The 144,179-nt window shown below is 44.9% G+C and overlaps 1 protein-coding gene across 1 annotated transcript; it reads left to right on the top strand.

Moving 5' to 3' along the window:
- The first annotated feature begins 55,188 nt into the window (after window positions 1–55,188).
- On the top strand, window positions 55,189–119,592 carry Tmem260 (transmembrane protein 260). The gene is made up of 16 exons (XM_032917414.1): window positions 55,189–55,443; window positions 59,718–59,749; window positions 60,442–60,593; window positions 81,178–81,355; window positions 82,862–82,975; window positions 86,283–86,462; window positions 89,677–89,717; window positions 92,617–92,700; window positions 93,959–94,073; window positions 95,496–95,665; window positions 104,838–105,009; window positions 108,578–108,726; window positions 111,469–111,645; window positions 113,683–113,736; window positions 116,287–116,377; window positions 119,179–119,592. Exons 1-16 carry the CDS (start codon window positions 55,296–55,298, stop codon window positions 119,431–119,433), a joined length of 2,112 nt encoding a protein of 703 aa, XP_032773305.1. The 5' UTR covers window positions 55,189–55,295; the 3' UTR covers window positions 119,434–119,592.
- Window positions 119,593–144,179: the final 24,587 nt, after the last annotated feature.

Here is a 144,179-nt window from a genome sequence, read left to right as displayed (position 1 = left end):
CTTCCCTCATGGCTGTCCCTAACCAGGATTATTTTCCCCTGGAACTTGTTCTGGACCCCCTTCTACCTCCCAGGAAGCACTTTGTTCTGCTAGATATACGAGCTCAGGGCCACCTCAGACACTGCAAGATTCTGCAAGCATCCACCTGGGTCTTCTTTGGGCAGTAGGATCAGGGATTGGCTTCTCTCTAAGATCAGACGTCAGAAATAAGTCTTTATGATTTTCTCCTGCAAGTTTCCAGTACGGTGTCTAATAACAGAGAAAAGGAGGTGGGAGAGGTGGGACAAATACACTTTCCGATCTATGGGGCTAGGGAGTTACTATTTGTAGAAATCACTGGGCTTCGTTTGATTATTGTAAAACTACGAAAAGGACTTTTTGTTTTCTATAAAAAAAAATGTTGAGTCGATCCTCTTGCTAAAAGAGTCATTTAAATATTACTGGTCACGTCACATTGTAGTTGTTTGGAAATAATTATATCCATATCACAGACAGTAAATAATAGATGTGCGTCCACTAACGTTTTATTCATGTTCTGTTTTAATATAGCAAACTTAGAAGTAATTTAATCTCCTGGTAAATTGAAGTGGTAGGGGGTTCTTCACACAGAAGGCTGCAAGTTATTAATTCTGGGCAGTCTTCATCTCGTACAATTAGCCACTGTTTGCAGCTGGAAATGTTTTATTAATTTTCCCTAGCAGTTGATTTTCCACAGTTTTCTCAGTTTAAATTAAGCAGTAAGAGCTGCTGTTTCTTCTTAAATAAATTTTCCTTCCACAAAAATACATGCCTCTGGCTATGTCAATTTTCCCATTTGATTAAAGTGCCAGCAGGCAATTAATAAGTTAATGCATTTTAAAGTACTTTTTGTAAAAAAGTAATTTGAATGGCCCAACTTGCGTATTTGAATTGATTGGTGCAGAAGATTTATTAGGTATTGGAAAACCCCGGAACCTTGGAAAGGACAAATGAGGTTCAGCCACCAAGTCTGGAGCCATGGTGGGGTCACATGTAAGGCTGACACTGACCCTTGGCTAGAGAGTGGCTGTCACCATGAACAAGGATAAAAGGCAAAATGGCCTTGCAAGGGTGTGGAAGACCAGAAGTGAGGTCTAAGCTGCAAGGCAGTCTAGGAGAGAGAAGACGTGCTCTGTAGAGAAACGGTCCACCAGACACTAAATGCAGTGAGCGGAAATCACATGATTCCACTCTAAGGACATACCTGTGGTAGTGACACTGGTGGGGACAGAAGCTGAGGATGCAGAGAAAGAGCACCTATTCCGTAAGGGACTTGGTTTCAATTTGGGAAGATGAACTCGCCTGAGGGGTGGGTGGAGGGGTGACAGTCCCACAAGAAAATGAGCCTCTTTAGTGTCTCCGAACAGTGTGCTCACGGGGTTAAAATGGGACTCATGCAAAGTATCCTTTATTCAATTTTTAATCTTTTTCATGGGTTCTTTGAAATATCATTCCAACTTCAACTTCAACTTTAAAAAAAAGTCCCACTGAGTCCAGTTAATGCTGCCGTATGTGCAGGAGAGTGCGGCCATCCGCTGGACCACGGTCCGATTACCACCCTTAAAACTGACTAGGTGGACATGTTCAAGACGTAGTGTTTACATGTACAAAATTTCCAATGAAAAAATAAAAGATAGAGCTTAAAACAGTAAGAAGAAGGAAATCCTGTGAAGAGAAAAGAAAGAAAGCTACCAGCTCCCCCCAACACCCCCTTCCACACAGTGAGGGTGCTGTTCTCAGATGTCAGGTTCTGGGTCCGCAGGGGAAGCCGTGTGTCTGTCCTAACATGAGGGCAAGGGTTCTCTATGACATCCCATGGCCTGCTGAAGCATGGGCGATCTCGGATGTTAGAAGAACAACCCAGAGGGCATGCAGAAAGCGCATCCAGCAACACCAGTCAGCTTGGAAACTTATCCCAGAGGAGCCTAGTGTGCCCCTCGAATTTGAAGAAGACTCAGAGGTCATAGAAGTCAGCAACAAAGCCATAGTAAACAAGAAAGGTGAGTGGCAAGGTTCTGATCTGCAGTGCCAGGGACAATCACACAGGTGTATGCAGACTTGCAACCCAGGATTGCAAGTGAATGAAAACATTAAGCCATTCTCAAACACACTTGAAAACCAAAACCCCACCCAACCGAAACCTATTTGCTAAAAAGCAACCAACCAGACAGCCTGAGGCTGTTGTAGAGCATTCTCCTAAGAAGGAAACATTTCCTGCCGGAGGGAGCGGGTGGTTCTTTAGTCTCAGGAGATAAAGTAAATGTCACCTGTCTGGTTGACACGAAACCTGAATGATTCCTGAGGGCTTCTCCCCATCAGTATAAGAAGTCGATAATTATTAGGGAGGGAGACTGAGTGGCTAAACTGCAGAGAGAGATGCAGACGTGCAGTTTCCTGTGAGCTGTGCAGAGCTCAGGGTGTAGTGTTTTATAGTTTCCATTTGTGTTGGGGTGGGCTTCTCGGTGATGGAGCTACGAGGTCCCCAAGAGCAGGCCTTTGGAATTGCCTAGACATTAACAGGGTTAGGGTTAGGCGTCGTGGGTTTGATGACCAACAATTCCTACACTGGAAATATCCACTCTGGAAAACTCTGCCCCAAGAAACCCTATGTAAGCCTGGCTCTTGCTCAGTTCTCTGATGCTTGTTGCCCAAGCCGGGGCAGCCATCCTCTTGTGCCTTTCGCAATACATCTTTTGCATGAAGTTGTCATACAGCGTAGAGTGACTTTGTGGTATTCCTTGGCTCCTGACTGCCAGGACACCTTTCCCCTCAGAGCTGCACCACTTCCATGAGGCATAGGTAGCTAGACTGGGAATCTGAGAGATCCCATCTTCAACAACAAACTGAATCAGAGAATGTAAGCTAGAAGCAGAGTAAGGCTGTCAACTCTCAAGGCATGCCTCCCAGGACAGACTTCCTCCAGCAAGGCCACAACACCTCAAACAGCACCACCAATTAGGGACCAAATGCTCAAATACCTAAGCCAAGGAGAGTAATTTTAAAAATACATTTATACAATATATTTTTATCATGTTTTCCCCTCTACCAATTCTCACATCCTTACCTTCCTATCCACCCAACTTTACGTCTCTCCCTCTCCTCTTCCTTCCTCTACCTCCCTCCCCTTCTCTGTGTCTCTCTGTGTCTCTGTCTCTGTGTGTGTCTATCTGTCTATCTCTCTCCCTTCCTTCCTCTCTTTCTTACTCTCTACCTCTTTATTTAAAAACGACAAAAACAAAACAACAAACAAAACTCAAAGAAACACCCCCACAGACATGCTCCACAAAAATGAAAATCAAAATAAACAAGCAAAAGACCAAAGACAAGAAAAGAATGCTCAAAGTGAAATGAGAGTATCTGCAGACACCATTGAGTTCATTTCTATTCATCAGCTACAGCTGGAGATGAGACCTGCCCTGACGTGGGGTTGATATACCCAATGAGACTCTACTAGAAAACAAAACCAAAACAGATTTTTCCTTTGCCGGCAGCCATCAGTTGGAATAGCTTGTTGGTTAAATGGGAACCAACGTCCACTCCCCTCCTCCATGGTGATACCTCATCCGACTTCCACCCTGTGAACTGTGTGTGCGCAGTCTCTGTGAGCTCATATGTGCATCCGTACTCTTCTTCTTCTTCTTCTTCTTCTTCTTCTTCTTCTTCTTCTTCTTCTTCTTCTTCTTCTTCTTCTTCTTCTTCTTCTTCTTCTTCTTCTTCTTCTCCTTCTCCTTCTTCTTCTCCTTCTCCTTCTCCTTCTCCTTCTCCTCCTTCTCCTTCTCCTTCTTAACTGGGAGCCCTAAATTAAATGCTTTCTTTTGTAAGTTATCTCTTCACAATAATAGAGAAGTAACTAAGGTAAGAACTGACTATTCCAAAGCTTCTCGCTCTCTACACATTGTCCAGTTGTGGGTCTTTATGTTGGTTCCCATCTACTGGAAGAAGAAGCTTCTCCTGTGAATGCTGAGTGAGGCACTAATCTATGTGTACAGCAAGATAGCATTAAGACATATTTAATTGCTGTGTCCCTTTAGCAGAATAATAGTATTAGGTTATCTCCCTAGGCCCTCCTAAAGTTCTTGGCCACTTGAGCAGTGTTAAGTATGGGTTCCATCTCATAAAGTGGGCATTAAATTGACTCACAAAGAGGTTGGTTACTCCCATGGCATTTGTGCCAGTGATGCACCCATGTATCTTTCAGGCAGGTCACTATTGTAGGTCTCAGGATTTATAGCTGGGAGATACTGGTGATTATCTTTCTCCTCCAGTAGCATGTAGAATATCTTTCAGCCCCTTGAACACAGTAGTCAGTACGGGTGAAGCTTCTAATTAAGCACCACTCTTACTTCTCCGTGTTTGATGACATATGTGAGTATTGACTTCAGCAGTAGGGCTTTACCATCAGGTTGTGGAGAGCAACCAATAACCCCAGAAATAGCCTGTGAACTTTCTAAATCCAAACCATCAAGCCCTGTTTCAGAAACCCAGTGGAAGGAAATAATTGACCTCCGAAAAGCTGTCCTCTAACCTCCATGTGCATGCAAGTAATATTAGATGCAAGCAAATGAATAAAATAAATTCAAATCTTCTTTGGAAAGAGAAAAGAAGCATCTACTAGCACCGGAGGCCATTATGTTGAGGGGAACGAAATGAACATAGAGCAACAAGTACTTTATGGGAAATAGAGGCAAGATGACGGCTGAGACGTAGAGAAATGTGGCTGCCACTGTTCGGGAAGCATGGAGGGAGAGCAGCTGGTGGGCACAGGGTGCAGCTGAACGGAGGATTCTTCTACCGCTCCGTAGCACAGTAGGACAAGGTTGTCGAATAACACACAGTATATTTCAAAAGAGCTAGCAAAGGGCCTGGAACTCTCCTAGCCCCAGATAACTGAGAAATGTTTGAAAAAACATGGACACATTATTTCTCGATGCGACCATAACACAGCATATGTGCATTGAAATATTAATTGTGCCTCATAAATATGCACAGTTATTGTGTGTGTGTGCACATGTATATGTGAAAAGTATGATCATGTAAATAAATAAGGGAACGTGACATAGTATTGCCTACAGTGTGAATGCCCTCTGGAATAAAATGGCCTGAGTCGGGCCCACGCACTATTCAAGCTGTAGAACACTGCCTGAGAGTACAGGGCTGATAAGAGTTCAACATCAGGACCCGTACCCTGCACCCACTTCCATTGCCTCTTGAATGAGTCTGTTAAGAATGTACCCAGGCTTCTTTACACCATGCTATTTTAATTATTATATAAACTATGAAATGTGAGCGCACAAAGACAGTAGTTGCTCCTAGGAGATTTTAGTCAAATACTTTAATCAGGTTTGATATATGTGATTGTTAAAGAAACAGTGTAGAAGTACTAGGCATGAGACAGTCGGAGCCAGGGTTAGGGGGAAACAAGAGCTCGGGGATAGGAAGGAGATCAGGAAAATTAAACAAGGGTTCCGAGTTTAGAGCACTTCATAGGCATGTTTAAGTTTTTACTCTACCCCAAAGAGACTAAACTAGAGACCATGGACAGGGTGCGGTCTTGGGTTGTGGTGACCAGAAGCTTCTGGAATGTCTTAATTAGTTTTAAGGCCCTGGCTCACTGCCTAGTTGCGCTGGGTATAATAATTTTCATCAAACTTTCAAGCATCTAAGAGGAATGACCGGTTGGTCATAGTCTAATTGAGCTGGCTTATCAGAGAGACCACTCAGATGCCATATTGAGAAGTATCCAAGGTCACATCTACTCGGGGTGATCTGAAGTCCAGAGTAAGTGACGTTTTCCAGAGTTCCACGTATCTACCATGACTAAGCCAAGAAAATAGTCACACGCATTATAAACCAAACATTTCAACCCTGCCTAATCTAAACTCATGTCTTTTATCCTCAAAGTATCTCCCATGTTCCAGTCCTAAGCTGCCCTTTGCCTGGTGGAGGAGTGGGCCAGCTTCATGGTCCTGCCAACTTAGTGTAGGACTCTCTACTGAATAAGCTCCGAACTGACTTTCTGAAGAAATATCAGCCACTGATAGCTCTGTTGAGTTTCTTTTAAGGAGCCCATCCTTGGAGGCTGGCCATCTTCCATTTTCCCCAGCCTGAAGAAGAGGTCAAATATTTTCAAACAATGATCACTGAATGATACTTTATCACTGATGGTGGAGACAGTGTTGGGGTATTTCCTCAGTACTGAGCCAGCACATCATCCTGACAGCCCCTAATGTACACACGGCCCGGGAGAGAAAGAGGTGGGCACTTTTGTTCTAAGTGTAAGTCTTTCCCGTATACATAGCAGCTGGGGGCTGTGAGTCACTCAGTACAAGAAACCATGGCAGCCGGGTTATACAAGGAAAGGGAGGAGGAAGAGGTGGAGGAGAAGAGGAAGAAAGAAAGAACGAAGAAGGGAGGGAGGGAGGAGGGAGAGAAAGAAAGAAAAGGAGGAAGAAGAAAAGAAAGAGGAAGAAGAAATAATAACGTTCTAGGATTAATACCAACACTACACTTTGAAAACCAGAAGGTCAGACCATCATTTGCCATGTTTTCTACCAAGCTGCTAGATAAGGAGCAGATGGTCTCCCATCACCCACCAATACCAAGAGAGAAAACAATATAAACCATTCTTCATTTAGCAACTTTGGAAATCATTATAAATAAAATGTAGACTATAAGAGAATCGCCATTTCTCTCCAGGTGCCTCATCTTTTTTTTAATGAGCGATTCTCTCCTTTCTCTTCATCTCTTTCTTTCTACCGCCATCCCTTCCTTTTCTTCCCATCCTTTCATTTCTAAACTATCAAAGTGTGAATGCGCCAGAGTTAAATGCGTGACTCCTGACAGAAGCAAATCTCCAGGTCCTGGTCCTTGGGTTGCTGGCACAGCAGATGCATTCTGGGTTGCAGGAAGCTCCTGTCTGCTGAGGTCTCTGACACTACGCCTCACATCCTGCTGTCGGCCATGACCTCTGTCCCTGTCGTACTCTCAGCTGAGAATACTTTGAGTTTTCTGTTCTGTTGCACCTGTCAACCTCCCCTAAGCAACTCTGCCCTGATTCCTGAAGAAACCATCAATATCTTGATTATTATTAGTCTGTTGCTTGAAAATGCTCGGCATAGGATGACTTCGCTGAAAAGTTCAATAGTAAAGGTGAATTAACAGGCTCTTGGCTATATAATGGCTTTTACTCTTGCCTGAGGGAAAGAGCATTCTAAGCAATAATTTTAAATCCTTTTCTCTGGGTACCTCAGAGCAATGAAAGAAGTAGGCAAAAAACTGAACTCCGTGGAGAGCACTAAGCAATTATCATTGAAAATTATTTCAGCTTAAGTAGGAAGAATAATCTATTTTATTAAAGTCATGGGAGGAAGATTCTGCATGGTCAGTTTGTTTTCCTGTGGCACATTGAAGAGGTAAGCAAAATGATGAGTTCCACACATTTCTACTCACGGAATAGAGCTGACTGACCTGTGGACTACCTGAGGTTGGAGACGAGCAATGGCTCCGGATTGGCAAATGGGATTAAATTACTTTTAATGATCCTGAAATCTAATGAAACGATTGTTGGTAGTCTGTCTAAGCGGCAAGAGCTGGCTAGAAGGAGCCGAAGGGTTGCTGGCGAGCTTGAGTTTAGGCAAAGAGAGGCTCCAACTTAGCTAGAAGATCCCTTCCAAATAAGGGGGCCGGGCGTGTTGGCACTACCAAAAAGCAATGTAACTAAGCAGTAGGGTTTGGTGAGGAAGGTAAGGGTACCCCCTACCCTGACAATGGGGAAACAGGAGAGAGAAGTGGGTCCCCAAAACTCTGTTAGGACTGAGCAAGTGGCCCCAGTGTCTAAGAGGAAGGAGATGGGCTGCCCACAGACAGAATATCAACAATGACGACATCCAATATTGCATCAACAATGACAGCCCCATCCCCATCACTGCCATACAGTGAGCATTTTCCAACATTTGGAGAGGTCATCTAGAGTACAGTCGTTAAGAACGTGAATCCTGGAGTCCGACCTCCCCAGGGTGAATTACTTCTATGCTCCTGTCAGTTGTATGTTCTTGATTGAGTCAACAAAGTCCTCTGTGCCTTCTGCAACCTAGGACAGTTGTGTGGCTTGCCAGTGTGAGGGTTCTAAATGGGCCCTCACACCTGGGAACACAGGATACAGCTGTTTGTTTAATCCAGCTCCACTCGTTCCTTGATGCTTGACTGTATCTTTGACACTGTGAGATCTGGGGGAACTACATTCCTCTACTCCCTAGATGCAGCTGCTCTTGCAGTGGGATGCTTCTTGTGGGAAATTATATACATTTCTGCTGGGGAAGTGGTACTGTTGGCTCCTCTCACCTACCCTGCTTGCAATGTCCCTGCCTGTTGGTGGACAGGATCAGTGCCCGCCTCAGGAACCTCATCCTAGACCAACCCTTGACAAGGCACTTCTAATCTTAAGATGTCAGACTTGCCTGCTCTAGGGACCATGAAGATACATGGATAGCCACGGAACATGAAGAAACAATTTGGTTAGGGATAGTCAAGGATGTCAGCAAGCTCAAGGAATGCACTACCTGGTTTAGGGAGACAAGGGGTCAGGAGACTTTATGCAGAAGGTGACATTATAATCACTGGATGATAAAGAGATGGTGTAGTATACTATATAGACAAAAAATGACAGAGAGGTGACAAGGACAGTGTACAGCATGTCACTAGTTTGGAAAGAGCAAGACATGGTCTGTGGCCTTCATTTTGGTTTAGAACTAGTCCTCTGTCAAAGGCTATGGGTGCTTCTTACAATTCCCCTGTGCTTAAGAAGACAGAGTGTGAGCTTGAGGCGTGGTGCCCAGGCTGACCCAGTTCTGTTGACAACCAGTGTGGCACCATGTGACTCAGCTCTACACTGTGGCTCCTCCTGTCAAGACATGGGCAAGGGCTTCGTGTGAATCTTCCTTTTCTCTTCTCTCTGGACAGTGTTGCAGGTAAGATTCCCAGACCACCTGCATGAGAATCATGTGGAGGAATAAACTCACCCCCACACAGCTGCACTAACTCCAGTATACTGGGATGGATGTGAGAAGTGTTTGTTTTGAAGTAGGATCGTGTCTGGGATAGAAGAACACACAGCTGAAACCATATTCCCCAGGCAATTGTGATGTCTAGCCCAGTAATAGACTCGCTGGCATATCATAAGAGCTTGATAAAAATCTAATGAATGGAAGAGGGTATGCATGCTGTCTTAGTTAGGGTTTCTGTTGCTATGAAGAGGTACCATGACCAAGGCGATTCTTCTAAAAGCAATCATATGATTGGGGCTGGCTTACAGTGTCGGAGGTTTAGTCTATCATCATCATAGCGGGAAGCACGGCAGCAAGCAAGCAGACATGGTGCTGGAGAAGAAACAGAGTTCTGCTTCTTGATCCAAAGGCAACCAGGAGAGACTCAACATCCTCAGGCTGTTAGGAGGAAGCTCTCTTCTGCAATGGGTGGAGCCTGAGTATAGGAGGAGACCTCCAAAGCCCACCCCCACAGTGACACACTTCCTTCAACAAGTCCTAACAGTACAACTCCCTATGGCCCAGACATATTCAAACCACCACACATGCCTTTGGGAAGAACACAACATAGGATAGAAAGGAGAGGTCCTGAAGCAGAGCACACAGCAGCTATGACCTTTGAAGAAGAGCAAATGTCCTGAGGCAGGAAGGTGACTGGTGAGGTAATGGGACCATTCCGAGTCACCTGATTTCTAGGACAGGATCCAGTGGGATCCATGGCTCAGTCCTCTTCTCCCTGTGTGATCCAATTTCCTTTCTCTGTCTTTACCCATTACACAAGGCAGCTTTTCTCTGATTGTTTCTACGGACACACATTCGTCTTTGTCATCCTAGTGAGCAAATTATACATCTGAAATTTGATGTAATTAACTACATCCTAATTTCTATAGATTCTAGGCAGTCGCCCTATAGCCAAGCAGAACCCTTTCAAAACCATGGATCTCCCCCTTAGCTATGTGCTGTAACTGCTAGACACATGGAAGTGGGTTCAGGGCTGCCCCAACTTTGCTCTCCTTCCCATAACTCTGATATACTGGTTTGGGGCACTGGCTGGGCATGGAGCATTGAAAAGCTCAGGTGGTTCTGATCTGCCATCAGGCTTCAGAAGACTGTTCTAGAGAGACCAACACCTGAGAAACCCTCAGTTGCAATTAATGGCCCAGGAATGAAGGCGTCACGCAAAGGACTTGAGGCTTAGCACCATGAAGAGAGCCTATGAGAGGCTATTGGTGAAGCCTCGTTGTGGCAGAAAACCCTAGTGTAATTCAGATGCCCGCACCATGCGATGATCACAGCAGCAGCAGTAGAGAGGATCAACCTGAGCTTAGACTGCTACAGAGGGCAGAGCTGGAGAAGTAACTTCTCCAGCTCTTTGGAGGAGCCCAGAAGATCATGTGTTGATCCCAGACATTGAAACAAGAAGCTGTAACATTGGAGCTGTCTTGGAGACCCCAAGATGTTTGAGACGTCAGAGCTATGCTGAGGCAGAACCATCGATATCTGCTGAAGAAAGCTGCTAACAGGGAGTGGAACCAGCCCAGGAGAAAGAGGTTTGATGCAGTCAACTAAGATGAAAAAGGAGTTGGAGATCTGAAGACCACATTGACATCAGACATGGAGATGCAGAGTATGGAGTTTGACCAGCTGGTTCCCTATCTTGATTTCAGGATTACAGCTAAGTGGTCAGATAAATTTCAAAAGAGAGCTTGAACTTTGGGATTTAGCATTGTTGAGATTGCTGTCTATAGACTATGGGGACTCTGGAAGTTGGACTAAATGTATTTTGCATTATGCTATGTTTAGATATGGCCCCCATAGACTCCTATGTTTGAACAAACCTTTGAGGGCCGGGGAGAGGAATGTGATGGTTTGTATATGCTTGGCCCAGGAAGTGGCACTATTAGAAGTTGTGGCCTTGTTGGAGTAGGTGTGTCACTGTGGGTGGGGCTTTAAGACCTTCACCCTGGGTGCTTGGAAAGGAATATTCTGCTAGCAGCCTTCAGATAAAGAGGTAGAACTCTCAGCTCTATGCCTGCCTGGATGCTGCCATGCTCCTGCCTGATGATAATGAACTGAACCTCTGAACCTGTAAGCCAGCCCCAATTAAATGTTGTTCTCATAAGAGTTGCCTTGGTCATGGTGTCTGTTCACAGCAGTAAACCCACACCTGGTGATGATCATCTCCTAGCCTGACTCTATGGGAGACTCAGACCTGAGTAAAATTAAAACGTGGCCCAACAAAATAACCTCCAGATATGTCAGGAAACCATGAAAGCTGCTATCATTTGACCCATTACGTCACCTCCAGGAATGTGAGGAAACAGAGAAAGCCACTCTCCTTAGAACAGCTGTTCATTCACAGGGGTAACCTAAGACCATTTACATAGCAGACATTGACACTGCGATTCATAATAGTAGCAAAATTAGTTATGAAGTAGCAATGAAAATAATTTTATGGTTGGCGGTCAGCACGACACGAGGAACTGCATTAAAGGGCCTCAACCTTGGTAAGGTTGAGAATCACTGCTCAATGAATTAGGTCCCTCTACAGTTGAGGATAATGATGACTGTCACCACCTATATTAGGGATAAAAGTCAGAGACCATCTCAACAATCTGTGTTCCTTAGTTTACTCGGGTTCTGGGACACATACCTTTTTTACAAAAAGAAACCACCTTGCCTAATTGTTTTGCTTTGTTTATGTTTTCCTTTGTGAGACAATGACATTCTTCCTTTCCTACATCCCAAAAAGGCCATCTCCAGTTATTTACCTCCTGCAACAAAGTCCCATGACCTCCCCAACAGTCCCATCAGCCAGGAACAGTAGTTCAAATATGGGAGGGCATTTCACATTCATAACATTCCTTTAAGAACTTACAATCTAAGAGGAAGAAAAAGTACATTTTCTTATATGAAACAATTATATGACAGATTTTTAGCCCAGCATAACATACATAGCATAAAACAAGCACCCATATTTTTATGTAGCCCTCTTGTAAAACATGCTGCTACCTACAAGATTGCAGTGTTAAGTCTGAAAATTGCAAGGAGAGAGAGCCATAGAGAGAAAAGGACAGAGACCAAATCCATGATTGTCCTATTAAAGTAAGCTCTATTGAATACTGGTCAGAATGATGAACACTAACCAGAATTCATACTCAGAATTCCCAGAGAATGCTGCTGCTCTAAATCAGTCAGATGCGTAGAAAGGCCCAACCCGCAGGACTACCTACATGTCTGTCCAATGGGGACAAGCATATACCCTGATGTACTTCCTATTGTTTATCTCCCACCTACAGGTGATCGGGCACATCCTGTGCAGCTGGGGCAACCAGCCTCGTTCACTGAAGTGAAAACACGTGACCTTTCGTCTTATAAGAACAACAGACTCCAGCCTTCCGGGAAATGATCTGTCCTGGGGCAAGTGGGGTTTACAGGTTAACTTTAGCCCTTACTGTGGCTTAGTAAAAATAAATGTATGGTAATGGTAAAAGAAATGTTCTTCTTTTTCATCTATTGATCTAAGGATCATCTATCATTGCTTACTCTCTCTGACCCACCAGCTACCCAGGAATGACCCAGCAACATATTAAAGCTCAGGCCTTAGCTTAGGTTACTCCCCAACTAGCTCCTATGACTTAATTAACCCATTCACTCTATTAAGTTCTGTCATGTGGTCTGCTTCCTCTGTGTCTGGCTGGAGAATCTCCCATGTCTGACTCTTTCCCAGAGTTCCTATCTCTGCCCAGAAGTCCCGCCTTTCCTCTCCTTCTTTGCTGTAGGCTGATCAGCTCTTTATTAAACCAATCAGAAGGTGATGGAAAAGATGTTTGTAAAACACAGAGACTGGTTGTTAGCATTCTGTCTAAGCTCCACCCCCACAGTTACCTGGCAACAGCCAGGCATGCCTGACACTATAAAAGGGGCTGCTTGCCCCTCCTCACTCTCTTGCCTCTTGCTCTTGCTCTTGCTCTCTTGCTCTTCCCCTCTTCCCCCTTTGTCCTTTCTCTCCCCATTCCCCTCCCTCCTTCCCTCCACATGCTCATGTCAGGCCTCTACACCTCTCCTCTTTTACTCCTCTTCCTCTTCTTCTTCCTCTTCCTCTTCCTTCTCCTCCCCCTCCTCCTGCTTCTTCTTCCTCCTCTTTTCTTCTTCTCCTCTTCCCCTCTCCTTTCCTCCGCTTTTCCTCCTCCTCTTCCTCTTCCTCCCCCCTCCCCCTCTCCCTTCCTCCTCCTCCTCCTCCTCCTCCTCCTCCTCCTCCCCCTCCTCCTCCTCCTCCTTCTTCTTCCTCTTCCCTCTTCCTCCCCTCTCCTCCTCCCCTCCCCTCTCCCCTTCTCCCTCCCCTCTCTCTCTCTTCCCCTTCCCCTCCTCCTCCTCCTCCTTCTTCCCTCTCTCTCTCTCTCTCTCTCTCTCTCTCTCTCTCATCCCTCTCCCTATCTCATCCTTACATTAAACCTTTCCATGTGGAACCATGTTGGCCTGGTGTGGTTTGTCCAGACTCGAGCCGAGATTTCTACCCCAACACAGGTGACGCTTCATAAAAATACCCAAGTCCAGTCCCTACTCAGATCTCTGCCTGTACAGAAATACACGGTGCACAAGAGACTATCCCAGGAATCTATACAGGAACTTTGAATGCTTTAGTTTTGTTTTCTGTGTGAGTATGTGTACATTTGTAGGGATGTTGTGGACCTGAGCAGATGTGCCTGTGAAGGTCAAGGGACAGCCTCATTGTGAGTCCTCAGGCACTTTGCATCTTTTGTTTGAGACAGGGTCTCCCGTTGGCCAGGAATGTCACCGTGTAGGCAAGGTTAGCTGGCCCACAAGCTTCCAAGTATCTGCCTGCCTCACCTCCCGTCTCACCATTGCTGGGATGACAGATACGCCCACCCCACCGTGCCCAGCTTTTTTCTGTGGGTTCTGGGGAATCCAAACTCAGGTACTCATGTTTGAAAGACAAGCATTTTATTAACCCGGCCATCTCCCCGGCCCATGTTTTTGTTTGTTGAGACAGGGCTTCACTCTATAGCTCAGACTTCTTCCTGTCTCTACAGACCTGTACCACCAAGACTTGCTACAGCTTCATCATAGAGTTAAAACTGAGAATCAGGTGGGCAAATGATTTGCCCAGAGTCACACAGCTAGTAAAGGGCAGAGTTAATCACAAGAATGAACTGTATTTCTCCTCGGACTTCTCAGAAAGCAATCGCTGAGACCCTTCACTCTTCCACATGGCTCTCTAAAACGAGTGCCCCAGAGCAGTGGCTTAAGGTCATTTGAATGACAAACACGATGTCTCATCCCACACCGGCCAACACAAACCTTGGTTTAAAGCCCCCATTCATCTGTTTCCAGTGGTGGGAGCTGCTAATGGCTCTGCCTTTCCCAGTTGAAGCAGAGAAGGAAAACATTTGCAGGCTGAGGAGTCCCTCCCACTGTTTGTAGATCAAACACAAACAGAAGCTGTGGGAGCCTGGGCCATCTCTCACTGAGAATCGATATCGATGAAACAGACAAAATCCCCAAATCTCAAAATAACAAAAACAAAGATATCCAAGTCATAAAATCTGCTAGAGTCACAAAGACAGCACAACTCCAATCTCAGCTGGCTCAGAGAAAGTGTCCATTAACAAGGGATTAACACAAGGGAAATACACAACCAGTCAATGGGAAATGAAAACATTTCACACAGCCTGGTCCATTTGAGCCCGCCCTAGGAGTGAGGAGGGGGCTCTGACTACAGAAAGGGGTCTCAGAAACCACCAGCCATGTTTCAAGTTAAAGGGACACACTGTGGGCCTGAAAGTTTGGAAACTTTAGCCAAGCAGATGAGAGAAAGTACTGACTAGAGGCCTCCTTTAATCCGGTCCTTGTGTTTTTCAGGTCCTTCCGGGAAAAGCCATACAGGCTCACCACAGAAGCTTTGTAAGTGTGGAGATTAGTCCAAGTCCTTGCATGTCAGAGCTTTGGGGGTGACGGAATGGCAACCAGTCCTGTGAGAATAAATTAAAAATAAATATCCTAGGCTATCGCAAAATATGTAAAAGCATGCCTCATAAAATGGCAGTGTAGGGGGCTGGAGAAAGGGCTCAAGAATGTATTCAAGGAGTGTATTCTCCTTTTCCGGACTACTCAAATTTAGCTCCTAGCCCCACCTTGGGCAGCTCACAACAGTCCAGAATTCCAGCCCCATGGATCCCAATACACTATACACACATGTACATACTTACACACAGATATACACAGACATGCAACTAGAACTGATTTTTAATTAAAGAAGGTACGGTGATGCAATGATCAAGTGAGGCCATGATTTGAATACTGTATCCTCTCAAATTTACGTTGACGTGCATCTGCCAGTGCGAAAACATTGAGAGGTGGAGCCCTTGGAAAGGGAATGAACCATGAGGGCCTGGCTCTGGAAAGTTAGGTTCATTCTATAAAGACAATTGGGGATCAGTGAGATGGCTCAGCAGGGAAAGACATTTGGTGCCAAGCCTGCCAACCTGAGCTTGATCCCTGGGACCCGTGTGATAGAAACGGAAAACCAGATCCTGTAAAGTTGGCATCTGACCTCTATACATGAGCCATGGCATGTACAGATCCCTCTCCCAATAAAGAGATAGATAGACAGACAGACAGACAGACAGATGGTAGATAGATAAGTAGTTGATAGATAGATAGATGGTAGATAGATAGACAGACAGATAGTAGATAGATAGACAGATAAATAGACAGATGGTAGATAGACAAGTAGATGATAGATAAATAGATGGTAGATAGATAGACAGACAGACAGATGGAGAGATGGTAGATAGATAGGTAAATGATAGGTGGTAGATAGATAAATAGATATGGATAGATAGATTAATGATAGATACTAGAAAGATAGATGATACATAGATAGAAGATAATAGATAGACAGATGGTAGACAAACACACAGACAGACAGACAGGCAGGCAGGCAGGCAGGTAAATGATAGACAGATGGTAGATATAAAGATTGACAGATAGGGGGTAGATATATAGACAGATAACAGATAGATAAACATAGATAGACAGATAGGTATAGATAGATGGTAGATACATAGATAGATGATAGATAGATAGATAGATAGATACATGTAAAAAGTAATTAAATAAATAAAACACTCCTGAAAGCTGCCTCCACTTCCCATGCTTCTGCAATGTGTGGACAGAGGAAAGGTCACCATCTTAGAGATGGAATAGGAGCCCTTACCACTCTCCAAATCCCAGCCCCTAGAACAGCGAGAAATACATTTTTTCTTTTTCTTTTCTGTTCTGTTCTTCCTTTGTTCTTTCTTTTCTTTTCTTTTCTTTCCTTTCCTTTCTTCTTCTTTTCTTTTCTTTTCTCTGAGAAATGGTTTCTCTGTGTAGCTTTGGTACCCTGGAACTCACTCTAGAACAGGCTGGCCTCGAACTCAGAGATCTGCCTGCCTCTGCCTCCCGAGTGACGGGACTAAAGGCCACTGCCATTTACATTTCTTTGACTTTTATGTTATCTGGCCTGAGGTATCTTAAAGTAGCCTCAGAAACAGATGGAGAGAGTAGGCATTTTTCATCTTAAAAATATCTGCTTAGACAAGATCATAAGCAAATACCAAAATAAATCGAGCAGCCCCCTGGGCAGAATGTACTATAATAATTGTACAATATGTCTAATAATGCCTCTAGAGTTCAATTACATATATGCTTTTTTCTATGGTAAAATTCAAATGTGCTTGGAAGGGTTAACATTTATAAAAAGAAAATTCGATGTCTCCAAATTTGTCCAGTTGTAATGATATGCATTTGATGAGTGTGTATGTAAGCAGATACAATGAGGGCAGATGAAGCAGGGTACTTGCTAATCATTGTGGTTCTGGATCTTAAAAATGGCCCCGTGAGCACAGCAACCTGGGGACCTGAACTGTGCCTGGCATCTGGAGTCTCCCTCCCAAATACCCATTCCAAAGAACAGAAAAGAACAGAATTAACTCCTCACTTGTGTTGAATCAAAAAAAAAAAAAAAAAAAAAACAAAAAAACAAAACAAAACAAAACAAAACAAAAACAAAACAAAAAAGCCAAACCAAACCAAAAACAAAATATTTCGACCCTTGGAAGAGAAACAATCAGTAATGGCTCACAGCTTTAGGACCGTGCTCTGTCCATGGCGATATCATCAAATATCTCAGAGGCTTTGAGGCAGAACATTGAAAACCGAGACTATCCTCAGAAGTAGATGATCGACGACAGTTTCCCACAACAGGGGTTCTGTCACCATCCTGGGAGAAAGTCTTGTTCTAATGGCTTCCCTGGCCACAGAGGGTGTACTCCATCAGCTCTAGGCTTTAGAACTGCTTGTCCCCACGGCCTCCACGATGACACAGGTACACATTCAGGCTTGCATACTTGCAGTGTCTACCTACTTTTCTGGCTACCAAAATCTCCCTGAGTCCATGAACTGCTAGCATCTCACGTTTCCTGAGGAAAGCTCGTGAGTTTAGCGTAGATGCGAAGCCCCTAAGTTTGCTCTTAGAGGCAGAGGATTTGACCCAGGTGGGGCTGGGGTGTGGTGGGGGGAAAGCTAATGTAAAGAAAAAGCCAAGGATGATCTGGAGACTGTTATCCTACATTTGGCTTGGAAGAAGTCTTTCTTGCAGGGTCCTCAAGCCTTTTAGGATCGCCATTTAGCAAGTGGTCATGAGGCTCAGGTTCTCTGAGCAGAGACATTCATGTAGCGTCCCAAAGCCACTTGCCCGCTGAGGGTTGTAAGGTATTTGCTCTCACAAGTGGCTATCTGAGCTTCTCCACCCAGTGGGATTTCAACACAGTGCCCGGAGTCAACAAATCTCCCATGGCAGACCCATGACAGTCATGGGTCATGTATATGTAAGGTCCTCAGGAGTTACTGGGCACTTAAGGCCTGTACAAGGTTTTAGGATCAGAACCCCTTTCTACAGTCCAGTCTCGTGGTGGGAGTCCCGCTCCACGTGCTGTGCTCAGAAGAAAAGGCTGATTCATGCCTTCCTCTGCAAACAGGAACTCATGAGACACAACCCAGCCAATGAGATGCTGAATTGGATTCTGAGAAATTTTGAGTTAAGACTGGCAATTTGAGCCGGAAGGCTCCTATGCCCCACTGTCCTTCTTGTCTTCCTCTTGAGCTGCGGCAGCCTACAGAAAGGATGGCTCCAGGACAAAAGCCACCACATCACAAAGGCAGAATAGATGCATTCGAGGATTTGGAGTTCTTGAGGTTTCCAATCCAATACAGCAAGTTCAAGACTGCCTCTTGTAGTCTTGTTGTCTGAGCCAAATAAGCCCAACTCATCACCAGGGATCCCGTGCTGTTGTTTTCACGGCCAAATTCACTTCTGAGTGAGAAGCCAGCGATGGGTGTGAGCTTCATACTCCTCATCCTCTAAATGGGTGTCTAATCTCTACCAACTCCCGAACTTCGTTGTAAAGAGCGGTTGGTGTAGACGTGAGTCCTAGCCCAACATCTGGCGCTTGGTAACAGCTGGACCGACTATTGTCAAGTGCATTCTAGTATCTTTTTCTGTGGGAGATCTGGAAGGAACCAAGCTTTCCCACAGGATAACACAGGACAACACTGTCTTTTGCAAATTTCCACTTCATAAAGGCCCTTGCCTGTGTCCCTCTATCTTCCTGCAGGAAGTGCCCTGCTTCCACTAGCCTGTACTGGTTATTTCTAATGCTCGGAGTGAGCCATTGCATTGTTTTTTGTGAAGCCAGATCCCTTGCCAACACTTATTTCATTCTGAGCACCAGCCATACCAACTTCTAACAGAGCATGTCAATAAACTCAGAGAAACAGTCTAGATCGTCAAGCCCCACCATCTGCATTTTTATCCTTGGCTGTTCTTTTCTGAATCCACAGAAGAATCATAACCCTGGTTAATTTTAAGTTTTACACTTGTAATCCCAGCACTTGAGACAGAGAGTCTGGAGTGTCAGAAGTTCAAGATCATCTCTACAGGGTGAGTTCAAGGCCACCCTGGGCTACCTGAGACCCTGACCAAAACAAAACAAAACAAAACAAAAAAACAGCTGAAAGAAAAGAAATACTGTCATTTAAAGTATCCAAGATGAAGCCAGATATAAACTGGCTTGTTCTGGCTTCACACATGAAGACTAAAACCTAAAGACAGAGTCATGCTTATCTGAGCCTGGAAAGGGAGGGGACAGAGAAGACAGCTACTGTGTAGAAAATTGCAGTTGGATGGGAGGAATAAGCCCTGTTTTGCTTAGCACAGTGAAGTTAGTGATTTATTATATATTTATAATAACTAGAGAAGAGGCTGGAGAGATGGTTCGGCAGTTAAGAACTCTTGCCACTCTTGCAGAAGACTTGGCTTCACTCCCCAAGCATCTGTGTGACAAGTCACAGCTGTTTGTAACTCCAGGTACACATCCAGACACACCCATGGATACACATACCTACCATGCAGGCAAACACACACATAACATAAACAAACAAATCTAAAAACAAAAACAAAAGCCAAAACAAAACAAAAAACTTGAAGGAATTTGAATGTGTTCAAAACCAACGTGATCGGAACGCTAATTAACTTAGCTCACTTATATGCTGCACACCGCCCTGTCCCTCAGAAACACGCACAATTACCAGCCACTGGAAAAGAAACACAATCTAGGAGTGATCCAGGGCCACATAATAGCAGAGACACTCCCTTCTCTGAAGTTCTGTGAAGTAAACTTACTATAAATGAAGTCTAAGTTTCAGCCAGGGTCATGCAGAAGTCGGGGATTGTGGGGAGACACTGAGGGTGGGGGCTGCTGGACCCTTCTCTCTAGTCTTTCCTCTAGTTATTTTAAATATATTAATAAATCACTCACTCCACTCTGATACAGAAGAGCAGGGGTCACTCCTCCCGTCTAACAAAGTTTTGGATAGGAGTGTTGTCCCCAAGTCTGGAAGCTTGAGTTCAGTCTTGAGACCCATGTGGTGAAAGGAAGGGAGAACTTGTTCTCTGATCTCCACACATGAGCTGTGTGTGTGTGCACAGGTGCACGTGTGTGCGCACAATCAGTAAAGAATTTAAAAAGAACGCATCTGTTTGTCAGGCCCAGTAGCCATCATTAGACTACATGGCTAAAATGTATCTCTTTGTCCAAGCAGATACTTTTGTCTTCGAAATGAAGAGTTGATTTCAGTGAACTCTTTCTGGGTATTTTACAGTTCCCAGTTTCCTAGAGGACTAGACTGACTAGGGCTGTCTAGCAGACACAGGAGGTGCACCACGAACGTGGGTCTGACACAATTCTTTAACTTTTGTCTCAGTGCCTGCTTTTGAGTCCCCTGCCAAGCTAATGCATCTAATGTCCTGATTGTCCTGTGTCTTCTGTCTTCCGCAGATGTTCAGGTTAGGATTCCTCTGCCACCCACAAGGTGAAAAGATAAACAAGGCCCCAGTGTGGTCTACGCTTAAGGTTGAGTTTCAAAATCAAGATTTCCAAAGAAACTGAAAGAATTCAGACTCATCTCTGAATGTTTCCATGCCTACACTAAATTAGACAGCAGCTCCGTCACTAAGACCTTTTCTTCTCTTATTGGTATTTTTAGGTATTTTTTTTTGTGACATTTCGTTTTTCAGCTCAGCTTTGTAGCTGACCTTCCATTCACTCTGTGTTCTTGTTCCTTGGGGGACATTTTCGAAGTTGGTGACCCCTGAAAGGGCCAGAGACCCCTTTGCCAAGTCCTTGCAAAGCACCCCAAAGGCTGTTGGAGAGCTGTGCCTTTGTCTCAGGAGAGGTGACCAGCCACGGTCCCTTGAGATACGAGCAACGCAGAGAAGACAGAGATGTGTTTTCAGTCATATGAGATAAATCCTCACAAACCCAGTGACAGAGTTAAAGAGGAGCCCGCCCCTAAGAAAACATGTTACACGGTCCTTTACAGAGTATATCTCAATCAATAATAAATACTGGGTTTATTTTTTAAAAGATTACAAAGTTAGGTTCTTAACTGGCTAGAGGGGTGATTACTTAGTTAAAAACATTCAAGCAGAATTCTGCTTCCGGGGTACGGTTCTGTGCCCGTGCCACAGATATGAGGCCTTCTTTATGGGGAGCTCTTAGACAGGGTGAACTGTAGAGGACGTGAGGGAGTCCCCACCTCCACCAAGTTCATTCACTGGTCATTTAGTCATCCCTTTAAGTCGCCTGTACTGGCAGCCCGAAGTCTGAATGAGCCAGAGGCAACCCCAACTCAACAGCTGTCTCCAGAGGATGGGTTGGTGTCACCTGCTTAACGATGTAAGACCCTACAAGGACGAGTTTACAGACACACAGTGAACTACAAATGGTACTTAACTCTCTGCTCTGCAGTATGGGAAGGTAGGGGAAGATCCCATGGCTTGCTAATCAGCTGACTGAAGAGTAAATTGCTATAATGAGCCCCTTCATTTGCTCACACAGAATGCACAAGCGTTGGTAATGGTTTAGTATGACACATTAGCTTTGCCAGATGGGTTGGCGTACGCCTTTAAGCACAGTGCTCCAGAGTCTCTGAGTTAGAAGCCAGCCTGGTCTACATAGTGGGCTCGAGACTGGCCAAGGATACATAATGAGACCTTGTCTCAAAAACAACAAAATGTATCTTTACAGTTCCTGTGGAATAACTGTTAGCTATTAGCCACTAAACACTAACCATTGGGCAGGCATCCCGCTAGTTGGGTGTGTACATTTTGTCCATGTTTCTCCTCAAGATAAGGTTATAATTACGTCATCACTATGTCACAGAGAAGAAAGCAGCCGGTCAATGAGGCTAAAATAATTAAGTCAAGAGACACTGAAGCCTCATGGCCCTGTGCCATCTGTGTGTTGGTTACCTCACATCGTGGTACCTCACAGAACCAAACAAAAATCCACATGGGAGACATCACTGTTTTCTGTTAACCTTCCTATGCCCAGCTCCAGTTGTGCCTAGCACTCATAATAAGTGCTCAGTAAATGTTTATAACGCCTAACAGCGAAGAAAGGCCAGCAGAAGGTAGGGATAGAGTATTAACATATTGCAAACTGAGAAAGAAGGGAAGGGGGGAGAGCGTTCTTAATTCACAGCGATGCCACGTGTCACTCCGCACCCTTCTCGATGGCTACGTTTAATGATACCCGTGTGTGATTTACGTGGCCAGGAATAAAGTCAGCAGCAGCAGCCATCATTTCGCGAGCCTGCCTGGGCTCTTCCTACCTGCTGATTTCCATTAAAGGCTGCTTAGAAAAATAATTGTATGACGGGGCCCTGTTGGCATTAAACATCAATCATGGGTCTGGCTGATAAAATGCATCGTTCAAGGTGTGCAGAGAGACAAGCAGCCTTTTCTTTCTTCTTCATCTTTCTTCCCCCCTTTCCTCCCAAGATACTTTAACTGGAGACGGGAGAAGCTGATGGTCCCCACCAAAATTGGCCACCTGTGTGCAAACGCCCTGCGGGGTGGTGCTAGCCATCCATGTCACGGAGACATCAGTCACGGATTCTGGCTGCAAGGGGTGCCCCAGTTTAATCTCATTTTTTGAATGAATTAATATTATTAGTTTTGACGAATTAATGGTATTAAACGTTTGAGGTTAGTATGAATTATGCCCACATACAACTATTACTAAACATGCCTCATTTGTGGGCAAGAAAGCCTGCTGAATCAGTCCTGGGAAAGACACCGGATCTGTCGCTTTCTACAGTGTCTTAGATGACTTATAAAGTTGGGGTGATGTACCTGGACGAGTAATTCTTTATAAATAAATTTGGACTGAGGTCACCACTAAAAGTGACGAGAATTCAGTGGTCAGACAGAGAAGACCCTAACTTTATGGTGATTTTTAAACTGTGGTCATATTATAATCCTTTCAAGAATAGCCTTTTTGAAAGCCTAGAGCCCCTCCATTCTTTTTGATCCTTCCCATACCTATTTGTGAGAGATAGAGATAAAGATAGATAGATAGATTGATTGATTGACTGATTGATAATTCTATACTTATATGTATCTTTTCAATTGTAAGCCCTCTTTGTCTAACTTAAGTCTAAGTGAAGTGCCTATTATTAGGATCATGTGACAAAATTTATGTCTGCAGTTCGTTTTTGAGAACACAATGATCAAATGTAAACTGGTACAAAGATTTTTTTTTCCTGAATGATACTTCAATTGTTTAAGGCCACAAACATATATATTTATACAGTTAGTAGCTTTATGCTTAATACTGTGGTAAGGGGTCAAAACTTCAGTCTTCTGCCTATAATAATTTACCAAAATTTGGTTGTTGATCAAAGGATAATTAAATTATCTCACAAACCTGGGAGTAAGAGTCAAAAGACCTTTCCCTACAGTAGGGCATCTCAGACTTACTTAGAAGTCGGTAATAAAGGTGGAGCAATCATTGTTGTGACAGTGTCTAACTCCATTTTCATTGCTACAACAAAGTACCTGAGGCTGGGTACTTTATAAAGCCAAGAGGTTCATGTAGCTCACAGGTTTGGAAGTTGGTCATCTAAATAGCATGGCGCTGTCCCTGGTGAGAACTGCAAAGAGAATGGCTTCACAAATGGAACAAAGAAGGGAAAATCATGGTGGGATGGGAAGCCAGACTGGCTGAGGAACTTCTTGGAGGGTTCCACAGGAGCTCATGAGAATGTCTTCCAAGGCCTCAGTGGTTTAATTACTTCCAAGCAGACCCCACTTCTTAAAGGATCTACCCTCTCACATCTTTGTACTGAGGACCAAGTGACGACACACTCTAGACAGACACACTCAAACTACATACGAAACCAGAGCCAGGTCCAGAATAATTTCCTTTCAGCACACGATCAGTATTTAGAAGGTGCTGTGGTATTTGACCTTGTCGTTATTGTTATGTGGCTTGTGCTTACAGAGTATCTCAATCTGAGCGGCCATTACTAACCAGCTCACCAGCTTCCTCTCGCTGTCAGGTCTCAGCCTAGATGACCCATTTCATATCACACCATTTCAAGGTATTCGCCTCCTCTGCTTACAAAATTCCTGCTCAGTCTGTCTCTCTATAGGACAAGGAGTCATTGTTTGGTGTCTGTTGGGAAAGGAAGTATTTCCTACCTTTGAACCACCCGGGAAGGGCAGGTCAGAACCACCACGGGCCTTTTCTGTTGCACTGTCGCCCTTCTACACACTATTTTTATAGCTGTTGGAAGCTTCCTGCATGCAGGGAATGGCTGAGAAGACAGCCCAGCTTCTACTTAAGGGGGATTTCGACTGTGTACTCATGATAACTAGGGTTTTTATAGCACAGAGGTTCCGGTTGGAAGAGACTTCAGGAGGTATGATGCTCGATTGTATGTATCAACTTCTGTGGGTTACAGGATCCCCAGATACTTGGTCAAACATTATTCTGAGTGTTTCTGTGAGGGAGGTTTTAGATAGGATTACCATTTAAATAAGTAGACTGAGCGAAAAGCAGATTCCCCTCCAGAATGCAGCTGGTACTCATCTAAGAGCCCAAATTGAGAAAGAGCGCTTACTGTCCTGCAAGAGAGAGAATCCTTCGTTCCTGGGATGGTTATTTTAGACTGTCAACATGACAGTATATAAAATCATCTGGGAAGAAGTCTTGAAGAGGGACTGTATAGATGAAATTGGCCCACGGTTATAGCTGGGAGAGATTATCTTGGCTAATTGATGTGAGAAGACCTGTCCACTATGGGAGGTATCATTCTCTAGGCTTGTGGATCCCAGACAGGGTAAGTATGGCAAAGAACTGAGCACTAGTAAGCATGCATGCCTTCATTCTCTTACTGCTTTTGACTGTGAAATGTGACCAGCTGCTTCAAGTTCCTGTCCCCCTGACTTCCCCGCTGTGATAGGTGATAACCTGGAATTATGAGCTAAAATTGACTCTTTTCCTCCTTAAGTTGTTTAAGTCAAGGTATTTTCTAACAGCAACGGACTGCAGTGAGAATAATAATAAACCAATACCCTGCCTAAATGCCTTTGAATGGATACATGTTTTTTCCTGCCTTCTGATTTGAGTGGAAACATCAGCTCTTCCCAAACTTGGAGCCCACTGGTCTTCAGCTATAACCACATCAGCTTTCTGGGTCTCAACCTTGCCAGTGCACCTGCAGACATGGACCTTGCCAGCCCCAGTAATTGCATGACCTAATCCTAATCTATATACACATGACAGGTAGATGATAGATAGATAGATAGATAGATAGATAGATAGATAGATAGATAGATGGAATGGATTGGATGGATGGATAGATAGATAGATAGATAGATACATAGATACATAGATACATAGATACATAGATAGATAATAGATATACATATATAGATAGATACATGGATGGATGGATAGATAGATACATAGATACATAGATACATAGATAGGTACATAGATAGATATATAGATAGATACATAGATAGATAGATACATACATACATACATACATACATACATACATACATACATAGATGATAGGTGATAGATATATCAACTGATTGATAGACAGGTGAAAGATAAATGATAGCCAGCTAGCTAGCTAAATAGATAGATAGACAGACAGACAGACAGTCAATAGGTAGATGACAGATCTTAGGTTTTTATTGCTGTGAAGAGACACCATGACTATAGAAACGCTAAAGGACAACATTCAGTTGGGGCTGGCTTACAGTTTCAGAAGTTCAGTCCATTATCATCATGACATGAACCATGGCAGTGTCCACACAGACATGGTGCTGGAGAAACAGCTGAGTTCTACATCCTGAGCTGCAGTTAGCAGAAGGGGACTCTTCTGAACTGGGCAGAACTTGAGCATTAAGAGCCCTCAAAGTCCACCTACATAATAACACATCTCCTCCAACATGGCCATGTCTAGTCCAACAAGACTACACCCCCTAATAGTGCCACTTCCCATGGGCCAAGCATATTTGACCCACCACAGATAGATAGGTAGATGACGATATACAGATAGATAATAGACAGATAAAGGGACATGCAGATAGGCAACGGAAGCAGGGCCATAGATAGTTATGAATGTAGCTGGGGTTTCGACTCAATAACAAACTCTTACAAATACAATATCAGTTACTTTTCCCATTATAGAGACCAAATACCTGACAAGAAGAAACTTGAGAGAGAAAAAGCTATTTCTAATTACATTTAAGGAGACTTGGTGTGTCCGTGGTAGGAAAGTCTTAAGGCAGGTGTTGATACAGTGTTTGCAGTCCTGAAGGAGAGAAGGACGAAGGCTCAGTTCTTTCTCAATTTCATGCAGCCCAGGACCACAGCCCACAGAATGGTATCACACACCATGAGGTGTGTCTTCTCACCTCAGTTGGTGTAACTGAGAAACTCCCTCATAGGCACATCCACGTGTCTCCTAAGTGACTTCCGAAACCATCAAGGGGACAAGACGAAACAGCACAGAGACCTCTCCTCCAATCGTCATAGTGTCTCTATCATGAGCAGGACACTGAGAAAGTCCACCTTCCTATTCCCATGGATACACAAGCCTTAGAAAGCCACGTCCCTTCCATTCAACGGTATTGAATTTGCACATAACCTATAGAATCATTCCACACGTTTTAATATTCAACAGGATGTAAACGTTACATAAATGATCCTTATGCTATATGGCTTAGGGAATAACAAGGAAAAGTCTGTGTATGCTTCAGCAAAGGTACCAGTTTTTTTTGTTTTTTTTTTTTTTGTTTTTTTTTTTTTTTTTTTTGTTTCTTTTTTTATTGTTTGATCTGTTTGAATCTGTGGAACCCTTGACTGTGAAAAGCCACCTATATTCCTGGAAGTGAATGTGGAAGACATCGTGATCTGATTAAAGAGCTACTAATGTCATAGTTTGCTTTAGCAACTGCCCAGCAAAAACTGTTTGTCAACAGCTCTGAGACAGTAATTTGAGATTCCACTCCAGCAGAGGCAAGGCCTGTGGTCTGAGCTGCTTGTTCTCAGAAGGCAGCTGATGCTATTTCGGTGCCTCAGCATTCTTACCAGTGTAACCAGGACGCTGTGGGCGGAGCCCCGTTCCCAGCAACAGTCCTCTCGTGCACTGCTCCAAGCAACTGCGTCAGAAGGGCAGCCTCACCCTTTGCACCTTCCACGTTTCCATGGTTATATTAGTAAAGGATGACGTTTCAGGGTTAGAAGTGTAGCTTCGTGGCAGAGCATTTGTTTGCTTAGCATGGGCAAAGCCGTGGCTTTGCTCCCTACCTGTAACACAGCAGCAGCAACAACAACAGTTACATCTGAATGATACCCAGGCAAAGGAAAGGATTCCTCTTGTTGCCTCCTCCCAGACTCTCAGCACAGGACCCAGGAGTAACGCTCTACACTGGGAGGGCAGGGGGCGGCAATGCAAGGCTCTGCCAGTGTGAGCGGTTCTCTCCACGTAGGACACTCAGGCGTGGACTAAGTTATTCCTGGAGCTCCAGGAGAGCTGCTATCATCTCTATTTTCATTTAGCCCGCTAATATGGAGGCCCTTTGGTCTTTAGTCAGACCTCTTCTCCAGTTCCATCTAACTCGGCCTGCCCCTTAGAGTATAACTCACCTCTGAATGCACTTTGGGAAGCTGCTGGGCTCCAGCCTGGGTCTTCACAACCTTGACCTGGGCCTAGGAGTGAAGGAGCTTAGCCAGCCCTGGGATTGAGCATTTCTCCATAATGCTGTCCGATTCCAGAGTCCCCAAAGTGCTCATCCACCTTTTTCTGCTGGGGCGGGGTTGGGGGGGAATGACCTTTTCAGGAAGCTATACAGACAGCTGAGCTCTCCCCTCTCTCTCTCCCTCTTCCCCTCCCTCTCCCCCTCTCCCCCTCTCCTCTCCTCCCCTCTCTCCTCTCTCTCTCTCTCTCTCTCTCTCTCTCTCTCTGTGTTCCATTGCTTTTCTTTTCCAACACTGTGATACTTCTTTAAAACTTTTAATTTTATTTATAGGGATGTCTTCGAGTCTGTACATGAGCACTTACAGAGGCTAGAAGAGGGCGTCAAGTTGTGAGCCACCTGATGTGGGTGATAGGAACTGAACTCTGGTCCTCTGGAAGAACAGCAAACACTCTTAGCTGCTGAGCCATCTCTCCAACCCCGCAGAGACGTAATCCTTAGACATCTTTTTCTGTCCTTTCCCAAAGATCCCGAGTGTTCTTTTTGTACCAGTATATTTTGTACCACCCCTACCAACTGCCAAGTAGACTCTACTCTCCCACAGTAATTAGCCCTAACCGATATTTAAGTGCTTAATTTTTTTCAAGTTCTGTTTGTTTTGCCCATGACACTAATTTATGGTTAGGTTATAGTGACGGCAACCACCATCATTTAAATTTCTAAGAAGTGCGTAAGCTTCTAAGGGACCTCATTTTGGGGAGGGGTGGGGAGAAGACTTAAGGTGTTGTTTATTTTATTATTATTATTATTATTATTATTATTATTATTACTTTAAAATGATCCCAGGATTCTTCTTTCCATGCTTAACTCCATCTAGGGTCTTTAGGGATAATCAGCAGTGAGCCTGTGTGGGTAAAACGGCCCTGAGCTATTCTTTAAGTTAATTATCACTTCTTTTGGTGCTGTGAATGGCTGTTCAGTGACACTGTCAGCAAGTGGAAGGAACCAAATTACTTTAATTATGGAGTAATTGCACGGAGTGATGGTAATTAAATCTTGATCAGTTTAAGTGAGTGAATTAATTGCTCTAACTTGGAATGCACACCACCACAAGAGGGGTTGTTTTGCCGTTTAATTAACACCATCCACTGAAGTCTTATCATATCGGAAATGTAGACAATTAATGAGTCCGATATTACTCTCACCTTCACAGGAACCTGAGCCGAATGCCCTGGCAAGGGCGGCAGCGTGCTTGGTACGCCTGTCACTTGTGTAGACAAACCGGCTGTGATCTCTGTGCCTCTTGGGAGAAATGTTCAGACAGAAATGCTTCCATATATTAGCTTCTGACCCCATTCTGTTTCAGTATTCTCTGACCTGTGCAACAATATATATATTTCCAAAGTGTCCAATGTTTTAAAGTCTGCACCCTCAATTTCACTGTGACCCTGAGATACTTTGTTCCCTTTGCCTTTGGGAAGCTTTGGTGCTTACACAGACATACTTAGGGGCTTCGTAAAATTTGCTCGCTTCTCAGTCTTCACTTATTAAAATAGTTTTTCTGTCCCTTTCTAGTGCCCATTTTCAGTGTTGGGAGTCACTTTGTGTTTATAAAGCCCATACAATCCTTCCTGGACCTAGATCGCCAATGCTTGAAACTATGAAAACTTTTTGAAAATTGCCAGCTCCCAAGCCCTGTGCAGAATTTAGGGGGTGGGGGTTGAGAAGGAAGCACAGACATGCTTTTAAATTCCTTAGATGGCCCTAGCGTACACCACAGGTTGAGAACAACTTATCTAGAAAGGTTCAGTTTAAAAGAAAAGTTGAGGTAGAACTATTCCTGGTTTTCTAAGAAAACGCCAAAGTGGTTGTACCAGTTTGCTTTCCCACCAGCAATGGAGGAGTGTTCCCCTAGCTCCACATCCTCACCAGCATGTGCTATCCCTCGAGTTTTTGATCTTAGCCATTCTGATGGGTATAAGGTGGAATCTCAGGATAGTTTTAATTTGCTTTTCCCCGATGACTTAGGACTTAGAACACTTCTCTAAGTGCTTCTCAGCCATTTGAGACTCCACTGTTGAGAATTCTGTTTGGTTCTGTATCCCATTTTCTAATTGGGTTATTAGAATTGTTGGGGTCCTTCTTGAGTTCTTTATCCATTTTGAATATCAGCCCTCTGTCAGATGTAGGGTTTAAGATCCTTCCCAACCTGTGGGCTGCTGATTTGTCCTATTGACAGTGTCCTTTGCCTAGTAGAAATGGTGAGATGGCCATGAAAATGAATGGAAATCTGCAACTGACTGGATGAGGAGGTGGGGCCGGGGGGCATGCCCAAGATGAGACAGAGTTCTGGGATAAGAGAGGCACCCAAGAACCGATGGGGATGACCTTAGCTGTGACTACGCTGGGGATATGAAACCTGAAGAGGCCACCTCCTGTAGCAAGACAGGAACCCCAGAGAAGCAGTAGGAGACACCACCCACCCACAAAACTTTCAAGCCAAAATTTATCCTGTCTTCAAGAAATACGGGCCTGAGGGATGGAGCAGAGACTGACGGAATGGCCAACCAATAAGTGGCCCAACTTGAGACCCATCCCATGGGCAAGCACCAACCCCTGACACTGTTAATGATATTCTGTTATGCTTGCAGACAGGAGCATGTTGTTCTCTGAGAGGCCCCACCCAGCAGATGACCCAGATACAGACACCCACAATCAAACAGTGGATGGAGCTTGGGGACTCTTATGGAAAAATAGGAGAAAGTCTTGTGGATTCCTGAAGAGGACTGAACTCCACAAGAAGACAAACTGAGTCAACTAACCTGAACTCGTGGGGCTCTCAAAGAGAATACACAGGCTAGACCTAGGCCTCCCCTCTCATATGTAGCAGATGTGCAGCTTGGGCTTCACGTGGATTCTGAACAACTAGAGTGAGGATGGCCAAAGCTGTTGCCTGTACGTGGGATGTGTTCTTCTAGCTGGGCTGCCTTGTCTGGCCTCGGTGGAATAGGAAGTGCCTAGCTTTGCAGAGACTTAAAGTGCTAGGATAGGGGAGATACCCAGGGAGCCCTGATCCACACAAAGGAGGGTATCCCAGGGTAGGGGGATGGGGGGAAGGATTGTGGGAGGGGTCACTGGGAGGGGGCAGTGAGCAGGATGTAAAGTGAATAAGTAAAAAAAATTTTAATTAATCTTTAAAAAAAGGTTGAAGTTTTCTGAGCTGAGCATAGCAATATTGATGTGTGTGCAGTGGGGCTCACTGGGCATCACTTTAAGCGTCAGTGGAAAGTAACGAGTGGCTTAGTTTTTGGAGGAAATGGTGGTTTAGCCCGTTGTGAGCAATGAGCAAGCTTCTTGAAGCCAGGCATTGGCAAAACCAGAACTGGAACCTAATCTCTGATTTCCGCCCACAGACATGGAGTCTCTGTACAGACTCCAGGCACAGGAGATTGAACTAATATGGCACGAACACTCCCCCAAGTCTTTACAGAGGACTTGCTGTGAGAGTTGGGTGTTGGAATAATATTGGGGGTGGGGAGGGGACAGTTTGCAAAAGCCGGTGATGCTTCCATTGCTGAAGGGTCTGTTTGGGATATTACATATAGTCTTGCTGTGGATGACCAGAGCATGCAGTGCGAAAGATAGAAATACATGGAAGAGAATGGGCCAATGCCGTTGATGACCACTCCCAAGCTGGGTATATAAACGTATTCAGCTTATTGTGGGATGAACCAGTGAAAAGCTGGTGTACAGAACACTTCAGTGGCAGGGAGCTGCGGGACAGGACCAGAGCTGTTGTGGGAGGACCTGGGGAGGTTTAAAGAAGCACTTGATTGATGAGAACGATCAAGAACAGGGATGGTTTTATAGTTGGGTATTCAGTAATTGAATACCAGAACAAGAGGGGATGAAGGCTAGGCCAAGAGTACAGTTTTGGGTTTTGTTGTTTGGGTTTTGTTGTTGTTTGTTTTGTTTTGTTGGAGAAGCAGGCTAGCCTAGTCGTCTCTGTCCGCAGAGCCTCTTTGCCTTTGCTCTTTTCTAATCTGATGGAGGAGGGAAGTTACCTGCTCCTATTCTGTGAGCATGGCACGTGCTCAGGGAGGGAGGGCGCAAGCTAAGCTGTCCACCACACATTTTGCTTTCTCAATGGGCAAGGCTCTTGATTCCTTAAATGGTGTTAAATGTTGAAGACTCTTTGGGAGTGAAACAACCTAATAGCGTTTCTATTGAAAGACCTCTTAGGAGCCCGTGTGGAGGATGCTCTTGATTACAATGCCACGAGTACAGATGATTGAGCAGAAACAGAGGGTGACGAGAACAGAGGGCAAGGAGTAAAAAGATGGGAAGAGAGGGTGTGAGGGAGAGGAGGACAGGAAGGACAGAGTGGACAGAGGTGGGAATGGAGAGGAAGGGCTAGAGAGGAAGGGCTAGGGTAGGAGGCCATAGAATAGAGAAGATGGGAGAGGGGGGTGGGAAGCACATGGGAGGGGCAGAGTGAGAGGGAGAGCAGGAGGTAGAGGGTGAGAAGAACAGGGTGGGAGGAACAGGTTGGATGGGAGACGAAGAAATAAAATAACTGCGAGAAACCATCTGACATTGCAGACTTGATTTTCTCACCCCACAAAAGGAAAACTCTAACGTTTAAAGTTCCTGCCTGGACAAACAGAACTGACCTGGCGTGTGAAGCCCTCTTGTTCCAGCTCTGGGAACCCCCTACAGCAGGCTTTTCTCCTTCAGATGGGAAGCCCTGGCAGTGCTAGTGAGGCTATGATTCAGAGAGGTTACACTGGGAACAGACACCCCTGGCTTTGGACTTTCCTGGGGGAAGGACTGTCGGGTGTCCCAGGACAGCGAATCACAGATAGCAAGGACAGATGACGGAAACTGACAGGTAACCCTCTTGAGCTCGGCTCTCGGTCTCAGAGTCTAACGCGTCCCAGTAAATCTCCAAGGAAGTGTAAGTGGGCGATTCTGCTGAAACTCCAGAGCAGCAAAGCCCTGAGGATGAGGAGGGAGAGAAGAAACTTCCTGTGGTGTCGGGTAGGAAGCCACAGTAGCTGAACAGCGAAGACAGCTGATCGCAGTGCTTTTTAAAAACTAAAGACATAATTATATTCCTGTCTGCGCTTTGTGTGTGTGTGGGGTGTGTGTGTGTGTGTGTGTGTGTGTGTGTGTGTGTGTGTGTGTGTGTGCATGTCTGCGCACTGACACCACAGGAGGGCGTCAGGGGTCCTCCGTTACTTGGAGCACTTGGATAGGATCTCTCACCCCATCTGGAGACCTTGGTTTTTCAGTGACGCTGAAAGCGGCCAGCAAGCTTCCATGGTTCTCCGGCCTCCCCTACTTGGCTTCCCAACGTACGGGGTTACAGGCACTTACCACCATGCGTGGCTTTTTATACAGGGGCTGGATCTGAACTCTGTAAGGCTTAGCAAGTGCTTTTACCCTCTAAGCCATCTCGCCAGTCTCCTGAACATTATTTTTTTTTTAATTTTTAATCCTTGAAATGGTGATTCTGTGGTATGAAGAACAGATGCCTAACGAAAACTCGTGTGACGGAGGGAAGGGGAAATAGACTAAACGGTGGAGCAGGAGCAGAGGATCACATAGGATTGCAGCTCCTAACGATTATAAGGTTGGCACTGTAATCCTCTGGGGTGGGGAGAAGGCCTGAGAAGATCTTAGTCTCTTTCCTTTTAGTCTCTTTTTGGGGCTTGGGATTGCCTCGAATAGCTTAATTTTAATCTGTGGCAGCATGGTTACGTAAGTGGCTTGGGGCAGAGCGCTTCTTAGCGTTTGCTTCTGTTCCAGTCCCCGCAGATGCTCTGAGGAGCGCGCTCACCCATTTGATGCATTTCATAAGAATTCAGGCAGTTTGTTTACCTAGTACGTCTACAGGGCTCCTCGGCAGATTACTGAACCACTCGGAAAATGAGGGTTCTATTAGTTCACGACCTTGTGTTTTAGCGGGATGGGGGGGGAGTGGCTTTGAAGCCCATAAAATGTGTTAATGTAGGGATAGAAATCTTTATCCCCCCACGTATACTCAGTCCAATCAACAGGAAGGATTAGGTCCTAAATAATCTGACATTAGTATTAAAACAAACATTTACAAACATGTGGGCCCATTACTGGCTATTATGTATGGGGCTTTAGTTCTTTATCCCCCAACCTTTTTCTAGAAGGCGTCACTATATGTGACACTAGGTAGGGAATGCTAATTAAGACTTAGGTCACCTTTTCATTTAGCAGAGAGGAAAAGCCGTGATGACCGTTTGAGAAAGGATAAATGAACAGGGTGTCACACAAGAGGGGGCTTAAGGCCAGCTTTGCTTCACATGCTCTGCTGGTGACCTGCTGAGGTGCTGAGGGACATCTGCCATGAGCACGCCAGGCACCTGTGTATGGGGTTCACAACTGAGCACTGCCGTCATTCAGTTCCCAGCCAGTCAGAAGTGGCACGGGAGCAGCTGGGACTGTCCTCGAGTACCAGTTGCTTCCCTTGCTGCTGCGGTCAGACGAGACAGAAGCAACTTTTAAGGTTTGTGTTGCGTGCGGTTTGAAAGGCGCAGTCGCTTGAGTACGAGGCAGCCGATAAGGGAGGCGGAGAGCTATGAATGCAGGCAGATTTGTTTGTTTGAGTCGGTTGATGGCTCTAGTCGGTGACGTGGTACCTCTCACTTCTGAGTAGGTCTCCCAGCTCAGTTAAACCATTGTAGAAATAACTTCATTGCCGCACCAAAGCTGTGCTTCCGTCGTGACTCAAGACTACAAGTTGAACTGACACTCCATATTGCCAATCACACCTTGCCATGCCCTGCGGACTTGTTCCAGGACCACGCCCCCCATCCCATCCCCTGAGCAACTCATCCCTACACAGCGAAATCCTTGGATGCTCAAATTTCTTCTATAAAATGGCAAACTATGTGTATACAGCAGATGTGCACCAGCCATATATACCCTAAATAGATCATGCCCAGCTTACTTATACATCGTGCATTATAGATGCAATGCAAATGTGTCTGTGTCATTAGAGAATAAAGACAAAAAGAAATTCTGTCTGAATAATACAGATGGAGGGTCTTGATATATATATATACATACATATATATATATATATATATATATATATGGTTCATAGTTGATTGACTCTAATGTGGGACTTGTGAATGCAAGAGAGCAGACTGCAGATCATGTGTTTCATTCTAATTGTTTTTGAAAATAAACTTTGACTTATTATTAAAGACGCATCTCTCTCATTTTCCATTCTATTGAAAACGGCTTTTATCCTAAGTCTCTCTGGTTGTCTCACTTCTTGAGTCTTTACATCAGCATCTCCGATGGCTTTCATTCTAACAGAAACTGTAACTACATAGAAGTCTAGTTCCTGCCCTTGCTTTCACGAAGCTTGCCATCTGCAAGACTCCTTCCTGACAGGTTAAATGGTGGTGGGTTACGAACATGACACTGAAGTGACATTTTACCTTGGTGCCAATGAGTGGAATCAGTTGCACGAGGCTCCTGGCAGGCAGGAAATCATCCCTAGACGGGATGTAGTCTGCCGATGTTTTCAAAGAGCACAGGCGTCGCTCTGGTTCGTGAGAGATGAATAAGGCCGACAGCATACGCTAAAACACAGCTGTCTGGACAGAAAAGCTTGATCGTTGCTATGACTGACTTAAAATTAGCAAGCTAACATCCTGAGCTCAAAGCAGGAAAATTGCTCACAGCTGACCTCCTCAGACAGTGCACAGTGCCCCCAGATAGGTGACGGGGAGACTGGCAAACACAGAGGATTCATCTGCTTCAACAAGAAAGGGCGACGTGATTTTAAATCCATCCACGAAGTAAAATGTCACTTGCCTGTGTCTTAGTTAGGACTTTCTTGCTGGGGAAAGATGCCATACCCATGGCATCTCTTATAAAGCAAAACGTTTCATCAGGGCTGCCTTATAGTTCAGAGGTCTCGTCCATTACCATCATGGTGGGTAACATGGCGGCACGCAGGCAGGCAGTGCTGGGGAGGTAGCCGAGAGTTCTACACTCAGATCCATAGGCAACAGAAAGAGAGACATTGGCTTGTCTTGAGCCTCTGAGACCCCAAAGCCCACCCCAGTGACACCCTTCCTCCAAGAAAGCCATACTTCTATAACAAGGTCACACCTCCTAATAGTGCCACTCCCTGTGGGCCTATGGGGGCCACTTTCAAACCACGACAGCCTGTTAACCCTGCCTTCCCAATTCCTGACTCGAGTATGGGTCCAATTATCAATTGAATACCTTCAAACACTGAGAGCTTTTCCTGCTGACAGTGACCTGGTGCTAGCAATGCATGGAGATGCTGCTCCCAGGGCCTTAGAGGTTGGGGGAGGGATGGTCTTAGCCCAGCTTATTTCCCCTTGTTTCTCAGCATCTCTTATAAGCGCATGTTTCCAGGGTTCGGACTTGGTTGGGATATTCAGGCTGCATCCCCAGCGCAGAGAGTTGGGCTTGGTAGAATTTGTCTGGTTTGCTTTCTTGGCTATGTGTTTCAAAGTGCACCAGGTCCAGATTCCCTTGCTAAGGAAATGCTAAAATGCCTCCGGTGAGTCTGACTTCAATTCCATGGTTGCCAAAATAGCGACTCTGGAATCAAAGCAGAAGCGAATCTCAGTGGCAGCAGCGTTGGGCAACGTTCGCATCTAATGAAATTAGCATGGCTTGCCCTTGTCTAGCAACTGTCCAGGTGAGAATTCCTGGTCGAGGAGGGAGAGGGAAGGTCGCTTGCTAGCTCACTCGACTCTTAAAGAATTAAAATAGGTCTTAGTTGTTCTAGCTTCAACTTTTGCTTATTTCCCCCTCTTCCCTCTCTCCCCTCTCCCTACTTTTTTCCCTCCCCATCATCCTTCATTAGCAAACAGCCTACCGGCTTGCAGAAGCAGACCATGAAAGAACAATTGTGACAGCTGCTGAGATGTTCCTGCTCCGGCCATCTCAAGCAGGAGGCATAAAGACCCCAAGCAATGTACCGTGGCTCCCAGGACACTGAGGCCTCTCTTCTGTGGATGACCCTGGTACTGCTTCATCTTGGGGGGTCCCGGGTCTTCAGATTCAGGCCTTTATCAGGAGATAAAGACTTTAAACATGGGTCATCTGGACTCTGCATTTTCTTTTGGGACAACAAACACTCATCAGCTCCCTTAACCAAGCTGTATTCCTGGAATGTATCAGGGAAGGAAGCAAAGGCTCCTACTCTCTTGAGTTTGTGCTCCATCCACCCAAAACCTGGGGGCTGCCTGATTTTGTTTGGGACTGCAGGTTACATAAGGGATCTGGTGAGGGTAAAGGCATATCACACATGCGCGTCATTTTCTTTATGACTTCCTGTGTTTGTTCTAAAGCAGAACGATTCAACTTTCCCGAAGCACCATGCTTTCCAGAAAGGACTCTTAGAGAGCACAAAGCTCTCAGTGCTATGATATGGATATGAAGTGGCCCGCCCTTCACCCAAGGCCATGCATTAAATGCTTGTCCCCAGTTGCTGGTGGTGGTTGAAGGGATGCAAAAAAATTCAGGGCACAGGGGTCACTGGAGTGGGTCCTCGGAGGTGTCTTTTTCCTGGCCTCTTGATTGTCTATTCCTGTGCTTCCTGTCTGTCTGCCATGAAATGAGAAGCCTCCACCACAAGCTGCTGCCACTACAATATCCTGCCAACCAGGAGCCCACCATTAATGGAGCCAAGGACTATGGCTGAAGCCTTTGAAACCATGATCCAAAAGTGAGCCCTTTCTCCCTTAAGTTGTTTGTGTAGTTTGTCACCAAGAATCTATCTGTCTGTTTGTCTGTCTATCATCTATCTATCTATCTATCTATCTATCTATCTATCTATCTATCCATCCACCCACTCTTCTATCCATCCACCTACCCACCCACTCATCCATCCATCCATCCACCCACCCACCCATTCATCCATCCATCCATCCATCCACCCACCCACCCATCCATCCACCATCCACCCACCCATCCACCCATCCATCCACCCACCCACCCATCCACCCATCCACCCACCCACCCACCCACCCACCCATCCACCCACCCACCCACCCACCCATCCATCCACCCTCTCCATCCATCCACCCATCCACCCACCACCCACCCATCCATCCATCCACCCACCCATCCATCCATCCACCCACCCACCCATCCATCCATCCATCATCTATCCACCCATCCACCCACCCATCCATCCATCCACCCCCACCCACCATCCACCCACCCATCCCACCCACCCATCCATCTACCCACCCACCCACCCATCCATCCACCCACTCATCTATCCATCTAGTAAACTAACACTTAGGCATGGTCTAAAGTGGGCAGCAACAGCCATACTTATTACTTTTCTTGACAGAAGCAATGGGGGTTTAAACACTGAAGACAAAAAGGATACCTAACTTCTCGGTGCGACGTAAAAAGCGCCGAGCTCTCCTGCAGTTTGCCGGCAGTTACTAAAGCAATAGTAGATAGACCACAGTGATAATGGGCTAGTTTCGTATGTTCCAGAACTGTGTGTGGTGAGAATAGAAGGTGCCCTGCCTTTACCTGCTCTCCTCACTTCTCAGTGCGCCTTTGCTTTGCCGGCGCGCTGACATGCTCTTTAGCGTGTTTCTCTCGTTTATGGCATTAGTGTCTTTCTTTTGGAGATTTTCTTAGATCTATGTCACAGGTAATGTCTTCTTTGACTTTTTGTTTGTTTGTTTGTTTGTTTCTAAGACGGGGTTTCTCTTTGTAGCCCTGGCTGTCCTGGAACTCACTCTGCAGACCAGACTAGCCTCAAACTCAGAGATCCTCCCGTTTCCGCCTCCCATGCACCACCATGCCTAGCTTTGAGCAGTCTCTTATATGGCCTTTTATTGTCATTATACTCTGTGGTTCTGAATTAGCCCTTCTTTAAATACGTGTGTGAATATATTTATGGCTCACCTACCAAATGACAGTGATCGTCATTGGTAGCGAAAGATGATACCCATAGAGACAGACCACTGTCCCTTAAAGGCCTTGGCCCCTTGTCGACAAATCCCTCAATGCCCCATCTAGGGCCCAAACTTTATTCCTTGAAGAACCATCTGCTTCTAGCAATGTTGGGTCATCCTGTGCAGCTGGCCCTCTGAGTTCTCCCGGGAAGGACATGGCTAGTGAACCAGGGAGTACAGTCTGGGAACAGTATGTCAGGGATGAGGTGTAGAATGGTTAGTGTAAGGCTTATTCCTGATCAGTGGGAGAAAAGGAGAAGACGGGAAGCTAAGTGAGATGCTGTAGCTCCCCCAAAATACTGTCTGGGGATCTCCATGCCTATAAAGTACAAACTCTTTGCACGTCCTACCAGGGAATCTGCAGACAACGACGTGAACAGCAAAACAGGCAGTCTGACTGGGAGCCGGACCTGTAAGGGAGGAGCCAGAAAGCCTGGCAAATGCAGCACCCGGCCAGGGTGACCACATGCTGCAGAGGCCACCTACTGATCAGAAGGCCTGGACACTCATCAAACATAGCTGACGCTACACTAAGCTAATGTACCGTGCATGCCCTGTTTTATCTTCTAGTCACTGTACCACGGTAGACTTTGATGTCATAGATGCAGTGTGATAGAGGAAGGAGAGCTGCTAGCTAGATTTGCTCAAGAATGCACAGGAAAGCCAGCTGGGCCAGCCGGGGAGGAAATATGGAGATGAGCTCATGCCTGTACATCCAGCATTCGTGTGACTTAGATGGGAGGAGTGTGAGTTCTAGGCCAGCCTAAGCTACAGTGCGTGGGGCTACACACCCTGAAAAAACAGAGAGAGAATATAAAACCCACACGAGATACATCCCAGTAAGACCAAACATGTTTGCAGTGAATTCTTTGGGACTTCACACCTATAAGGTTTTCAGAGTTGTTATCATTATCGGTTTTGTTGTGATTGTTTTATTTATGAAAGTCCATTGAATTGCACAGATTGGTGAATCCCTTAGAAATGTGGATAAGAATAGTAAAACAATCATGCTGGTCCACAGAGAATGGGAATAAACTCGAGCCACAGATAAAACAAGAATCCCACTCAAGTACCAGGAAGTTATGTGTAGACTGTGCTCCAAAGAGAAAGGCTGGCCAGCAGCTGCTGCAGATGGCTGTCCCCTGCTGGGTGAGGAGAGAAGACAAGCCTTGGGGACACGGAGAGCATGCTTCTTACCGTCCTCCAGTATCCAGACTGCCCCTGTCTAATTAGCCACCAACGCAGATGCCTATTGACAGAAAGAAATGGCTGCGATCGCTCAGTTTTTTGTTATGGTTAGACTCATCCTTCTCAATCTGAGCTGCGGGCATACATGGTGCTCCTCACTCACCTTCCTCAGCCATCATTAATTAGTCCAGGGCATGACTTGGAGAATACAGGGCCTTTTGAAAGTGTCCCAGGTCCTTCTAATGCACAACTAACCCCTAAGGTGAAAACTCTAGTCTTAACGCAACTCCGGCCCGAGAGTTGCCCTACACCTCAATGAGTAGCTACCGTGCTTTACATAGGTGCTTCCTTCCTTCTGTGGTACTGACTGGGGCTTGAATACAGAGCCGTGTGCTAGACAAGTGCTCTGCCGCTGGACTACATCCAGCCTTTTCATTTCAGAGCAGAGTCTGGCTAATTTGACCAGCCTGCCTTGAACTCAGCCCATAGGCCAGGCAGGATAGAACCTTGAGATTCTCTTGCCTCAACCCCTGATTGGCTAGAATAACGAGTTTACATTGCCTTTCTCATCCTTCAGATCCACTCCTAGGTAAGAATGCTCATTTTAAAGGCTGAATTAAGATCACACAGAGTCCTCCCATTGAAAACCCAGTCCTTTCTTTGTCATACCTGCTGCCTCTCCTGGGAGATGGCAGAGACAGCACAGAGGGACACAGAGGTGGGAGGAGACTGCGTGTTGTGTTCTTAAAATGAGACTGACCGTACCGACACGAATGAGGTTCTGGTACATGTTTTCTGCTCAAACTGAATTGCTATCCTGGAGCCTAAGTTTATATCACCAACATCTCTGCAAAGTTTACTGTTGTCATGCTTGTCTTTCCCCTTGCTGTCTCTGTGCTGTGCCAGGAGCTAAGGTAAGCACCAAGGGAACAGACTGTAAAGTACAACTGTCTCTAAAAAAAAAAAAAAAAAAAAAAAATCTCTTACTGAGTTGAGTAGCAGGTGTAACTGCGACAGTGGCAAATTGATGGGAAAGGCAGAGAATTGTCCCAGTCCCTGTTCAAGCTGCACCCACACCACATGGGAGCTTGTTAGAAATGCAGAGTCCCAGGCCCCACCTACAGGACTGGAATCTGCATCTTAAATGAACCCCCTTGGGATGGATTTGTACACTCGGTTAAGAAGCCGTAAGTCACGAACGGTAGAGGCAAAACTCAAGTCCCTTTTTGTAGTAATAGGAAGATCTGTTTTACCTTGTCCTTTGCATGACAGCCTCCACCAAACACACTCTTTTTTGCTTTGCACAGAGCATGGTTGCAATCTTCCTTCCACTTCTTAAAACAAGAAACCAGGAGAAGCAGGGAGCTGGGCTCCTGTTCATCACTGAGTCTTTTGTAAGGCTCTTTCTGTGGCCCCAGGTGACCTGGCACAGCTGCTGGTATTTAGTTCCGTTCTGCACCAGCAGCTCTAGCATTTGGGAAGTGAAATTCATTTTTTTCCCTCTCTCTCTGGATTATGAAAGCCTGGGGGCAAGGGAGGTGAAGAAAGCAGGAGTCAGAGGAAATCACTATTGGAAGCATCAGGTGTAGCAAGGAGGTCAGAATTGCTTTTGTTTTCTATTAAGGCCTTTTATTTCAGCCTTGGCAATCTTTCCCTTGAATGGAAATGGCAGAATTGCTCTCATAAAGACAGGAACAAAGGTTCATAGTTCTAGAGCTCAACGTTTGACTCATAAGTCCTTATATTGAGTTACAGAGGTTTTTCCCTCTATTCAGAATAATTGCTTTCGGAAGCAGTCAATGAAGTCTTGCTGCCCATGATCTTCAAACTTGTGTGACATTAATTTAATTGTACCATTTAATAAGGGAATTGCGGACCCATTTAACCTCACAGTAGTGTGTGCCTTTTGTTTTATTAATAAAGCCAACTGCTCTCTCGGAGTTTAGATCTCCTCTGAAACAAACCTGCTCGGTTCCTTGTTTTAGCATTAATAATAAAGACCCATCTTTGCCACTGAACATAATGCAAAAGGAAAAAGCTAGTCAAAAAGAGAAAGAAATTGCACGTAGTGGGGAACTCTTCAGAGTTTAGAGGATGTGGGTGACTTTGAAGGAAATCGTGCTTATTCTTCCAAAGCTGCAAAATTATACTATATAATGTTTGCATTTGGAGAAATTAATTATGATCCCAAGTCGTAGGTTGGAAATATAATTAAATCGAATAGTTATAAGACAAAAAATGCCCATGACAGCGTCCTAACTCTCCCACCCCGAGAAAGTCTCTTAAAGGAACACTTAAACATAAGCTTTTGTTGCTTCAAGCTACGGAGCTTGGGTCAGACGGACCCTGCAGTGTGGCTGAAATATCTCAAAGTCACTCACAAATGTGATTTGACCTGCTGTTCTTCCAAAGAGGTATGAAAAATGTGCTTCTTGCTGAGATAACTTGAAGTCACGTAAACATAATCTCTTTAATTCGTTCTAAACAGTTCTATATTTTGAGTCTAAACACAATAGTACACAAAGCATTTGGCTTAAGAGTTTATTTTCTTTTCTTTAGGTGTGTAGTGGAGGTGGTGAATTTTCTTCTTCTCCCAGTTTATGTGAGTTTTATTCTTGAGAGTAGAATTTACATTTAAAACTAAAGGAAGATAGCCCTTCAGTGTGGACACACACACACACACACACACACACACACACACGCACACGCACACGCACACACGAGACAATGTCGTTACCTGGTTAAATGTCTGCAGTATGACTTCCTAACAGTGCTATCGCTAAGCAAAAGCAAACATTCTTATTTCTAATTAACTATCACTCCACAGAGCAGAGGAGACTTTAGCAAAGCTGGCAGCAGATTGAACAGTATCTCCTTATGTAAAATCGGTTCTGGTCCATTGTTCTTATTTATCTAAAATAATGGTACTCACTGGAGTCTGTAATAGCAGTCGCGGCTGGAGGGAGTTTGCTTTTCGAATTACATCTCCTATCTGCTCCTTCTCCCTTCTTTAAAGAATTCTCAAGGAGAAAATCTGAATGTGGCTCGGATTTAAGAAGGAAAACAAAAGCAAAGACTTTCTGAAGCTTCACTACGTAGGATGCCATTTTGGATTGTCGAAAGATTTTTTTTTTTTAATAATTCTTGTTTGTTTGCTCTTGGTATTGAGCAAAGGGTAGGAGGGAATTTGCCTTATTTTTTGAGGACTGTGAGACCCGGGGATTCCTTATTCTAAGGTGGGGAGTTGTCTTTCTGAAACAGCCTATTGGTTTCCTCTGCTCTTTTTTGAAGCAAGCCCCCTGGACCTTCCCCTCGTAGGACTCCCCAGCGGTGCAGAGGCTGTGCAGTTTGGGGGATACTGCTTTTCCTCACCACCACTAGAGTCTGCTCTAGTGCCACAGGATCACAGGGTCTGTCACAGTGGGCAGGGTGAATGGGTGAAGTGCCTGGAAGAGTCTCTCCCTCCAGTTACAAACATGTCCTTAATGGTCTCCGGAAGACTGGGTTATGCCTATCAGTGGATTACAGCAGAATCGAAAGGTTTTAGCCTGAGCAACCTCTCTGTCTCTGTCTCTCTGTCTCTCTCTCTGTCTCTCTCTCTCTCTGTCTCTCTGTCTCTGTCTCTGTCTCTCTCTCTCTCTCTCTCTCTCTCTCTCTCTCTCTCTCTCTCTCTGTCTCTCTCTCTCTTGTTGAATGAGCTTCACTTAGCTATAATAGAGTGGTCAGAGGTTCTTCCCGTCATCTACAAACTACATTTTCTACATTTTCAGGCACCAAGTCTTGAACTTCATGATGGTTTCAAACTCACAGTGGTCCCGGCACGTGAATGGAGAGTAGAATTACTTGGCCAGAATTAACCGCTTTGGAGAGAGTGAAGATGAGGCAAGCAAGACTTCAGCTACCGTTTTTTTTTTTTTCCTTTTGGGGAATAGGGTGTGGTTTTTTCAAGACAGGGTCTCTCTATGTAGTCCTGGCTGTCCTGGAACTAGCTCTGTAGGATCAGGCTGGCCTTGAACTCATAGAGCTCTGTCTCTTGAGACCTAGGATTAAGGGTATGCACCACCACCTGACACACATACTATTTTTATCAACGTCACCTTTTCTTCTTTTTAAATGTCAGCTATGCATTACTTCCCAGCCTTTTAGTTCAGCTCAACCACCATCTGAGGAGTTGAGGTTTCCCAATATTGATCCAGTGCTGGGAAGGAAAAGATTTGTCTTGAGTGACTGCTGTCTTTGCCCCTCAGTCCTTGGGAGAAGACCTTCCCTCCATCTCCAGCGCTCTGGGTGTGATGACAGCATGGTCCCAATGTGCTCTGTTCACGTGCTGTGACAACACAATGCTTATCTTCGTGATTCCAGCAACGTCTTCCCCTGCACCCTCCTTTGAGACCACGATGTGGGTGTTCCTCTTCCTGTTTCCAGGAACAAACAGGTCAAGAGGGCTCCCCAAGCCCTATAGCCTTTCAGTTCCCCTGCTATCTCCAGGAATGTGTAATCCTTTCAATCCCAGACCTTTAAATAGCTTCACACCTTCCAAATGACTTCTCCTCCAGAGTGCCAGTTACACTCACTGCTATAATATATTCTAGAATGTGGCTCTCCCACCTGGGAACACTTTACTCTATGGATGTCCAAGTCTTTCCACTCAGGACTGCCTGAGTGGAAACTGCCTCTGAGGCTCACGGGCTCTGTCTCACCCGAGTCCACTTTCACAAAAGTACGTCACTGGTTCTGCCTGGACAGTGGCTAGGCAGCTCAGAGGCCAGCTCCAGGAGTCATTCAGAAACAGATTGGCTCTGCAGATCTCATTGCAGAGACCGAGCTGAGGAGGTCAAGTGTGCTACGCTTCTTTTGACACTGATGGGTCTGGATCCCCATAGGTGCCCTACCATGTGTATTATACATAACACACCCCTACTCCCAGCAACTTTGAGTGCATTTAGAAGATGGGGAGGCAGTTGTGTGCTTGTGATCCCAGCAACAGGGAGGCAGAGGCAGGAGGAGGCCAGTCTGGGCTACACACAGATCACAGACAGTACACCGTGTTCAGCTGTGGGGGATACTGGCTAATGCTCTTCCACTGAAGGTTTTTCCTGTGTGGTGGACACATAGAGAGCTAGCCTAGGAAACCTGAAGCCCCTTGAATAATCTCCACGAGCCCACCCTTTCAGAGGAACACCAAGTCAAAACAAAATGTAAATAAAATAGGTATATTCGTTAAGTGGGTAGAGCTTCAAACCAAATCATGAAGTGACTGCAGAGACACACTGGCAGTTCAGCATATGCTAATCAGTGAGTGTAACACGATATATAAAAGACAAGGACAGAGGTCACGTGACCACTGCAATCAATGTAGAAAGGGCCGTCAACAGAGGTCAATATCTTTTCATAGTAAAAGCCCTGAAAAAAATTAAGACTAGAGAGTTCGTTCCTCGGTATAATAAGGCTGAACAAGAGGGGCCCAGAGTCAATGGCCCACAACACAGTAAAGCTACACACAGGGAGCCTCACGTCAACATTACACTAATTGGACAAAGCAGAGCATTCCCCTTAAATCTGGAAGGAGAGAAGGGTTTATTTTCTTACTCTTATCAGTGTTGTTTAGTATAGTGCTTGAAGTCTTTGCTAGAACAATAAAATAAGAGAAGGATTTAAAAGGATACAAATAGGAAGAAGCCAAGTTATCCCTACCTGCAGACAACACAGTCCTAAAGTCTCCACCAGAAAACTCACCATAACATTTTCAGCAACTTTGGAAGATGCAAAGCCAAAGCACAAAACCAAGAGCTTCCCTGTGTGCCCACGACAAACTCACCTTGAGGGAATCCAAGGGAGGAAAGTCCTGTTCACAGTTAACTTCTCCCAAAAAATACGAGGAAGACAAAGCCCACACAGTGGAAAGCTTGAACACTGAAGGAAGCAACTTCAGAAGACACTAGAAGGTGGGAAGACCTCTCATTCCTCTCATTGTAAAAATGGCAGAATTACAGAAAAGTATCTATAAATTCAATGCTGTGACATTCTCCATAGAACTAGGAAAACACCATAAAATTCACATGTGGGCACAAAAGACCCTGAATAACCAAAGGAAGAACAATGCTGGAGCTGGTAAATACCTGACCTCAGATTATATTCCTGAGCTGTGATGACAGAACATATGGTGATGCATAAAATTGACACGTAGGCCAATGGAGTAGAAGAGAGGACTGAGAAAGAAACCCAGCAGCCTGAGACTCCCAATTTTTGACAAGGCTGTCCAAAACATTGGAGAAAGCATGGTCTATTTAACAGTTGGTGCTGAGAAAACTAGATTTCCACATGGGGAAGAATAGAACAGTGTTCATAGCTCTCATCCTTCACAAAAACCCATGCAAAGTGGATCAAAGACCTTGACGTAGTAAGCCCTGGAAAGTAGACACTTCTGGGGGACAACACGGGTTAAAACACTACAGCATATGGCTTAAACAAAGTCTGAAAAGACCCCAAAAGCACAGGAAATAACCCTAAGAACTGACTGATGAGATGGCAAGACATTAAGAAGCTTTCCTACATGGCAAAGGAAAGATCAGCAGGATGAAGAGACAGCCAGCAGAATAGTAAAAACAAACAAACAAACAAAATAACAAAATAATCTTGGCCAATTACACATCAAATAGGGATTCATATATAAGATATATAAATAACTGTAAAAGGTAAACACAAAGAAACTCAATCAACTACTCGATAAATGGGTGAGTGAACTGAATAGACAATTCTCAGAAGTTCAGGTAGCTGATAGATACCGAGGGGAGTTTAGCATCCACAGCGGGCAAGGCAGTACAAATGAAGACTGCCGTGAGGCCCTGTCACAGCTCGGTCAGAAAGGCTGTCATCAAGAAATCCAAGGACAACGGATGTCCTCAAGGATGTGGACCCTTATTCATGGCCTTTGAGAAGACGCAGTTGTGCAGCCACTGTGGAAATCAGGATGGAGCTTCCTCAGAAATGACAAGAAGCACCCTAGATTCAGCCATCCCACTCCTGGGTATGCATAGAAAAGACTAGAGTCAATATGACCCAGAAATACTGACTTAAAGATGTGTGACTGACTGTTTGTACGGGTGTGCACTAGGACGTATCGGCACATCCATGTTTATTGCCGCATTACACGTCTTCATAGATATACATTCTCTCTCTCTCTCTCTCTCTCTCTCTCTCTCTCTCTCTCTCTCTCTCTCTCTCTCCTTCCCTCCTCCACCCCATCTCATGATATGCATGTGCTTGTGTGTGTGTGTGTGTGTGTGTGTGTGTGAGTGCATGCATACATGCATGTGTGTTGAACCTGGAATGGAGATCACAAGTGGAAAGGAAGAAGTTTTAAGGAAGGGTGGGAAAAGAGGACAGTAAGGTGATCCATGTGACAAGGAAACTCTTGGAGGAGGAAAAAGAAACTAGCCAAGGGTGGCAGGGGGCCTGAGGGAGGACAGTGGGAAAGGCATGTGTTAGGACAAAATATGATGACAAATGTGTATCAAACCGTCCTAGAGACCCATTAGTTTGAGTTGTGTGAATATCGATATGTCAAAAAGCAAATAACATGTGAAATGGGGTAAATCTGAAGATAATTCTGGCTGACGAAAGTCCTATGAGGAAACTGTAACACAATAGAGTTTAGTAACTGAAGGGGGACAGCCTCATCTACCTGTAGTATGGAGGCTGTGGTGCAGTTGGGGACAGGAAGAAAGGAACTCTAAGGGACATAACCAAAACAAGTAGTGAAGAGGGCAAACTTTGTGTGTATTTTATTGTCATTAGAAACAAAACCAGAGCTGGAGAGATGACTCTGCTGTTAAGAGCACTTGTGGCTCTTGTGGAGGACCAGGGTTTGGTTCCCGGAAGCACATAGTGGCTCACGACTGCCTGTAACGCCAGTTCTAGGAGCCAGCAAATAATTGTTGAGAACTCATGTTCTGAATCCACCGTCCTGGGACTCAACATGGCATTGTCCATATGAGACTCAACATGGCATTGTCCATATGGTAGTTCACTTTGGCGCCTTCTTATAGACTTAAAATGTCTCTCAATGTGATCTAGACTAAAACATTCTTAAAATACCACGTGTTGAAATTTTAATTTTCCAAGAATAAACTCACTGATGTTTTACAAGAGCAGGGCCTTACTACATATTGCGAGCGTCTTCTGCTATGGTCAAATGAACATTCTAATGTAGGAGGTAACATCCAATAGGCTGGGGACATAGAGGGACAAGAGGAGGAAGCCATCCAGCATGCAAGGATGACTCTTCCTAAAGGGGTCCAGCTCCTACTGCTGCCATCACCTGTGGCATTAGCTATACAAGCCTGACTACCCAGGTTCAAATCCCCCTCCCCCAGAACCCATCTCAAAGCCAGGTGTAGTAGCATAGCTGCAATCCCAGCATTCCTATGGCATGACAGAGGCGGAGACAGGAGGATCACCGATAAGCTTTTGGGCCAGCTAGCTCGGAGTGTGCAGCACAGCAACAGAAACAAGAGAGATGCTGTTAGCTAGGGCGGAAGGTGAGAACCAAGTCTCCAAAGTTGTGTTTTGACCTCCGCGTTCACACCAGGGTGCGCGCGCAAACACGCAGCTGCATGCACGCACAAGAACGAGTTAATAACTTTAAAATGTTTCATAATCCCTTTTATAATCCTCTTATGTAATTATGCAGGCGTGTACAGAAGTGCGTGTGCCCCCGTGCGTGCACCCACTTGTACACACCCTGCAATGGTTCTGATCTTAGAAAGAACCTTGGCCGATGCCACGGGCAGGCATTGCAGAGTCTTTATTCCTGTCTGCTTTTCTGAGAATGCATCCTATCAGTAGAAGGATACAGAGAAGCACGTGTAAGACTCATTTCAGAGCTGATGAGATGGCTCTGCAGGTTAAAGTGCTTCCTGCCAAGCCTGCCAATCAGAGGTTGACCCCCTAGAATCCCAGGGGTTGAAGATGAAGACCAACTCTGTCAGTTTGTCCTCTGACTTCCGTACGTACGCTGTGGCGTCTGCATTACCGACATAAACACACACACACACACACACACACACACACACACACACACACACACACACAAGTAGATGTAAAAAGCATTAAAAGAATGGTTTCAAAGGATAGACCCACAGAGATGGAGTCTAAGTCAGGAACACAAAAACTAGCTGGGTGCTAAGGAGGAACGCATCTACCTTCTTCATTCATAGCTGTGTTTACTCATCAGCTCCACGGTGACTGACTGACCATCTATGGTCATTATTTGCTTGTGTCCTTTACAGTTTTAAACACCATGGATAGGGATGCACAGATGGATGGCTCAGCAGTTAAAGGCTGTTAGTGTTGTCCCAGAAGACGTGAGTTTGGTTCCCGGCACTTATGTTGAGTGACTCACAACTGCCTATAACATGAACTCTGGGGGATCCACGCCTCTCACCTCTGTGTGCAACCTGCATTCATGTGCACAGACACAACACACACGTGGTCAAAAACAACAAGAATGCTCTCTTTAAACACTGCAAATCTCTGAGGAGCCATCTTCTCGTGTTTTAAACATCAGAATCGTTCTATGCTTTTATAACTCTTCCCTTTGCTCGATAGTCTGCTTGTTACGGTTACCTATAATACTATACATACTACGGTTTTAGTTTGCTGTCTTTTTGTTGTACTCCATCGCATTGTGTATTCTACATGAGTGAATCTATTCCATGCCCAGAGCTGTTTGGGCTTGTTCCTGTTTGGCATCTATGAGCAACGATGCTATAAATATTTGGATCTGTCTCCTGCTCTCTCTAGGTAGGCGCCTCACGTGTCACGTCTAGATTTGAAGGTCCGCCTCTTCACCTCTGTCAGAAAAACGTCTGTTTTCTAAACTGCTCACACCAGGTCACACCTCTCACATCCATTGCTCCCTACACTACCAACATTATATGTTTTCAGGCCTTGAGTTTTGCTAACCTAGCAAGCAGACCGTATGTCACCATCGTTCTTATTTGCATTTCTCTGCTCACCTCTTCTTGTGTGTTCACTGGCAATTCTAGATAAAAATCACGTTAACTTTACAGACTTCTGATAAACCTAGCTAAGTTGATCTCTCAAATGGTATACCAATATCCTTCATTACTTTATGAATATTAAATATCTCTGTGAAACTGAAAGGTGAAAACAAGGCTTTATTTTCCAAACTCTTTGAATTTCTGATGTTTTTTCTTAAGGCAATTGGCAGGGATGTTTGTGTCTTTTATGTTATTCTATTGCTGAAGGTTTATGCAAGAGTATTCCAGATATTTAATTTTCAATCTAAAGTTTTTAATGCAAAGTATCATTGGTGTTAGGGAGATAAAGACATATTTGGTTTTGTATTAGTTGTGGTTGGAGATGAGTAGACTCGAGTTTTTTGTTGAATCTCAGTGCACTAATGTCTAAAGTAATGTTTTGCAGTCCATGGCATATACATGTTATCTGTAAGTCAGTTCCCTCCCTCTGTCTTTTTTTTTTTTCAGAGACTGTCTTTGTTATTTCTTGCTGTTTTCCTGCTTCTGTCTCCATCTCGATATAGAAGTCCTGTGATTACAGTTAACCTCACTACACCACTGCACCCCATTTTTGCAGTGGGTTTGGGGTTCGAACTCACGCTTTCAGGCTTGCGTGACAAACATCTTTACCTGCTGAGCCTCTCTCAAGCCCCTGTAAAGTGATCCTCAATGCTTGGAGAGAATGAAACACAGGGTAAGTGACTTCTTACAGAAAGGAGACGTGCACGCAGGTCTTGTGGGATACAAGGAAATGCCTGATGCCGTACACAAGATGGACGTAAAGCTACTTCTCCACACGTAGGAAATTTGCAGAGGGGATGGCTTTACTCTTGGAATGATGGCACAGGAGTGAGGTCCTCCCTAGGGAGGGGTTGTTATTGCTGCTGCTGCTGCTGCTGCTGCTGTTTCTGTTTGGCTCTGTCTTGGCCTTATTTTTCAGACTGATTGCTAGAGGGGCTGGCAAGCAAGAAGTATGAATCGACAAAGGCCCCTCATTTAACTCTGCTTAACAAATGGATCGAGAAAGCGATGGAAAAAAGACACGTGGTTCTACTATGACCTAAATCACTGCAAAAGCTGTGACAAGGGCTGAGTGGGGAGGAAGCTTAGACCTTTGCCATCTCCCGGGGCTCCAATATAACCTGCAAGACGGTACCAAAGAAGGCTGAGGAAGGTGCAAATTGTTCTTAGGTAATAAGTGATGCTCTTGGTTTCAATGGCGTCATTGGAGACCACTTCCCAGACATCTGTCCGTACACAGCAGTAATGGAATGCCCTCCACCTCCCTGATGGATGGAATCAGACGGGCCTAGAGGGTTAGGGGTTTTATTACCATCTCAGAAGAGCCCCCTGTTTGCCTCACCCACAATGTGGTGACAGTGGATGCCACAGGAAATCAGGAGAGAGGCATTTCTACCTGTCCCAGTTAGACAGGGAGCACCAGAGGCCTCCTGGGAAGAAAGATGGTCAACAGGAATCAGCATCAGAAACTCCCTTGGGTTTTAACAGTTTATGCAAGTGCCAGGAGTGTGGGCATCCATGGAAGGCTGTGAGAAGGCTCCCTGGAGATGGACTTGCAGGCAGTCGTGAGCTGCCTGACGTGGGCACTGGGGGATCCACTTCAGGTCCTCTACGGGGATGGCGAGCGCTCATAACTGCCCAGGCACCTCTCTAGAATCCCTGGCTCTAAGCATTTTGCATAAAATATAGTTACTTTGAAGTGATTTTCCCATCAGTCTGATGGCTGTTTCTAACTCATGTTCTGATCGTCTCTGTGATGGCTATTGGATATGCAACATGGCTTTAGCAACATTCCCTAACATTTTGGTTGAACAGCAAGTTTGTACTCAAGGTTAAGTCTAGCCTGCATTTTCTGATGGCCTTTCCTGTGGGTTCCAAACCTGCTTGGCCAGCTCCCAGAATCTCACTGGATGATTTGCAAAAAATACCTCACAGTACATATGTCCTCTGATTTACACATTTCTCCATTTTGTGGTCTTTATTGTACTGGCCTCCAGCTTGATGTGCTTATAAAAAGATAGGGAGATAATGTTCTATGGAGGTATGGTGAGGTATGGGGGAAGGGGCTGTCTCTGCAGATCCATGCTGAGGCATCCCTTCTGGAGAGGAACCACACACACGATGGAATAGTATGGAATAGAGTTTATTCAGGGCATGGGGAAAGGAGTTAGAGGGTTAGAGAGAGAGAGAGAGGAGAGAGAGAGAGAGAGAGAGAGAGAGAGAGAGAAGAGAGAAGAGAGAAGTAGAGGTCAGCCAGGAGCACATGGGTAGAGAGGGATGAAGGGGGGTCAAGAGCAAGAGAGCAAGAGAGAGAGGAGGGGATGTGCAGCCCCTTTTATAGTGTCAGGCACACCTGGCTGTTGCCAGGTAACTGTGGGGCGGAGCTTAGACAATGCTAACACAACTACAGTGAGATGAAGTAGAGTCTGAACAATAATGTTCCGTCTGTATCTTTTGGTCTATGCCACAATCAAGCCCATCTGTCAAGGTGTTCTCTTGTCCCTTCCTCTTTCTAACTTCAACCTTCTTCCGTTTCCCTTGGCTCCATCCCTAAAGACTCATCTTTTTTCCGGATACTCCTTTAAACTATGAGAGAAAACAGAATGAACCTTGCCTCGCACTTGAATGAATCTCCACACTTCTTTTTCCTTAAACTCCTTACAAATATATTCTATTTTCACTCATCTGTTTTTTAACCCACTGGCACCTGGTTTCCATATCTACCACTCTACTGGAACTGATCTTTTGATAATCCAAGGTTCAAAATTGCACAGGTCATCAAATCTAATTTTTTTTCTTTTTTTTTTTTGAGCTGGGGACCGAACCCAGGGCCTTGCGCTTGCTAGGCAAGCACTCTACCACTGAGCCAAATCCCCAGCCCCCAAATCTAATTATTAAGGGCGTGCTGTAGTTAGTTCCCAGCACGTATTCTCCACTTATTCATTGTAGGAGAACCTTGAGTGTGATGGTTTGAATAAGAATGGCCTCCATAGGCTCAAATATTTGCATGCTTGGTCCCCAATTGGTGAATTGCTTGAAATATTAGGAGACATGTCCTTGTTGGAGGAGGTGTGTCCTTGCTGGAGGAGGTGTGTCCATGCTGGAGGAGGTGTGTCCTTGCTGGAGGAGGTGTGTCCTTGGGAGGAGGTGTGTCCTTAGTGGAGGAGGTGTGTCCTTGCTGGGGGAGGTGTGTCCTTGCTGGAGGAGGTGTGTCCTTGCTGGAGGAGGTGTGTCCTTGCTGGAGGAGGTGTGTCCTTAGTGGAGGAGGTGTGTCCTTGCTGGGGGAGGTGTTCCTCTGGGAATGGACGCTGAGGTTTCAAAAGCCCAGAGCAAGTCCAGTGTCTTACTCTCTGCCTGCTTGGGGATAAGATTGCAAAGCTCTCAGCCACTTCTCCAGTGCCTGCTTGCTTGCAACCATGCTCCCCACCACGATAATAAAGGACAAACCCTCTGAAACCGCTGGCAAGCTACTAATTAAAAGTCTTCTTTGGTAAGAGTTGCCTTAGTCACGGTGTGTCTTCCCGACATGAAACAGCGACTTAGACGCTGGGGCTGGGAAGGTGAGTGAGTGGGTATGCTGCTTGCTGTGAAAAAGTGAGGTACTGTGTTTGGATCTCCGGTACCCATACAAAATCAAGTCATGGTGTTGGCACCTGTAACTCTAGACCTGGTGGGGATTGGGACATAGTTGGATTCTGTGGGCTCAATGGAAGATCCAGCTAATCAGTTTATCAAAAAACGAAACAAAGTCAAGTGAAAAACCAAAACCAAAACTAAAATCAAAACCTAAAACCCACCACCACCATCACCACCACCACCACCAACAACAACAACAAACCCAAGGTGGGAAGCCATAGTCTAAGATATCGAAAATTGACGTCTGGTATCTACACGCACAGACATAGACACCCCCCACCTACACACACACACACACACACACACACACACACACACACACACACACACACACACACACACACGCATACAAGAAAATCCTGGACAAGTTGTCTAGTTGAAAGGTATATCTCCCAGCCTCTTTTGCTACTAGGAAAGGTGTTAATGGAGATCACTGGTGAACTTGCTACTATGTCTCCTGTCCATGACAATTTCTTCTCCTTCTTGAATCATAACTCCAAATAAACTGTTTCTTCTATAAGTTTCTTTGGTCGTAGTGTTTTCTCATGCAATAAGGAAAGTATACTGCCCAACCCTTGTCCCAGGAGCTCAGATGATTAAGCATTTAATAAACACCAGGAAAAGAGTAGGATGGGTGGGCACGGTTCCTGTCAATTAACTTCACAGTTGGGACACCATGTTCCAGTCAGACTGCAGATAGCACATTTGTGAATGTTGCTCATTTTTCGTGTATTCTGACAGAGTCTGTGGAGGTCACCCCTCTCCCTTCCTAGTCTAATAACGCGAATTGTAAGCTTGAAATGTTTACTAAGGGCTGGGAGGATAGCTCAGTAGCAGAGTGCCTGCCTAGCTGTGTAAGGCTCTAGATTCAACTCTCAGCAGTGTGTAGTGTAGCTGTCCAGTAGCTCCCATTTTTTTCCTACACTTCACTTGCATTATTTATGTGGTGTCTCCATTTCATTTCCCACTTTCAGAGCAAGTCTCCACCAAAACCATTCCTCTTCGCTTAAGTAGGAGACACTTTTATCATGAAGTTAATTTTGTTAACTCAACTATTTCAACTCACCTGCTGAGTTCTCATGTTAAAAAAAAAAACTAGCACATTTTAATATCTTAAGATTAGTGAATTAATAATTAACACGTGGATTTACATTAATTTCAACGAGGCAAATCGCTATACATACATAGCCGCGAACAATGTGTCCACTGAAAAACAGAATAGCAATTAGTGTATTTGTGGCTTACTCTGTGTGGTTGGAACCCTTGTTGGGTGCCTAGGGAACTCTTTTGTGCAGTTCCACCCCAGGCCACAGGGGGCAGAGCAGCGCTTTCTGGCTCGTTGTTTCGACGCCACTTCCGTCTCTGTCGGAACCGACCAAATCACTGCGGAAAGGGGGAGAGAGATACTGCAAAGCGTGAGTAGGCCTGGCCCGTGGTTGATGTCGTCGGGAATTATGCTCCTTTGTGATTCGTTATTCAAAACACACTGAAGCAGACACACTACCGTGCACGGTGACCCCCAGAAGACTCCTAGGCCGTGCCGGGGCGCCCCCTTCATCTCCTTCTCCCCCACCCGACGGGCGAAGGTATGGTCCGCTCCGTCCCGCTAGACCGGAAGCCGCGCGGGCTGCGTGCGCCTTTCGGCCCGGGAAGGTCGGCGCCGTGGCGAGGGGTCGCGGTCCGCGAGCTGCGCGCGTCCGGGCCCATGGGTCTCCATGGCGACGGCGGGGGCCCGGCAGCCGGAGCGGGGCCGTGGCGCTCCGGGGGCCTCTGCGGCAGCGTGGCCGTGTTCGCCGCCGTGGCTGCCGTGTTCACCCTCACGCTGCCCCGCTCGCTGCCGGGGGGAGACTCGGGTAAAGTACTCACAGGCCGCCCTGCTCCCCGACCCCCCTGTCTCCGGGTGCCGCCTGGGTTTCCGGCCCCGCGTCCCATCGCTGGAGCTCCGTGCACGGTTCTGAGTTCCAAAACTAGTTCTCTTTCCGGTTCTGCATCTCTGGCCTCTGTGTTCTCGAGCTGTCCAGCATTTGTGGGTTTCAGCTGCTGAAACTTAACCACTGTCCACTTTCCCTGGATCATTTTTACCTATATCACTGTCGAGCCTTTACGGTATCACAGAGGAAAAGATTGACAGTAGTTAACAAATAGCGTTCTACTCTTTAGAGACGACACAACGGGTTATTAAATAAACTACATTTTAAGTGGTTGTGAGTTATGGAAGCACGTGGTTGAGAGTGGTCATGAGGAATAGGTCCTTCAGAAGGTCAGGAAAGACTTCCTTGGGGATGTATTAGTTAGAACCTGAATATTACGAAGGAAACGGCCTTGCAGGAAATGTAGAGGGGAACTCATAAAAGAGAATGCCAGGTGCAATTTAAAGCTCTTTCTGTGAAAACGAAAAGCATGTTTCACACAGATTAAGCCAGGGCTTAATTGTCCCATATTTGAGACTGGAAACAAGTTCCTTTTTTTCCCAACTTGTTTTTATGGCCAGATCAAGTGATCAATAATTCCTCATAATAATAAACAGTGTCTTCAGAATTGTGCTGTAATGGACCATAGTCAAACTATTTCCTGAAGAACCTGTTTATAATTTCACTGCCTGACACGTTCACCCAGATTTGGTGGCTGAAGCTGGGAGCATTTATCATTTCCTAGTCTGTGGACTAGTCTGCTCTGGATGCAGTTTAGCTGAATTCACTAACACAGGTCAAGGTGGGAGGCAGGATTGCGACCTCTCAGGGCCCCGTTTAGGGAGCATCCACTTCCAAACTTAAGCCTAGCCCATTGCTGTGTGGCTCTCTCCATAAGATAGCTGATTCCTGTCAAAAGAGAGAGCGCATTCTGTCACCTCTGTCATTTTTGAAACCTAATCCTGGAAGTGATATGCCACTGTCCTGTTTTATTGGAGGAGTCAGTAAATCTAGACCAGTTCAAAGGGGAGAGGATTACACGGCAAGAAAGCCAGGAGATGGGGATTACCAGGTCTGTCTTCAAGATTGCCTGCCTCGGAAAGAATCCTTGATGCTCCATTTTCAGGTTATCTCCTCCTTCCGGTTCCACTGAGCACCTAATGGGGGTGGTGCTTCATTAGCATGCTGGAAACGGAGTTACCAATTTCCTAAAATTAATACTGAACAGTGAAGTAGTTTCAGGGTAGGAAGGGATTTGATGTTGGAGAGTTTAGAGGTCAGCTCTGTACCCATTACAAACGACCTACAACTTATTTGAGCCACAGATACGGGCTAAGAAGAATACCATTGCCCTTGCTATACGTGCCACGTTCTAGCTGCCCTAGAAGGTAGGTGCTATAGGTGAGATCTCCGTAGATGAGAAAAGTAAGGCTAACCTTCATCCAAAGTCACAGTGAGTGAGGGTCTCCTGAAAAGAACCTAATCAGATTGATGCTGGAACATTCTTCTTAATCCTCACTCAAAAGAGTTTTGTGACATTGTTAAATTACCCATCATACATAGCGATAATAAGTTTGAAATTGTTGCGGTCTTAAATTCTGTATTTCATGTGTTACCAAAAGAATAAAGTTGTGTATTTGTCTAATTACCAGCCTTCTTATATGTTCTGATTTGTTTACTCGAATGCTAAATAGGGGTTGCTTCTGATATTTTATGGTCATTTTCAGGAATCATCAGTGAGCTATTTTTCAACTACGTGCCAATGTGGTAATTCTGTTTAAGCTTACTTTTGGTTATATTGTTTCTGTGTTGAATATTTATGAATATATATTCTGTCAATAAACACAACACATCTCAAAACCAAATAAAACATGTATTTTTTTTCTGATTAGTGTTAAGTTTTACTCTAGAGAGATATCGCAGTGAGTGGCGTTGCCAAAGTTATTTTTGCATTACTAGACATTCATATTCACGGACAGTTCTCATATCCTTACAGGTGGATTTATGTATGTTGACTATAGTTATTCTAATGGGTGATACATGGCCACATTAAACATATGTGCACTTGAAGCATCTAAAGACAGCTCTGGGCTTGCTTCTGATTTGCATTTGGGACAACAAAGTTGTGTGTCTCAAACCTGAATATACTTCAGAATTGCCCAGAAGGTTCAAGTGGTAATGTTGGAAGACCTTCAGGAAGTTTGGTTCTGATACTTACAGCCCTTTGAGTGGGGAAAGCCTACCGACAAGGGCTGGGAGAAAACAAGAGCTCAGGAGGCACTGAGTTTATGTCGTATTGACTTTGCCTTCTCTTTCACATTCACTTTAAGAACATTCCCTTTGCTCTTGATCAGGAAGACATTACAGATTTGGAACAGTGGCATATTTTTGTTTAGATTGAAATTGCCAAGAATTGATGGACTTTGCAAAAAATACAGATGTGTGTGTGTGTGTGTGTGTGTGTGTGTGTGTGTGTGTGTGTGTGTGTGCGCAGAGGAAAGGTGTCAATGTTAAAGTGTAGTTTGAATACACTCTGAATGGAAGAGAACGGAGGTATGCTTTGTCATGGAGTAAAATTGTAGGATCACTGTCTCAGTAGTTATACAGAGAACAGTTTCAAACATTTTAGACTATCAACAATTTCTCTGAAAGAGGTTCAGGCATAAAAAGACCTTTCGTCTCTGAGGTGCCAACATCAGTAACTGGTTTACGTAGGCAACATGTATCTGATTGCCTTAGGAGGCTTCTGCGAGGCTGTCATTCACTTAAGAAAAGGTTTGTGAGTGGTAAGGATGACAAGGTGCTAGGCCGTAACCACCCTCCAATCACAGAGGATTTGTGTTTGATCCTTTGTGGGTGCTCAGAGAAGGGACTGGTGGTGGTTTCTTGGCGGGATCCTGAAAACGGATATGATGATGTTTTTAAACTTGGAAATGAAAACAACCAACTGGAATATAATCCCATATAGGAAAGTGCTAAATTGTCAGACGGGTTCTGTGGAGGAGAAGGAATTACAGCGGAAAGAGGATGCTGGGGCTGGAGCTGTGTAAGGAGAGGTGTTATTCAGAAGTGACAGGTTTGCGGGGGAAAGGTTGAGAAATAGTTCAGGATGAGAAGATGAGAGATGGTGATGTGTGTGTGAATAAAGGACTACCCTAGTGGAATATGGCATTCAGGGAGCATAGGTTGTGTGGAAACAAGGCTGCCAAAGGGACCTTGAAGCCATTGGGCCTGACCTAAGAAGCCCTTATTCTTGCTAAGATACCTGAACTTCATTAGTAACAGCAGCCATTGAAAGTATAGACTGGGGCCAGAATCCAGCTTCTTGGTTTTTTTACACATGGGAGGAAGGGTGCTGTAGTCAAGAGTAGTTTAGGAACCGAAGATACATTAAAGTAGAAAAGCCCAAGCCAGGCAAGGTGGTGGTCTAATGTAACTAGGACAGTAGAAATTAAAGGCTCAGTATTGATATCTGTCAGGAAATAGAAAATGGACACAGGGGCTTTTCCTATAAGCAGTAGTGTCCACAACTCACGGTTATGCACTAATGTCTTACTGGACTGCTGTGTAGAGGTGGGAGTCAAAAGTAGCGTTCAAGTTACTGCCAGTAGCAGACACTGCATTGCCTACCGTGCTGTGAGCTTAGATAGCACCATTCACACTGAGGAGCCTCAGGCAAAGGGTGCAATGACTTACTGGTTTAAAACAAAGTAGTCTAGGAGAGCTTACCAAAATGATTGATTAAAGATACCTAACTTCAGTAAGCAGTTATCCAAGGGCCTCCGTGGGGTAACAGGACCCATCTGATAGTGTCCAATCCTCAAACCTCTGCACATTTTTTATGGCAGACAGCTGCATCTTTTTTGTTCTTGTAGGAGGGGCGGTCTCACCAGGTCTCAGTGATGCTCTGTAAGTGCGTTTGTATATGTGCGAGTGAGTACAACTTTCAGGAAGGAAGATGATTTCTTTTAAATGAGAATTCACCTGTATTTCTACTGACCAGTTATTTAAGAAGTTATGGAACTTGTGGAAGAGAGTTAATAAGACCTATGGGGGAAGTCCTGTTAGACCGTTTCATGCTGTTAAATCTCTCCAGATTTACAGTTTTATCCAGTCAAATTAATGCAAAACCCCAATGCAAGCATCCGGATTTTGAAAACTTTGGAGGAGTGTCATCCTGTAATAGTAATTATTGGTTTTCCATTATTTTTTCACAGGGGAACTGATCACAGCCGCGCATGAGCTTGGAGTAAGTATTAGTTTTATTGTTTAATCAATGCTCTCATTAACAGTTTTAGGAATTAAGAAAGTTTAATTAAGCATGGAATAAAGTAGATTAATTTATTTTCAAGCCCTAGTTTTTAGTAACTTATAAGTACAGTACGTGACAATTTACTTTAAGTTTTAAATCCAATTAGCTGAAATTATAAGGCAAAGCCTTTACTATATATACAGTAGCTGGCTTATTATCACCCCAAATTTTGTATAAGCCGTGGAGAATAAATCGGGTTAACAATTTTAATAAGTTTATTATTTAATAAACTTTATTATAGTGTGTGATCCCTTTAGTCAAGACCTTATGACTGTCAGCGTGGTGGTAATCCGGTAGCAGTGTGGTCTTTCAACTCTAACCAAGATGAGATTTCAGGACCTGCCTGCTCAGTAACCTTTTAAATGACCCGAATATGTCCTGTGAGCCAGGAGCACAAACTGCGTAAGGACTGACAGTGGAATCTGTCATCCTTTGTTTAGTTAGGCGAGGTAGCATAGGATAGACGAGCCAGGTCCATTAAAGAAAATAACCATATTGACAGAGAGTATTACAGTAGGGAGCCTCTGTTGAGACATTCCGTCATTGCTTGCCCGAGAAAGCCAGAGTTAAAGCCAGAGTGACACATCTTTTTAGATGAAAACAGCTAACTGTTGCCTATTTTTCCGTAGGTCGCCCATCCCCCCGGCTATCCGCTGTTCACACTGGTGGCTAACCTGGCAATCACCCTCTTTCCTTTTGGCTCCGTCGCCTACCGCGTCAATCTCCTCTGTGGCTTATTCGGGGCCGTAGCGGCTTCGCTCCTTTTCTTCACCGTTTTCAGGTAAAGTGGTTGATTAGTTAACTTTGAGGAATTAGAGTTGCGGGTTCCTCATGGCCAGCTTCAGGCAGTAGTAAAATCCTTGGTTGCTTAGGTGGCTTCCCTCAGTCACGTGATTTCACTTCCTTACCCCTCTGATGTACAGGGTTGGCTCCGCTTTGTACAGTGGGGCGAGTGTGTCACCTGTCCCTTCATTGTCACACTTCTCCGGTTAGGCAGAACTAACGAGGTTTGTCACTTTGCACAGATGAGGGTGGGCTAACTGAACTCAGCAGCACCAAGTTTGTCTTAGACGTGGTCAGTTCACCTAATTACCCTCCGTGCTACTGACGGACGGGCAGCTGCCCTTCATGCCCGATACCCAATTATATTATAAATATGAACATAACTGCATGCTTTGGAAATGAGGCTGTTAACCAAGATAATCACATTTGGGGTATGGTTTTAGTGATGTTTCACGTTGTCCACTGTGGTCCTCGGGGAGGGAGACAGAATGGATCCTGCTGACTTCTTTGATGGGGCCGTTCATAGTTGGAAGCTACTATGCTTGTAACAGATTGGTTACCGGTCTGGAATCTTGGTGAACTCATCTGCCTTCGATGTTTCTGTCTCCATTCTTAACTTAATCTAAACTCGTTTCCTAAGAGGATGATTCAAAAAATACAAATTGTATGTTGTAGAAAATGGAGGGGGAAATACTGCTTCCAAAAGCTTTTGTAAGCTTCCTTAAATATAATAATAATAATAATAATAATAATAATAATAATAATAAATTATGTAGTATACTTTTAGTAGATTCCATTTTCGCTGATAATTTTGGCAGCTAGGATTTTTAATATAACAATCACAGTGTTGCCCTTTAAATTCGTTCTAAATTTCTTTTGAATTATTTGTAGAAGTGGTAAAGCTAACATAATAATAATTCTAAAATTTACTTTTAAACCTATTTGTAGAAAGGGTTCAGAATCAACCATTACAGTTTTGATTATTCATGTAATTCATATCACTCGACCTGTTTCCATTTAATCTTATATTTTCACTGATAGTCCTTAGGAAGTGTGTGAAATAAGGGCTTTGCTGGCTTGTTTAGTGCTATGAATATTTTTTTCTAAAAAGGTGGGATAATTTTGATTAAAACTATTTCTTCTGAATATTCTATGACTAAGTACTTCCCAGTGTTTTCATTGAGAGAAAAATTGATATTTTTTCTTTTAAATATTTGTGTTGAAATTTGAAATTCAACCTGTTCAATATTGAAGACACGAGTTACTAATTTTTACAAGAAACTTTTAAGACAGACACTTCAGTACTATGAATTTATGTGTGCACATGTACGTATGTATGCACGCTCTGAGGCAAGTAAGGCAGTTGGTGCTCTAAAACTTTTCATATTTTCTCACATATTACTGATATTCCACAGGAAGCCACTACTCTAAAAAAAAAAAAAAAGAATATAAAAACCTCTTACTCCAAATAGCTTTGGACAATAATTTCCCTTTAGTTTCCCAGTTTAAAAATAGCTTTTCTCACTTACTGTGCTTGAGTATCTGAGGTGAAGATGAGCACATTACCGTGTGACTCTGATTTTAATACACAGCATTGTTGGTGAACAGTTACACTTGCTGACGTTTCAGATCAGAATTCTAATGCCACCAAACTGGCCCTCTAAGTAGTGTCACAGATATAGTACTTCAGAAAAGTTGTTTCTCCCTGAAAAGGAGTGTAACAACATCACTGCTCGCATACACTTTACGATGGAAAATACTTCATTATTTTGAACACAAATAACTGACAAGGTACATGTCCTTTGGGAACAACCCAGTTCAAGTGGCAAATCTGTTTTGTCAAACAATAGACACCCTTCAGAAAGGAGAAGCCATCTCTATGGTAATAGGACCAACAGTAGCCTATTGATTGAGTGGAAGAAGACATTATACAGTGTCAGCTGGCTTGTTACAATTTCATTTGTTGTATGACCTGAACTTAACCTCTGGAACCTTTCTTCTGTGAACATAAACCCAGCAGCAGGAGAGGTTTTGTGCAGCCATCATGCTGGTGGCTTTCCCCCAGTCCTGACGTACAGTAAATATATTCCCTTACAGGCGCCTTCCTTCCTTAACATCCGTTTAGGAGGCATTTCACTACTTATTCACTTACAGACAGAATCGTCTGTCTATTTTGTTGTTGAATATTGAAGGGTTTTGACCCAGGAAGCAGTTTGCTTCTTTTTATCCCCCAACACTTAGAGAATTTCTGTACATGTGGGTTCGTGCTGACTGGTGTGCAGTAAATTAATTCTTTTAACAGGTTTAGGGCTTTTTTTTTTTCTTCAGGTAATTGTTCACATAGCATTCACTATATTTAGTTCTTGGGGTGGACATAAAGACCTTCTGTACCTTTTAAACAAAGAATGTGTTTCAAAAGGACATTTCTGTTTAAATGTGTTGATGTAAAAAGCTCCATTTTTTCGGTAAACATGGCTCATATTGAAAGAACAGTTTATTCCTTGTTTCCAGTTACTATGCAATCTTTGCTTTTCTCGCATCCGTCCCTTGCTTTGAGAAGCCCTAAGATATCATTAACACTTCACTTTTTGTCAGTCTTCCTGATGGCTGCAGAGCCTCGTTTGTATTGATCTGCTCTAACGTCGAAGCACATGGGTAAAAGCACACTGAAGCAGTGTGTGCTGTCATCGCAGTTGGCGAAGTAGAAGTAGGAAGAGCCTGCTAGCACTGCTGTCCGTAGCGCTCCCTTTGGGGCATTTGAAAGCATGCGTTTTGTCAGAGGAACTAATATTCAATTTAATGAACTAATTCTCAGCTCATCCTTATATCTTTATATTAAGACTATGTAATTAAGTTAGTGTTTTAAAAGAACAGGGTTTTTTTTTTTAAGACCACTGAGGTAAATCATTTTAAAATGTGGTGGAATGTAATTTTAAGTATCCTATTTGTTACCCCTAGATGCTATATATAAAATTTTTTTAAAGTTATAGGTAATTTAATCACAAATATGAATGCTATCCAACTTTACTTACTATTTGAATTTCAAAGTTACTTGCCAGGAGAGATCAAGCTAATGCTATGTAGTGACCCAGGAAGAGGGCCAATGTCATCCTCGTCAAGCATCTACATCAAATACACTTCCTGCGTGCTGCTATCATTTAAATAGAAGCAAGCACACGGACGGTGTTGTACAAACACCTCAGGAAACTTGAACTGTTTAGTCCCTGGTCAGGGAACATCCGTATCATTTGTTTGGGGAGGTATAAGGTAAGAAAACCATTCTCAGTAGCCTTGAAAGTCAGCCAGTAAGGGTGGTGGTGGTGCCGGTGCCACCGCCAGGTGGAACTGCACACAAACGCCTGCCATGGTACTTATTGAGCACCCAATGAGAAATGAAAGTAAAACACTTCTAGTTTTTACAACAAAATTCACTTTTAAAGAAACTAAGATAAACCCTCCGTTAAATCAACATACTTTCAGACATTCTAAAAGTCCTTGTTCTGGAAATTTATAAAATACACCGAGGCCATTAGCACTGTGTGGTAAGTAAGCAGATCTCTTAGTGTCAAATGTAGACTATCTGCATATTAATAACCAGTGGTATATTGGAACTCCAAAGAAATTATCACCAATTATAGCAATAATAGTTGAGTATCTTCTGACAGGTTATTTGAGGTCCATATTTTATGCATGGAATTTTGCCATTTTATATTATTATTTCTAAGCATCAATTCACTGCTAAAATTAATTTGATTATAGTTTAGGGAAGCGCTTGATTCTAAGCAGTCCATTCGCTATTCTTACAGCTCCTATTAAGATGCCATTCAATAGAGAATAGGAAATGAAAATGCCACACCTCGGAGAATGCGCAATCTCCTGCTTAAGGGACATTTGGATTTTCCAACTCAAAGAGTGTTTTAGATTATTGCCATAGAGAATAACGTGCCCGCTCCCTAATTTCGGAAGTAACGGTGCATAAGTAACAAGTCGTCACCAAGCTTTCGAGCTCGGAAAGAATGGGAAGTACCAGAGCATTCATTTCCTTTCAGGGCAATATCTGTCTTGATCCCTGGTTAATTGATCATATATTTTTCTCATACTCGTATTAAAATTGCATTGACTTTGGCTGGTTAAGCACATTAAGAGCCCAGCTCATTTGCATTTTCTTATAAGTTGAGGGACATATTAGGCTCAAATAGCAGTGCTTCATTTTGAAGGGAGAAAAGCAGGCCAAAACTCTTTTAAGACTGTAGAGTCTTTTCTGACAGCTAGTCAGAGTTAGAATTAGTTCAAGGAGATGTTAATAATGCACTGCCTGGCCTAATCCCTTTGATATCACCAGGTATCCTCCTGTTCATGGGTTAATTGCTTTAAAAGCGAAGGCAGTATTCTGAGCGGTGGGCCGCGTCACCTTTCCACAGCTGTTACCATTGAGTGACAACTAAATCCCGTGTGTAAGATGAGGAAGAGCTCAGTCTCCAATTGGGAGAAAATTTATGTAAACCGCAATCCCTTCAGAATGTGCGGAAGTCATAGACTTTCTTGATTTACTCTGCTTTTCCCAGAAAGCGCTATTGTTCACTTTCCTAAGTCCCATCAACCCTTTGTAGCAGAATATCACAGCGGCAGCAGATAGCTTGAAATATATAAATGCTATCATAGCTCTGATTAATAGCAGTGCTTATGAGTCAAGTCTGATAACAGTGCGGCTCTCCACTCAATTTCAGATACTGCTAATGGAATCTGTCTTCTCCAATTGTAATATGAGAAGGCCTAATTTGCCATGGAGCTTGGAGCTGTCACCAGTAGGGGATTGTGGGGTCAGATGGGAGCTGCCAGGTTTTTGCCCTGCAGCTTGTATCTCTCACTTTGAATAGAGCAGCCCCCTGCCTGCCAGTTAGCTGATAGGCCGCCGTGGGGCTTATGCCACTCTGTACAAAAGGAAAGGGCTGCATAGGCTGACTTCATAATTGTGAAGCCAGCTCATATTTCCACAGCTACTGTGCTGCATAATTTCTAATAAGTGGTTTTAACAAATGTCAGATTATGAAAAGTTTCCTCAATTACAAAAACTTATAAAACATTCAAATTGCTAAATCTGTCTCCTGCCGAGATCCTTGCTACTGGAGCTAGTCATCAGTTATTACTGGCCGGCCAATAAATGCACATATTTCTAAAAATTACAAATAAAACGATAACTTGTAACTCACGCAGACTTGCAGCTTCTCAGACTCACAGAGATAGCTGATGACCTTAACGAGTTGACCGTAAGCATGCACCTCATGGCTTCGGGTGATTCAGGGACTTCACCCCCGTTTCTTGTTTCCCCTGGTTCTTATGTTGGTTTTAATCATTTGGATGCTTTGTGTTTCCTCCCTGCCCTGGTGCCGTGTTAGCGTGGCAATGAGGCCACACCTTCTAAGTGCTCGGTTAGAAGGACTTCGGGTGTTGGGATACGTGCCCTGGTCTGTACCTTTGACAGTTATGTGCTGGAACGCGCTTGGAGGCGGTCTCAGTTCACCTGCTGAATGCCAAGCGTGCTGTCAAGGCTGAGTAGCAGGCTCACAGGCGCTGCATGTTTGAGCTCACGTGCTCTGTAAGCCTTTCGAAGTCGGCCGCACCTCAGCAGGCATTGGCTCTCCTCGTGCAAGTGCCTGGTACAAGAGACAGCAGGACACTAAAGACCAGTACAGTGCTTCTTTCTAGATTGTTTAGGTACAAGATAGTGAGGGACAAGAAAATGAACCGTTTTAGACCTTATAGCTTTATTATATAGCTATATTTAGGTTAATCTTTTTTGGAAAAAAAAAATCTTATGGAAGTGGAGGCATGCGCACGCCACAGTTTACCTCTGGAGGTCAGAGAACAGCTTGAGGGAGTTGGTTCTTTCCCTTCACCACGTAGGTCCTGGAACTCACACTCAATTCTTCAGGCTTGGCCACAAGCCGCTTTTCCTGCTGAACCATGGTGCCGGCCTGTAGAGCTCAGTTCCCACCGAAACTGGTTGATTGTATTTACTCCCGGAAACTCCTCATGGTCTGACTCCTTCCGTTTTAGTTGTGCTACGTAGTTTTTTTCTTTTTGAGGGCTTTCAATTTTTCCTGGACTCTTTTATGGTTTTAAATCACGACTAACGCGTGGCGGTTTTCCTTTCTGACCATCACTAGTTATTACTGGGAAAACAATTCCTGGTTGGCTCAGGAAGTGAAGTAACCGTGGTATGATTTTTCTTATAAAATGTTGGATAAGGACTTACTTTCAAAGTTCTTAAAGATGGGACGATTATCACGTTTGAAGCCTAGCGGTGGTGGCTGAGGAGATAAAACTTGAATATTCTGTGTCCCCAGTTGCTGCCTTTTGTTCATCTGGTGGAAAGGTTTGGGTCCCCCTGCTCTCAGCTGCCTAGAACTTGACACATCTGATGCTCAGAGAACATTTGCTCCAAGGATGCTGACTGACAGCAAAAGAAAGAAATGTAACAGTGCTTGGGCTTTTGTTCCCTGAGATGCTGATTTGACCATTCTCCACATAGCCTGGAGAGATGAGAAGCTATGATGTCGATAATGTGCATGAGCCAGAAGGAAACTTTCACATCGCTTTCATGACTGAAGCCCAGGGAGATGAGAATATGGAAGGATAAGAATGGTGCATGGGGTAGGCAGTGGTGGCTCACGCCTTTAATCCCAGCACTCGGGAGGCAGAAGCAGGCTGATCTCTGAGTTCCAGGCCAGCCTGCTCTACAGAATGAATTTCAGTACAGCAGAGAAACTCCATCTCAGAAAACTAAAACCAAAGACAGACAGACAGAGAGATAGACAGAAACAGAGAGAGACAGAGACAGAGAGAGAAGAGAGACAGAGAGATAGAGACAGAGAGAAAGAGGGAGACAGAGATAGAGACAGAGAGTAGGAAGTGACGCTATAGTAATTCAGTAACCAGGGATGTGCCTATGCTGCTGCTTGGCCTGCCTGCTTCCCTTCCACTTACTTGAAGTAGGCGCGCTCAGTATCAATAAAAGCTCATGCATCCGGTAGGGTTCTTTGTATGCAGGTATCCCTGATATCAAATGGATTCATGAATTTTATGAGGCGCATCAACTGTGTGTTTGGAACGAATTTCAGGTTTCTGTTATTTGCCTTCTGATTGGGGGTTAGACAAGTATGTGACTACACATGAAAATCAAATACCATGTAGTGGGAAGAAAAAATGCACAGCATCATCTATAGCAAATCCGTGCTGGTGCTGTAAACTGTAACCTCCTGATTTATCCATTGAGTCAATAGACGAATGCTTTTCTGTCAGCCAGAAAACGCCTACAGTCAGTAGCTTTCTTAGGAGCCCTCTCTGGGTCTTAGGATGCTCACACTTGCTAGGATGGACTTTCGTAAAGCCACCACAGCTGCTCTCTTTCAGTGAAGTTGAAAAGACTTGAGGGTCCTTCCCATACTGTCTTTGCCTGTCTGTCTGCATTGTACAGGAGCATGCATTCTCCTAAACTGTGGACCACGTGATTTTATCCTTGTTTTCAATACATCCCAACCGCAGATTTCCTTCCCTGCACTCCTCCTCCCCTTCCCCAGATCCACTCCTCCTGTTTCCCTTCAGAAAAGAGCAGGCCTCTCTGGGATGTCAGCTGAACACTGCATGACAAGATGCAATAAAGCTAGGCCCAAACCCTCATATCAAGGCGGGCGAGGTAACCCAGTAGGAGGGGAAGGGTCCCAAGAGCAGGCGAGAGTCAGACCCACTGAGTCCCACTGTCAGGAGCCCCACAAGAGCAACAAGCTCCAACCATAGCACACATGCAGAGGACCCAGCCAGAGCCACGCAGGCTCCACAGCCGCCACTCCAGTCCCCGTGAGCCCCTGTGAGCCCTGCTTGGTTGGTGTCTGCGGACCCTGTTCTCCCGGTGTCATTGACCCCTCTGGCTCCCACAGGGTTCTGAGAGATCCAAGGGGAGGGACCTGATAGAGACATCCAATCTGAGATCTCTCTCTGCCTGATGTTTGGCTGTGAACCACATGATTTTAGTGATAACCCCCCCCCCAAAATCAAGATGACTTTCTACAAATACATCACATAATATATTTATACATAGAATATGTTTATAAAAATAAGACCTGACAGTCCAGGCCTATAATCCAAGCTACTCAAGAGAATAGGGTAGAAGTACAACAAATTCAAGGCCTGTCTGGGAACTTAAAGAGACTTTATCCCCAAAATAAAATTACAGAGGCCTGGGATGTAGCTCAGTGTGTTCAAGGACCCTGAGTTCAGTCCCCAGTAAAATGCACACACTTGCGCATGCACACGCACGCATGCACACACACACACACACACACACACACACACACACACACACTTTCTGTCTCTTTCTCTCTCTCTCTCTCTCTCTCTCTCTCTCTCTCTCTCTCTCTCTCTCAAAAGTTAAATTCAAAGAGGGCTGGACTGTATGCTCAGTGACAGCTCACTTGATCACTATGTCTATACCCCTGTCTTCAAACCCCACTATAATAAAAACAAAACAAAACATTCTTCAGTGACTTGAATCTGTTAAACCATTGGTCTTTTTTCTCTACTGCTGGGACACCTTAGAGTTAAGTATACCACTTCAGCAGAATGAAAACTTGGTTTTGGTTATTGAAGATATGCGGCTTCCCTTTACAACACAGTGGTTGTTTTATTTCAATTATCGCAGCAGTGTATGGCTCTTTAGGTTATCCCTGTAAGTCACAGGAATTGTAAAAGTGTGTTGTTTATTTGAAGCAATACTTTCTTTGACCTCACTTTATAAAAATACTAGATTAATAAATACTATATTTGCCTCACCACAAAGTGTTAAATTAAACTAGAAAATAGTGTCTTTAGACTGTTTCCAATATCTTAGTGAGTCTGTGATCAATACTCATGCAACCAAGGCTTATGAATTCGTCAAACATTTTTGCATGTCTTTTAGTTTTAACTAAGTTTTAATTTCAAGATCCTAACTTAGCACATTATTAACTATTTGCTTTTTGGAAAGATTATTTATTTACTTATTTAGGTTTGTTCAAGAAAATGAAAGAAAAATTGAGATAGGGTTTATGGATTGCCAAGTGAAACACAATGGGGTGTGTGGAGGGGGGTTGTCCACATGTGCATGTGCGCAAGTGTGAGTGCATGTGTAAGTGTGTGAGTGAGTGTGGGGTGTGCAAGTGTGAGTGCATGTGTAAGTGTGTGAGTGAGTGTGGGGTGTGCAAGTGTGAGTGCATGTGTAAGTGTGTGAGTGAGTGTGGGCTGTGCAGGTGTGACTGTGTGAGGGTTGTGTGTTCAGGTGGTTTTCCTGTATGGATGTCTGTGTACCCCGTGCTTACAGAGCCTGTGGAGGCCAGAGGAACGTGTTGGGTGCCCTGGGACTGGGGTTAAAAGTTGTGAGCTGCCATGTGGGTGCTGGGAATCAAGCCCATGCCTTTTGGATGAACGGCCTGTTCTCTTAACCACTGAGCCCTCTCTAGCCCAACAATGGGGCTTTTGGTTAAGTCGTCGTCATTGTCGTCGTCATTGTCGTCGTCCTCGTTGTCATTGTTGTTGTCGCGTTGTTGTTTTAATCATCAAACTTAGTCATTGGATTGGTGACAATTGTTTTGTTTTATTTAGGGAAATATTCCTAGTTAATGTGCCAGGTAGACTTTATGGTAGTACATGACAGCGTGTTTTGTAGGCTTAGATTAATAATTTCATTTAAAAGTCATAGTCAAATTTTAATGCCAGACTAGATATCCTCCCTCTTTTTTTTAAATTTTGTAATTATATTTATGTACAGGAACCTTAGCGTACATTCAACCCAGTTTAGTGGTGAGTTCTTTAGCCTTTGCCTTTTCCAGCTTGGCAATGCGAGCCACAGACTTAGGACCCAGGACGCTGCCTCCCCAGTGATGCGGACCTCGTCATATCCGTCATTATAATTGGTCCTAACAGCTTCCACCATCTTAGCCAGAGCACCCTTGTCTTCCGAGTTAACCTGTGTGAAGGCAACAGTGGTGCACGTCCTCCTGTGGACCAGGCGCCCCAGCCTGGCCATTCCCTTGATGATGCAGTAGGGCACCCCCATCTTTCGACAAAGGGCAGGCAGGGAAACCACCAGCTCAATGGGGTCTACATCATGGGCAATCACCACCAGCCGAGCCTTCTTGAGCCGAGCCTTCTTGACCCGTGCTCAGAGGACAGGCGGTCTCTCAGCTGGGACGTCCCCTTTGCTAGCAGCTTTCTTCTCAGCATAGGCCAGCAGCCTCTGCTTCTTCTCCTGCTTTGTCTCTGGCCTGTACTTGTGGGTGAGCTTAAGGAGCTGAGTTGCTGTTTGCCTGACCAGGGCCTGGGTGAACTGGTTGATGGCAGGAGGTACTTTGAGCCACTTATAGAGGATGGCTCTTTGCTGCTGCAGCCTGATGTAGCGGGGCCATTTGACGAAGCGTGTGAGATCTCTTTTGGGCTGGATGTCCTGCCCAGTGCCGAAGCTCTTAGGCCCTTTCTCATACAAAGGATTGACCACCTTTTTGGCCTCCTGTTTCTTGATGAAGGCGGGGGCTGGGGCCACCTTCTTCCCCTTGGCCTTCTTTCCTTTGGGCATCTTGCTCGGCTGGAGGAGCCCTCTTTTTTTTGTTTTGTTTTTTGTTGTTGTTGTTGTTGTTTTTGGTTTTTTGTTGTTTTTAAACTAGGTCTTACTGCACACTCCTGCTTCCGACTCCTGAATGCTAGGATTCTAAACGAGTACTGTCCAGCTCAGGTTCCTCCACTCACTTTAAAAGAAAGACTCCTTAGAAAGTAATTAGGACCATTAAGTCACCGAGCAGTTACATGTGCAGGGACATTTATTAAGGACACTTTATTCTACTGAAGAAATGACGTGCTGTAGTTCTGTGGGGCAGAGGAGATGGTGTGCTCTTGCTCAAGGTTTCTCCTAGAAGAGATTTCAACTAACTCATGTAATCTCTCACAGCCTCTCCCTCACTGTTGGGAAGGCCGATTCCAGGGCTCAGTCATCAGACGGGGCAGTGAAATCCTTGGCGACTGGAGGACTTCTGTAAAGTCCTAGGGTTCTCGTCACTTCTTTTCTTAACACATTTAAGAGCATACCCACTCTCGGACAGTTTCACCATTAAAAGCTTTGTGGCATCATGTAAGAAAACGCGCTGCACGATTAATGCTTTTCTGCCTCTAATGGCTGTGCTTTATTGATATGGAGTCCTCACTGATGCGTGATTCAGTAAAACAAACAATGGGAATGGTGTGACTTTGTCAAAACACTGGGAAACCCGAAGGAACGTTTTTACACATCTGTGTGAAAGGCAGTGTAATTGTGACCCCTCTGTATTTATTATCCTCTTGGATAATAATTTTGTAAGTAAAGAGTAAGTCAAGTCATATGAAAGACAGAGGTGCTCTTTGCATAAGTTATTTCCATTCCTTCCCCAAGAGTATCTGAAGATTAAAGAACAGAATAACGAGAGGAGCGAGCATACCCTGGCGTCCAGAAGCTGCGTCCACACGGACATCAACGTAACAAAGAGGGAACCCTTTAATTTTCTGCCTTACTTGTTGCCAAGATACCACATTTTATAGTTTTAGAGAACAAGCTTGTAGGGGTATGGGTCTGTTTATGTCTTTAGAATTATTTATTTTATTTTACATGTCTGAGTGTTTTGCCTAAATGTATGTATGTGTGCCACATACATGCCTGGTTCACATAAAATTCAAAAAAGGGCATTGGAGCCCCTGGAACTGAATTTACCATGATTGTGAGCCTCCCTGTGGGTTCTGGGAGCTGAACCCAGGTCCTTAGCAAGAGCAACAAATGCTCTTAATTACTGAGCTATCTCTCCAGCCCCCAAGAGCATGATTCCTAAAGGAAACAAAATTTACCCCAAGCCTAAGATACATTTTGTTTTCACAGTTAAAAGATTCTCTTCCCCCCTTGTGGGTTTCTGGTATCAAGCTTAGGTTATCGGTCTTGGCAAACAGGCCTAACCACTGAGCCATCTTGTCACACTACGATTTCTTTCTAAATAATGGAATAATTATAAGCTTGATTTGAAAGTTATATTGTTGCTGTGTTGCTCAGTGGTAGAGAATTTGCCTGGCATGTGCAAGGTCCTAGGTTCAATCCCCAATACTTCAAAGGGGAAGAAAAAAAAGAAAGACAAATTGCTAGGCTGAGGTTGAAGTAGTTAGAGCCATTGCTCTTCAGAGCCCACTTGAAGCTTAAGGTTGTGTCTTACACATAAAATACACAGTATGAAAAGCATTTATCGTCGAACAGTCAAGTAGCTTTTCTCCATACATGCACTCCCCAGAGATGTATGTGACTCGCTGTTACGTTGGCATGGCTATCCCGTGGGATCAGTAGTCCAGAATTTTTTATTTTTTGCTTTGTAATATATTATATATACAGGATTTTAAGTTACCCAATGGTTTTCCTATTTTTTTTTTTTTTTTTTTATTTTTTTTTTTTTTTTTTTTTTTTTTTTTTTTTTTTTTTTTTTATTGTATATAGAGGACTTTACTCAGGGCCTTGCCCAATGGTTTTCCTAATTTTTGACTCTTTACAGTAAAAAGGTTATATTTTTAAGGATTGGTTATTTTTAGAAACATAAAAAAAACTATTAAACTTAATACATTTATTATTGACCTCCTGGAGGACAGGCAGACTTTTTAATCTTAGTAAAAGTATTTTAGGGAAAACTTAGAAAACCCGGTGCCTGTATAAGATATGCAGTGAGGTAGCTAAGTGAATGCAAGCTGTGCCCTGGAGAAAGAGGCCCTGGAGAAACCCAGAGTTGGGGAAACAGCCATATTTTGACTCTATGGTTTGACTCTAATATGCCCCCCAAAGGTTCGGGTGTTGAAGGCCAGCCGATGGGTATTAATTACTTTTACTTAATTTGCTTCTTGATATTTTCATCCATGTATAGAGTATTTTAATGATACCCATGCCCCTGCATCAACTCCTCTCATCTTCACTCTGTCTCCCTCTGAGCCCTTTCCTTCCCACTAGTGCTGATGGTCCACTCTAGCAGCATCTGTGGCTCCCCCAGGGCTCACGGTGTGACGGCAGTGTTTGTAGGTGATGGGAGCTGGGCAGTGGGACCTGGCAGGAGGAGCGGGTCACTGGAGACAGCCTTTGGAAGGCTGCCAGGAGGTGACCAGCTCCCCACTGCCACGTCCTTTTCCTGTGATGTTCTGCTTCAGCTTGGCCTTGACTCAGTGGGAGAGGAGAGGGGAGGGATCAGGAGAACTGTGGAGGGAGAGGACAGCACAAGGAAGAGGGGAAGGAGGAAGAGGGTGCATGGAGGCTGACACAGTCATTACATTGGCTATGGTCATGGCTTTCGACTATGGTTGTGATGGAAGAGGAAGGGTCAGATGCCAACAGATCAGACTGGGTTCGTTTTGACTCCTTCACCCTGGTGGTTTGTCATACTCCAGGACTGGTTTGAGCTCAGGGTGATGACTAGGAGCCAGAACTGGGCAGTTAATGATACGAATGGAGGAGTTGGTTTAACAGTGATGGGGGCTGGCTAGAGAGGTGGCCCAGCAGTGAAGAGTGCTGGCTGCTCTTGCAGGTGGCCCAGCTCCGATGCTCGGCATCTACACGGTGGCTCTGTAACCCTAGTTCTAGGACCCTGACAACCCTGTGGACCTCTGTGGGCACTGACCTTCGTGGGTACTGTATGCATTTGGTACACAGCTGCATGGCAAACACTCATACACTTAAAATAAAAATAAATATTTTTTAAAAGTCGTTGGGAATAAATTTGGTGACTTGTAAAATGTTTGGCAGGGAGAGAGGCAGAGGAAATGTTGCCCTTCATTTCTCTCAGACAAGGAAAGTAAGTAACGAAAATCATGAAATAGACAGTAACATAGCAGGAGCATGGCTGGCGGAGAGGGAGAGGCTCATTTTGTTCCGGTTGGTCTTGGCTGACTTGTGACATCCGATTTGGAGTAACACAGTAGCCAGTTGGACATAATAAGTTTGGAACTAAGGGGTGGAGTATGCTCGGTTGTTTCTTTCAATGTGGGGTTGCCAGTTGAAAGTGAGACAGTAGATAAAACCAGTCTATGCAGAATGAGGAGCAATCCTCTCAGCCTGAAGAGCTGGAAACTAGAGCAAAGATCAGTGTTAGGAATTCATGGGGAAAGTGGAAACATGGATAGAAAATGCAAAGGAATATCTAGGACGATGCACGATGGAGCAGGGGAGCGTGGGGTCCCGCATATCAGACCTACAGAGTGGGCCTTGAAGAGTTCTCACAGCAGTGGACAGCACAGTAGAGGAGCAGAGCGCCCATTGTCACTGGGATGGGGCACGGGTGGAAGTGGTTTGCAGTAGTGAACTAGAGGGCAAGACCTCGAGGCAGATAAGATAGGCGCTGAGCTTCTTGAATGCATCCGGAGACCAGATTGCTTTTCATTAGAATCCCTGCTGCACTGCAGGAAGATGCAGCAGGAAGTGCCAAGGAGGAGGATTTGAGCGATGGAAGCAGGCTCTGCTGGGCAGGGTGGTGAGGGGCTCCATCTCCAGAGCTGTAGACGGACCTGGTCCTTGCCTGATTGGCTAGTCAGCAAACACCGCTGGCTCCACTTGCCGTGCCTGGAGTAGAGAGCCCGTCTCTCACAGCCACATGAACCTTGGCTTTCGATACAAACTTTAATGAAGCCTTAGAAAGTTGAGAATTGTCTCATGAGACTCTTTCCTGTCATGATATGCATTCAGTCAGAGTTTTCAGTAGCCGGCCTACTCCAGCCTCTAACAATTCTGTACTTTGTTTTCCAACACGATTCTAGCGATTCTAGCGTACTTCAGGTCTCAGTTGGGCCTTTTGCTCTACATGTCTACTCTCCAGCCTTTCGTGACGGCCTTTACATCCTCCTACAGCCAATCCAGTCTCCATCCCTTCCCTTTCCTGCCTGAACTCTGTCCTTGTCCTCCTGCTCTTCCTCTCCAGGCTACGCCACAGCTGTAGGCCCTGCAGTCTCCCACCTCAGCTGCACCTTCTTCTTCCTCACTGTCCACAAAGCCTTGTGTTCAGCAGGGCATGTAGCTTAGCCACAGGGCACTTGCCTAGCAAGCAGGAGGCCCTTGGATCAAGCTCCAACCTGGTGTGTGTGAGTGTGTGTGTATGTGTATGCATGTGTGTCTCTGTGTGTATGTGTCTGTGTGTGTGTGTGTGTCTGTGAGTATGTATGTGTGGGTGTGTATGTGTGTGTGTCTGTGAGAGTGTGTGTATGTGTGTGTGTCTCTGTATGTGTCTGTGAGTGTGTGTGTGTGTGTGTGTGTGTGTGTGTGTGTGTGTGTGTGTGCGTGTGTGTGTGTGTGTGTGTGTGTGTGTGTTTGTGTGTGTGTGTGTGTGTGTGTGCGTATGTGTGTGTATGTGTGTGTGTGTCTGTGAGAGTGTGTGTGTGTCTGTGAGAGTGTGTGTGTATGTGTGTGTGTGTGTGTGTCTGTGAGAATGTGTGTGTTGTGAGTGTATGTGTGTGTGTGTCTGTGATGTGTGAGAGACAGAGAGAGAGAGGGTGTGTGTGTGTGTGTGTATATGTGTGTGAGTGTGTGTGTGTGTGTGTGTGTGTGTGTGTGTGTGTGTGTGTGTGTGTTTGGGGGACAGTCTTGTATATATCACTCCTGAGTGCTGACCTTTCTCACAGGAAGTATGTCAAATTACCTCCTTTTCTTAATCCACCATTTCATGCACGCTGTATTATGCAGTCCGTAATACTGATTTTGAATCTTAGCATAAAAACAGTGTTAAAATATGTGCATTAGAGCCTTGCATTGTTGGTACACATCTTTAATCCTAGCTCTCAGGAGGCAGAGGCAGGTAGATCTCTGAGCTCGAGGCCATCAAAAAAAGAAAAAAAAATGGGCATTTTAGGGGAAATTCAGTTTGATTCCATAAAATGATGTTGAAATCAAAGAAATGCATTTAGGTTCAGCCTGTATAGATTATTTTATGAAAAATAAAATTAATAGTCTTTCAAATGATAAGTCCTCCAAAATATTCAACAGACTACACCTTATTCATTGGTTTTCTTACGGCACAGTCTTGCTGTGTACCTCAGGCTGGCCGGGAACTAACCGTGAAGCCCAGCTGGTTCCTTGAGGCATGACTCTCCTGCCTCCACTCCCGAGTGCCGAGATTGTAGGTCGGTGCCGTCATGCCTGGCGAGTTCTATGTTGGAATACGTGTAGAGATAACTAAAGAGACCATAAAAGGCAGGTCGCAGCCAGCCTGAGCTACACAAGAGCCTGGCTCAAAAAAGGAAACAGAGCCCAATAGGTCTGTGCTATACACATAACTTCCTGCCTCTCTGCTTTCTAGGCAGTTTTCTCACAGTAGGACTGGAAAAAATGGCAATTGTAACAAAGGGGAATGGTGTCTTGTGGGCATTTTTGGTTGCAACCATTTGATTGGCTGTGTTTAGTAGAAAAGAAGTATACCTTTAAAGAGTCAAGTTTAGGTAAGATGATATATGACTTTAATCTCCACACCTGAAAGGCAAGTGTATCTCTGTGAGTTCAAGGCCAGCCTGGTCTACACAGAACGTTTCAGGCCAGCCAGGGCTACATAATAAGACCATGTCTAAAACAACAAAAGAAGCTGAGGAGAACTCTACAGTTTGGTTTAGAAGGGCAAGTGACCCAATTTTAAGAATTGTGACAGGGCCAATGAGGTGGCACAAGGACAAGTATGCAAAAGGCAGGCAGACAGAAGAAAGATGCATGGTGTCTTTAGGATACCAGCTACTCCACACCTACTAGACTGGCTTGGATTACAAATTCAGATCAGAATGCTGGGCAGTGGTGGCACACACCTTTAATCCCAGCTCTGGGGAGGCAGAGGCAGGCAGATCTTTGTGAGTTCAAGGTCAGCCTGCTCTACAGAGTGAGGTCCTGAACAGCCAAGACTACACAGGGAAACCCTGTCTGGGAAACAACAGAGTTGAACTATAAATGCTCATTAGAATGGAAAAATCCAGCCTCTCATACTCTGCTGCTGCTGAAAAACAGACACATTAAAAGGCCCACGGCCTTCTGTCGTCAGCTTGCTTTAGAGCTACAGCCCAGAGCTATTAGTCCAACTCGGAGCCAGCTCCTCAGATGCTAAAGATGAAGCTTATAGACGAGATCTCTGCCATCCCCTCTGTGGGAAGCACCTCCTTTGCCATCTGTAACTCTAGTGAGCAGGTCCGCACAGTAGTCCTCTGGCCCCGAGGACAGTTCAGTGCCATAGACTACAGTTCACTGCCAAACCGTTCTCATCTGAGGTTGAAGCAGTCGGATTTTGCTGGCGTGAGGTTAATGTTCAGTAAAAGCTGTACCTAAGCATGGGTAAGTCTAAGGTGACTAGCTACATCTTCTAGTGACGTCAGTAATGTTCCTTGTTTTGTTCAATATTCCAGTACTGTGAAATATCCGAAAGAGCAAAGAGCAACAGTCCCTAATTCTAATGACTGATGTAATCAGTTCAAATATGTTGGGTATCCTGAGCATAATATCTATATTAGATATATATTAGATATAAAGTATCTATATTAGATATATATTAGATATAAAATCATTGCACATTAGGGGATCTGTGGCTTTCTTCCTGAGGATTTATTGATATCAGTAATATCAGTCTCTTTGATTCTACTTAATTATCCATCTAGAGGTTTTAAACTTTGACAAACTTTTCTTCCAGAAAAAAGTAGATTAAACCAGTAAACAGAGGTTTTAAATATAATTTAGTCTTACACAGTAAAATGTTGTTTCAATGTAACGTGGGAACAGATACAATTCTAGTAACTATCAAAACTTTATTCTAGTTCATTCCTCATTCCAGAAGGTACACAGTAATCAAAACATAATTTGCCACTAATCCCAAATAAATCATTTCATATCAAAACCCAAATACCTGTCTTTGAATCCACAACTTAGTGGCACTGGGCAGCTACAGTGTGAATGCTGGTCCAGCTATCAGTTACCACAGGACCTTGGAAAAATAACCCGACCTAAGTGGGCCCCACTTTCTTTGTTTGAAATTGGAAATTGTTACTCTTTAAGGGTATTGTGTGTAAGGCACAACAAGATGGATTTCACTCTGACGGTCTCATACAGGTGTAGCTATATTTTGATCTTACTCCTCCTTATTCTCTTCTGTCCCCCACCCGTAGTTCCCCCTCTGGTTTCAAGTCCTTTTGATAAATAAATTAATTAATCAAGTAATTAGGTTTCTTGAGACAGGGTTTCTTTATCTAGCCCTGACTGACCTGGAACTTCCTTTGAGACCAGGCTGGCCTCGAACTCAGAGACCTGCCTGCCTCTGCCTCCTGAGTGCTGGGATTAAAGGTGTGATCAGCATGCCTGCTACCTTTTTTATTTTTTAGGTCTAAAATGCTACATAAAAGAAAATGCGGTATATTTCTGGGCTTACCTTGTCTTGTTTAGTACAATAGCCCCAGTCCCAACCTTTTCTGCAAGAGGACACTCTCATTCTTCTTTATAGTTGATGACTACTCCGTGGGTACAGGAGCCGTCTTCTTGTATCATTCCTGAAGTGGCAGGTATGGAGGTTAGGCACTGTGCAAGTGTCGAAGACTTTGACCTGTACTTCAGTTCTGGTTCCCGGTTTCTGAGGAATGTCTGACTGCACTAACTGCCATCCCTACCTAGTGTAGAGGGTACCCTCCTACCTTCATCCTTCCCGGTGTCTGTTGTGGTTTTTTACATTATAATCATAATGACGGGGGGGGGATGAAATCTCAATATAATCTTGATTTGTATTCTGCTAATGGCAAAGAATGGTGAGCACTTTTTCATAATTTATTGGCATTTGTACTTCTTCACGTAAGGATCCTTCTATTCATTTGCCCGCTTACTGATCAGTATCTAGACTATACAAAAACTTTTAAGAAATGGATTTGTTTCAGACTCACTGTATCCTTACCCTTGAGTCTGTCATTTTCCCTGGGTGCTAATTTATGTGTTAACCAAGGGAAGGATGCTTGTCTCTTAGAACAATTTTGCAAAACTGAATTTCATAGACAAAACTAAGTTCTATTAAAATGTTGTAAGTAAAGCCAGCTGTGGTGACACACACCTACGATCCAGCAGTCAGGATTATGGTGAGTGTGAGGGTAGCCTGGGCTACAAAGTGAGACCCTATTTCAGAAAACAAAACTCAAAAATGCTTTTAAGACTAATCCACTTGAACCCACTCATTCCTGTTTCCTTTGTGTGTTTGGAGCAAATGGGAGATGGAGGTGTTTGGAGATGGACTTGAAGTCTGAGAACTGAAGAGAAGTTAGAAAAGAATAAGAAACCAGTATGGAGGAGGGAGAAAGGAAGACATTGTATTGAGGGGTACAACATGAGCCCTGATGCGCTGGGGATCGCATGGCACATTAGGGAGCTTTGAGGCAGACAGCTAGTCAGCAGAGATCAGACTGCTGCTGCTGGCCAAAGGATGGGGCCCAGTATATTGGAGGACTGGATTCCAGGCTGACTCATCTATGACAACATTCAGACAGTGAACTGAATCCAGGTCCTCTGGAAGAACAGTAAGCATGCCTGTCCTCCCTCACCCCCAGCCCCCAGACAGGGGTTCTTCCTGTAGCCCTGGCTGTATTGGAACTCACTCTGTAGACCAGGCTGGCCTTGAACTCAGACTCACCTGCCTCTGTCTGAGGTTGCTTTAGACAAAGTAAAGAGAAATTGTATTTTTCTAAAGAAGCCATGGGAATGTAAATTTCAACAAATGTAAAGAATCAAAGGCTACACCAGGAAACAAAGTGCTCACTCCGTAAATGTCAACCAGAGCCATGGGTGACTCCGTGGGGGACTCTGCGCCTTAATTCTGAGTGCCAGGATTAGAGGCATGAGCACCCTTAACCACTGGGCGCTATTCCAACTCCGTGTTGAAACTTTACTTTACTTTTTTCTACAGTGGTTGATTGAAATTACTTCATATTTTTATACAAACTATCTGAACGCTAACAACTTAGAGCAATTAGTATCTACTGCTAGGCCTAGTAAGTGTTACCATAGATATACTCAGTGGTGGCTAATACAGTTCCAAAACCCTGAAAGTAGTTGTTTTAAATGTTGTAGTTGTAGATTTATAGCAAGGTGGGACTTATTCTGGGGAGATATGGCTAGGGTTGGGTCATGTTACCAGAAACAAGTCACATCTCTAAATGGACCTCTGGTAGAAGGCCCTAGGCTCCAGCACTCCACGAGGAGTGACAGCGAATGCTCCCGAGTGGGCGTTTGGCCTTGTGGTGAGTGTCAGTGTCAGCTGGTCCAGTCAGTGTGGCTGTGGAGGATGAACCCAGGGCTCTCTGTAGCCGTCGCTTCAGGTTGTCCGACCTGGCTCAAGCCCTAGCCTTCGACATGACGGGTGAGCCTTCTCTGTCCGTAGACATGTGGGCTTCCTAACTGGAATCTGTTGGAATTATTGATGAGGCTCGTGTTGGGTGTAGTGTGCTGGGAGAGGGCTGGGCGGGTTTCTGAGAGAAAAGTCAGCTCCTTTTGTGTGGAGAGAGATTCACGTTATCTGTGTTTGCAGGCTTTCTGGCTCTCATGCCGGAGGAATCCTTGCTGCGGGGGTGTTTTCGTTTTCTCGCCTAACATGGCAGTGGTCCATTGCAGCCGAGGTTTTTAGCTTAAACAATCTGTTTGTGGGGCTGCTCATGGCGCTTACCGTGCGTTTTGAGGAGGCAACAGCCGCAAAGGAGAGATCAAAGGTAAGCTATTTTGATCAAAGTGAAATATGTTTTTGTTTCAGTTTTTAGGCAGAAATGTCTTCCTTTTTAACTTTGGTTTAGACCACACTCATCTGTCCTGATTCCTGTTCGCGGTAATCTGGGCGGGTGGAGACTGTCACATTCAGACCCTTTGCTAGGAAGGGAACCCTGGTAGCTCTCAAGTGTGGCGCTTACCCTGCTTCAGTTCAGAAGGCTTTGGAGAATGAGAATTACGGAGTGTCTACGGAGTCCTGAGGGAAGAGGGTGTTTGGTTCATACACCACTGTGTGTGTCTGTGTGTGTGTGTGGTGTGTGTGTCTGTGTGTGTGGTGTGTGTGTGTGTGTCTCTGTGTGTGTGGTGTGTGTGTGTGTGTCTCTGTGTGTGTGTGTCTGTGTGTGTGTCTGTGTGTGTCTGTGTGTGTGTGTGTGTGTGTGTGTGTGGCCAAGGATGGACCACCTTAGGTAAATACAATGGTAGTACATGGATTCCTCATTAATTACGGGAAAGAGCACAGTTATAAATTATTTTTTGCCAGAAGAAGAGCATCAAATGTAACATCCCAAGTGGTTCAGAGATGGCCACCGCCATCACCTGCAATGTGGAGGAGCCTTGTCATCTAGGCACTTGGTAGCCTTGTGCCATAGTTCTGGGCAGCTGCCGTTAGAGCACAGAACAAAGGCTACGATGGTTATCCGTGGTTCCCATGAAGCTCCAGAGCCATTAGTGTTCTGTGTAAAACAACCTCCCTTTCTGATCATGACAAAGAAAAACACATGATGCATACATATATACCATGTACTGGTTTGAGGACATAAGCATTCAGCCATAGGGACCATGGTAGCAGGCTTAACTCCAGGTACAAAGAGAAGTAGAAATCTATAGTCAAGGAGCTGGCAGGGACAGGAAACATAGAGATAAAGGGAGGTTTGGGTCAAACCAAATGCTTGTGAGGGAGCAGGCCCCTGATGAGCTGTGGAAGGTGGGATGTGGAGTGGGGGCGGTGCTCAGGATCTGCCCTGTGATTGGACAGTGGAGAATAGTTGAAAGGGGCCTAGTTGCTATGTGGTTAAGGAGAGACTCTCAATTATGAAACATGCATGTTCAGTAACAGCTCAAAGCCTCCTATGAGATAACTGAAGTTCTAAATAACATTTTATTTATTTAGTTGGGTGAAGCAGAGTTGTTGGACTTTAATGACAGATTTCAGTTAGGAACATACAGTCCCCTGTTACTGGCAATCATTGTAAGGGCTTTTCAGTAGTCACTTTGAAGATAGTCTCAAGGTCAAACTGGAGGGCTTTATGAGAATGGGGGAAAATTACCCAAAGCTGCCGCTGCTGAATATTAGTGACGACCATATTGTCACTAATGGTGACTATGTGGTGGTTGGCACCTCAGGGCGTGGCTCTAAGCTGGCACACAGAAGCTGTGCACGCACTGAGGGCCTTCTACTGTGATGTTTAGTTTGGGGTGAAGTTTTGACTTAGTGTTTTCTTTCTTTCCAGATAGCAGCCATTGGAGCTTTCTCAAGTGGCCTCAGCTTGTGTAATCAGCACACAATAGTCCTCTATGTCTTATGCATAATACCCTGGATTCTCTTCCGACTCCTGAAAGAGAAGGTAGGTTTGTTTTTTTAATTATAAAGACTGAAATTCTTACTATTTCACATAGGTTCAGTTCAACATTTGTGTTATCTAAACATTTAGGGCTTCGGTGTTTCTTGAGTCTTATGTAAAGCATAAGTGACCCAAGGCCTTAGCAATATTGACTTTAAAAAGAGGATTTACCGAATTATGCAGTATTGATTATGGTGGTATCTGGCTGACTCCGTAATCTTCCCCATGATTGTTGACAGCGCCTCCGTGCACAGGGGCAGAAGGGACTGGGAACAGCAGTATCACGTTTCCTAACTGGTTTTCTTGCACAGCGTAAGAATCAAACAGTCAAGTAGCAATGCTTCAGGCCTTAAAGTACCGTCCTGTATGTGCGACCCCGTGCTGGAGACGGCATCTGCTAAAGTGAGCTCACTGAACGCAGACTCAGTCCTGTGTCCTCCGATCCGAGGATTCCTCCTCATAATTGAAGCTGCTCATTCACTTTTTATCTTTCTTTGGAAAAAACATTAAGGTTAATTAAAATGACAGAAAGCAGTTCTGGAGACTTTGTTAAACACTGGGAGATTCAAGTAGGAAAAGACGAGTAGTGTGTTAGACAGGGCCTCTGAGAAGATAAATGTCCTTATCATCAGAGTTCTTCTAGAAGGTAAGCTATAAGGCAGAGCTGGGGGTCACGCTATTTATTGTGTTTTTGTTAAGAACCTCGGTGATATTTATTTCTCATTTTATTATTTGTTAGTCATTCCCAACTACAGTCAGGATTGCAATAGAAAACACATAAAGCATATAATAAAACTATTATGTGCAAATAAGAAATAATTGTACTAAAGCTTTAAATAATTGTATTTACTGGACTTTAACACATCTTGGTAACAAGGCAAAGGGAGTAATATGGAGATTATAAAATTCTTATTATGTGATTAAATAAAAAGGAGACAATAGTCAACAAAGAACAACTGTTTCTTAGAATTTACGTCTGTGACATCAGTGGAGTAAGTCCTTCCGTGGGGACATTAAACAGCTTAGCCAGCGGCATATTCCTTAGATAGTTGTTTATTGATGTTTCCTTCTTTGACATGGGGGTCTCAGGGTGCCTAACAGTAGTTCTATAGAGTACACAGAAAGTTCTTTAAATAATGCTTTGTGGTATAAGCCCTTGATAATAGTTGAAGACATAACTAGGTGCATTCAGGAGTGTGGAGCAGAAGGTTTGAGAGTGTAAGGCCAATCTAGGCTTCACAGAGAGTTTGAAGGCAGCCCAGACTACAGGGAGTTTGAGGCCAGCTAGCTTTATATCCCAACATATATGAATGTAAGGCGAAGAGAGAACATTTAACCATATAATTCAGCAAAGGCTTCTCTGTGGACTACTAAACTGAGTAGCACACACTCCTCTTCCAGCATCAGTGGGTGCCTGGATGGGGGAGGGGAGCAGCACCTGGATGGGGGAGGGGAGCAGGCACCTGGATGGGGAGGGGAGCAGGCACCTGAATGGGGGGGAGGGAGCAGGCACCTGGATGAGGGAGGGAGCAGGCACCTGGATGAGGGGGAGGAGCAGGCACCTGGATGGGGGAGGGAGCAGGCACCTGGATGGGGAGGGAGCAGGCACCTGGATGGGGAGGGAGCAGGCACCTGGATGGGGAGGGAGCAGGCACCTGAATGGGGGGGGAGCAGGCACCTGGATGAGGGAGGGGAGCAGGCACCTGGATGAGGGAGGGAGCAGGCACCTGGATGAGGGGGGGAGCAGGCACCTGAATGGGGGAGGGGAGCAGGCACCTGGATGGGGAGGGGAGCAGGCACCTGAATGGGGGAGGGGAGCAGGCACCCAGTTAGGGAAGGGGAACATCCCTGCCAGTTCTAGCTTCGACCTCTGACCTGAGCAGAGACAACAGGTTTATTCTCTGGACAGCTCCTGTCGTTGACTGGAAGAAGAGCCTTGTAATTTGTGTAAAGTGTTCAGGACTCAGAGTTAACAGTGAGAGAGCCTGGGTAAGGACCTATCATGTTGTCCTCAGGTAGGCTACCGATGAACAGTTGGATTGGCAACTGTGACTCTTCAGCGTCCCTCCTTCATTTCTGTTAAATAGCAGAAGGGAAGTCAAAGGAGCCTCTGTAGTAATGTGTGTGCGCGTGTGCATGCTTCTGTGTGCATACAGAGGCTACTGATCCCTGTCGGGCGGTCACAGTGGAGGACTAGGAAGCACGCAGTCTGTCTGGAACAGCCCTGCAATTGCCCCTGCTTATTTCTCATACAAAAGGAAAACAATATAACAACTGCTTCTTTCCATTCTAAATTCAACTTCCTAACGTGCTGTGCCTCCAGAAATGTAAACATTCATTTCCCGAGACCCACATTTTAGGAACAGATGAGACCTTTCTGCTTTCCTCTCATCACTCTCACGTATCTAGTTTCTGCTGTAGAAATCACAAATGAGGTCCGTGCTATAACAAATACTTCATTTTCAACTAAGGATGCTCATTCGAAAGTGCAGAGAGAGCTCGGCTGCTCACTCGGCTGCTGGTCCCGAGTCCTGGCTCCTATGTCATTCTCTCAAATGAATTTCTTGTTTTTGTAAGGGAGAGAGTTGGCAGTTTGTAGTTATGATGTTTGTAAGGGATCCTTTTCCCACCTATTAAGGCAAACAAGGCTCGAATGTCTCTAGAAACCAGAATTCACATCGTTAGGACCTAATTGTTTTCATATCCTTTTTGTTCTAGAAATAAATGTACAGGTGAAGGACTCCTCCAAGGAGAGCATATGAGACAACACAGTCACACATAATAACAAATTCCACCACGTAGTCAGAGGAGAGAAACGTGGGTGCCCCTGGCAGTCTTTAAGAGCTAGCTTTGTTTACACCAAACACTTGCATGAACTATCCTGAGGTCTTGGAAAGAATCTGTGTACTTGTAATGAAGTGTACACTAAAACCCTTGCTAATGACGGTGGTGAAGTGAATTAGCATTAAAATAATATTAGGAGCAGATGACAAGCAGTCGCTGCCGAGTGGGTCGTCTGAGCTGTGTAGCACTGCGTGTCAGGTCATGGTTTAAATGTAAAACACGTACTACACTTGATACTCACACATCTTTGCTAATATTTGCTTCACTTAGGTTTTGCCACGAAAAGGAATCCAGGCTGATGAAATTTTCTAGTAATCTGCAGTAATCAGGTTTAACATGGTCTTCTGCAGGTGACAACATAAATGGAGAGATCAGCCTTAAGCAAACACATTCGATGTTTCCCCTGATGTGTTTTTTAAGTTCTGGGATGAATGAGCTGAATGTCCCTGCTGTGTCTCCTGTGCAGGAACTCACCCTTAGCCTGCTGCTGAAGCTGGGCCTGGCCTTCTCTGCTGGCCTGCTGCCCTACGTCTACCTGCCTGTCTCATCCTACCTCAGTCATGCCCGCTGGACCTGGGGAGACCAGACGACACTGCGAGGGTTTCTGAAACATTTTCTCAGGGAAGAATATGGAACATTCAGCCTGGTAAACTTACAGTTAAAGTCCTGCCGAGGAAGGGAACAAATGTTGAAGCTTGAGTGCTCGGTCTGGACCATGATTGACAGAGCAGCAGACAGCATGGTCATTCTAGTTACTAGATTAGTCCCGTGGAGTGTGACTTTTCACTTGGACAGTTTACTGGGACAAGGACATACCCCACACACGTACCTCTGCCAACACAAACACACACACAGACACACACACACACACACACAGAGAGACACACAAACACAGAGACACACAAGCACACACACACACACACACGCACAGACACACACACGCACACAGACACACACACACAGAGACACAGACACACAGACACACGCACACACTTTGTTTTAATTTTATGAGCCAACTTCTTATTACATAACATAGGCTTGCTTCCACCTTATATCCTCAGTCCTCTGTTTCCTGGGTGCCAGGACTGTAATGTGTACCCACATTCCCTGGGTGCCAGGACTGTAATGTGTACCCACATTTGACTTAACATTTTCTTTTCATTTATTTTTTAATTTTAATTTTTTTTTTGTTCTTTTTTTTTTTTTTTTTTTCGGAGCTGGGGGACCTAACCCAGGGCCTTATGCCTTCTAGGCAAGCACTCTACCACTGAGCTAAATCCCCAACCCCTATTTTTTTTAATTTTTAAAACTTTGATTATTCTTTTTATGTGCATGGCTGTTTTGCCTGCACGTATGTCTGCACACCATGTGTGTGCACTAGTTATAGAGACCAGAAGGGGACGTTGAGTCTCCTGGGACCAGAGTTGCAGACAATTGTGAACTACCTACCATGTGGGTGCTAGGAATCAAATCTGGGTCCTCTCTTAAGCACCGAGCCATTTTCACCAGCTCCATGATTTCCATTTTAAAAAATGTACTTGATGAATAGTATTTATGTTACTGTTTAGTTCTAAGTGAAAAATCTGTCAGTGCTCAGAAAAATGCAAGCTTGATAAATTAGAGATGCTGTGCTTAAGAAAGTCAGCAGGCCTTGCTTCCCAGAGACATGGTAGGGAGAAAGATAAATATAACCACAGTGATGACAAAACCGTCTCCTGAGAGGCTCTGCCAGAGCATGGCGAAAACAGAGGTGGACGCTCGAAGCTAACCACTGAACTGAGAATGGGGACCCAATGGAGGAGTTATAAAAAGGACTGAAGGAGCTGAAGGGGTTTGCAACCCCATAAGAATTACAACAATATCAAGCAACCTGACACCCCCCGTCCAGAGCTCCCAGGGACTAAACCAGCATCCCAAGAGAACACAGGGATAGACCTATGGCTCCAGCCGCATATGTAGCAGAGGATGGCCTTGTTGGGCACCAATGGGAGGAGAGGCCCTTGGTCCTATCAAGGCTCAATTCCCCAGTGTAAAGGAACATCAGGGTAGGAAGGTGGGAGGGAGTGGGTGGGTCGGTGAGGGAGCAACTTCATAGAAGCAGGGGGAGATAGCAGGTTTCTGGAGGGGAAACCGGGAAAGAGGATAACATTTGAAATGTAAATAAAAAATACCCACTAAAGGAAAAAATGAGGAACTCACGAAAAGAAGAAAGGGAAAGTGGACAGTAGGTTATTGTAATGTAGACACTGGCCTTGGGGTTTTCTAGTGGGTCTTGTTCTCTGTGTTGGTTAAGAAAATAAATGTCTCAGAGGCTGAGAGCACTGGCTGCTCTCCCCGAGATCCTGAGTTCAATTCCCAGCAACCGCATGGTAGATCACAGCTATCTGTAATGGATCTGGTGCCCTTTTCTAACACAGGCATACATGCAGAGAGAACATTGTATACCTAATAAATAAATATATACATCTTTAAAAAAAAAAACAAAAGAAAAGAAAATAAACTTCAGGAGCATATGCGATACCACTGGCAGAATTCCAAACCTCAAAACCTGACATTTTTGTTCAAGGCTATGGGCAAGAGTAGTGAAGCCTTCTGAAAAGTGGGGAGAGGCCAGGCAAGATGACACTCAGGCCGAGGCAGGAGGGTCACAACTTCTAGGCCAGCGGGCCATAGTGAGGCCATCTGAATGAATAAACGAGTAAATACATAACGACGTAGGAATAATGAGGGAAGGAGGAGCCGCAGGTCTGTGAGATTCCTGGGGCACTGATGAATCTCCTTCCTTTATCTTCTTTTCTTTTGTTTGCTTTTAAAGACAGGGTCTCCCCATGGACCCCGGCTGGCCTAGAACTCACTGTCCTCCTGCCCCAACCTTCCAATGCTGGGTTCAAAGTCTGTGTACAGTGTGTGTGTGTGTGTGTGTGTGTGTGTGTGTGTGTGTGTGTGTACATATATATCATATCTAGGACATGTTTCATTATCAAAGACATTAATAAAGTAATGATTGCTAATTACTATTTGATATAGGGAGTTTGTCTCTTTCAATTATACTCTTGTTTACTTACTATTGGTTTAGTCTATAAAAATGCATACGGCCCAGCAGATGAGGATGCTTGCTCCCAATCCTGTTGATCTGAGTTCAACCCCTAGAACCTTCATGGTGGAAAAAGATCGTTGACTCCTGCAGATGTAGGCCAGGGTGGCCATGGCGTCACACCTGTACACACATACCTGATAAATATGTGCAAGGTTTTGGGGGTGTTTGTTTGTTTGTTTGTTTTGAGTCAGGGTCTCTCTGTGTAGCCCTGGCTGTCTGGAACTCAATCTGTAGACCAGGCTGGCCTCGAACTGACGAAGATTCATCTGCCTCTGCCTCCAAGTGCTGAGATTAAAGGTGTCACCACTGCCAAAGATTTTCCCCCAGTGGTAGATGCTTCACGTGAATTCAGGTCTTTTGGTTGCTCCAAGTTGGTTTTTCAGCAAGTGTAGCTTGAGGGCACTTCCAGACCTAAGATTCACATCATCCCTGCATTGTTGAGAAATGCGAGCTCTCAGAGTAGACTCTCATTAAAGCCCAAAGAACAGAGAGAGGTGCAGCAGACATGTAAGAGAGAGGGAGTTCTCTGTGGGCCAGTTCATACCTTCTGGGACAGTTGAACTGGTTTTTAACCAGTTATCCTAAAAGCTTCCTAGTGGGTGCCCACGTTTAGTTTTCATAGGTTCTGAAAGCTTCAAAGGCTAAGGGAAAATGTTGGGTTGTATATTTAAAATACGAAGCTCTTAACTCAAGATCATTAAAACGTAGTCATCTCACAGAGTTTCTATTTAATGCTTGCACAACTGAACTCTCTTGTGTTTAGGCCAAGTCTGAAGTAGGATCAAGCGCGTCTACAGTGCTGCTGTGAGTATGATTTCAAAACTACCTTAAATGAATTTTCTATTCGCTATTTCAGATGATTTGGGGGAGATTTCTTATTAGTCCCTTTCTTAAGAAGTCCGTCTGAGAAGTACTTTTCCCCTCCACAATTAATGGCTGCTTATGCGCATCGTATTGCCAAGCTCTTCAGCTTTTCCACTAAGAGCAGGCCTGAGGCAAGCCGCAGCACAGCAGAGGCAGTGGGAGCCTGGCGGTGCCTCACACCGCACATTCCACCTGCGTGTAAAATTGCCCGTACGTGGTGCTCTGAAAATGACTTGCTCTTCCCTATGGTTTCCTATTATCTTTCTCTTAGGGACGTTCTCGGAACATCGCATTCCTCGCGATTGGAACAATTTCTTGTTATTTTGATTTGAATTCTGCTCATTTAATCCTTAAGAGCTGAGCATATGTACTCTCGCTCATGACTCCCTTTTGGCCGTCGTAAGCTTTATTTTTGACTTTTATATTTTTAACATGCAACCTTATTAGAACCAGCTTAAGCAAATATATGTCATATGTATTAACCAATGGCTTTCTTTGAAGAATGGATTAATGTTTGCTTTAAAACCTACAGAGATTAAGGCACTTGAAAACTATCCATGTCGACTTCAAAAATTATCAATACCAGTTATAATTCTTCAAATAGAAATTTTAGACTAAAATAAGTTTTTATAACATTAAAGTGTTCTCTTAATTTTTATTTTGGAACTCTCTGGATTATGTAAAAGAAAGATCTACCTTCCTACCCACCCACCCACCTACTTACCTACATCTCTGTCTGCCTGTCTGTCCATCTCTGTATCTATTTTTCTATCGTCAATCTCTTACTTGTCTGTGTTATCTGTCTATCTGTCCATTTGTCTGTATGTGTGTCTTAGACAAGGCCTAGCCTCATAGCCCAAGCCAGCCTACAACAAGCAATCCCCCTGCCTTAGTTAGAATTGTACACCTTGGCTTCCATGCTCAGTGGTCCTCAACAAACGTCCCCTCACTCTCTGGATTTTTTTTGGAGTTAGGGTGTTAATATATAGCCCGGCCTGCCCTTGAACTCACAATCCTCCTGTCTCAGCTTCCAGAGTGTTGGTGTACCTCTATCTTTGATAGTCTTTGTTTTTAAACTTTTTTTTTCCAATTCCAAAATAAGATATATAGTAATAGACATTTTTGAAATACAAGTAGGCGAAAATAAGAGAGTTAAATGACCAGTAATTTCAACATGCAGAGATAAACGCTATTAACTCATTAAACTCATTAACATTTTGTGTATATTTTGCAATTTTTGTAATTTTTTAAAATGGGTTCACAAGACACATACAATTCTGTTGGTTTGTTTATACTTTCCAGCAGCTTTTGAAAATATTTCTCTGCCATAGCTACTTCTCTCACAACTGGTTTATGATGCTGCCTTTGGTGTTCGCCTCAGACTTTTACAGCACTTCTTTCTCTTCTCCTGTGGCGGGGTGGAGAAGGGGAAGGTGGAGAGAGCCAGTGTTCCTCTGTCGCTGGCTCTGAGCTTCCCTGGCCTCTGCTTCTCCCCATGCCCAGAGACTCACTGTTCTTTTCTGCCTCTGGGATCGCCGCTGTATTCCCCCTCGGCGAGTCCCACGCGAACTCCAAAGAATTTCCAAGAGCGTCCTAGACCGTACATCCGGCTCGTTAAAGTTGTACATAAACGTCATCTGTTGGGGCACTGACATTAGATAGGAGCTGCGAGGTGTTACCTAGAGAACAGAGGTGACACAGGAGAGGAGCACTCCCACCACACATGAACCGTGGGTCCTGCAGGTTGGAGACAGATCCCTCGCACTCTGGGAGAGATGATTTCTGGGCTTAACTTGTTTCAGTTGGTGGGCTGTTATAAGGAGGTGCGGAATTAACTTACAAGAGAAGCCTCCACAAAGTGATGGGATGGGATCACCTACCCTTTCCCAGTCAAGCAAATTAGGTCCTTTCCCTTCACATATCTGTACCTTGCAATTCTGTATAAGGAAATTACTGAATCTAACCTTAGGCAACGGGCATCTTTTAGAGTTTACATCTGAGCAGCAGATCTCTAAGAATTAATTCCAAGACTGCACTTCTTTAGAAGAAACAGACCTCACACCAGAATCAAATTCTCATGTGTGTTTGTAGATGAGGGAGGGTAGCGTCTCATGGCGGCTGTGTCTCCATTAGTCAAATGTTCATTGTGTGGCTCCGGTAATTACAGCATCGCATTTTCTCCAGGAAAACTGCCAGTAGGGAGAATGAATTTTCCATAGTGTGTAGAGCGATTTCTTTTTATAGAAATTAGTGTTCCGATCTCAGGACTCAGCACTTAAAGCTGCTTGCTAGCTAATGGAAGAATTTAGCTCAATTATACAAAATAAGATGAACACATTTCTGAGATTGCTTCAACATTTTCCAAAACACATAATATAGAGAAAAAAAAGAAGCTGCTTAAGGAAGAAGAAACCCCAGAAAAAGTAACAAAATCCTTCTCTTAGCCTTTTGTCCCTTCATAACTGGATCTTCAGAAAAGAGTTTAGATTAATTTTTATTTCAGTTACTAAATTGCCAGTGACAGCGGAAACTGTCTGAAGTTCAAAATGACTCTCACCTGAGCCGTTACACTGTGTCAGTCCCAAATCACAGGTGCTGAGACCAAGTACGACGGTCAGACACTGTGCTGGAACTGTGCACCTTTCAGTGATGCTTCTCACCCCGCTTCAAAACTGCAAGGAAGAAAAAATAATTTAAAATAGGACCATAGTCCTTAGAGCATCTCGGTGTATTATTATCATGTATTATTATCATGAATGTATTATTGGTAAAATATTTTGTTTGGAATTTACTGAACTTCTTTTATGCCAACAATAAAGTGCTTTGTTTTGTTTTTCAGTTCACAGATAATAAATATGAAGACCGAACTTTCATTCAATATCCAAGCTCTTGCCGTTTGGGCAAATGTATGTTTACTTAGAAAGTGAGTGATGCCTCCTTTGCTGCTGCTTTCCCATGTTCTCTCGTCGAATCTGCGTTTTATAGATCACTATAGGGTGCTGCCAGCATTGCCTTAGATTTACAATAAATGACTCCCGATCTTTTCTATTAAGAATGTGTGTGTGTGTGTGTGTGTGTGTGTGTGTGTGTGTGTGTGTGTGTATGACTTAAAAGATTTGAGCATCTCACACCCTGGATTGGATCCATTCCTCTGCCCATAGCTGATATTGTTGACTTGCAAAAGAAGCTGCAGCCATATAATCCCTCCAGTAATTTTAGAAAATAAAGAGCCTTCTTCTCAGGCACGGTGGCACATGCCAAGAAGCCCAGTAGGTAGGCTGGGGCAGAACCACCACGCATTTGAGGCCAGCTTACATAAGAAAACCCTGTTTATTTTTTATTCATTTACATTCTGTTCAGTTGAATATAAATGTATTTGTTCATAAATCCATATATAGAATATGTAAAAGATTTGCTTAACAGTTAACATTATAAAACAATGTTAACATTTTTCTCATACTAAAGAAAACCCAAAAACCCCTTAGGTTTAAATGTCTATATAATGTATTCCATTTGTAATGGTGGGGAAGTTAATTTATGTCTCGTTTGTGGTGCTGAGGAATGAACCAGGGCCCTGTGCATGCATAGCCAGTATTCCGCCTGGGCTGAGCTGTATCTGCAGATGTACTGGGGAATTAAGTGTTCTCCTGTTTGAGGCTCATTAAACTAAAGCACTCGTGGATTGGTGTTTATTTGCCTTTCTGGTTACTGCTTGGAGGTGTGTATCTGGACGCCAGGTCACCGAGCCAGTGCCTGTAAGTTAGGGAGATTGATAGAGATTTCCAAGTCTCCTTCTTCCCTTAAGAATTGCAGGGTACTTTGTCAGAGCACTGCTGATTCCTTACTTTGAAATTTGCCATTTTAAACCCTTATTCTGTAGTGGAAAGGTGTGTTTGTATTTTCAAGTGCTCAATGACCACTTATGTCTGACAGAACCGCTAGTGTGTGCTTCCTGTGAATTCCCCTCTGCTCCCGCACCATAGCAAGTTAACTTGGCTGCAGAGCCTAATTGTGCTTGCTACTCTTCTGGCTTCTGGCTTCACCAGTCCCACGGAGATTTTGCTCTTTCTCTTAAAAATAGAAAGTTTCAAAGCTTCATATATTCCCCTATACTTTAAAGCCATTCGTATTACTGATATTCATACATGTAGGTAATTTTGGATGCATTTTGGGTTTTGTAGGGACAGACGGAAGTCGTCAGTAGTATGGCTTTTCACTGGGATGCTTTGCGTGTACTCATTATTCTTCGCTTGGCGAGCAAATTTAGATATTTCAAAACCACTTTTCATGGGGGTGGTAAGTATTAATTCAACATACCTTTTACACAGTAAATTTGTGAAGATTGTACAACTTTTCCCTTCATGAACCTTATTAAAGGACAAACTAATTCAGAACTAGTAAACATATGAAATGTACACACATAATCCCAGCACTAAGGAGGCTGAGGCAGGAGGATCAGAAGATCAAGGCCAGTCTTCGCTACATAGTGAGTTCGAGGACATCCTGGGAACTGTGAAATCCTGTCTCAAAACAAGCAAGCAAGCAAGCAAGCAAGCAGGCCAGCAAATGTTCTGTTTAGTTAACAGAGTAGTTAAATAAAAAATAATAATAAACCCAAAGTAGATTTAATAATTTCATGTGTGCATTCTTGAAAATACAGGGAGCAGCTGCATTTTGCCTGGAATTCCTTTTAGAATAGCATAAGAGCTGTGAGAGGAGGGAGGAAGGGCCTCCTGTCATGTCTTCTTAGATCTGCTCTCTCAAGCCGTGCAGGCATGCATGACGCAAGCACGCATGGCGCAAGCATGCACGATTCTTGTGTTGTTTCTGGCAGCCATCTCTGAGGTGGAGATAAGGGTTTTTGTTTGTGGTTTGTTTTGTTTGACACAAGGCTTCGCCATAGCCCAGTCTTTCTATAGTGACTTTCCTATCTTCCCGCCTCAGGTTAGGACCATGGTCAGGAGCCGTCCATTCTGGTTCTATTAGTTCTCATACCAGAAAGCATAGATGTAAAGTAGCCCTGTTTAGAAACTGGCCCTGCCTGGTCTCCTGTGTGTATGTCCTCGAAACCTAACTTCCCATGCGCTTCTTGACCTCTAAGCTTTGAACCAAATGAGAAAGAAGATAGGCTCCCCTGACTGGTGGGGTACCTTAGTGCTGGGGCTGCTGAGACTGGAGAATGTACTTCTTCCTGTGAGCAAGGCGCTGCGTCGTGCTGTCCTCCCAGGTAGACAGTCCTAGCCACCACTGAAAGGCAGTGCTGCTCACCAGTCAGCCCCGCCCACTGGGACCTCCAGGAGAGTCCACTATGGACCAGAGCTTGTCGCGGGCGGCTCACTTTCAAGACACGGAGAGGGAAAGAGAAGGCTGTGTTGGCCCAGTGGAAGCTGCCAGTTCTCCATGGACTAGTCCCCCTCACCCCACAAAAGACATGCAGGAGTACATAGGGAAAGGAGGAAGTGTTTCTCCCCAGAGGAAAGCCAAGTCATTTCTATATCTCCTCCTCCTGCATATTGCTGGAGTGGAAATGAAGCCCATGCCCAGTGGGGAAGGAGGAACATTGGAAAACTGGGAAAGAAAATGACTCGGGACTGGGCTGGAAAAGGGAATTAACAACGCCTAACGGTAATAGGAATAAGCAGCTGAGTGTGAGCGACAACTGTTATAGTTGACCGTAAACCTGTCAGCTGAAGGCACTCTTTTCGTGTCTCCTTCCAGGTGGAGCGATTCTGGATGCAGAGCAATGCGGTGGTGGCCGTTCTCGCTGGCCTTGGTTTGGCCACACTTGTGTCCGAGACGAGCCGAGTGCTCAGCTGTAATGGGGTTCGGAGCCTGGAGTGGCTGTCAGCGGCCCTCTTCATTGCTTATCAAGTGTACTCAAACTACAGGTAACAGCACACGGCCACCTTCCCAAAGCGTGGAACTTACACCTGAGACGCTGCAGGTCTTGGGACTGCTCTGTCTCCTTCTGATCTCTGAGAGCAGCCAGTGAAAACAGCTGGGCAGGACGCCGGGTTGGGGAAATGAGTAGCCATGCCCTTGCCTCTAAAGAACTCGGGATACACACCGAAGAGTCTGGGTATATGTAAAATTCATAACTAAAATACCCTTAGATGGAGAACTGAAAGATTTGGAGTTCTTGTGTGTTCTAAAATAATTCCCTTTATGTTTCAAATTTTTCATCTTTTGAGTAAGGCCTGGCCCTTTTCCACTTACCTTGTAGTAAAGTATTTGTTATTTATAGTTAAGTTCTAAAAGTTAGCTATTACTGATGGTATTACAAGTTTTTATTCAAAATTTTTAAGTAGCCTTAACCTGAAAACTCCAGAATAACTGACAGTTGTTCAAGTATTGCATGGCAGTTCACGTATTTCTGTCAGGATCAAGTTACAAAAGCAGAAGACAGAGCTCCTTAATTCTGTATAGCAATTTTGACTAGTATGATTTTAAAAGACTGAACTTTCTCTTGCAACTCAGCGTTTTAAAATTAATTGTTGTGGAGCATGGTGGCACATGCCTTTAATTCCAGCACTTGGGAGGCAGAAGTAGGCAGATCTCTGTGAGTTCGAAGCCAGCCTGATCTACATAGAGAGTTCCAGGACAACCAGGGCTACCCAGAGAAACCTTGTCCGAAAATAAATGAAGTGATACCTAGTTAAGTAAGTAAGCTCTGGGTTAGCGGGTGAGCAGTGGACTTTGGTTAGCATCCTCATGCCGTGCACCATGGCCCTCTGTTCTCAGTCCCCTCCCTGCTCTTCCCTGAGCTTCTCCTTCCCATTACTTCCCTATTGTCTTCAAGAACTCCTCCTCCAGGCGAGAGAGGTGGCTAAGAGCACTGACTGCTCTTCCAGAGGTCCTGAGTTCAATTCCCAACAACCACATGGTGGCTCACAACCATCTGTAATGGGATCGGATGGCCTCTTCTGGTATATCTTAAGACAGTGACAGTGTACTCATATACATTAAATAAATAAATAAATCCTTAAAAAAGAGATAAGCGATAAAAGAACTCTTTTCCTCTTATGAACCCTTTCTAGTTTTTTGACTTGCAAACACACAGACACATATATATTTATACTTATATACTTTCTCCCATACACACACGTTTACATATATGTATACTTGCATATACATATATACATGTATATAATGTACATACATGTAGATTCATACATATACAACATATACATACATGTGCATGTATACATACACAGGTACATACACACATAATTTTAGGTCTACAATCCACTTGGGACAGGAAGCTGCAGCATGTGTCCTTCTGAGTGTGGCTGTTTAGTTATCAAAGTGATTTACAGTTGCGTGTGCATGCGTGTGTGTGTGAGAGTGTGAGTGTGAGTGTGTGTATGTGTGGTGTGCGCGCACGTGTGTGTGTGCGTGCGTGTGTGAGTGCGTGTGAGTGTGTGCGAGTGCGTGTGTGAGTGCGTGTGTGAGTGTGTGAGAGTGTGCTCGCGCGTGTGTGTGAGAGTGTGTGTGTATGTGTGAGTGTGTGTGTGTGCCCACGAGCTCTCGCACCATACTTTGATTACCCTCCTACCTGTGGGTGGACTATGCTGGTTTCCTGTCCTGGCTAACAAGTATAGTGCGGCCACACGCACGGATGTGTGCGCATGTCTGTTGTGATCATATGCAGTCCTTTACTTCCATGCTCCAGAGCCGTGGTCTGAGTAACACAGTAGCTCTAGTTCCAGATTTCAGGAAGCGCCATACTTCTTCCTCTGCGGCTGCACAAGCTCACTTTCCAAAGGTGAATAAAGATTCCTCTACCCTTGCTTCCTTTAGACTTGCTGCTCTCTTAGGGACAGCAATTCTGGCTAGAGCGAGATGGGACTGCCTAAGCCACTGGTTCTCAACCCTTTGGGAAATCAAACCATCCTTTCATAGGGGTCACCTAAAATTGTGGGAAATCATAAATATTTACATTACTGTTCATAATAATTAGCAAAATTACATTTGGAAACTAGCAACAAAAATAATTTTATGCCTGGGGTCACCTCAACATAAGGAAACGTATTAAAGGGTCACAGCATTGGGAAGCTTGAGAACCACTGGTCTGAGCTGTTTTAATCTGCATTTGTCTCATGGCTGAGGATGTTAGATACTTTTTTCAGGTGTTTATTGGCCATTTGTATTTCTTCTTTTGAAAACTGCATTCAATCCATTGGCCTGCTTATTGATCGCAGTTCTTTGTATATCTTGTATATTGATCCCCAGTCAGTGCACTTTGGTCAACATTGTTTTTCAGTTCTCTGCTCTGATGATTGTTTCCCTTGCTTCTTAACGTCCTGTAATCCCACTCGTCACCTCCTGGGATTATTTCCTATGCTACTGGGTCTCGTTCAGAAAATCCTTGCCTATCCCTGTTTGTGAAGTGTCTACTTGTGCATTCCTCTAGCAGTTTCAAAGTCTCAAGTCTACATAACAGGCTTTGATACACTTTCAATTGTGTGTTGGGGTAGGGGGTGTGAAAAACTACGAATCTAGTTTCATTCTTCTAATACAGAAATCTAGTTTTTGTTGTCAAGTTTGTCTTTGATAGCTTTTTAAACATTTGGTGGCTGTAGAGCATGGACTTATTTCTGCATGGTCTTCCTAGCCTACTGGTCTACCTGGCTGTTTTTGTTCCGTTACCATCTTTCGTTCTCTTCTGACTGGCTCAGTAACAGGAGACCAGTACTGTGCCAGCTCCAGCGTTGTTCTTTCCCTTCAGGATCGCTTCAGTTATCCGGGTCCTGGTGCTTACGTGTGGACTTTAGGACTTTTTCTCATTTTATGAGGAAAGTCATTGGGGTTTTGATAGGCATTGTACAAAATCACTTAGTTGTTTTAGATACCATAGCCATTTCTTTTTTTTAAGATGTATTTATTTATTATATTTATATAAGTAACACTGTAGCTGACTTCAGACATACCAGAAGAGAGCATCAGATCCCCTCACAGATGGTTGTGAGCCACCACACGGTTGCTGGGAATTGAACTCAGAACCTCTGGAAGAGCAGTCAGTGCTCTTAACCTCTGAGCCATCTCTCCAGCCCGCCATTTTCATTATATTAATTCTGCCTAATCACAAGTCTTTCCATCTTTTAGTAACTCCAAGAAATTCCTCAGTAGCTAAGTTTTTACTGTAGATAAGTAGGTCTCTTCCTCCTTGATTAGAATGATTCTTAGGTGTTTTTTAGAATGATTCTGAATGGCGTTTCTGTTGTTGTTGCTTTTGTCTTTACTGATTTCTTTCTTAGAAAGTTCATCGTTGGCACACAGAAACCAGAGAGTGTTTATATTCTGATTTTGTACTGATGCGTTGCTGAAAGTGTTTGTCAGGTCTCAGAGCTTCCTGGTAGAGTCTTTTAAATACAGGACCATGTTGTCTGCGAATAGGGGTAAACTGACTTCTTCCTATTTGTATGCCTTTTGTTTGTTACTGTTGTCGGTTTGCTCTAGCTAAGCCTTCAGGAGTTACACTGAGTAAGACTGAAGAGGAGAGGGTGGGCACCCTTGTCTGTAGGTCTTAGAGGAAATCCAGTCTTTCCCATTTAGTATTGCATTGTCTCTAGTCTTGTGTGGAGATATGCGCCTTCTATTCTTAATGACTTCATGGCTTTTATTATGGAGGAATGTTGAAAATTGTGACATTTTGTGCGTCAATTGTAACTTTGTGAGTACAGTGACCCACATATACTAGAGATGTTGGATTGCCCGGAAGCTAGAGCAATAGAGGCTTGTGAGCCACCCAGTCTAGGTGCTAGGTACTAAATTCAGATCCTCTCAAAAAGCAGTGTGTGCTCTTTACTACTGAGTCAGTTTCCAAAAATATTATTGGGAAATTTTGCACCCTTGAACACCAGGGAAATTGCTCTCTAGTTTTCTGTGCTGTGCCCTGATCTTATTCTAGTTTGGTAGTGTTTGCTCCCTTTCTGTCTTATAGAATAGTTTAAGGAACACTGATAAAGAACTGGTAGAATTCCCCCAGTGAACCTGTGTGGACAGGACTGTAGTAGGATTTTTATTACTAGTCCAATATCAGCAGTTTTTAATGGATCTGTTTAAGTTTATGTCCTCTTGATTTAATCTTTGTTGGGTCATATGTGACGAGGAATTTATCTACTTATTCTAGATTTTCTAATTTTTTAAATAAGTTTTCAAACTACTCCCTGATGATTCTCTGGATCTGGTTGGCATCTGTGATAATCCTTCCCTTTTCAGTTCAAATTACATTAATTTTTTATGGTTCCAGGAACGTTTTCATTTCCACCCTGATTTCTTTAATAACCCACTATTCATACAAGAGTATAAAGATCAGTCTCCACATAACTGTGGCTTCTGTAATTTTTCTTGGTATTGATGTCTAGTTTTATTATACTGTGGTCTTACAGCTATCAGAGGGTTTTGTTATTTTGTATTTGGGATCTGGTTGTATTTTGTGTTAGTACTTGATTTTATGGCCTAGAATGTCATCTGTTTTGGAGAAGGTTCCATGAGTTGCTGAAATGACTATGCATTCTGATTTTGTTGCACATGTACATGTTAAGTCCATTTGACCTGTGGCATAGTTTATTACCTGCGACATTTCTTTGTTGGTTTTGTTTGGATGCTTTTGTTTGGATAGCAGTGGAACACTGAAATCATCTTCTGTCATTGTCTCAGGACTTTTATGTCCACTAAGGCTTGTTTTGAAATCGAGACCTTTCCCCACCATATGATGCATATGTGTTTACAGTTGTTTCATCTTGATGAATTCCTCTTTGTTTCAAACAGGATTTCGCTCTGTAGCCTGGCTGTCCTGGAACTCACTTTGCAGACTGGTGTGGCCTTGAACTCAGTGATCTGCCTGCCTCCACCTCCACACTGTTAGGATTAAAGGTGAGGCCACCACATGGGCTTTTTCCATCAGTTTTAAAGGACACCTCTGCTGTACGTGGCATTCTTGCTTGGCAATTACTTACTTTAGGAGCTTGAATGATATCTTTCCATGGTTTCCTGGCTTTGAGGGTTATTGATGAAAGAGCCAATGTTAGCCTCATGGCTCTACTGTTATGGATGAGTTGGTGTGTTCCCTCTACAGCTTTTGTCATTGTTTCTTTAAGTTTTGACATCTTGCCTATTCAAATATGGCTCTGAGAGGTCCTTCTGTGGTCATGTGTATATGGCTTCTAACGCGTCTTGTGTTTGAATGTCCACTTCTTTCTCTAGCTTTAGGTAATGCCCTGCTATCATGTCATCCGATAGGTTTCTGTGCCTTCAGCGTTTCTTACGTGTCCTCCTGCTCCTTGCCTGTGGGTTCCTGGATGTGGCCTCTTGATTGTATTCCAGAGATCATGGATAGTGTGGTCACTTCTGCTTGTTTTTTCCTTATTAGCATTTGAATGCTGTAGTTCATCAACCTTGAGCTCCGTCTCCCTTGGTCCTTCTTTAGCTTGGGCAAATCTACTAGTGATGGTTTCCACTGTGCTCTGTTTGATTCGTTGAGGGTTTCTCTTCCAACCTTTCCACTTCCTTCCTTCCCCCACCTCCAAAATCTCCAGTTTTCTTCCACGTTGCTCATTTTCTCATCCGTTTTGCTTACCTTCCCTCTGGGCTGCTGGCCCCCGCTCTAGGTTGTGGATTAAATTCTGCTTGTTGACATCTTCTTTTATCTCATCGTTACCAGAACACTTTTGAAATCTTTACCTGGCACTCCTCCTATCTCAGTATCTTTGAGTTTAGTGATGGCGGGATTATGATCTTCTGTGGGGGCCATGTTGTTTCTTGAATGTCTGCAATGAATTTATGTAGCTATTGGTTTGGATGTCTCTTCTGGATTTGGGGGAGGATCTTACTGAGACGCTTAACTCTTCCAGTGAGGAGGCAACAAAGCGCTGTGGCAGTGATATCATCAAATCATTTAAATACATCAAGTCCACTACAGCATCGCCAGTGACCACAGACCTGACGATGACCACACCATGGCGGAGGGATAATAAAGTGAGCAATTATAGAGAAAGTGTGGAAACGGCAAAGGAAGGAACCAAGAAGAGAGAAGGAATGGGTGCCAGGTTAGAAAGATAGAGGGAGGAAGAAGGAAGGGAGTGGGGAGGACGCAGCAGCAAAGGACCTTGGGTAGTGAAGAGGCTCAGGACAGAAATTAGGCAGCTGCGAGAAGAGGTAAAGCAGAAAGAGATGAAAGAGGGAGCTTTAACAGCTCTGATGTCAACAGAGGGAGAGAGAGTGGAGGTAAAGAATAAACGCAGAAAGTGCGTTGCTGCCCATGAGAAAATGTGTAGACAAAAGTGTGTGAGCGTTTGAGGGGGATGACAAATGAAAACTTTGATTTCTAAACCGTTTCTTTGAGAAGGCTTTAGTCATATTGCATCTTCTTTCTCTTTGGGAGGTGACATGCACATGCACAGGGTAACTTGAGGGAGCTGGTTCTCTCCTGCCATCATTTCTCACGGTACCAGGGGTCAGACTCAGGTCATCAGGCTTGGCAGCAAGCCCTTTACCCTCTGCCGTCTCAGCAGACCACTAAACATATTTGAAGTACAATTCCTACTAAATATGTGGGAATAAAGAGAGCCACGTGGGATGGGGGATGAGGTGTTACGTCAGTTCTCGTGGGGATCCTTGAGAATTGGAGACTCCTGCTTACGCGTAGGAGCGGGGTGGTTTGAACTCATAGACTCCCGTGTTTCCTTGTTTGTGCTGTTGAGGAGTCTGTACTGAACAGGTCCAGTGTCCACCAGAGCGTTCTTCACAGCAGCCATCTTCCTTCTTTATGTGTCAGGGCCCTCTGCTGGCCACACTTGGCTTTGCAGCCTGTGTGCTAGGAAGTCTCTGACCCTGAGACTCCCCAGATCACGCTCTCTGGAGGCAGGAGTGTCTCCCTTGTGTCTTGGCAGTGTGGGAGGCAGCCACAGTGCTGACAGGAACGTGGGCAGAGAGCCTACCTTCCTACTTCCACAGTCTCCTCAGCGTCTCCCTGTTGATGGGTACAGCTGTATCATGCACATCCCTGGAACCTGAGTTCTCAGGCTCTGCAGCATGGACAGAGACAGGTAGCTCCAGATTCTAACCCCGACAGTCTCAGACTTAGAGCTGTCCAACGCCAGGGTAATTCTGCTGGGGGATTCTATCCCTGACACACGCACACTCCCTCCTTCCCTCCCTCCCTCCCTCCCTCCCTCCCTCCCTCCTTCCTTCCCTCCCTGTTTTCCTCCTACCCTTGCCCTTGTCAGTTCGCAGCCTGAGCCTCCTGCCACTTACCCCGTCTGTTTGCAGTGTCTGTCTGTCCTTCCACCTCTCCACAACTGCCTCTCTCAGCCTTCCCTCACCCACAGGCTGTGGCTGGCCAAATTGAGGCTCCTGGCCTATGGCTGTTCTGTGACCTCTGCTCACAGGGTAGCTCAGATATTTAAGAAAGGTTTCTCTGTCAAGACAGTGCCCAGCCACACGTTTGAGTCAAACAGAATGACAACATGGGGTTTCTCTTCTTAGCTGCTGGAGTAATACTGTCTCACAAAACCCCGCACCAGGAGGGCTGTGGGCTTTCTAGAGGGTAGACCGCCCAGATTATCCCTGGCACTCTCTAGGCCAGTCCCAGGTCAGGTACTTTTTTACTTTCTCTGTTTTTCTCTTTGGGATAAGATCTTGTGAGAAGAGCTGTCCATCCCACGTGGTCCCAGGGAAAGGTCTCTAAACTGCTTGTCCTCCAGCCTTACCCAGCCCGGTCCCAGTCCTTCATGTCCATCCTCTGGCTCAGGTCTCTGAGGGATGTCCAGTCTCGGCGCTAGTGATAACACTGTAGAGGCCAGGCGGTTTGTCCATTATGTTAGGTTGGTTTTTGTCTTTTCTTTTCTTTGCCCCCAGAGAATGGAAGGAATCGCGACTTGCCTGGTGGCAAGATGTTAGTTATCATGAGCAAAGTAGGAAGCCATCCTTGCTGTATGGAGTGCAAGGACAAGGGTGGTGGCAAGATGTTAGTTATCATGAGCAAAGTAGGAAGCCATCCTTGCTGTATGGAGTGCAAGGACAAGGGTGGTACTGGGTTCTAGAAGGGCTCCTCTGTTTGTGACACCAACTTATTAGTTGAACTCAGCCCCTCCTTGGCCCAGCAGATGGATGGACAGAAAAACAAGGAATTACAGGAAATGCCATCAGCTGGTTTTGTTTTGTTGTTTTGGTGCTTTTCCTCTAGGTCTTTTCTTCCTTCATTATCCTCCAAACTCGTTCCCCTTTTCTCTGACATCAGAAAGCCCACTTCATCTTGAGCTTTGCTGCCCATTCTTTGAGTTAGCATTGGCATCAGCAGACAGCTGCCAGGAAGTGGACAGCTCAGCACCTGCACCTCACTTCCTTCTCAGTGGTCTCATCCCCCCCCCCACAACGTGAGGCCCTGAACCCCAGGGATCAGGGATCAGAAAGCCTGAGGTGGGGAGAGGTGGTGGGAAGGCTTCACCCTGCACACGCCCTAGTCACACAAATGCTATATAAATTCTTGTCAGAAGTCAGCAGAATTCCTCTTGTATTTCTGACTAGGTCTTTGCTAAAAAATGGAATTAAGGTGAAATTGCCTTAATTCTACAGAGTCAGAAACTACTCTTGTTAGCTGAAATTGGATTGCTTAGGGTGGAGAATTACACGTGAGAACAGACTTTGCTTTTCATGGGCATGATTATAAATTGATAGAATTCATACAGTGGGTTTTCCTTCTCTAGTTTCAGTTAGCAGCCTTGAAAGAAGCTGGGCGAACGCTAGGCGGGCATGGTGGCAAACACCTTTACTCAGGAAGCAGAGGCAGGCAGATCTCTGCGTTCAGGCAGCCTGGTCCACAGAGAGTGAGTTCCGGGACAATCAGAGCTGTATGGAGAAACCCTGTCTCAAACAAACAGACAGACAGACAGACAGACAGACAGACAGACAAACGGCTGAGCTCATAGTCTGCTCTGCTGAAGTGTGTGTGCCTTCTCAGAGCCGCTAATGGGAAACTCTGAAGTGTGAGTGTACGTGCAAAGAGTGAGAGGAAAGCAAGACTTCTGTTTTAATTAGCCAAAAATCTTTTTTATTTAGCATTTGTGACCAAAGAACCAATAACGTGATTGATCAGTTTGCACGAAATCTTCTGAACTCCATGCCTCCCGATGCTATCATCCTACTGAGAGGAGACCTTCCGGGGAACGCGCTCCGTTACTTGCATTACTGCGAGGGATTGAGACCAGATGTTTCTTTGGTGGATCAAGAAGTAAGTATATGAAAAATGTCCTCGGCACATAGCCATGTTTAACCACATCATCCATGATGGCTTATGCCTGTGACTTGAGTCTAAGACTTTGAAACCACTCTAGGCAAACAGTATGATGCCATGTAAAATGATGTTTGAACAGACATCATTTTAATGTAGTTGAGGTTCTTGTCATAATCATTCCAAGGAAGTTGGTTTTTGCTTTTAGCAGGGTCTCACGGTGTAGAGCAAGTAGCCATACTTCCCTTGGCCTCACATGCGCAAGGGTTTCCACTGTGTACCACTAGCCATAAAAGTCTTAGAATAGATAGATCACAGACCTGTTTATTTTCAGTTGACTTATAACTTGCTCTTCATTTAAATGATTTTATCAATGTTTCCTTCATCTTGGAGTCAAGTGATGCAGTTAAAAGACCTACTGGATCTTTATGTTTAGCCATTTCACCCAGCAGAAAGCATTGCACCTGGCCTACCTATGAAAATTAGATTCGTTGAATGTTTAAAAAAGCGGGCAAATAAATGTTTCACTTAGATTAGAAATGATCGGTTCTAATACTGCGATAGAACTTTTCTGTAAAGTATTGATTCTATGACAGAAGTCTGTGTAGAGGTGTCTGTAAAAGCTCACATCTAGAGCGGATGATGGTTCAGTCGTTAAGTCCATTACTAGCTGCCCCTCCAAAGGACTCAGCTTGGATTCTCAGCACCCACATGGCAGCTCACAACCGTCTAATGCAGTACCCGCTTCTGGCTTCTATAAGCACCAGGCATGTACGTGATCTAGACACACGTGCAGACCAAACACCTGTATATATAGTGTTAAGCTTTAAAAAGTGATTACTTTTTTTTAAAGTGCTATTAAGACAGTTTTCCTGGACTGGAAATGTAGCAGTACTACATAAATTTGGGAATGGAAGTGCACTCCTGTAATCCAGCACTTAGGAGGAAACACTGGAAGATCTGAAGTTAAAAGTCATCCTTAGCTATTTAGGAGGTCAAAGTCAGCCTCATGTACGCAAGACTCTGTCTCAAAAGACAGAAACGAATTACAAAACAGAGCAAATATCTGAAAGTATAAAACTATAGTTAATTATAAGAGTGATTATTTTAATCATAAATGCAAAACTAGGACAAATCCAGTTTTCAGGTAGTCTCTAGGGAGAAGAGAAGCTGGATCGTGAAGGAGTAGAGTGACTAGTCGGGGTGAGTGAGCCATCCCACTCACTTGAGAAGTGATGGGAATCCTCAGGAACCTAGGCTCGCAGATGCCCTGTGTGGGGATTTTGCACATCACATGTCTAAGCGGTTTGTGAGCTGTACATTCTGACAAGCATGGACTCAGTTCAGCTCCTCAGAATGAGATGCTACACGGGTGACTTGGTACGCAGTACAGTTGTAAACACTGCTTGAAGCAGCAGCAGCTGCGGTTGGAAACCATGGATCTCAAAGTCAGCATTACACTCTGATTCTGTCACCTCTCGGATGTGTGATAGGACATTCTTCCTCTGGGAACCTCTGTTTGCTTAGTCACAGAGGGAAAGAGGCTTTTGCCTACCTAAAACAGAACGCACAACTGAGAGCAGTTTAACCTGTGACATAAACTTTGATGTCACAAGGTGATCCAGAGAGGAGGTTTCAGGACTGATGATGCAAACAGTTGGATGATGTCAGCGGTGTTATAGTTTGCTTTCTGTCACTGTGATAGAACACTGACTAAAAGAACTCAAGAAAGGGTTTGTTTCATTCATATGTTATCTATCATCCCATCACGTCGAGGGAAGCCAAGGCACAAGCTTAAGGCAGGAACCGAAGCAGAGAAAACAGAGGAACACAGCTTACTGGCTTGTCCCTTGGCTTGTTCAATCTGCTTTCTTTTACCACCTAGGACCACCTGGCCAGGGGCGGTACCACCCATAGTGGGTTGGCCCCTCCCACATCAATCGTTAATCAAGAACATATGCCACCGATGAGTTCAGTGCTGGCCTGATGGAAGGAGTCCCTCTTTGAGGTTCCCTCCTCCCACGTGAGTCTAGTTTGTGTCCAGTCGTCAGAAACTAACCAGCACAGGGCCTAGCTTCAAATCCTAGGTTCTAAAGCAAAGCAGGATGCCTCTCGCCCTGCTGCCTCGCTCTGGGTTGGGCGTAGCTTTTCAGAGCTCCTGCAGACCCAGCAGTTTGGTTCCTAAGCCCACTCCTAGACACTCAGGAGCAAAGGTGAGCAAGTCACTGTGCCTGGGCACATGGCTGGCCGAGAGCAGGCCACAGTCAGGAGATGTTTACAATGAAGAAGGTAGCAGCTACTGAATGGGTCATCAGTGGTTTCTGACAGAATCATAGTAAGGTTACGGTGAGAATTAACTGCAGAATATTAAGTTCATAACCTGCTGCTCAACTGATGTGAATAACCCCCAAGTACCGAAACCACTGGGAAATAAAATCTCCGAGTTGTACAATATATGCATTTAAAATTAACATCATTTGTTAATTAAATGACTCATTCAGGGTAAGTAAAGTATGAGCACAGTTGCTTAAATGATCATATTCAAAATGTAAGTAGGAGTCTTCGCTATGAAAATAGAGAATTAAGTCTATAATTAGCAATAGTGTTTTTCTTTCTGATAATTTATTTTAATGAAAAGACATATGAGTCTAGGTGTGGTGGCACATTCCTGTACGTACTCAGGATCAGAAGCAGGAGGCACAAGAGTTTGAAGCCATCTGGGCATGGTGGTGCAGGCCTTTGATCCCAGCATTCAGGAGGCAGAGGCAAGCAGATCTCTGTGAGTTCAAGGCCAGCCTGGTTTAAAAAGTGAGTTCTAGACCAGCCAGAGTAACATAGTGAGGCTCTGTTTCAAACAAAATAAAAGAGCTAGCCTAGGCTACATAACAGGACCCTGTCTCAAAAATAAAAACAAAAGATGTGGAAGGAATGTGGTTAATCGGGTACTACTAATAAATTCAGATTATTTAGCCAAAAAAGTTTTCAGCTTTGAGGCCTAGGTTTAAGTATATGATAGAGCTTCTCAAGGGCAGAGTTCTATGTCCATTATAAGTGATCAGTGATTAAAAGGACAAGAGTGTGGTAATGGTGCAGTTGTGTATTTTGTCTAGGTTATTTGGTCTGTCCATCAAAGACATTCCAACCACAGCTTAAACCAGTGGGACATGTTGTATGCTCTGCAGTGTGCTAGGGGCACAGAGATGAAATGACACAGTTTCTTCCCCTGGGAGCTTAGGCTAGGGAGGAGTCGGCCTAGAACTATACCTGAGGTAGGTACAGAGGCAGAGGCATGTGAGGGCTCCCGAGGGCTGTGTGTGCAGTGGTTCTAAAAATCAAGTTCAGTTCTCTAGGTCTAAGATTGGCGACCACCATCTGGAACTGGGTGGAGAGGTTGTGATGACGTCGTTGGCCGTGGTCATCTCCTAAGACATGGAAACTGCCTTATGGGTATTTCTTCCCAATTATTAACAAGTATAATCACAGTTTGGAGCCTTCCCATGGGTGTTGGTGAACCTGAGTCTTTGCAGCATTCGCTGAGGTGTGGCTCCTTGTGTGATCTTTCCGACAGATGATGACCTATGAGTGGTACTTACCCAAGGTGGCAAGGCATTTGCCAGGAGTGCACTTTCCTGGGGACCGGTGGAACCCTGTGGAAGGAGTGTTACCGAGTGGAATGGTCACATTCAATCTTTATCACTTTCTTGAAATGAATAAACAGTAAGCATCCTGTTCATATAATAGCTTTTCTCAACTCTGAAGCTTTTCTAAAATTGTTTCTGAAGCAGCTGTGTACCTCATCCACAAGACCAATTTTCTCCCTATCTCCCTGTCACCAGTAAGATTATCTTTGTAATTAAATTGAATATCTGTGCATAAATGAGGCCAGGCAGAAATAAATGGTATTGTTCTGGGGAAAAGAAAAATCAAGACAGATTAGCAAGAACAGCAAATAAGATCTTAGCACAATTCTGAGAAATTGGAGATGTGCCTGCCTACTTGAAATCATTGCAGGTGAATTGCAAGCAATTACAGGTTCCTCCTGATCGGCACTGTGGCCCCTTTCAAGCGTATGGCATTTTTTTTCCCAGGAATAATCACTATATAAAAATAGCTTAAGCATTTTTATAAAGGATAAAACATTTTTATAAATAAGAAAAACACCTCCAGTGTATGCTAGCTGAGGACAAAATAAGAGAACTGTGAATCCTCTACTTGAGAACGTAAAATGATTTGGAGGTAAGGTCAGGATTGTGCTAAGGCCTGAGCATCGATTGCTTCTGTCTGAGATGCGTGGGACTGGCCAGGCCTTGAAACAGAAGCATTTATTTCATGTTCTGGCTGTTTGTTTCTTTGTTTTCTTGTGAAGAGGACTTGAGAAAATTTTTATAAATCCATTGTCCTTCTATCCCTTGGTAAAGCCACAATAATGCAGTTTTCAGTGGCTCACAAAGTGCTAGAAAGGGAGCAGGGGTGGGGCCTTGAGTGCCATGGAGGCTTTCTCACTTCAAGCGAGCAATGGTTCAGGCAACAGCCACCGTAGCCACCCAGGCCACTGGTTTCTGGGTCCCGTGACTCACAGACTCACAGGGTGAATTTCACAGATAATGGAGAGGTTGTGTTTTGTTATAGGTAAGGGCTTACGAGAAAGGAAGTAAGCTCAGGTGTATATGGCAAGCGTGATCCCAGGCGAGGGCTTCCACCGAGTGCCCTGCTCTAGAGGTCGATACATGTTTATCAGGTTGAGGCTCTGTGTGGGTGACCTGGTCAGTCCAGCTGTCCCCACCACACAAGGTGTTCATTTTCTTCCCATCCTGGTTTTGACCTGGAGTTAGGGCACACCTAAGGGGTCTGACTCCTCGCAGCTTCTGGGAAGCTATTCTCATTAGATTGCTATGCCAACGGAGGAGGATTTAAACAAACCAGAACGCACACCAGTACCCTTAAATATTTCTAGTCTTTTTGTCCTTCGGCCAGCAAAACCAAGGACTTTTTTTTGGCTTACTTTTGACCCCACATCCCTGCCTGGCCAGTTTTCATTACTCAGAGTCTGTCCAAGTCCTAGGGAGTGTGGTTTGCACTTTGGCCAAGTGTGTAAGCCCCACTTGGAGCCAGAGCTCCATGGCACAGGTGGCTCAGTCACCCCAGTATTTTCCAGTTCCCTGGGGCCGACTTTCTTGGTACTTTGGGCCAGAAAGCTTTCATCTTCTGCCATGTCCTCCCTCCCTCCCTCCCTCCCTCCCTGCCTGTCTTCCTTCCTTCCTTCCTTCCTGAGACTCTGTCTATATCAGGCATCACACTGAGCTCATACTGCTCCCGGAACTCAGGATTTGGGGCTCCTAACCAACCACAACTACCATCACCACACTGCTGCACCCACAACTTCTGGGGCTTCGCTCCCATGCCTGAGGACGTGGGGCCATGGCTAATCATCCATCCTCGGGGCCCTTTTCTTACTTCTTGGGCTTGAAAACTGGGAGCTGCCTTTGTCCTGTTTCAGTGCTGGAAGGAGAGGGGATGGAGCCCTGCTGATGTGGATCTGGGTTCTTTCTGGGGCCTTCTCATCAGGGCCCTCTGATGGCTGCTGCAGGCTTCCTCCCAGAGCCTGGCCCATTGCAGCTGAATGTAACTGTGTCTTCCCCAGAGTGACCTGCTCCACCACAGCCCTAGGACACCAAGCAGATGGGAAGGCAGCAAGTTAAATAACTCCCTCAAGTCTTAGAGGCAGAAAGGGGTGAGGGGGAAGTAAGATCTCCACTCCCATTGTCTTCTTTCAAAGTTACCCAAGCCTTTTACTTTAAAATCTCCAAATACCAGGCTCCCTCCCACCCACGTTTTTTTTTTCTTCTTCCTCTTAACAACCACAAATTGGAAGAGAGCTATTGTTTAAGGCATTTCTGTTTCTAACTTTTGTAGGCTCTAAGGTTCCTAACAGTTATTCAAATCTGATTAATTTAATTCCAGCCAGTATTTATTATGTGTTAACCTCGTGCTGTGTGGCATTCAAAGTTAATGCAGGGAGTCTATCCTGGGGATGCTTCCAGGCTTCTTGGGGAGACTTACAAATGCAAATAATAAGCAGAGGACCGAGGAGAGAGACTGGGAAGCACAATGGCTGTGCTGACTGGGACCCATAACTACCTGTAAAGTAAGAAAGGTCGTCAAAGAAAGCATTGGTTCACCTGGACGCAGCACCACACCAGAGTTCCTGGTGACAAGGTCCTGTCTTAGGGTGAGGGCAGGAAGACCTTTCTTATCTGTTTCCAGTTTGTTCCTTCCTGTAGTGTTTCATTTTGTTTTTACAGTAAACACATTTCATGTACTCTACCTAGGGAAGATTTAAATAAACCAACGTATTCACAAATGGTGTATAAATAACCAAGGCGTACGACCTCCAAAACTACCTTCCGTGAACTAAAGGAATGTAACATTTAGAATTGTGTGCTTTTCTGTTTTGGGTAGAAAAGAAACATTTGTTTGCATAGGGATCCATGAAGGTGACCCAACCTGGAAAAAGGACTATTCACTTTGGCCGTGGGGATCTTGTGACAAGTTAGTGCCCTCAAAGATTGTATTCAACCCAGAGGAGTGGATTGAGCATACAAGAACCATCTACAATTGGACTGAGGAATACGGAAGGTAGGAGTGGCTACTGTGCTTTTACATAGATGTGGGTTCTCTGTGTCTATAGAGGAAAAGGGCTACATTCTGAGATATCCTTTTGTTGTTTTGGGTTTTTGAGGCAAATTTTCACTATGCAGGCTGACCTTGAACTCAGGATCCTCTGCCATCAGCCTCCCAAGTGCTGGGATTAAAGGCCTGACCCACCACATCTGGCTCTTGAGATGCCTCATAATTTTTTGGCTTTGTTTTTTAATCAATTATTTTCTGCCCACAACAGATCATAAAGCATGATCAGAAGGAGAAGGTCTCTCTCTCTCTCTCTCTCTCTCTCTCTCTCTCTTCCTGCTGTCTAGGGAATCTGAGGGAAGATGATGAGTGGGCTCCCTAAGTCTGATGCATGGGCTCCCTAAGTCTGATGCATGGGCTCCCTAAGTCTGATGCATGGGCTCCCTAAGTCTGATGCATGGGCTCCCTAAGTCTGATGCATGGGCTCCCTAAGTCTGATGCATGGGCTCCCTAAGTCTGATGCATGGGCTAGGTCTGATGCATGGGCTCCCTAAGTCTGATGCATGGGCTCCCTAAGTCTGATGCATGGGCTCCCTAAGTCTGATGCATGGGCTCCCTAAGTCTGATGCATGGCACCTTCTGCTTTCAGGCCATGACGCCACATGGCCCAGCAGCCTGGACTTTATCACCCTCCACGGGGATGGGGACTCAGGAGCTGTGGTTGAGCTTTACAGGGACCTCTTCTGGCAATTTCCACAAGTGTGAACTTGCCATGTTCCTGCTTCAAGAGTACAGATATGAGTTTAGCATGTAGCTCAGTGGGGCAGCACTTCCCTAGCATGAGGTTAGAATGGCTTGGTTACTCAGTCTCCAGTACAAAAGTAGAGAGACAGACAGTTTCTGTAAGGAAGGCTGACTCTGAGAACCTTTTCCATGGTTTTTTGTCATCAACCTTGTTATATTGCTTAGGGCATTATTAATTTCTTCTTAAACATTTCTATATAAAGTTTATCTTAAACTATGTAGAAAATAAGTCCATGGAAACAAATCTCCCCTGTTAACTGATTTTTTTTTTTTTTAATTATGTGTTATGGGCCGGGTTAAGAGTCTGCACCACTCTTGCAGAGGACCCAGCTCTGGTTCCCAGAGCCCACTGTGGTGTAAGTCTAGTTCCAGGGGGTCCAACGTCCTCCTGTGGCCTCCACAGCCACCTGCCTTCATATGTACATACCCACACACACAAGTAAATAGAAATGTTTTATGTTACTGGATTATTTAACAATAAATAGCAAGAAGAAAGATGTTGTTAATAGGTGAGACAATGAGAGACAGCACCACATCATTGAGTAACAGCAAGAGCTTGGAAACCCACTTTGATTCGTAAGAAAAGTAAATTACAACCAGCTGGCTGTGGTGGTGCATGCCTAAAATCCCAGCACCCAGGAGGCAAAGTCAGGATCGTGAGTTCAAGACCACCCTGATCTACATAGTGAGAACCTTTCTCAAAAAAAAGTTTAAAATTACATTTTCTTCAGAAAGCCATGAAGATTGCGCGCGCACACACACACACACACACACACACACACACACACACACACACACACACACACACAGAGAGAGAGAGAGAGAGAGTTCCTTAGCACCATTCTCCCTAAACAGATACAGAAATTTTAATTATAAATTTCTTAATTTTTATTATACATTTTTAATTATACAACTCTGGCTAGCAGTTGTTTGGCTGGAATTCTTCAATAAGCCCATGGCCCAGCAGGGGTTAAGGAAGTCTCTCTTCACCCTGGCTCTTGGCTGTGTCCTAGTGAGTCCTGTGCCTCAGGGATAACTGCCCATTGCCTGCATCCCCTCTCTTCTCTTTTGTCCTCTGCCCCCTTGAGGCATCCACTAAAATGCAAAGCTGTGGTGTGATTACTATCAGCACCCCAGAGCCAGCCCGCTCCAGTGGCCTCATAAGATTGTAAAGCAGGCATTATGGGTTCATACTGTAATGTAACCAACTGAAGGATACTGGTTTGGTTTTTGTAACTACAGATTTGATCCATCTTCTTGGGAATCCGTGGCCAACGAGGAGATGTGGCAAGCAAGGTGAGCGATCTACATTTTATTATCTGCAGCCTGTTTTTAATATGGTCAAGAAATAGCCCATCGTACTCTTCACTCTGTGGATGAGTGGTATAAAAATAACTTCAGAACAGATATGTGTTCAAGACGTGTATTATTATGTGTGTGTAATACATAATAACATTAATAATCTTCATAATAACCTGTGAAGCTCTGTTCTCTCCATTTTATAAAAGAAGGAGGCAGACAGATTTCCAAGGGCATTTAATGACAGCGATGGAGTCCAACTCGCAGTGCAACCCTGAGGTGCTCCTGACTCCTGTGCTTCTGTGCTGTAATTAGGCATTGCAGCCAAGGCTCCACTCTGCTATGCCAGTTTGTCATTAAAGCACTCGGCTAATACCAGGGCCAGAAGCTACACACCACGCATGTGACACAGTCCCTGCCCTCATGGAGCTGTTGGTCATAGCAGACCACATGAAAAGACATCACCCCTACTGGGACTGCTCATAGAGAGACACTCTGTTCCAGATGGGTCGCTCTTGGTGGCACTGCTGCTTTTCTTGGTCCCTGTCATTGTTTTTAAATAATCCACCAACGAGGGCCTGCCACATGGCTTAGAGGGCAAAGGCGCTTGCTGCCAAGCCTAATGACTTGAGCTTGATCCTTGGAACCCACAGGTTGGAATGAGAACCAACTTTTATAGCGGTTAAGAGCACTGGATGCCCTTCCAGAGGTCCTGAGTTCAATTCCCAGTAACTACATGGTGACTCACAACCATCTGTAATGGGATCCGATGCCCTCTTCTGGTGTGTCTGAAGACAGTGACAGTGTACTTATATATGTAAAATAAATAAATAAATCTTAAAAAAAAGAACTAAAAAGAAATTAAAATAAATAAAAGCAATACAAAGCAAACTTTGGTCAAAACATTAATATAAAAGTCTTAGGCAATACAGAATGGGGTCTCTCGTGCATTTGGAGTTCTTCCTTCTGCAAAAAATATTCCGATGCCCAATCTATGCCAGAGACTATGTTCTGAGAATAGAGTTAGGGTACAAAGCATTTATATATGTGTAAACATTTATTAAGAATTACCAAAAAATATAGCTCCTTGAGCCAGCAAGATGGCTTACCAGATAAAGGTGCCTTACCTCCGAGTGTGTCAGCCTGATGTGCCCCCCACATACACCCTAAATAAATAAATAAAACATAATAAAAATCTTCTTTTTAAAGAAAGAAGCATGGCTCCAATATAAAGGTCACAAAATAGCTGTAGTGCAGAGGGCTTTTTGAGAAGGTTAGAGAATGGCATAAAGTTGCCCATCGAGTTGTGGGGCAAATACTTGCACTGAGATCTGATCAGATTCTCAGCACAATTGTTCATTGTGCTTGAATCTGGGAGAGCGGAAAGACATCACGTAACAGAAGAAAGAGGGACATCATCCGAACAGTACTGATTTAATTGGTGTGCGGACACAGTTAGGACGATTGGGTGCTCACACTGCCCAGACACTGTTTTGAGGAACTGCTTGCTCGTGACGTGAGCCATGGGATGGGCACCTTCAGGGATGTACTGGGAAGCCTAGCAGTGCTCCCCGTCTCTGCTTTTCTGTAATGGGCATCTGCAGGGAACCACAGTGGTGAGATGAACCTTTCCCAAAAGCTTTAGTGTTGAGTGTGAGTCCCTCTGCGCCTTTAAGGCCTTTGGTGGTGAGCGTGAGTGCTGTGAGCCTGAGTGCGGTGAGCCTGACCTGTGAGCCTGTGCTGTGAGCCCGTGCTGTGAGCCTGAGTGTGTGAGCCCGAATGTGTGAGCCCGTGCTGGGAGCCTGTGCTGTGAGCCTGTGCTGTGAGCCTGTGCTGTGAGCCCGTGCCGTGAGCCCGTGCCGTGAGCCCGTGCCGTGAGCCTGTGCTGTGAGCCTGAGTGTGTGAGCCTGAGTGTGTGAGCCCGAGTGTGTGAGCCCGTGCTGGGAGCCTGTGCCGTGAGCCTGAGTGTGTGAGCCCGTGCTGGGAGCCTGAGTGTGTGAGCCCGTGCTGTGAGCCGTGCTGGGAGCCCGTGCCCGTGAGCCTGTGCCGTGAGCCTGTGCTGTGAGCCTGAGTGTGTGAGCCTGAGTGTGGGAGCCCGAGTGTGTGAGCCTGTGCTGGGAGCCTGTGCCGTGCGCCTGGGTGGGGGAGCCCGTGCTGGGAGCCTGAGTGTGTGAGCCTGTGCCGTGAGCCCGTGCTGGGAGCCTGAGTGTGTGAGCCTGTGCCGGGAGCCTGTGCCGGGAGCCTGTGCCGGGAGCCTGTGCCGTGAGCCCGTGCTGGGAGCCTGAGTGTGTGAGCCTGTGCCGGGAGCCTGTGCCGTGAGCCTGTGCCGTGAGCCCGTGCTGGGAGCCTGAGTGTGTGAGCCTGTGCCGGGAGCCTGTGCCGTGAGCCTGTGCCGGGAGCCCGTGCTGAGATCGTGATGTTTTGGATTACTGTTGGCTCAGATTAAATGTCCATGAATGTGAGAGAATGAAGAGTGCACACACACAAAAATATGTGTCCCTCCCCCATCTTGATGATTCTAATGAGGGTTCTTCCCCCTTCCCCCAGGATGAAGACTCCATTTTTCATCTTCAGCCTGGCGGAGTCTGCCGCAGTTCCTGCTGATGTGAAAGCACAACTGTACACCCACGCATATAAAGTACATTTCAGTTCTGTTGCAGGGCATGGACTGGGAGGCGGAAGTGCCTGGGGTGGAGGCAGGGCTTGCCACGGAATGTTCACCCTCTATGCGCCCAGGTTATCTTGAGCATTATAAAGCGGCACACATGGGGAAACCATTCAGTTTGTCATAAACAGTGTCAGGGTAAGTAGAATGACACCCTCGCCCCACAGTGCCTGGTCACTGTGCCACTGTGACAAAGGGCACAGTGTACATGTGGTTGAGCTAAAGGACTTGAGACCAAGCTTATCACGGAGTAACCCATTGGTCCACTGTGACCATAGGGGCCTTACAAAGGGAAACCAGGAGAGGTTTGGACATGGGATCCACTAGCCCTGCAGATGGAGGGAGGACTGTGAGTGACAGGTGCAGAAGGTTCTGGAAACTGGAAAGGGAAGGAATAGATTCCCCAGAGCTCCAGAGGAGTGAGGCCCTGCCAACCCTCAGCCTCTTCTCTCAGGCGCAGGACAGTGAACCTTTGTGGTTTTCAGCCAAAGAGTCTGTTGTTGTTTGTTACAGCATCAAGAGGAAGCTTACGTAATGGCTTTACTAGAGTTCTGCCATGTCACCTCATGCGAACCTGACGTTGATAGGCCGTGGCTGATAAAGGAGTCCTGAGGACAGATAAGCCACAGAAAGAGCCTTGTCTTCTGACTAGCCTTGGGGGCCATCGCACCTTCAGAAGACATCCTACAGCCTCCTCAGAAAAGGCGCACAGAGGAGAGCCGTGCAGTAGCACGTTTGACAGAGCTCTGGTTTCCTCTGGTTTTTAGCACTGGTCTGAGGTAGTCTGGCAGTACTAGCACTGGCCCCACCACGAGGTCAGCCAGTTTGCCATGTAGAAGCTTACATCCAGGTAAGGGCCCATACACACCAAGCCTGGCCCTGGCTACATGAGTAGCCAAGTTCCCTCTTGGTCAGCGCCGTGGTTCTATCAGCCAGTGCATTTGCTTGCTGCTGACGTAAAGCAGCATGGGTCCAGTCAGCAGGACTCACGTTGCTCCTACATTTGAACATTAACTCACTTTTATTCGTTCCTCACTCACGGCATTTGTTGAGCACCTACTCCGTGCTGCACAGTGTGTTAGGAACGGTCTTGTCCCTGATATCACAAAGGCGGCAGGCTTCAGAAAGGATGTTGAGCATGATCCACCCCTCCCTCACAGATGATGCTTACATGTGCTGACAGAGGTGCTATGGGACCTAAAAAACTGAGCCCGTGTGCTGGGAAGAGAGGTCACGAGGTGCCATGTTGGAATATCAGGATGAGCTAGCCAAATAGATAGTAGATCAAGAAAGGGAAGGAGGGAGGGTGGGCCACAGGAGATAATTACAGGAGCAAAGGCAGAGTCCTCCAGGGTACCCCACTCAAGAACAGTGAGGGATTCAATTTTTAAAGGCAGCCTGTAGAGTTCTGTCTAGCAGCTGAGAGGGTCAGAGTCTAGGCCCACTCCAGCCTAAATGTCAACTGTGAGTCTTCAATGTGCAGGAATAAAGGAAACTGTTCTGAAAGGAGCTTGGAGACTGGCGGGGTTATTAAATCCCCAAAGGGCAGTCACAGACGGTGGAGTTCTTGACAAGGGCACTGTCTCACAGTAGGCATTTATCTGGCTGCTGTGGGGGAGATAAGGAAGATGATCTAATTGGTCCATTTCAACTACCTGATATCATGAGCACAGCCCTAATTAAAGGACCACTGCTCGGGTCTATCCGGAGCGTCCACTGGAGCGCTCCTAGTTACCCAGTGCTAACTTGACAGTGAAACTCCTCAGGAAGGACGCATCTTGTTATCTTGTTTTATTTTGCAAACTAGCCTCCACTTAGCCCCTTGTTAAATATTAATGCATTCCCTCTGGAAAATTCAGTATCAAAAGTTCTAGACCCCTGGTGGGATAGCTCAGCTGCCAAAGCTGATGACCAGAGTTTGACCCTCAGAACCTATGTAATGGAAAGATAGAACTAACCCTCAAAGTTGTCCTCTGAACTCCATGTGTGCCCGGTGGTGCTCACACACCCTCATGGATGCGTGAGCACACACCCTCATGGATGCGTGAGCACACACACAATTTTTTTTTTTAATTTATTCTGCTTGCTTCTACTGCCTCTGCAATTGGGAAATCCACAGTTCTGAGTTTCTGTGAGCAAGGTTTTGGCTGTTAAGATGGTAAATTGTAGGCAAATCTGTAGGTAAATCTGTGGAGATTTTCAGTATTGCCCTTTCAGGGGATCTCTCCACTCTCCTATGCCTCCTACACTTGATAACAGTGGAATTGTTTGGATTGGATTGTTGCTAATACTCCTATTGTTTCATGTAGAGAAAAATCCACATAAATAATGCGAAATAGACGTTTAATTCCGCCAGGTTCATTTTTCTGCACTATCTACTAAAGAAAGCTGCTCCCCCGTGCCCCCTCCCCCAGCAGCTAAATTCAGAGGTTCAGCCACTCGGCCTGGGAGTAAACAGCTTGTCTCCAGTTAGAACTAACTCCTTTCCCAGAACAGCTTTCTGGAGGAAGAGCACGGTGTCCTGACAGTGAGTCTCGGGTCCTGCAGCATTCGAAGGCCCGGAAGCAGCTTCAGACGAAGCGCGTTTGCCTCCTGCGACTGCAGTAATTACGCAGCATCCCTGTGTTTTCTGCATGACCTGGCAGTGATTAGATTTTTACTGTAGGCTGGATTTTTTTTTCCCCTTGTGTTATTAATTCTTCTCTGTTTTCTGGTTTTGAAATGAGAAAATTCACCAAGATAACAATGGAACCCCAACATTTGCTGTCTTCTAGCTTTATAAAGAGATCGTGTACTTGCAAGAGGAACACCCAGTGAATTGGCACAAGAACTACGCCATCGCCTGTGAGCGGATGCTGCGCCTTCCAGGGACCGGCGAGGACCCTGAAGTCCTGCTGTCTGAAACCATCAGACATTTTCACCTCTATACTCAGAAAGCACAGAATGACCCCCAGCGAGCAAGCATCATGGCTGCTCTCAAGCATCTAAGACGAGAACTACGAAGTCTGAGAAATACTAGAGAGGTCTGAGCCAGCCAGGGGGTAGCTCTGCTTGCCGCTCCACTTCCAAAGTTTCTAGTCCAAGAGTTTTCCCCTCAAGTAAAGACGCAGCACCACAGAAGGGGAGACCTCAGCATCTCCTGGATAAAGCTATCACGTGCAGCAGAAAGAAAGTAATGGCTGAAATGCAGGCCTTATAAATCCTCTTTATCCTCTTTATCTCAAGTTGCCAAATTAGCATGTCCATGGGAAGCGTTCATAAGCATCTGCAGTCCTCACAGAGCGACTGACCGCAGGTTCTAGATGAGAAGGAACTGTCTCCACAGACCTAAACTGTTGGCCACCTTACTGGGATCCAAAGGTAAACTCTCAAGAAATGCTCATTGCAGACCAAAGCCATTTTCTATTTCCTGGAAGTAAGATCGTTTCTAAAAAACGATTCTTGCTATATACCTCATTACTGTTTCTTTTCTCTTTGTTAACTATAATTATCTTAGTCTTAAACTTTATACTACATACCAAGTATCTGACTTGTCTTAAACTTTGAGTTTGACCATCTTAGTTCTGTGGCCCCGAAAAGGAAAGCTGGTTTCACATTCACTCATTTCTGTTGCAGAAATGGGCAAAGTAAAGAGGCATTTTATACGTCCTTAATTAATTTCATATTTCTGTCCTCCTCCTCTTTGGATTCACAGATCTAGACCAGTAATTAGTAAGTGGCTGCCCTGATGAACAAAGGGGCGTGGGCCAGAGCGAGAGTGAGGAAGTTGTTCACTAAATCCATTTCTGTTTCAGGCATCTTTTATACATATTACTAAAGAGAACAGAGCAAGAAATGCAAATAATAATAGTTCTTTATTTTATTATGACAGTTAATTAATAGCAACCTGTTTTAATGAATAAAGTCACTCAGAGTCCTTCAGCACTTCCTAAGTAGAGGCCCGAGTCTGTAGGGATTCTTCCCCTGATTGTATAGCTCCTAGACTCTGAGCACTATCTAGGCCCCTGTATAGAAATGCTCACTAATGAAGAGGGAGGGCTAGAAGCTTGTCTGCATTCAAAGATCACTGGTGAGTCATTCAGCAAGAAAAGGCCCCTTACCAGGCATAGTCACAGTTCCGTGGCATTGTACTAGCAAAAGGGTCTGATCAAAGGTCCCCCGTGGAGCTTGCATGGCTCCCTTTCATACCACGACCATAATTAAAACCACTAATTCTCTTTTAAAATGCTGCAGGATGCCATGTAGGCATCTGTCTGGAGTGTCCTTTGTGATGTCATAAGCTGTTAAGGACCAGTGCCGAGGGCTTTTGAGTGAAATGCCAGTCATGAAGGTGCTTCAAGACAAGGGTACCTCTAAAAGCTTGACAGGGCCTTGACTGCACAATTCGAGCTGAATTTGCCCCTTGTCAGCTGCCAGTAAATAAATCTCAAAGGGGGGAAGCCGAAGTTTCATTACCTGATCCGTGGGGCTTTGTTGGTTTTGGCATCACACAGGGGAAGCTCTTGCTCCTCCTTTCTGTGGATTTGAAGATGTCCATTGGAGCCTGCAGTGCCTGGACAGGGTTCAGAGCGGAGCCTTTTGAAGAGTGTCAATAGTTGTAACAGTTCAGCTGTTAGGAAGACAAATACGTGGAGGAGCTCATTAATCCGCTTTGGCTCTCGGTGCCTTTTGCCCTTTTATCACAGCCTTATTAGGCTCCTGCTCATCTTGAACCAGAAAAAACCGAATTGAAGTTGTTGAGTACTAATTGGCAAAGACTTTTAATCATGGGCCAAGAACTTTCACTGACTTGAAAGTAACTTCTCCACAGGGACGAGCCAGAAACCTGGTTCACCTTAAAACAAAAACCTGTTGGAGCTCAGTGCGGTGTGAGAATCAGAGGAAGCATCAGTAAATTGTCTAAGGCTATCGATTCGAAAGAAATTATGGAAGATTATGACTTTAGCTTTTCTAGGGGAGAAGGGCAATAAAATCCAAACATTTCTTCAGAAAGCCTTCATTGGTTCAGAAAAATGGCTTGAGTATGTGTGGCAACCATGTTTGTTTCTGAACATCCTTTGTATGTGTGGCTGTTCCTCTGAGGATCTACGTATGCACCCAGGATCGATCAAAAGGAACATTTTCCACCTGGCCTCACGAGTGGCGACCTGGGAACACCTTTAAATGTGTGCCGGCGTGTAGGCGTGTCCGCTGACCGTGCTTTGCACATGAGTGTTAGCACTTGGCCGGCGTGTAGGCCTGTCTGCTGAGTGTGCTTTGCACATGTATGTTAGCACTTGGCGTGTAGGCCTGTCTGCTGAGCGTGCTTTGCACGTGAGTGTTAGCACTTGGCATATTTGTACAGCACTGACTTTAGACGGCTTGGACAAAGCAATAATATAAATAGTGTGAGACGAAATCACCACAACTATGTAAATTCCTTAAAACCATCTGGAAACGAAAAACCTTCAAATGGAACCAGCATTTAAGGACAGTTAGCCTTGCCAGCCTGCATTCCCAGTCAGCTACTTGGAAGAACTTTTTTCCTTTCTCCTGTGTGAAGCTAAAGTTGCTTTTCCTTGGCTGGAGCATAACAGCATAAAATCAGATAAAGGGCTCCCTTCAGTCCAGCCCCCCAGGCTGAGGGGGGCATGAGGAGATGGTTTCTTGTACAGGATTTGGCCAGCATCCTCCTCCGTGTCCCCGGAGTGCCATGGGTTGGCAGATCTACAGGAACCCCACAAAGCCAACTTCTGCCTGCAGGTTAGCCTGAGGAGCCAGCAGAGCTGTCTGTCTGTCCACACCACAGTGCCTGCTGCCTGGACCCTGGGGCCAGCCCACACCGGAGGGCACAGGACATTGTGGCTGTCATATTCACTAGCAAAGCTCCTAGCACATCCTACCTGCCACCCTTCTCTGCTTCCTGCCGTGTGAATTCGAGAGCATACGCAGTTCCTAGAACCTGTTCCCTCTTGTTTTTTAAAAGAACCATTAAAAAAAAAAAAAAAATACGTGTTTCGTTCTGTTACTCCAATTGTACCCAAAATAAAAGAAAATTAATTATAATGTATTCAAAAATTTGAAAGCTTGCAATAGAGTCTGCAAATGGTACTTTACTCGTATTCTCAGTGTTTTCTGACGATGAAGCTATGATGTTTAGCCATTAAGAGATTTAATTAAAGCCAGGTTGGGGGGTGGGTCAAGTTATTATACTCTGCTAATAACTCGGTGTCATCAGATTAGGGTATGAAGAGTAGATTTTTATATTTCCATATTAAAAGTTAAACATTGTGACTCCGTAATCATACTTCCCATTAATATCTGTCAGCAGTTAAATGAGTGCTTTTAATATCCAGGAGGAAAAAAAAAAACACTTCAATTTCAAAGGTTAAAAAAGCGAATCCTATTACAGCAAATGCTTTTGTTCTACTTCTGATATAATTTTACAAATGCACTATCACTGGGTAATAAGATTCTGTGGTACTCCATGCTGTAGCTAGGTAAAGGAAGTCATTCCCGACCCCCGAGAGACTCACACGGCTTCCACTTATCCTCAACTTCTGTTGTGGGCGCAAAACCATTCTTAAGCTTGCCCGCCAAACAAGTGAGGTTTCCAGGGATGCTGGGGACATTAAAAGCCAAGCTCTTGGCACAGCCCTGCAGAGCAAACAGGGGAGGAGGCTCAGCCCTGCTCGGCTCAATGAAGACGTCATTGCCAGGCCTCTCCAAGGCCTGTTGGATTTGGATCAGCATGGGTGATATCTTTCAAAGCGAGGGAGTACTGCAGTGGGCTTACCTGGTTGTAGGGAAGCTCGCTAACCTGGATGGATCTAGAAAAGGCTGTTGTTTTGTTTTTCAGCGGAAAAAAGAAGTAACTTCACCAACACAGCAGGTGCTAGAAAGATTAGCTCACGCTGTTAAAAAATAAAGGCGGCCACTGGTTGGTGGGAGGGCAGATAGAGGTCCCCACACCGTGAATGTGAAGCCAGCAATTGTCAGCCTCTAAAGGGCAACTTCCTGGCAGAACCAGTGTGTTACAGGTTGAAACCAGTTCTCAGTCATGTAGATATTTTGAAGAGGCTTAAAGTTTTCAGCTGCTGAGAGCGCTTCCTTTCAAGATAACAGTCAGAAGCCCAGCATGTAGGTCAGGGGCTCCCCTGCTCCCCAGTCTCATCTCACAGCATCCGAACACTGGCCCTTCTGCCCATGTGTCCTCATGCAAATTCAGATGTAAATAAAAACAAAAAACAAACAACAACAACAAAACCAGAGGCCCAAGCCCAAGCCAGGAGCTCTTCCTCTCAGAACTGCTGTCTAGAGCTGGTTATGTCTGGTCTGAGTCTTGTTAAAGGAACGGAAGTACAGTAGACCAAGCTCCCTCCACGGAGCCACATCCCCAGCCTCGGCCCAAGTCTGTATGTTGGTCTATGCTGCATATTACAAAGTAAACATAAACAGTATGAAATCTGCCCCTTTTTTTAGTTCGCATCGTCTATTTAGAAGTGGTGCCTTAAAGGGATTATTTTGTGAGGAAATATTTTAAAGTGGAAAATTTAAATTTCCTTTACTAAATGAAATATTTATTCCCTTACGTGGCTGAACCACTGGAAGAAACTTTAATGCTTGCAGTTGTGGCTTAGCTGTGAAAATGCTAAAAAACTAAAGCTATCACACGGCTTGGGAAATCAGACCAGGATTCTCTGCCCTGGCGAATCGCCCACCACCCAGAACCTCAAGTATCCCAAAAGACAAGAAGGCCCCATGACACAGCTGTACCAAGTCCTGAACCCCAATATGAGAAATATTGAAGATTTTGAGGACCCAAATCGCCTTACCATGTCGCCCTTCAAGATCAGCTTTGAAAGGAAAAAGCTCACGTTAAAAGGACACTTTTAAAGCTCTTGAATTAAAAAGAAAAAAAAAAAAGCAAAGAGGACGCATTGCAAGTGTATGCAGACAAAGCACTCGCACATGAAAATAAATCTTTAGGAAAACAGCTGGAGGCCAACATATGGTAGCGTGACTCACCGGTGGAGAAGGCCTCCTCTCAGTGGTTCTGACTTAACTTGCTGAACTCTAAGTCAGAGCATTTTCATTTTCTATGGCTGGTCTTGACACCACCGCGTACCTTTCAGCAATCAGAACAGGAAGCACTGACCGGTGCACTTAGCTGCCCTGGCCAGGACAGCCTCTCCGTATGTAAGGTGGAGTGGTTGTCAACCTGTGGATCATAAAGCCAGCATAATAAGAACCAGCTTTTTTCCTAATGAGATAGAATACATCTGAGCTGAGGTAGTATTTTATAAAACTCAGTTCACTTTGCATATATGCACATGGGTATGTATAACATCATACTAAATGTAGCCATTAATATCTACATCTGAGTGTATGGATTGAGTCGCAACATAGAATTTACCCCTTGCAGAACATGGTAGTATACATCTGTAATCTCAGTACTCAGAAGTATAGGAATCGTGAGTTTGAGGCTAGCCTTGGCTACATAGCAAATACACTGCCTTAAAAATAAGATATCTATGTCTTATTAAGGGTCATGGTAAACATAAATGTTTCATAGACACCAGTTTTGGAAAACTTAATGCCAGAATGACCAGTAAGGGATCCCTGAGTACAGACTTCCACATCCTATCTGTCCACAGAAGCCAGGAATGGTGGTTCACAGCTGTAATTGCATCACTTGGGAGGAGACAGGAGGATTACCAAGAGTGGAAGAACGGCCTGAGCTATGTAGTTTCAGGCCAGCCTACACTAGTGTGAGATTCTGTCACAAACAAAACAAAACAACAAAACAAACACAGAAAGGGGGGTAGGTGTGTTTGATCCTAGCACTGGAGAAGCAGAGCCAGGTGGATGCCTGGGTCTGCCTGGCCCAGTCTAGTCAAACTGGGGAGCGCCAGCTTCAGTAAGAAATCCTGTCCCAAAAAATAAGGTGAGAAGTAATCAAGAAACACACCGGTATCAACCTCTGGCCTACACACATGCGCACACACACACACACACACACACACACACATACACACGCACACACACAGAGTGTATATGAAATCAAAATCACCTTATCACAGGAAATGTAGACCCATATATAAACTTCTTTCTCTGGTCCAACCTCCCAGCATGTGATGTCTTTTCCCTTTCTTCTTCTAGCAGGACCAGATGTACCCCTGGCTTTTCCTTGGAAAGTTCCCTGCTCTTTCTGGATTCAGGGATCTATATCCAAATTAAAAGGGTTCTGTGTGATAGTCACTTCAGTCCAAGGACTTATTATCATAAATTATGTTCCAGCTGACTCAGCAGCCAGGTGCTCTATTTGAAAACGGTTGGGCTCCTTTTTCCATTTCTTCGTCCTGCCTAAGTCAACTTCAACACACAACCTACTTGAGGAAGCCATGTACCCATGTGTTGGTCTTTCAGTTGGAGTTTGACTTTGCCCACAGTAGCTGAAAACATCTGAGCTAGTATATGACTTCTGATTGGTTCAACCACTTTATTTAAAATGTAAGGACACTGAGTTAGAGAATGACTCAGTGGATAAAGTGCTTGTTGCACAAGATTAGCCTGGGTTCAATTCCTAGAATCTAGGAAAATGTAGAAAGAGAGACCTGACTCCATAAAGTTGTCCTTTGACCTCTCCACACATATCATGGCATGTATGTGCTCTCTCTCTCTCTCTCTCTCTCTCTCTCTCTCTCTCTCTCTCTCTCTCTCTCACACACACACACACACCATACACACACAAATGCATACACACGCATTGTACACATACATAATAAAATATTAAAATAATACATATCTAGCTTTTAATCATTTTTAGACATTAACATTTTATGTGTATGAGTGTTTTGCCTGCATGTATGTATATATGTGTACCGTGTGTGTGTGTGTGTGTGTGGTACCCAAGGAAGTCAGAAGAATGTATCAGTACTGGGAACCAAACCCCAGGTCCTCTGCTAGAGAACATCAAGTGCTGTTAACTAATGAGCCGTCTCTCCAGCCCCATGCATCTAGCTTTCAGTTCCATCCTGGTGAGAGTGTTACTTCCAAATCTGGCTGAGTTTTATATATGGTTTGTAAAAAATATAGTAGTAAATTCTATTGTAACAATACTCTTGGTGACATTAGCCATCAGTTGAATTGCTTCAGTGGCCACATTAGTTTTTTATTGACTCAGAATTGAAAGTAATTTGGCTTTTCATCTTTGGGAGGCAAGTAAATTTGGTGCCTCCCATGAAATTAAGACTCCCGTCTACAACCATGCAAACTGTACTGTGTGCTTCCTGTGTATTTGATGAAGACATAGAGCTAGCCTGCTTCACAGGGCCAGCATTTAATACCACAGTGTTTTTATTCTCGCTTGTTCTCTCATGAACAAATCAGTACTTGCTTTAAAGGGCCCAGTTCTGTTGAACATTGCTAGTTAATTGGCACCAAGGAAAGATATGAACTTATCCAAGAACAAATTCAAACAGCTTTACTTCAAGGCAGTCTCCTAACATCCCACAGAATTAGTGCTGTACAGCTCTATGAATCCTGTGAGTTCCCTGTGAGACTGTATTTTCTTAAAACAGTGCATTGCTCTGAGAAAAACCTCCCAAAACACCTTCACCTCTTTCCTAACATTTCCCCAGCCAGACAGTATTTCCTGCAGGCATTCACTGTGAGGACTTTGGGAGAGGTGACGTTGCAAGGTGGTCCTGTATGCTGCATGAAGAAGCACATGAAATAGCGTGTCCCCAATGCTCATGTTGCCTCCATTGGAGCCAAGGACAGGAATCTAATCCTTCCCAGCTCTCCTAGTCACAGTCTCAGGGGGCAGACTGTTCTAGAGAGCACAAGCCTTTTCTGGAACGGCTCTAGAGGCAACACATCCGGCAGCGGTTAGAGCTAGGCTCCTGGTGCTCCACTTAGCAGCAGGATTTTTTGAGTCCTGCATCTATGGCTTGGTTTGGTTTTGTTTTTTGAGGCAGTTTATCTGTGTAGCCCTGGCTATCCTGGAACTCACTTCATAGACCAGGTTGGTCTTAAACTCAGAGATTGGCCTGCCTCTGCCTCCTGAGTGCTGGGATTCATCACCCCTGCCCGGGAAGCTCTGCATGACTTAATTCCATTCTCTGTGGAACGGGGCTGGAGTAGACGCCACGGTGGGACTGTAAGGATCAATAAGTTTTGCATTCTGTTCAACAGCTGCTCAAAGAGTTGGCAGCTGTGTTGGCTACCAATAAAAATGGTTATTTGCTTTATGTCCCTTGAGTCTTCAGAGCCTCCTTGTGGCCATGCATGATGGTGAGTTGGAGGGCTATGGCCTCATCTTAGGGAAAAAAAAATAAAGGGAAAGAGGAGCGGGCCTTCTGGTACTTTACTTCTCATGTGCTTAAAATGTGCCCACTAAATACATACCCTGAAATTTGTACATTCTGAGGAGTGGTGCATGTTCATGTGTATGCAAGTCCACCGTTATGCATGTGTATAGAAACCAGAGGTCAGCCTCACGTGTTGATCCTCAGATGGTCGTGAGCCACAGTGTGGTCTCTGGGAACTGAACTCAGACCCTTGGGAAGAGCAGTCAGTGCTCTTAACTGCGGAACCATCCCTCTAACCCCAATCACCTTGGCTTTTCTAAACAAGTTCTCTCGCTGGGACCTGTGTCTGATAGTTAAATGAGGCTGGCTAGCCCGCTAGCCCCAGGGATCTGCCTGTGTCTATCCATCTCTCCGGTGGCCTGGATCTCAAGGATGTAGCATTCCCAGGGCTTTGCACGAGTGCTGCAAATAAAATCAGGTCTCCATGCTGTGTGGCAAGTCCTTTACCAACTGTGCCATCTCCCCAGCTCTGTGTGCAAAAGCTTAATAATTCAACTTAAATTGCCATGACAACTGTAAAAAGGCTGTCGAAATTATATAGATAATTGGTAATCACGAAAGGGTAACCAAGATCACTGAGCAAGTAAATGAAACTAGTCCCATCAGTTAGGGAGACATATCTCAGCCTTGCATGTGTGTAAGGACAAACAAAAGATAAACAGAGAGATAGGTGATCAATAAAAGACATGATAGATACAGATAGATAAAAGATAGATGATAGATATAGATAAAAGATAGATAGATGCATGTATGTATAAAAACCACGCGTTTATGATTTACTCCACATGGTACCATTCCCACTACGATGACCACTCCTTATATTCGCTTTCCAAAGCTATGGGCTACCAGAAGGAAACCTAACCATGTCACCCTCTCCTGGCTTCTCAGTCTCAGAAGTTGCCGTCTATACATTTGATACTACTCAGCTTCCTACAAATGACGCAGATTCTAGAGCCCAGAGACTTTGAAGAGAACAGTCCTTCCTGCCAGCATCTTCACATACTTGGAGGGCTCACCTAGGGCAGGAAGGTCCAGTGCACATGGCCGTTGCTGGGGTCTCACGACCTGCCTGAGGCAAAGGTCGTAGATTTCTCAGGAGGGAAGAGTAGAATGCCCCACCTATCTTTTTTTTAAGTGAAAATCTTATTCATCCACTCATTTAAAGAAAAATTCCTTAATAAAGCATTTCCTGAGCCCTAAAATGAACCAGGCTTGAGTAGCAGCTTTCAGATAGGAACTAAGCAGGCAGGGACCCTAAACCCTAGGAATTGCCCTTTAAGGAGAAAGGCAAAATGCAAGTATAAAAGATACCTAAGGATCCCATTACCACTAACAAACCTTACCCATGCACGGGGATCCAACGCACTTTCTAATCGCTGGGAACACAGCTTAAGAAATAGTTACCATTTCATCTCAACACAGTCACTGGCTTCCACCCACTGAGACGTCTGCCTCTCATCCTCAGGTTATCTGGAGCCCTGATGGATCCACAAAGGGCTACACTAGACCCAAAAAGGGTCCTTTACCAGCACGTTCCTTTTGGTGCATTGCTACGCACACCCACACCTCAGTGTCTCGCCTTCTTTGGCTGCTTCTTGTCCTTCTGCTGATCTGAACGGCATCGGGTCTTGACAAAATCAATGCTGTCTCCCCGCAGCAGTGTTCCCAGTTCTCCATCTGCCATGATAATAGAAAAAGCAATGAGAGGGTCGACAAGTGTGTCCCTGGCCCAGCCTCATACCTACCTAGTTCTCCTTACAACCACTACTCAGGTTCCTCAAAGGCCCCTGATCTCAGGTAGCCTTGGCTCACGTCCCTGTTCAGCCCTGCTTCCACAGAGCACCTACAAAGACTCCTTGCTTCTGAAGTCTCCTCTCCCCGGATGTCCACTCATGAATTGTGAGTAAACATTGCTCAAACAAGAGAGTCAACAGAACACTTGGTGAGCACCGCCCAGATGTCCCGACATCATGAAAGACGAGAAGAAGCAGAGAAAGGAGTCCCAGAGCTAAGAAGACTGAGTAGGCAGGGCAGCAAAATGTACACTGGGAAGATTAAAGCCTTTGGGGCAGCCCACAGCCTCGTGCTGGTGTGCGCTTCTGTGGAGTCCTGTGGGACATCCCCACGATGAAGTTGGGGAGACAGGTGCTTCCGGAATCACCTTTGTGACGTTGCTGTAGTTCTAGGACTTTTCCAACATAAAGGGGTTTAAAGGAAGCGTCCACACAGGAAGCTATTGCCCCCTGACTCTGTCATCTTTTGCTGAGTGCTTTCAGGCCTTGGGCAGAACAATAGAGAGGACAATGGTCTTTGCTAGTTGGTCACACCAGTGATCAAAGAGCTAAGATTCTTAATGACAAGGGCCACAGCCTGCTGCTACCAGACAGGCCATTAGGGTAGGTGGCCTTCATGGGTCCTGGGCCCACGCTCTCTCCCTTCCTCCCTCCCAGTGGTCATTCAGGTGTCCTGGAAGAGAGCATCTTGAGGAAGCCTGAAGTTCCTCAGAGCTCGGGGAGGCTCTGAGGAAGCCTCTGTGCCTAAATGGCGCCCCCAAAGCCAGCAGGCTCATACCGGCTCAATGCCAGCAGGATCTACTCTCAGATTAGTCCCTGGGTTCTGGATTCTTCTTCAGGGAGAAAAGGGAGTGGAGGCGAAGCACCCTTAATACCCTAATTCTTTCAAAAGATGATTCAGACTTTTGTAGCTTCATTAGCATTTGCAGATAAAAATACATTTTAAGTGGCATTATGCTAAGTAATTATTCTTACAAGATGTGGAATTAAATACATTTCCCTCAGCATGAAATTATTCCTGCCACGTACTGAGTTAGGTGACAGCTTTAAAAAGAATTTGGACAGGGGGTTGCCACGAAAGCAAGAAGCAATCTATATTCTTAAGGCGGCGAGGGAAACAAACCCAAAATATTCCACCAAAGGTAAAGTCCTTGTAGCAAAATCATTTTGGCTAGATGGAATATTAAACCTGCTACTATAAATTTCACGCCTTGCATTCCTAAAGCAGACGCAGAGAAATGATGCCAAAAATTAATCAGAAGTAATGCCGGCCTTGCACGCTCTTTCCAGTAGGGGGCAGAACAGATAAGACCGTGCACTGGAGACTCCCCTAGACTGATAATAAGGCTTGTTTGTAATTGCTTCTGTAAAGATATGTAGCCGCATGCTTGAATACTTATTTACATTTTGAGATGTGGTTGGGAATAGACACTTTCGATTTAGAACTTTGTTTCTGACTCTAAGTACATGGGAGACTTTCGGCTGCCGCGAACGTTGTATTTACCAATGCGTGATGTTCAGTTGTCGGATTTAATTGTTACAGTACAGTGAATTATTCTATTATTTCTAACTATTTTTTTTTATCTGGAAAATTCAAACTTTCCAGGCTTTAGGGCAGGATAAAATGGCTCTGAGCGTGTCAGCGTCTCAAGAGTACATTAGTTTCTTATTGGATCGCATTAACTTTACAGATGAAAATTTGAAGGAGAATTTGAAGGCTTAGAGATGGGAAATTTGGGGAAGAAAAGAATTACGTCTTCAGATTTCTGGAGGGGCTGGCTGGCAAGTCATTCCAAAGGCTGGTGAAGCTAATTCCTATAGCACAGCAGAACTGAAGACTATCACAGACAGGCACGGAGTTGTAAAGCAGGGCGTGAATCCCGGAAAACAAGAGAATTGCCAATACACTGATTAGCCAAGGTTCACCCTCTCTTATAGCCGCACAGATTTATCTCTCTCTTTCTTTCTTTTTTTTTTTTTAAGATTTATTTTGGCTTTAAATGTACTCATTTGTCGTATGCCTGAAGCCTGTGGACACGTAAGCCACAGCGTGTGCGTGGAGGTCAAAGACAACTTGGTGGCATCGGCTCTCTTCCTTCACCTTTTGGTGGGTTCCAGGGATCCAGCTCAGGTGGCCAGACGTGCACGGCAGCAAGCGCCTTAAACCAGCCCAGCCACCCACAGGCCCTCTAAATGCACACCTCGGTGGTAACTTTCCACAGCCTGGGAGGGGTTTTTGGCCCGTTCCACTTAGTTTAAAATACAAACATAGTCTCCTGCTTCAGATGCACAGAGCCACCCCTGAAGGGACAGCTACATGACATATACAAACAAACATTCACCCGTAAGTGCTCTAATTGACTGCAAGGCAAAGCTGAAGGAAAACAGAGTGTAATAAAACCTAACAGGCAAAAACTAAAGACAAAAAAAAAGAGTACAGGCCTCCTCCTGCCAAGAACTGACTATTTCCTGAGTATCCGGTGGCGGGCACTGGGCAGATCCATGCTGTCTGATCAAACCTCCTGCAGACATCAATGTGATGGGCCTGGAATCCTGGTTGCCACCCCCCCCCACAGCCTCTTCTCACACCCCAGAGCTCTGCAATGCATCTGGAGATGCCACCTCAGGGGACATAAGAACCATAGGTGGAGATGCAAGGTAAGAGAGGAGCACCTGAATGTGACCAAAGTTCTCCTTGCCCATCTGTGCCAGGGTTCTCAACCTGTGGGTCCCTAGAACATATGAGGGTGGTGCACATTGGATATTTACATTATGACTCATAACAGTAGGAAAACTACAGCTATGAAGTAGCAACAGAATAATCCTACGGTCGGGGATCACTACAACCTGAGGAGCTGTGTGTTAAAGACTTGCAGCATTAGGAAGGCTGAGAACCAGTGCTCTGTGCTCTTTGTAGTTTTAAATTTTGCACTGTGAGTAGCTACTACAGAAGACAATAGACGGTTGGGTTTTTATTTGTTTTCTTTTGGATTTTTATTTTTATTTTTTTTAAGAGAAAGAGCAAAAGAAGGAAGTTGTCTTGGTCAAGGAAGCACTTGCCCTGTGACCCTGAAAATCTGACTTGAATTCCCTAGAACTTGTAAAAGGAAAAAAAAACAAAAACAAAAAAAAAACAAAAAAAAAAACAAAAACAACAACAACAACAAAAACCCAAAACTGTGAGCATGGTAGCACATGCTTGTAATCCTCGCCCTGGAGAGGGAGAGGCCAGGGGGTCCCTGGAACTCTCTGGCTAGCCAGCCCAGTCTACTAGGCAAATTCCGGGCCAGTCAGAAAACCTGTCTTAAGAGAAAAGGTAGCCAGAGATGTGACAACTGAGCTAGTCCTCAGGCAACCACAGGCATGCTTCCTCACTGACATACAGACACACACAGGGCGAGGGGGGAGGTGGACAGACAGGCAGATGGGCAGTTGGGCCAACAGACAGACAGACATGGCAGAGAAGTGCAAGCTGGGCCAGCAGAGAAATGAATGATTCGTTGGCCCCCTCCTGTCTGTTAGGATTTCTTGTTCTTGTGCTTTCTGAGTGATTCTCCCTTCGAGGGTTGGGCGCTGCGCATCTTGTTACCACGGTCGCTTTGAGGCTTGACTTTGCTTGTGTAGAGTTCCTTCACTAGCGTGTTCCTTCACTAGCGTGTTCCAGTGTGTGCTGGGAAGGAGAGAAGCTGTTAGTCAGCAGAAAGGTAGGGCGAGAGGAATTCAGCCTGCGGGATCCGTGGTTTAGGCCTTAGGCCGAGGAGCACGGTGAATTGTGAATGAGAACCCATACATATGGGTTTTCTTGTAAAGGACAGACCTGACCTCAGCTGGTTTGCTAAGAAAGAAGCGGCCGAGATGGTGGTCACAAACACACAGACACGCACGGGGTGGGGGAGGGGGACGCAGACAGACAGACAGTCAGCAGAGATGGCTGTTGGGATTATTATAGAGAGGTTTCACTCAACTCTACAGGGCCAGACCATCTGAAACTGCAGCTCTCTTGAGCCAGGAAGTTCCTAGACACAACGGGAGATGGTGCTCCAGAGCCTGACACCAAGGCCGCTCCCAGGAAGCTACCACAGTCAGGGAGTCACTGCAAACTATTACCTGCAGAATCAGCTCAGTACCAGACAGAACCCACACCCACAAAACCAGGACTGGCCTCACCCTTCACCACACAGGCAGCGACTCTTCACCATAAGTGGTGTATGACAAAACTGTTTTTCTGGCACACTAATCCTAGCACTCAGGAGGCAGAAGCAGGCAGATCTCTGAGTTTGAGGCCAGCCTGGTCTACAGAGGGAGTTCCAGGACAGCCAGGACTACACAGAGAAACCCTATCTCAAAAAGGAAGAAAAAGAAAGAAAGAGAGAGAGAGAGAGAGAGAGAGAGAAAGAGAGAGAGAGAGAGAAAGGAAGGAAGGAAGGAAGGAAGGAAGGAAATAGAGAAAGGAGAGGAAGAAAGAGAAAAAAGAGGAAGAAAGGAAAAGGAAAAAAGGAAGAAAAAGAAAATATGATGCCACTAAATTGAACAAACCTGAGGTTTTTGGGATTACTTAAAGGGATGTAGGTGAGGGATTATTTATGACCCAAAGACCAGTCCTAGCACACTATACACCTGCAGGCATCCCAACATGCTGGTGAGCATTCTTTCCAAGTGACTCTTCCAAGCAGCTGGTCTAATCTCACAGTCTTCTTGTCAGCTTGTCCTGTCTTGAGTCTTCTTAGCAGTTTAGCTCTCCTGAAAATAACTCTCAGCAGATTTTGCTTTCTCTGAGAGGGAGGGGCCTAGTGAATCTGGTCAGTTTCAGGGACTTCCTGAGCTATTTTGAGTAGTTTACCTTCCTTCTTAAGTAGCTTCCCTGCAGGATGGAAGGTTTCAGTCTCAGAGGAAACTGTCACACAAATCTCTCTATCTGTGCTTGGAAATAGTCAGTTGTGTGCAGTTACCCTCAGGTCCACATGATGGATCTGAATGACTGAGTCCCACTCATGTTCAAAGCCTCACTGCGGGGGTGGTGGGGAAGCACAGTATTAATTTCCCGCCCTCTACAGGCACAGGTAGCATCTGGAAGGTGGCTGGAGTAAATGTTCTTTACGCAATTGCAGAAATGAAAACATAGTTTTCGAAAAGGAATATTTATAAACGGTGTGCAAGAGTGAGCAGTTCCCTTTAGAAGCGAAAATAAATGTGCATTTAGAAATAAATTAGTGAATTTGAGCAAGGTGACACACACCCCTGTGTCTGAGGGTACATATGTCCTCGGGATCCTCAAGCCTGGAGCAAAGTCTTGCTACCATCATATTCAAGAGGCTGAGGTTGGAGAATCAGCAGTTCAAGACCAGCCTGGGCCACGTGGGTCAATGAATGAATGATTGAATGAGTGAATGAATAAATAAATAAATAAATAAATAAATAAATAAATAAGAAGGAAAGCAAAAAGGGAAGGAAAGAGGGAGGAAGGAGGTGAAGAAGAGGAGAGAACAGAAAGCAAAGGGTGATGGGAAGTCCTGTTTCCTTTATGTAAGTGACAGAGAGCCAAGCAAAGGCCACTATGTGAGTTCAGAGTGCACTCACCAGGACATTGATTAGAAAGGAGAGGAGCTAAAGGTGGCCAACAGAGCACCTTCTGGTTTTCCTCAGACCCCTGTGTCTGAGGGTACATTTGTCCTCGGGATCCTGCAGGCCTGGAGCAAAGTCTTGCTACTGGAAGGGAGCTGCTGAAAATACCTTCCAGATACCCCAGTGGCCCAAGAGAGACTGCCAGAGACACACTGCTCCAAGGCTTGCCGAAGCTGGAAGTCAGCAAGAAAAGTAGCAGCTGTGACTGGACAAGAAGAACCACAGACTGTAAGGGGGACAGGAAGTGCACAGAGCCAGAGAGCCACCGTGAGGCAGTACTACAGATCCACACACGCCTGCAAGCCACTAACGGAGCTTCTCACATCCATGGAGAGCCACCATGTGAGTCCTGCAGAGGAAGGGACCCTGATATCAGCTGTGTTAGGTGTTATCTCAGTGTACCCAAGGCAAGCAGGCCAGATGTCCCAAAGTTTTAAGATTCTCATTACTTTTACCATTGACCGTTTAATCTTATTATCTCACTTATTTTTAACAACTTGCTACATGCCAGGTATTATAGAATACAAGCCAGGAGGAGTAGTGGGGCATGCCTGCAATCTCCAGCGTTTGGAAAGCAGAGACAGGAGGATGGCGGGTCAAGTTCATCATCAGTTACATACAGAATTCTGGGATAGCCTGTGCTAAAAGAGACCTTGTCCCTAAATGTAAGCAAAAGAAAACACGAAAAAGTTTCCAAAAAACAGAAAAGAGACCACAATCTGTGGCTTTTTTTTTTCAGGCATGGGATAGATAAACGAAGCAATGACAACCGAGGGGTGGTGGAGCACAGCTGTGATCCCAGCACTCAAGAGGCAGAGAAAAGTGGATCTCTGTGAGTTCAAAGCCAGCCTGTTCTAGATATTGAGTTCTAGGCTAGCCAGAGATACAGAGTGCGATCCGAAGAGGGAAGAAGATCGCAGGAGGAGGGAGAGGAAACAGGACAGCCGGCCTTAGTGGCAGGTCTGGAGAATGAAGCAAGGGATGTTTGAGGTCACCCTGAATGACATCACAAGAGCCATCAGAAAGCCAAAACAGGCCGAAGGGATGGCTGTTCCTGTGGAAGGAGAGTCAAAGGCAGATGGCACGCAGCATACAAAATTTACTTCTAGCTTGAACATCTGTAACCGAGTGAGGCCGATCCTATGAGACTCAGCTGGGGCTGGCTGTTAGCTTGCTTAGTGTCTCATTCTTCTGGGGACAGCAGAGCATGCCCTCCCCTTCACGACAATAAGTTAGCAGGTAAAGGCTAACTCTGCCAGCGTGTCTCTAGTCCCTGCCAACATTCCACTGGCATAGGCATGACCCCCACCCCGCCCAGTTCAAAGTCAAGAGTAAGCAAGAAAAGTGTCCCAGGAGTCGATGCTACTCTGCTGTGGGTGGGACAGACGAAGAACTAATTGTGACCTTGTACCCAGTTTAGGACTATATTGTAACCATCGGCAGGAATGAGGATGTTCTAAGGAGACATTGTATTCCTCCCTGTGGCTGTCAGAGTATTGAAACAGCGGTCCCCAAGAAATTGGAACTTCCCAAGAAATCACATGCAAAAGGGAAAAGGCTGGTGCCAGCCAGAGGGAGGACCTGTTTCTGGGAAGAGATTTCGCACAGCTGATAGCTCACTGAGACCATGCAAAAGAGATGCGATGAGATGGGGGGTACTAAATCTGGAGGGGGGCTACATCTGGCCAGGACTGCTTAACTGCAAACCTGTGGCCCTCTGCTTCACCCTAAACTTCCCAACGGGAACTGGAAAATGGGCTTGGATAAGTTCAAGTAGCATCATCCCTGCTTCCTGTGACTTCAGGCAACCACAGGAAACACTAAGAGCTAAGGATCGTGTATGGGTGGGAGCTCAGAGGCAGGAGATTTGTGTTCCCAACTCTTTTCTCATTTGTCTCTCCCCCAGTGCCACACTTCTCTATGCCTCTGCCTCTCTATCTATAAACTGTGTGCATTTGGGCTGGAGAGAATTCAATGACGTCATGAATGCACTGAGGAGGAAGGGGGGGGAGGGAGGGAGGAGGAGGGAAGAAAAGAGAGCATCTTGACCCAGTCCAGGTCACTTGGGCTCTCTCTTATGTTTATGTAGTAGAAGTTATCGTGGTAACTCTCTTATCACTTTCTATGGGCCACTTTAATTAACTTCTGTAGAATAAGTAAAGGCTGTATTCAAGGATGGCGATTGGCATGGGGAATTGTAGAGGGTTAGGATGTCGTCTTAGACTTGCCTTTAATTCCTGTCAGGGCTCAGCTGACTGCTCGCATCCGTGTGTTTCTGTGGCAGCATTCTGTTCTGTTGGCTGCTGTCTGTATTACACCATGCTGCTGACTGACTACAGTTCTACGTGAGTCGTGACGCTCAGCGCCATCAGCTCTCTGTTCTTCTTTTGAGGCTAGCTGTTCTACGGTCTTCTTCCTTGTCCTGTAAGCTTCCTTTAAACATACATACATATGTGTGTGTATGTGTGTGTGTGTGTGTGGTATGTGTGTGCATGTATATGTGTGCATGTGTGAGTGCATGTGTGTGTGGTGTGTCTGTGGTGTGTGTGTGCATGTGTATGGTGTGTGTGTGTGTGTGGTATGTGTATGCATATGTGTGTGTGCATGTGTGTGTGGTATGTGGTATGTATGTGTATGTAGTATGTGTGGTGTGTGTGTGTGCATGTGTATGGTGTGTGTGTGTGTGTGGTATGTGTATGCATATGTGTGTATGCATGTGTGTGTGGTGTGTGGTATGTATGTGTGCTTGTGTGTGTGGTGTGTGTGTGTGATGTGTGGTGTGTGTGTGATGTGTGTGCATATGTGTGTGTGCATGTGTGTGTGGTATGTGGTGTGTATGTGGTGTGTGTGTGTACTTATGTGTATTCGTATGTAGATGAATATTCCATTTTTAAAATATTTAATGTGTATCCATCTTTTCCTGAGTGTTTGCCTGGCACTTGTGGAGACCAGAAGAGGCACCAGCTTCCCTGAAAATGGAGTTACAGATGGTTGTGAGCCTCCATGTGGATGCTGGGAATTGAACCTGGGTCCTCTGGAAGAACAGCAAGTGCTGTTAACCTTCGAGCCATCTCTCTAGGCCCTAAGTATTTCATTTTTATGTGGCTGCAAAGGTGTTTACTTGGTAAGTGACAGCATGCCAAATAAGAGCTAAGTGAGAGAATAATGTTTATTTTTAAGTTATCTCCCACTTTCATACCCACATACATATACATTATATAAATGTTTGTTTTATAAAACCTGTTGACATACAGCAATTAGTTTCAGAAATCCACTTGGCTTTCTCTCGACTTGGGAAAACGATGTTCTAGAGTTCAGCATGTCATTGGCAACCTTCAGCACGTCTGCGTGGTGGGTACCTTGTTTCTTCGATCTTCTAGGTGTTCCACTCTGTCCTGGGGCATGAGACAGATGATGTTTTTCTTTGATGCCAATGAGACAATGTTGTCAGTTCTTCCAATGATCGTTTTGTACATGGTCTTGATGTCTGTCTAGCCCATTTCCCTGGTGTGGTGATGTCTCAGAACCATCACCTACACTTTCGTTTCTCCAACCTCCAAACCTTCAAGCCTCAGGTCTTGTCATGCATATATATATATATATATATATAATATATATATATAAAATTAAACACATATAATTATTTAATTGTATTATATAATATATAAATTACATAATATATTATTTAATAATATATAGCTATTCTACAGTGTGAAAGATGAACTAAATGGATACAATCTGAAATAGATGACTTGGCATAATTTTTTTAAATATATATAATATATAATATATAATATATTATAATATCTATAATATATTTATATTATATAAGATTTATGATATAAAATTATATAATATATAATATAGTATATATACTATATATTAAATAATTTATGTTATATATATGACACATATATTGTATTTTTATATAATGAATTATGTATTAAATATATAATTATATATAATATATAATGTGCAATATAATATGTAGAATTACTTTGATCTCCTTCCCCAAACCACCAAATTCCTCTTTTTTTCTCAAAGAGTCCTCCTCTTTCTATTTCTTTTTTAAAAAGGTTAATTTTTATCTTTACCTATGTATGGGTGCATCTATGCTGTATGTTCAGTGTCCTTGGAGGCCAGTAGACAAGGACTGTGAGCTGCCCGTAGGTGCTAGGAACTGAATTTTAGTTGGTTAGAATAGCAGTCAGGACACAGTGTCCATCTCTCTAGCCCCTCCTGCATGACTGCATGATCTCTCCCTCTCTCTCTCTCTCTCTCTCTCTCTCTCTCTCTCTGTGTGTGTGTGTGTGTGTGTGTGTGTGTCCCACTGCATTTAATTATGCTTGCCTGCTCAGATGGTAGATTATTTACTTGAGCAAGGACACCTTGTCAATGACTGATAAAACCACCGAGGCCTCCCCCTCCCCCAGTATAATATATTTACTTTCAAGAATATTATTCTAGCAACAGTGTGGAAGGTGAACTAAATGTGGATACAATCAGATACAGGATGACTTCGTTGCTATACTTTTGTGATAGGCATAAGCAGGACTAAGAGAGGAAACGAAACAAGTTGCCCTGATGGTTAACCTTGCTGGTCAACTGGACCCTCTGGGGGCACTTCTGGGAAAGAAAAGCTGAGGAGAAAAGACTTTCCCTAGAGTGAGTAAGTAGCACCTTTGCCTTTGGATGGGCGGCCTAGATACAAAGAGCTTCAAGGAAGAGCCACAGCTCGTGCCTGCCTGCCTTCACTCTTTGCTGGCCAATGTGCTATACCATTGCTGCTGCTGGTGAGGAGGAGGATGATGGTGGTGGTGATGATGATGGTGATGATGATGTTGATGATGATGATGGTGGTGGGGATGATGATGGTGATGATGATGTTGATGATGATGGTGGTGGTGATGACGGTGGTGCGGCGGCAATGATGATGATGATGATGATGATGATGATGATGATGATGATGATGATGATGATATCCTCCACTGATGTCAGAATCCAGCTTCTTCTGTCTTCCACCCAAGATTTCAGACAAGCCACTCTCCAAGTATCTTCCAGGCACTTCCAGGTCAGCACTACATTGGTACTATAGGTATCCATGTAAAATGAGAGGCTACCTACCAGTGGGCAGATGCTCAGCCGTCCCCTCCCCCATTAGTTCTACGTCATTCTGGGAATCCTAGAACATAACACACACACACACACACACACACACACACACACACACACACTGTTCTGCTGTCTGTTCCGCTTTGCTAAAGAGCTCAGACTAATAGAAAAGCAAAAGGAAAACACTGGTGACACACAACCGTAATTCCAGGGCAGCAGGCTAAGGCGGAAGGATTGCTGTGAGGTCAAGGTCAGCCAGAGGAAAAAGAAAAGTTAAAGAAGCAGAAGCAGAATTAAATCCAACTGTAGAAGTAAGGCCAAGGATTAGGATATCTTCACTGACATATCCCAACAGCCTCCGCAAGATTCCTCAAGTCCTCAGCTACTCAAATCTCCGAGTCCCAGGGAATCCGTGCGGAAACACTCGACGGCTGTACTTGAGAGCGGGCAACCCTTCCCACTTACCCATCACCGCAGGAAGCTAACGCCAGTGGCGAGTCGATTGGTCTGAAGGCGGGTCCACTTACACCAGGAATGGACAATTCTGGCTCGAAATACAGAAAAGAAGCCTGCCACTTGGAGTAGAGGCCAAGCCGTGAGAACAAGGCGAGGAGAAACCATCTCTCGCCTCATTCTGAATCTTGCCCTCTGTCTTTAGACTCCCAGAATTGCTGAGTCGGCAGAGCGAAGCCAACCGTGAGGTTGGTAAAGCACAGAGTAGGCATCGTTAACTCTGCTCAGCCAGAGCCCAGCCAAAGCCCAGCGATCGGCAGCATTCATTGAGGTCTGCGGGGGATTTCTAAGACTTCAATCCGGAAGCCCCTGTCTGCTCCCCCTGCTCACGCCCCTCTCCGGAGACCCAGAGGGCTTTAAAGCATTTGCTTACGTCATCACACCCCCTCCCTACACACCACATCCCTACAGGAGGGCTTGTCTACTTCTTTGTTGATCTGTACACCTCCCTAGAACCTGGCGCTTAGTAGGTGTTTCCCAAACAGCTAAGGAAACACCCAAAGCCTGCATCGCCTCGGCCAAGTTGGTTTCCGCCTCGCTCTTTGCCCCTACGAAGTTACCATTCCTGAGCTGTGGCTGCTGTAGACTCTCGACAAATGCCGAAAATTATGCAAGAAAGAGGTACATGAAGGCTAGGTGTCACGTCATGGCACCAGTACTTGGGGGCGCTAAGCCAAAAGGACCAGGAGTCAAAGGCCATTCTAGGCTACGTGGTGAGTTCAGAACCACCCTGGTCTACATGAGATCCTGTCTCAAGAAACAAAATAAGAGGGAAACAAAAAAATAAACCAAAAAAACCCCAAAAAACAAAAAACCAAAAAACAAAGGACAAAACAAAATACACACACACACGTGAAAGAACGAAAATAAGAAAGGAAGGAAGGAAGGAAGGAAGGAAGGAAACAAAAGCAAACAGGTGTACCAGAACCATTTCTGTATTTGCTGTGCAAGAAAGGAGCTCTACAATAATAATTTCATGAATTGATTAAGACATAATACGTATGATGTTTTTAGAGTTCCCTATGCAAACCGTTCTAAAACAAAGCAGAAAGGAAGAACTCACCTCCTCCCGGGAACCATCCTCCTTCCTGCCAGTCGACTGTATAAACTATTTAACCGGCTACCCTTTTTCGCACTGGCTGCCAGGAAGCTCAGGGTGTGATCTGATGCTAACTCCTAGGAACTCTCTTACATTTTAATAACCAGGGCTTGTCCCTTTCTCCTTTTTCAAGGCTCTGCTTTTTTTAATTTTGGTTGAATGACCTCATTGTGTTTGTCTTTATTCTAAGTTGTTTCAAATCCTTTTCAGAAAGAGTCGCATATTAAAAAAAAAAAAAAAAAAAAAGTAACAGCTCAATTCTGAAAAGCCACACAGAGCCCAAGCTGGCACCATTTGCTTTTTGTAATAGCCTGGGAGCGCCCCTAAAGTAGCCCTGTACTTTATCTTCACAAACACATGTCAGCCAGAACAGCGGTGCTCACCGGAGATCTCAGGAGACAAGGGCAAAAATCACCCATCATTTTCTACTGAATGGGTGTCTGGAGGACCATTCAGGTTCCTAGGGACTGGATTTTGGGGAAGGATTAATGTGAAGAGCCCTTGGAAATGAGCGCTGCCCCCGCCTGCACGGCTATTGTTCAGAGGTGAGTGTGCCGTCTAGGTTTGAAGATGGAGTCTCTCTCCAGCCTGGCCTCCTAGGCTTTGAACAGCTCTGCCCTTTCCCCTGCCTCTGGCCCACAGGCCTCCCCAGCCAGTCCTCCGTGCCAGCTGGCAGAGGGTGCTCTTGTACAGTGGATCTGATGCCCTCCCCGCTCTCCAGCCTGCTGCTTGGACCTGCTGGGGGCAATGGAACCTTCCAGACTTGGGAGGTGAGAGGTGGTAGATTATTCAAGTTTTCCTAAAGGCTGATCTAGGCCCTCTCCCAAACCACCACTGGGCTGGCCTCGTTCACTCTCAAGCTTGTATAACCCTTTCTTCACCCCGGCTTCCCTGCAGGTCAAACACTGAGGATACACACACACACACACACACACACACACACACACACACACACACACACACCATGCACACACACAAATACATATATAATGGTTTGTTTTGCTATGTCATATTGCACATGTGTGTGCATTTAAAGATGGGTAGAGTAAGGGAGAGAGAAAGAGAGAGGGAGAGGGAGAGGGGGAGGGGGAGAGGGAGAGAGAGAGACAGAAACAGAAAGAGAAACAGAGAGAGGAAGAGAGAGAGAGAGAGAGAGAGAAACAGAGAGACACAGAGAGAGGAACAGAGAGAGAGAGGGGGGGGAACAAAGAGAGAGGGAGGAAGAGAGAGAGAGAGAGAGAGAGAGAGAGAGAGAGAGAGAGAGGTGCTGCTTACCTGAAGCTCTAGAGTAATAGATTTTTGAGGTTTAATTGGAAATTGAGTAAATCTGCTAAAACATTTAGTGGTTTAATTTTTTCCTGTTTGGTAAAGAAACAAAGGTTTCTGGTTTACTCCATGTCTTTCAACAACTTTAATTTCACTCATAGATTGTGGATGGGGGCAGTATCTCCACTTGATCGAGCCCTGGGCATTAAGGAGACAAAACCCTTCCTTGTTCGCAGCCCTAGGAATTTTTTTTCAGACATTAAGCTGTAGGTGGCATTCTTTATACCTGACATCAGAGTACTTTTGTAAGGCACAGAGCTGACAGGATTTACTGCAAGCCCATCCTAGGTGTTCGAAGCCGGGAAAACAAGAAAATATTTCATTCAGGTGGGCAGAGTGAGGAACGCCACACGGGTGATCGCCCCGATCGGGTGACCGCTGCTTTTCAAACTGTGTAATTAAAGATCTTTAGAGTTCTTCGAAGGGAATTAATTAGCAGAGAAAGGCTGTTTTGTTCACGGCCTTTCCCATCAACAGCATCAAAAGCCAACCTTGATATGGATGGCAAATTGGACTGAATTCTCTGGAAACCAAGAACACTTCGTGCCCAGCCATTTTTTGTTTGTTTGTTTGTTTGTTTGAGGTTTGTTGTAACTGCATGTTAGTTTTGCTGCCGGCTGTCCTCCCATCGTGGGGACAGAGAAGGAACAGTGCTCTGTGGATTGGATAAGGAAGCACAGTATTGTCAAAACACGCCGGGCCAGGCGTGCATGGCCCGTCACTAATCCTGCACCTGTGTGTGGGGCACTGGCAGGTCATGATTGTGTTTAAGGTCACCTGCCTGCATGGTTTGTCCTTGGCTGATTATGTTTTCTGGTCTGGACCCCAGAACCTGGGACACCCTAAAGGAATCACCTAGTAATATTGATATGTCACAGGCAATATCACTGTGGCAGCCTGGTGGCATCGAAACAGCCAGAGTGCTTCAGAATAAGTGCAGGTTTCTGGGTCCCACC

The sequence above is a fragment of the Rattus rattus genome, chromosome 12 (genome assembly GCF_011064425.1).
Source record: "Rattus rattus isolate New Zealand chromosome 12, Rrattus_CSIRO_v1, whole genome shotgun sequence".
Taxonomy (NCBI): Eukaryota; Metazoa; Chordata; class Mammalia; order Rodentia; family Muridae; genus Rattus; species Rattus rattus.
This window is presented reverse-complemented; position numbering and strand designations above follow the sequence as displayed.

What these genes read in the sequence shown, in the direction of transcription:
- Tmem260 (XM_032917414.1), top strand. Translation starts at nt 55,296, where the DNA reads ATGGGTCTCCATGGCGACGGCGGGGGCCCGGCAGCCGGAGCGGGGCCG. An exon ending in AGCGCGTCTACAGTGCTGCT is followed by an intron (nt 89,718 to 92,616) that starts GTGAGTATGATT and finishes TTTGTTTTTCAG; the next exon opens with TTCACAGATAATAAATATGA. An exon ending in TTTCTTTGGTGGATCAAGAA is followed by an intron (nt 105,010 to 108,577) that starts GTAAGTATATGA and finishes TCTTTCCGACAG; the next exon opens with ATGATGACCTATGAGTGGTA.